The sequence below is a fragment of the Mercenaria mercenaria genome, chromosome 18, assembly GCF_021730395.1.
Source record: "Mercenaria mercenaria strain notata chromosome 18, MADL_Memer_1, whole genome shotgun sequence".
Taxonomy (NCBI): Eukaryota; Metazoa; Mollusca; class Bivalvia; order Venerida; family Veneridae; genus Mercenaria; species Mercenaria mercenaria.
In genome coordinates this window covers 6,838,088-6,982,266 of record NC_069378.1, presented here as the reverse complement: position 1 = coordinate 6,982,266, position 144,179 = coordinate 6,838,088, and the positions used below count along the sequence as shown (strand labels likewise).

At 35.5% G+C, this 144,179-nt stretch overlaps 6 protein-coding genes and 1 long non-coding RNA gene across 7 annotated transcripts; 3 read left to right on the top strand and 4 right to left on the bottom strand.

The window, feature by feature from the left end:
- Positions 1-5,544: 5,544 nt before the first annotated feature.
- On the bottom strand, positions 5,545-10,189 carry LOC123539437 (uncharacterized). Its single transcript, XM_045324067.2, has 2 exons — positions 10,088-10,189; positions 5,545-7,732 (listed from the first exon to the last, which is right to left on the bottom strand). Coding segments are annotated over exons 1-2 (1,962 nt in total). The 5' UTR covers positions 10,090-10,189; the 3' UTR covers positions 5,545-5,772.
- Positions 10,190-19,064: 8,875 nt separating this feature from the next.
- LOC123539446 (RING finger protein 207-like) lies at positions 19,065-21,645 on the bottom strand. Its single transcript, XM_053530666.1, has one exon. The coding sequence runs from the start codon at positions 21,643-21,645 to the stop codon at positions 19,693-19,695; it is 1,953 nt and encodes a 650-aa protein (XP_053386641.1). The 3' UTR covers positions 19,065-19,692.
- Positions 21,646-33,557: 11,912 nt separating this feature from the next.
- LOC123535080 (uncharacterized) lies at positions 33,558-44,178 on the top strand. Its single transcript, XM_045317613.2, has 5 exons — positions 33,558-34,509; positions 35,066-35,171; positions 35,782-35,982; positions 36,580-36,669; positions 40,168-44,178. The coding sequence occupies exons 1-5, from the start codon at positions 33,558-33,560 to the stop codon at positions 41,786-41,788; spliced, it is 2,970 nt and encodes a 989-aa protein (XP_045173548.2). The 3' UTR covers positions 41,789-44,178.
- A 272-nt stretch (positions 44,179-44,450) lies between these two features.
- On the bottom strand, positions 44,451-53,108 carry LOC123539353 (metalloprotease mig-17-like). Its single transcript, XM_053530266.1, has 11 exons — positions 52,913-53,108; positions 52,458-52,532; positions 51,445-51,583; positions 50,963-51,077; positions 50,123-50,282; positions 48,187-48,358; positions 47,574-47,700; positions 47,202-47,314; positions 46,265-46,482; positions 45,405-45,591; positions 44,451-44,937 (listed from the first exon to the last, which is right to left on the bottom strand). Exons 1-11 carry the CDS (start codon positions 52,919-52,921, stop codon positions 44,639-44,641), a joined length of 1,614 nt encoding a protein of 537 aa, XP_053386241.1. The 5' UTR covers positions 52,922-53,108; the 3' UTR covers positions 44,451-44,638.
- A 22,969-nt stretch (positions 53,109-76,077) lies between these two features.
- LOC123539447 (uncharacterized) lies at positions 76,078-83,569 on the bottom strand. The gene is made up of 3 exons (XR_006683978.2): positions 83,469-83,569; positions 83,123-83,178; positions 76,078-76,800 (listed from the first exon to the last, which is right to left on the bottom strand). It is a non-coding gene; the product is annotated as an uncharacterized LOC123539447 (long non-coding RNA).
- Positions 83,570-83,853: 284 nt separating this feature from the next.
- LOC123539435 (transcription initiation factor TFIID subunit 5-like) lies at positions 83,854-141,075 on the top strand. Its single transcript, XM_045324065.2, has 19 exons — positions 83,854-84,019; positions 98,642-98,754; positions 100,014-100,092; positions 106,022-106,100; positions 109,666-109,789; positions 110,448-110,566; positions 111,317-111,394; positions 113,232-113,335; positions 127,259-127,350; positions 127,584-127,703; positions 129,185-129,330; positions 130,509-130,646; positions 131,506-131,587; positions 132,432-132,543; positions 133,778-133,891; positions 135,542-135,596; positions 137,145-137,267; positions 138,772-138,868; positions 140,766-141,075. Exons 1-19 carry the CDS (start codon positions 83,879-83,881, stop codon positions 140,881-140,883), a joined length of 2,034 nt encoding a protein of 677 aa, XP_045180000.2. The 5' UTR covers positions 83,854-83,878; the 3' UTR covers positions 140,884-141,075.
- Positions 119,070-124,832, top strand: LOC123539442 (major facilitator superfamily domain-containing protein 3-like). Its single transcript, XM_045324071.2, has 4 exons — positions 119,070-120,045; positions 121,229-121,376; positions 122,527-122,648; positions 124,520-124,832. The coding sequence occupies exons 1-4, from the start codon at positions 119,307-119,309 to the stop codon at positions 124,822-124,824; spliced, it is 1,314 nt and encodes a 437-aa protein (XP_045180006.2). The 5' UTR covers positions 119,070-119,306; the 3' UTR covers positions 124,825-124,832.
- Positions 141,076-144,179: the final 3,104 nt, after the last annotated feature.

Here is a 144,179-nt window from a genome sequence, read left to right as displayed (position 1 = left end):
TCTTGTGTTTCGTTCGGAGGACAGTATAGCTATTATTACAGACGTTTGTTGATATTATCGTCCGATGTGGAGACTAACCCTGGACCCATACAGAGTCCGGGTATGAGTATTAACCCTGATGACCCCACCATTGACCTTAACACGAGGTTGATTCTGTATGCTATAGCTGACACTAAAGAGGAAGTTAAAGGAGTTAAAGAGCAAGTTGTTTGTTTACAAAAAGAGATCGGAAGTCTGAAGGATGAAATCAGATCGGTTAAAGCAAAAGTTGATATACTTGAATACGGACAGGAAGTACTGAATAGTGATGTAGCGACACTGTCTCTTGCAGATGAAACGAAGGAAGAACGCTTGACAAATATTGAAATACAGTTAAATATTATGGAGTCTGAAAGGTTGAAACCGTCGCTACGAATTTTCGGTCTAAAAGAAACGGAGTCAGAATTGGTATCCTTGGAGCATGTGGTGTCTGAAAATGTTTTAAATGTAGTTGGAAAACCGGATGAGCTTAACATAAATTCGATTGATAGTGCTAAAAGGGTCGGTGAATTGAAAGATGATGAACCAAGAATGGTGATTGTAAAATTTAAGAATAGTGATCATAAATTTGAGTTATTCAAGTACAGAGAAACTTTAAGAGATAGAGGAATCCGGGTATCGAATGATTTATCATTCCTACAGCGACAAAAGCTAAAGGAGCTCAAGAAGGAAGGACTAACTGGCTACTTTAAAAACGGTAAACTTGTAGCCTTTAGACCAAAGGCAGCACCGTTGACTGGCGACTTTGATGGACAATCCAGAACATTTAAACGAGCCGTTAGACACCGGGATGGGAGTCCGGATTTAAATCCTGCCCCGGATATGGATACTGTGACCTCGGATGATGATAGGCCAGCTCGAGTCAAGGTAAATTCCAGATAGGATGAAGGCCAAAGCCCTGTACAGACGGACATACATTTTTTATCTTGGAATATTGAAGGTTTCAAATCGAAATTGTTTGCTACTGATATAATTGAATTTATTAAAAAATATGATGTAATCGGAATACAAGAAACTTGGGATTGTGACTCTGACTATTGTAACAAATATTTCAATGAATATACAATTTTCTCTTGTAATGCTAAACAGTCTTTTGCAGGAGGTAGAGCTATGGGTGGTGTAACAGTTTTGGTAAAAAGCAACATTGCTAGTTATTTTAAACGTGTTTGTGACAATTTTAGTTTTGGAGTGATGTTAATAATAGATAGCAAGTTACTGTCTTTAGATCGAGATATACTTTATGTATCGTTATATATACCACCAGAAAATTCGCCAGTTTATAATAATGTTGTCATGTCTGCGTTGCAACAACTAGAAGACCATATTATAAGTAATAATTTTCTAGACACTGCTTTACTTTTATGTGGCGATTTTAATGCCAGAACTGCTAATCTTCCTGATTACACAGTATGTCCGGACAATATACCGGAGTTAGAAGAGTTTAGCGATATAATTGACAGTGATATTGACATTGAAAGGGTATCATGTGACACCAAAACTAATAAATTTGGACACGAGCTGTTAGAGTTTTGTAAAGTGTTCTCATGTTATATTGTGAATGGCCGCTTTAGTAGATATGATGGAGGTGATGGCTTCACTTTTATTAACAATAACGGATGTAGTGTCATAGATTATTATATTGTGACGAAACATTTGTTTGATATAATTACATTGTTTGAGATCAATTCTTGCACTGAAAGTAGTCATGTTCCTTTATCGTTGGGTTTGAAGATAGAGCAAGGTGATATACCTGTTAATAATTGTAAACGTACTGACATGTTTATGACCTAAATCAGGATAATTGTGAGGAGTACTTAAATTGTTTATCCGAAAACATCCTAAATGGGTTTTTACAAATCTAGAAACTATGTTGTCAGATGATGAAACACATATAAATTCAGTAATTCAGGAATTTGAAACTGTGATTTGCAACAGTAGTACTAGTTTTCAAAAGGTAAGAAGAAAAGGCAAACCAGTTAAATACAATGAATGGTTTGATATAGAATGTAAGCAGGTAAAACGTTCTACTAAAAAGCTTTTGAAACGATTCAGGAAACACAGGTGTGATGAGAATTTGAATGCTTATGTAGAAAGTAAATGTAGATATAAAAATTTGTGTAGACATAAACGAATGTTGTTTAACAGAAAATATTTAAATAAAGTCGAGTCCTCTGTTAATAACTCCAGAAAATTCTGGAATGAAATCAAACGGGTATTAAATAAGCCTAAATCAGAGAATATTATATCATTGGACAAATGGTATGATCATTTCAGTAATTTATTTTCGAATACTGTAGAAAATAACCATGTATGTGACAATGTATGTGTCACTTTTGATATAGATACAAATTTTGATGATATAGAACAGTTAATTTTTAACTCTGAGATTACTAATGAAGAGATATTACATAGTGTTAAAGCGCTGAATATAAATAAAGCGTCTGGAGGTAGTCTTGTACCCCATCAGTTAGTGTATGGCGTACATGTATTGTTGCCATTTATATGTAAACTTTTTAATAGATTGTTTTCTAGAGGTGAATTTCCAGATAACTGGGCAAAATCAGTCATTATACCACTACACAAAAAGGGCAGTTATAGCAACCCTGATAATTACAGGGGTATAGCATTACTAGATGTTTTTAGTAAAGTGTATATATCAATAATTACTAAAAGACTTACCTTTTATGTTGAGGCTTATAACAAACTTTCGGAATCCCAAGCAGGTTTTAGAGCGGGTTATACTACAGTTGACAATGCTTTTATTTTATATTCCATTGTTAATAAATACTTATGTATGAAAGGGAAACCTGTATATGTAGCTTTCATAGACTTTCAAAAAGCCTTTGATTCAGTCGATCGGTCGATTTTGTATGATATATTAAAACGAAATTGTGTAAAGGGTCACTTATGTAGGGATAATACACGTTTTTTTGTGTATTAACGTCTGCAGAAGCCCGCGGGATTGTTTGTGACCGAGACCGAAGGTCGAGGTCACAAACATATCCCAAGGGCTTCTGCAGATGTTAATACACAAAACAAACGTGTATTGTCGCTATTCTTGCATAAAAATATATTTCACGACGATTTATGCATTGTTTTCATACGTGATGACTTGACGATTCCGGTACATTTTTTATTTACCATTCCAGTTGTTCTTGGAAACGGTAAACATGTTTTAAATATCCATATCCAGGGCCCGGAAATAAACAACGCTATCAAAAGCACCTCCTAAAGGGTTTTAAGCGATTTTTTATCTCTCATTATTACAAACATAAAATTACCAATAATTGTTCATATCATTTTACAATTTGGTGGACTCGATCACAATTTCAAGAATAATAACTTTGCATTCGAGTTATATTGAGTACGGACACGCAGTTGGAGTACGGATAAGTACGAACGTAGTGTCAAGTTTCCAAGCTGTTTATATAAATTCTTCGAGAAATTAGATAAAAACATACCGACTGATACTTACCAAAATCATAAATATAATACCTAAAAACGAACAATAGCACAAGTTACACGCGATACTTATTTATTCACAGTTATTTACAATAACTGAACAGACGCTTTGTAAAGGGAGTGAACTCTAAGAGAAGCTAGGGCGTACATTGGTGGGGGCAGTACGTTTGGGGTTGGAAACAGATACAGCTAAACATACTATGGATTACATTGTATTTATAATGCTACAAGATGAGGTTGTTAAGGAAGAAACAAGACGCAGATGCCAAATATCAGTGTGCGTAAAAATACATACATATATCCCTGGCAAAGCATTTCAAAAATAAAAATCGGGTATTAACAGCACGTGAATTGCCTTGTTTGCACACGATTTTTCTCCCGTTAATACATGGGCGGATCCAGTGAAAAAAGTAGTTTTTATGCAAGAATATAAGTCAATACAGGGCATTTATTCATCAGTCAAAGCATGTGTAAGAACCAACGAGGGTGTGTCAGACATATTTACGTGTCCGGTTGGTTTACGCCAGGGCTTTAGTCTGAGCCCCATTTTATTTGCAATGTTCATAAATGAACTTTATTCAATGTTATGTGAAGATAACATCAGAGGGATTCAGTTATTTCCAGATATTGTTGAAATTTTTTTGCTTATGTTTGCTGATGATATTGCTTTGATTTCTGATACTGTTGTTGGCTTACAAAAACAATTAAATGTTTTATATCAGTTTTGTTTAAGGAGTAAATTAATTGTAAACATCACGAAATCGAAAGTACTTGTATTTAAACGAGGTGGAAGGTTGGCGAGAAGAGAAAAATGGTTATATAATGGCAAACAGCTTGAAATTGTCAATGGTTTTACTTATGTCGGTATATTCTTTACAAACAGATTATCAATGTATAAAATGGCAGAGGTCATGTCTGTGAAAGCGAAGAAGGTACTTATGTACATTTTTAGTTCTCTTCAACATTTATCTTGTCTGCCATATAAAACGTTTTTTAAAGTGTTTGATTCGAAAATTGCATCTATTATGTTGTATGGTTCTGAACTTTGGGGTTTAAAACACCCACAATGCATAGAAACAGTACAGGTATATGCTTGCAAACGATTTTTGAATGTATATAACTCTGCATGTAATGATGCTGTACTTGGGGATACAGGAAGATATCCTATGCACATATATGCTTCAAAACGATGTATTAAATATTGGTTAAGATTACTTAATCTTCCTAAAGATAGATATACAAGATTGTGTTATGAAATGCTTATGTATTATGACAATATAGGGTTTGAAAATTGGGTTACTGATGTTAAGCGTAATTTATACAGCAATGGGTTTGGATATGTATGGGAAACACAAAATGTTGCAAACCCAAGGATATTTCTAATTCAGTACGTTCAAACTTTAAAAGACCAGTTCATACAAAACTGGCAGTCAAGGTGTAGAGACAATATTAAACTGCAATACTATTGTAACTATAAATACTGTTTTGGAGTTGAAAAATATATTATTGCAATAGATGTTGAGAAATTTAGAAATTGTATGGCAAGATTCCGTAGCTCTTCGCATTGTTTAATGATAGAAAAAGGTAGACATTATAACATATCTAGAGAATATCGAGTATGTCTGTACTGTGAAACTGTACTGGAAGATGAATATCATTTCATGTTATCATGCCCTTTATATGCTGATATTCGTAAAAAATATCTACCTATGTATTATTGTCAATATCCAACCCTAGAAAAGTTTTATTCTTTGATGTCAGACGAAAATGTGAATTTAATTAGAAAAGTTGCCATGTATCTTTACTACTCTTTTAAAGAGAGGGACAAATATTTAGAAATGTTCAGTTAAATATGAATTCTGATATGCATTGTTAACTATAATACGTCATCATGGTTTAACATTGACTATGCCGTCCAGCTGTTTATGTCATAACCTCATGCATTATGTTTATCTCATGTTGTATATATTGTATTTGGGCCGGAGGCCATATAATGCAAATAAATTGAATTGAATTGACCATTGACCTACTGATCTCAAAATCAATAGGGATTATCTACTGGTTATGACCAACCGCCCTGTCAACTTTCATGATCCTAGGCTTAAGCGTTCTTGAGTTATCATCCAGAAACGCATTGGTACCGACCAACAGACCCCTCCTTCGAAAGCATCTGAATCATCAAATCAACAACACTTTAAAAACTGATCCATAAACAAATAAAATACAACATAGCATTTTAAAGTAAACTCATAGTTTACTCATGTATAACAACTAACAAACGTGAAAACTATGCAAGGAGTATGGCATATCGCCAGTTGAAACAATCAGCTTCTTGCACAACCGAGAGTATGAAAGCGCTTTAAGATACCGGGGAGCATCTAGAACACTTATTACCTTTCCTTGCTGTGATATTTGTGCAATTTTATGAGATCCATAACAACTCACAAAAATTGTGTCCATTGGACCGACACATATGTACCTCGGCTGTATCACAGATGGGTGGGTCACTCTAGTACAGGTTTTGTTAGTCAGATCAAAAACATGTATATAATTGTCATTGATAATTGTTAGGAAAAGAGTTGACCCATCTCCTGTGTTTAAAACTAAACACTGCGATGTTTTAATATCGTACTTTCTTAGTGGAAAATCAAGGTTAAAGTGTTCTTCTGTCCCACTTCGAGAAACAATTATTGCTGGCTTTGTATTGTTAAAAACACCAACCACAAAATGATCATCATCTAGGAGTGACAGAGAGTAATTTTCGGTTGTTGTAGTAATCGTGTCTTTGTGCATTATGGAGCTTTTAGAACATATGTTATAAACCTCAATTCCAAATGACCTAGTTATTGCAAATTCGTTCTCACTCAGGGCAAGAATATCTCGCGGATTAAATTCCAATCGATATGTATATTCCACTTCTAATTTTTCATTTCTTAAATCAACTGATTTTGATATGTTATTAACAACTAGGAATTTTCCATTTCCAATGAAATCTATTCCTGTTATAAATGCAACAGTTCCATCTTTGCCTAATTTTTTCTCTGCGGACAAGGATACAACCCTGTAATCGGGAACGGTATCGTGTTGTTTCAATTTGGAATCTACACGAACTGATCCGAAGTGAGATTTGGAATTTACTAGAGACACGAGGTTTCGGTCAAACTCTAGCTTTATACTTTCCTCTTTGAGATTTGGGAAAACATCTGACTTTTTATCAGATATTTCTCTCATTAAGTTGTTTAGTCGATGGTGTAAGATGTATGACTGAAGCGGTGTTGCGTACTGTGAAATATCAACGGTTTTCAGAACCGCACCGAGTTTGTCTTCAATCTCTTTACATTTTCGCTTCTTTTCAGATATCGCGGCGAACTTCTGCTGCTTAATCTTTTCTACATCATTCAGAATTTTGGCTGAAAATTCATCAAAATTCTTGACGAACTTGTGCTTGTTTTCCTCCAGCAAATCCGGTAATGCTTTTATCTGAGATGTCAGGAGATCCTCTGATTTTGAAAGGAACTTTGAAACTGATAAGACTTGATTTCTCACACCCGAAACCTCATTCTGTACATCTAATTGCCGTAATTTCTCTGTAGAAGCCATCTCGCTTACTTCAATCACATTATCGCATTTTCGATGTTTGACAACAGCACACGTACTGCAACAAAGAACATTTTCATCTGTGCACAAGAATTCTAGGTGTTTTGAATGTATATCACATTGGCAAATTTTTCGCAACTTCTTACGACCTGTTTGTTTGAGTCCAGACTCCAATATGATTATTTTATGGCCTTTCATATATGTAAATCGCTCGTGGCTCTTTTGACAGTCATCACACTGGTGTTCTTTACATGTTCTACAGAAAACAGAAGCAGGTATATCAAGATCTTGAGCTGAACAAGGAAAGCATTTATGCTCTTCTTTTGTGTGATGTCCCTCCTGTAACGATTGCATTGTTTCTAAAAGCGATACCAATGCATAATTTGGTCGTAATGATTTAGCCCAGTTTTCAGGAGACTGACTTGAATCTTTTACAGCTGTGACATGTCTGCAAAGAGGACATTCTATGCCGTTGAGAATATTTCGCTTTTCTTTTAGTTTAATGATGTATTCATGAATACAAGATTCGCAAAATGTGTGCAAGCATTCAAGTCCCTTTGGATCTCGAAACTGTTCGAAGCAAATTGGACACTGTGTACCATCTGCACCATCATGCTGATAATTCGAAGCCATCCTAAAAGAACAGGACAAGAACATTAATTTTTTCGATACTAATGTGTATTTAAAGTACTTGACCCGTAATGGCAATCGGCAATTTCCGTTTGATTACGTGTTTCTCCGTATGCGATTTCGGCATTCTCCGTATGCGATTTCGGCATTATCCGGTGGTTATGAAAAGCAATATTTTGTTATAGCCTAAACTTGCCGAAATAGCATACAACAATATGTAACAGAATGGAAGTGTCCTGTTGTCATACGGCTTCACTTAAAATGAAAGGCAAAAGGCATTTAGTGCTCGTCAAGAGTCTGCAAAACACATTAACAGATTTTAAGTAAAGAGATTTGTACATTCTCCAAGGAAGTAATATATGACAGAGCATGGGCCATTCCGAATTATGTTTAACTGCAGGTATTTTTTTTTTTGTAAACCACTGGCGTTAAATGGAACTGAAAATTTAAAGTAGTAAGGAGCCGATTTTAATGACGTTGCACTGAGATATATTCGCTTATGGTTTTAAAATTTATTTGGCTTTCCCACAAAATCTGACATTTTGGCGGGAGAATACTGCATGTCTATCTTTAGTGCTTATAAACAATGGATTCAATTACTGTGAATTTTACATCTCCTTTATATATCTGCAGGCCTCCTTGATTGTTATCTTTTTTGTTTATTACAGTTCTTTCCTTTAAGGTAGCAGGGTACACTTAGATGCGAAAATTTTGGGCAAGGACGGTCTTACATGTAGCGAGTCGCAATATTGCACTTCCCTTATGAGCAGAATCTGGGTGGCCATTTTATAAATTGTGTGCATGTTTTGTGCTTTTAATTAATGACAAGATCAGGATTCTCATACAAGATTAAAGAAAGTTATCAAAACGAAAGGTTTACACCATCCATGAAAAATAGCATGCCAAAATCATCAATTTTGCACTGTTTGAAAAGCCTGCAATGATCCCGCTGCAAGAACAATGCCCAATTTTATTGCATTTCTCAATTTAAAAGTCCTTACTGAACGTCAGGATATAAACGGAATGGGGGCCCATCCAGCTCGTTTTTTCATAAAATAGTGAAAATGTTTCTGAGTATCAATCATCAAGCACAGAACCCTTCCGTGATTTGAATTTTTCCGCGAAAAGGTGTCTCATTGATAATACAAAGCTACCAGCAGTTAGTTTTCCAACTGACATCAGAATTTTACATGTATCGGCTGTATAAATTTTCTAAAGAATTGATAATCATTATCTCTCACCTTAATTTACAGACATCCAAAATCACGAAGTTCTATTTATAACAAATATTGACGGGGGCCAAAATTCGAAGTGTACCCTGCTACCTAAAACAACTATGTTTCTACATCCATGTTTTCTTCCCATAATGCAACAATGCTATAGATATTCATGACTCTTGCATGCATATACCTTAATCCACATTCTACTGCCTAATGTGAATGCAAACTAGATTATATTTAGTGGCTTTTTTTTATCTCAGCCGCCAATTACAGCCCGCCCAATAATAATACACATGTTCAGTCTGAGCAGGGAATTAGTGATATCATATCCTATTCGATGGTTATAGATTCGTATTACTGTTCCACTATCATGAAATATGTTTTTAGACCGTGGGAGACCGCTCTGAAGTGTAACACTCCTGTGCTAAAAATAATCAATATGCAGTAAGCAGACGACAGATGTCATTACTTTGTCCTATTGCTTTTTAAATGTTATTGTTGCTTAAATTTAACTGCTAGATTATTGTGACCACACTGAGTTAAACTTGCATATTACATTTTATTGAATAAGAATTTAATACTGTATTCAACAAACGAGGACAGTACATGTATACTGCTATAAGTATATTTATAAGCTTTGTTTACAAACAGTGTTTCGTCCGTTGGCCACACCTCCCTGAGAAATTCAAATTCAAATTTTCTCCCGACAGGCCTTTGCAAAATACTACAGAATCAGATATTTGGAATAGCTGTTAAAACTCACAATGTACAAATTTGCCAATTTTCAGAAGAAAAAAACAAACTAGCTCTACTGTTTTTCAGATATGTTTTGTTTTAAAAAGGGTCCCTGATGTGAAGCTTGCATAAAATTATAGAGTCTGTCCCAGCTCCATCCTGTGGCTTATATACTCTAGTTCCCCCTTTAACAGCTATGTAGTTAAGCAACAGAGTATAGACTGACAAAGGAAAGTCTTCGAGCTAGTTCATCCCAACCGAAACATGTACCGACCTTGCTGAAGATCGAAACACGACGGAAGCGAAAGTAGAGTATTTATTTCTGATAAATAAGTTTATCAGTGATCAGTATGTGTCATACAGTACTGTATACCTTTAATGTAATGTAACAAAAATGTACTTACATACTAATTAACTTTACAACTATTCATATTCCATGTGTTCCGTGTAATACCGCTTATCAAGAGAGCGGATAGTTAGCTGGCGTACAGTAAGATAAATTGCCACTCTAGCGACAGTAAGCACATCACGGCACAGAAATACATTATACAGTCACGTAAAAAACTCCACTTAACGTTCTTACCGGTGCATCTCCAACAGACCACAATCTTTTTAACAGGGAATATATGACCGTAAATGATATAATTAAAAAAATGTACCAAAATACATAAAAACAATTGTATAATTTCCTGTCTTGAAACTGAATACAAATTTGTGTAGAGTTATCAAGTTTAAGAACATTTTGATCAGACCTTTTCCAGTATTAAAAAACAGTTAAACGACTTAATATATATGGTAATTTTATAATAAATGAATTTATTTTGTCTTTCAAATGGATCTACTGTTTGATCTACTTCATCCGTAACAGGGATTTTCGGTAAACTTCGACGGTATTTTGCGACATACATATCTAAACTATACAATATCCTAAATTTCCCTGTACATTTTTTTTGCATTCATGTCGTTGGTAATAACAAATTGTGACAATATCTGAAAGGTAGTGTTTTCTTTTCACATTTCCATTATATTTAAGTAATTTGAACAAATATGCAATTTTTAAAACAACTTAGAGCTACCTTGGTTGTGTATTGGATATATGCAAAAAAATGTTTCCAAGGATATGCATTTTTTAATTTCAAAAATGTTCATATAACATTTTGTCCTTGCCTTGACATAAAGCAGTCTCCTAAAATCAACTGATAATTCCTTGAGTAATTGAACCATTGCGACTAAATCGTCCATCAGACCTGTTAACATGATGATACTGCTATTTTGAAAGATTTTATTGCATTTCTGTTGTACCGGACAAATTAGGGTTGATGTAATGGCAATTTTAGAAAGATAAGAAAGTTGTAAAACGTCATTGAATATTACCTTAATCGCTATATAAAATGTCTGCTTATCAGTATGATAAAATAAATTGGGCTATTGTAAAAATTACATTTTATGTGTTACCTTCTCCAAACATCCGTCTTACAACGTATCTACAAGGGGAATTATAAAATATCCGATGTGTATAGGATTCCAATAAACTCCATCTAAACAATGGACAGAGGAAGCTGGTTTATTCTTGTATCATCGCCACGAAATATATCATGCTTTCAATGTAGCTTATTACCTGCTGCATTTTTTTATATCAACATTCCAAATCAGTACAAGATACAGGCAGAAACTGCAACAAGTATACCTGAACATTTAAGTATATCAGTGTAAGGTAAAAATCAGTTTTACTAAAATGATAAGATAATCAATCCCTATCACCTCAAAATCTTTCATGCTGTCTGAGACAAAATGCATATTTTTAGGCACTGAAGGATTTCTTCAATCATTTCTATAATTCGTGTATTATCTCATTATTTCATCGGCAGGTGTATGGATTTTCAGTGATAGGTATTTTCATATAGAAAAATATGGAAAATACTCCCTTCATTCTGATTCTTGATATAAAAGCGATGGCACTTATTTAAATTTGCTCTAAGCATATTTAACACGATTGTCATTTTTAATTATTACTATTATCATTATTATTATTATCATTATATCTGTAATTTGGCCGATTAGATGATAAAAGTATATATCAACATCTGTTAAATTATGATGGGTGAATTATTCCAGCATTATTTTAATATTCAACTAGTTTACAAACTTTAAAGACTTGTTTAAAGAAGTTATATTATGCCTCATACACCTACATGCATTTCTTCACTGTTTATGGGTTTCCCAAAGTAACATTTTCAAGTCTTACCAATATTTAGGCTTCCAGTGGCGTTATAAATGTTACAGATTTTTTTCAAGGTATAGGCCAGTAACATACGTTAGTCTTGCAACAAAAACAGAACATTCACGAATCGTTTTGATAACCATAAATTGACGTTTTAGAAAAACATTTTAAAAATTCAAGTAAAGGGCGGAATATCAATATATAAATAAGCAAAATCCTGATTTATGTTCAATTACGTATCAATTAAAATGTTTTGGAATTGTAGTGTACATGTATGTATTATACAGATATAATGTGAAGTTTTCGTTCTTCAGCACTAATTGGATTAAAATGCAATGGATTAAATAAAGACCATTGAACTAGGTAAGTACAATGCTAAGCACTGTATTTAACATTTTAAATATTGATAATGCTCTCTCTCTCTATCTATCTATCTCTCTCTCGCTCTGTGCAAAAGCAGCATCAGCATTACACTTGCAATTCTATATCTGATCACAATATAAAGACGACGGAAACATGTAACAATGCTAATCTGGGAGTTAATTACGTTTATCTGACCACATATGAATGTACGGTGATGAAGGTGCATAAAATTCATACAATTTGTCATTTCCATCCATTTAATGAAATCATATTGCTATTTAACTATCTAAGCCAGCCCTTAACCCTTAGCCTGCTGGCGGCAAGTTATTCTGGCTTTGCGACCAGTGCAGACCAAGATCAGCCTGCACATCCGTGCAGTCTGATCATGGTCTGCACTGTTCGCTATTCAGTCAGTAAATTTTTAGTAAACACCCCTTCAAATGATAAATGGTACTGCCCAAATTGGAAGATGGACCAGTCCATAATAGAAATTTAGCATGGTAAGGGTTAAGGTAGCAACTCATGGTTAATGTTTTTGTTGATGTTCTTTTTATATTTTGTTTTATGTGCTGCGTACTTCGTATAGCGACATTTAGCCTATTTGAAAATTTCATTTTGAATCTTTTAGAAATCGTATAATCTATTTAAAATTGATTATTTAGATAAACTAATTTGAATTAACTTCTTTTTAACGGGACTGGTCAGATATTTGCTACAATAATCTTTCTTTTAAAATGGTTCTATAATGAGAATTAGAATATTAGTTTCTGTTTCTAAACCAGTTTAAAGAACTTTAAACATGTCTGTGTCTGGATCGAAACCGGGTTGCTTCGGCCATAGAAACTTTCCTCCCTTCTTAACCATTAAAACACGGAGGAATTCGTACTAAAATACCGTTTATATAAAGCTTTATAATTAAAGTAGTTTGCTTTCTGTAGCCCATGACAAAGTATTTTCAATTCCTGTCTTGTATTACTTTCCTGAGGCAAAAACATGAATTATAAATATGGGTATTTTATTGCTAGAGTGATCACTTTCAATGTATTTACGTAATTCAAGACCAATAATCTGCACTTTTTCAAACAAATGAATAATCGTATGATGCAGGATCTTAAATCAAAGATACATAGTCTTGTTTCAGAACATTAATAAAACTCTCTTAAAAGGGGAAATCCATGTCACAAAAAGCACTCACAGCACGCAGACGTGCTCACTCACACAAAGCAAACGCACCATGACAAACAAAGGAACACAGTGGGGCACCGTCTTTAACGGCCAGTGGCAAAAACAGAATGCTAACATTATACGCCGAAGTTCGCAATAAATTCAATGGCTTTAACACCGTCATTATCAGTTTAGTACAGGGTTTCCGCTTTTAGGTAAAGGGATAAGGTCAGTAATTCGGTCGAAAATGTGCTTCCGTGGTGTAGTCGAAAGAAGTCCATAATAAATAGATCCTAATTTTCCCATTTTTTGCGCAAATTCGTGTAGAACGAGTGCTTTAATCACCATTTTTCACTACTAGAATACATTGTGCATGAAATGAGACGGTTTTCTTGTTCATACACCCCACATGGCAAGTGTTGCAGATCGAAACCGGAAGTAGGTGTTTATTGCGCGGACGAGAGCAAATATGCGCCATTTTTAGGGTAGCAGACCACAACTGACTGGCATTTCACTAGGAACTACATAACCCCCTATTTTCTTTTCATTTTTTCGTTAATTTGTGATAGAACTTTTATGAAAAATAGGTGTAGGAAAAAGTGATGTTCTCTAAAGGTACGTGAAGACGACCTGAAGTTGTCGTTTTTTATATGAAACAAAGAAGGATTTGAATTACTGACCTTTAACCTAAATACAGAATATTTTCCCTTCCGGCAAAACAATGAACATATGCTGTTATCAAACAAGTACATATTATAAATTTGTAGTGTTCTGTGTTCTCACATTATATAATCTTATTAAAATAAAATATAAGGGTAGATTTCCAAGAAGCACACAGCGACCAAAACAGCCATAGAGCCATGCATCGCAAAGTAGGCCAACAACAAAAAGAAACCGTAGCGGAAAAAATATAGCAGACGGGTTGCTTCAAAATAATCAAAAAAGGACATTTTAATTCTATGCAAAATACCAAAATAGGTAAGGAATAGATAAAAAAAATATATGCAATATAAACAGAAATCAGGTATTTATCAATAAAAAAGTTCAAGAATTCTTATACAGCGAAACAATGTTAAATAACATAGTTATCACGTTAATATTATGTTTATACAATGTGTGTAAAAGTATTTACAAAATGTCTTTGAATGGTATATATCTCAAGCCAAAGCCCTTTGATCAACCTTTTGTTGGCCAACCATCACATGTTTCCATAGATATAACATGTATGCAATAGACGCACTGGGGTAACAGCTAAAATATATCATATTGATTTTATTTATGCAATGTGACTGTTCTACGTGGCCGCAAAACATTTAGTAATTCGTTTCTGCTTCAATAAAATTTACAAAACGTACATAAACTGGGATATATCATATATTATATTTGTCTTTATATAAAAAAATCTCTTATAACGGATCTAATAATTGTTTAGCTTGATAATTAAGATTTCATTTTTTGTAAAAATGCGAGAAAATTCTTACTAACGTGTTCAAGACTTCAATCAGGGCTGTAATATTTCGATCTTCTCAGATCGTTCAGCACGACCCGATAATGTTGTTATAACTTCTGGCCCAACCCTTTTGTATATTTACATTGATGTATTTATGTATGCTTGTTGTGTGTGTGCGTGTGTGTGTGTGCGTGTGTGTGTGTGTGTATTGAATATGTATATAATTATATATACAATAAAATATGATTAAACTAAACTTTTATGTCGTGTTATTCGTACTCGTTAGTTTATCAGCATGATCGTTTCGGCCTGGGTGGTTCCTATCTCCCGCTTTCAAAGCTTTGGGTATTGTATAAACACCCCTTGGATATGGTGCCTGCTTTTTGTCTTTTGGCAGTTCCTGTGATCCGCAGGTTCCATAACCTCAGATCCCCTTTCTAAATTCCAGTTTGTTTAGTTCTGCCCATTGTTTTCCATATGCCGCTTTTCATGGAATTACACGCTAGTGTATCATTGAAGGTTCCATGTGCACCGTCGTATGACATTTGCGGATGCTTCTAGATTGATTTTTGTACTTGTAGCATGTGTAAATGTTGAGTTCTGCTCAACCCCGGGGCTAGAGGGCGTGGACGGTGGCATGCATTTCCACTACCGTCCGTGAACAGGCTCAATCAAACCTAACCTGCAACATTTTCGTTTTTGTTGTGTTGAGCGACCTGTGGAGCTTCCACGTTTTCTATTTTATTGCGTTTCTGTTGAGGTAACTTAAATGATAAATTTAGACATACAAGTCACGGAATATTTCATTGACCTGATAAAAGACAATATGAATTAAATCATTCGCCCTCCTCCTCTGATCCGTTGTGATACTGTAAATTATGCGAAACTTTCTTTTTTTCTTCAATGTAGAATTTCGAGAAGAAATAACTATACCTATAAAAGTCTAAAAAGTAAGGGTAGGTTTCCCGTAAGCACAGATTCGCGCGATTCAAACGAGTAAGTATATTTTCCCGTTCATGATCATGGTTCTTATAGAATACCTAGGGGTAGGGTATAATGCGTACGGAGGCATTTTTCTGATCTGGTGCCAGTGACTTGCAATGCTAATATTGTAAAGATACATACTCGAGTATTCTAGAGAACATTCCAGATATTTTAAACCATTCTGATGAATTATTTTGACAATAAACAATTAATTTCAGAAAAAATTTCAAGTGCGTGACCTTTTAAAAAGTAGCCTTAATAACTAGGACATTAAAATAAACTCGTTTGAGTAATAAAATAAATATCAGGAAAGGATAAGAATGGGGGGAAAATCTCTTGTATTTACATTCTCGTTATCCCTTCCATTAAAATCATGACGTTCTTTTTAAATCAGCCTCCAAAATATTCACCAGTTACAATAACGCCCCTGAGTCTTAGCGTAGCGCGCCTCTGTTTTGACGAGGTCCGCGTGTTGTCATGGACAACGTTCATTTCGCTGAAATTTAAACAAATTTCTTAAATAGAAATATTTGACTTCAACGTACAGTAAGATTGGCGTAAATTGACCAGTTCGTGGAAAATGTCATATGCAGAACAAACAGAAGTAACATTTAAAAAATTGTTATGCAGTGGAATAATACTAGATGTACAATATATTGCACTTACAATTGTATGAAAGACAACTTCTTGTTGGCCAAACATCGCATAGGTTCATAGTTGTCAAGGTAAGACGTACACCTTGGAAAATATTAAGTTGGCATAATTGTAATAGAAACCACTACACACTTGGTGATCGAATATTTAAGATTATAAAACATTGAATAGCTTATTCAAACTGATGGTACATTGAATCCGCCGTATAGGAAATATGATATTATCATTCTTTATTTTTCTTTATGAAATATTGCGATGAAATCATTTATTAGATATAAAAAATGAATACGGTTGAAGTATGCTAACGCGTTTCTGTTGAGGTAATGATGAATATAGAAAGATAAGAACATTATAAAAGAAATCATGACATATTACAATGACCTCTGTCTATGATATCAATCTGCAGGATGTAATAAACGAGGTAGGAATAACGGCTAGAAGTTGCCTTCTTCCATGTCTGATGTTTATCTCACAAAACCTACTAGAACGAAGAAACCGCATTGCAGAAATCATTATGTTCAAACAAACAGAGCCTGTCTGGCTAGCACAAGAATATGTATGGAGAGGTCCCAAGTTCGATATCCGGACGAGGAGATTTGATAATTTTGACAGAAATATTCATTCTCCTCAGACTCATCTAGTTTGAAAGTAGGTCCGTTGGATAAAAAACTAGGTCACTATGTCAATTCTATGAAAAAGCATTTTACACTTTACACTCAAGAGAACACATGTCATTAATCCTGATCAGTATGTTTGTTTATGTGAAATCTAGATAAAGTTCGAAAGTTGGTAAACTGATGCCAAGAATTCTGCCACAATGTCAAATCATAAAAAAAATTTCAACATACCAGTGGCCACATTTTCGACCTGGTCTACGTAAAAACAGCAAACTATTTTTTCTCTGAATCATCGGAATGGGGAACATTAGTCAGTTACTTCCCCTGATTATGTCTAGGAAGTAGTTTGGTCCTTCCTCTGTTTTTATCGTTGACTTCTTTGTAATTTTCATAAGCAATATCTGTACTAAATTTCATTGGATTGGAAAATGATTAAGGAAATGTTTTCTTTTCGTGGCTGTGTGCTAAATTTAGGTTTGATTAATCATTTTTATTAAGAAACCTACTCATAAATAGCATATTTATTTTTACCATTCACAACATCTTGGACTAAGGTAATAACAAAAAAGTCAGAGGAATCCAACTGAAGGTTATACTGGTGGTGTATGATCTAAGTTTCCATGAAAATTTTTGTCATGTTGTTATTTCATTATGAAAATGCTACCTACATGTCAAGCATAGATCTGTCATGTGATTTTAGCAAAAAAATTGCAAAGAAAATAAGGAAAATAGCTCTACAGAGCAAAAAGACTGAGGACTATTTGTATCCGCCATTATGCGACTACCATTTTTTTTGCGCCATTTTTCTATTTTTCTCTGACACTGTGCCAGTTTCATTTGAAATGTACAAGAAACCCAAATGCATGAAAAAAATAAGATTTTAGCTTGATATCAACAGTTTCCAAGTTTTTACGGCATTTTCAGTACCGTAAGACAAAGCATCAGATTTTGTCAAAAATAGCTGTTGCAACATAATTTTGAAGCAGTTACCCTAAAAGCCCTGTTTTGACATTTTCTACTCTGATCTGCATGCAAATTACACATTTAAACTGTTAAATATGTTCACTTTTACCTCTGATGGCCAGAAAATAGCAATCAGTAGCCTATAAATATGCAGTTTCTGAAAAAAATTCACCCAAAACAGTGAAAATGTGATATTTTTGGGTTTTATCCTTATTTTCAACAAAATTGCAATTAATTTGTCATTTTCTATCAAATTCTGATCATAGTAGCCCATTTCCACCATCATCTGGCCAGATTTCACTTTTTACCAATGTCATCTTATAGGTTATAACACACTAAATAGTTGTTGTTCTTTATTCTATATAAAATTGACCTATTTCCAATGACCGCAGCACAAATCAGGACCCATTTTAAATTTCTGTAACTTACATTTTCTTGAAGAATATTGCCAGTGCTAACTAAAAATCAAAAGGAAAGTGGGGGTCATGTTTGATGCAAGAAAAATAATTTCAGTCAAACACACAAACTGCAAAATCAGCTAAAATATGAGACCCCAAATTATACTGGTGGTGTATGATCTAAGTTTTCATGAAAAATTTTGTCATTGTTATTTCATTATGAAAATGCTACCAACATGTCAAGCATAGATCTGTCATGTGATTTTAGCAAAAAAAATTGCAAAGAAAATAAGGAAAATAGCTCTACAGAGCAAAAGGACTGAGGACTATTTGTATCCGCAATTATGCGACTACCATTTTTTTTGGCGCCATTTTTCTATTTAGTGTCTGTATGCCTGAAAGGGACCAATGTTACATTTGGTTATCCTTGCGCTTTATCATACAGCTTTTCAAGGGAAGTAACAAGGTAATGTTTGTAAGTTTGTTAGTTTTCAAACATTTTATTTTATTTCGTTGCAAACATTAAATAGATATTTTCATTTAAATGCATTAGGAGGGTAACCTGTATAAATTTACTAGCAAAATATATTTCAATTATTGCACACAGTAATAAATTAATACAATTCTTCTAAAGCATCAGAATAACAAATATTTTGTTTAAACATATAGTTCATTAATTTCTAAAACATGTCATGGGCCGTACACTCTCAAAACAATTCTCACAAGTTGTTGTCAGAGATGACTCTTAATCAAATTTATTATTTTTGGTACAAAGTCTTTTGTTGAAACTTTAACGGTATCAAACGTAATTTAACAAAAAACGAAAAGATTTTACTACTAAGACGCCTATGAAAAAGTGTGTCTTATACCTGAATATGTATATAAAATATTTTTCTTGAAGCTTCTAGCAACTTATTTTTAAATGTCCACAACAAAACAGGCATATGATTTACATGGACAGATTTTTATCTTTTTATGGATCAGGTCTTTAACTTATTATTACTTTGATCAAACAGACGCTTTCATTAGCTATTGGTTTATATTGTATTGTAATACAAATACTGAAAAACAGAACGGCGAAAACCAATAGCTCATGAAAGCACCAATAACATTTTAAAGAAACTGATCCTGAAACAAATAAAAAATACAACATAAAAATACAACAGACTTTTACAAGTAAGATCACATATAACACCTAACACACGTAAAAACTATACAAATAGTGTGGCGTACCATTCGTTGAAACAATCAGCTTCTTGGACACCCGAGAGTATGAAATCGCTATAGGATACCGAGGGGCATCTAATACACTCAATACCTTCCCTTGCTGTGATATTTGTGCAATTTTATGAGACCCACAACAACTCACAAATATTGTGTCTAGCGGACCGAGGCACATGTGCGAAGGCTGGATTACAGACGGATGGGCCACCTTAGTATAACTATTTTTGGTCAAATCATAGACATATATAACATTTTCGTCGTTCATTGCAAGGAAAAGAGTTGACCCGTTTTGTGTGTTTAAAACTAGACTCTGAGACGTTATTATGTCGTATTGTTTTAATGGAAAATCAATGTTAAAATGTTCTTCTGTCCCACTTCGAGAAATAATGAATGCTGGCTTTGTATTGTTAAAAGCACCAACCAGAAAATGTTTATCATCAAGGAGTGATAGAGAGTAATTTTCTGTTGTTGTAGAAATCGTGCTTTTGTGCGTTATGGAACAATTAGAACATATGCTTAAAATTTCAATGCCAAATGACCGGGTGATTGCAAATTCGTCTTCACTCAGGGCAAGGACACCTCGCGGATTAAATTCAAATTGGTATGTAGCTTCAACTTCTAATTTGTCATTTCTTAAATCGACCGATTTTATCTTGTTATTAACAACAAGGAATTTACCATTTCCGATGAAATCTATTCCCGTTATAAGTGTAACACTTCCGTCTTCGCCTAGTTTATTCTCTGCAGACAGGGAAACAACTCTATGATCGGGAACGGTATCGGGATGTTTATACTTTGAATTTACATGAACTGACCCGAAGTGAGATTTGAAATTTACCAGTGACACGAGTTTTCGGTCAAACTCCAACTTTACACTTTCCTCTTTGAGATTTTTAAACACATCTGACCTTTTATCATCTATTTCCTTTAAGACGCTGTTTAGCCGATGGTGCAAGATGTATGCCTGAAATTGTGTTGCGTACTGTGAAATAACAACGGTTTCCAGAACCTCTTCAAGTTTGTCTTCGATCTCTTTACACTTTCGATTCTCTGCAGATATCGTGGCAGATTTCTGTTGTTTGATCTTTTCTGCATCATTCAGTATTTTGACTGAAAATTCATCAAATTTCTTGACGAACTTGTCCTTGGTTTCCTTCAGCAAATCCGGCAATGCTTTTATCTGAGATATCATGAGATCCTCTGACTTTGTAAGGAACTTTGAAACTGATAAGACTTGATTTCTTACATCGGAAACCTCTCTCTGTACATCTAAATGTCGTAATTCCTCTGAAGAGACCATCTCGCTTATTTCAATTACACTGCCGCATTTTCGATGTTTGACAATAGCACACGTTCCGCAACAAAGGACATTTTCATCTTTACACAGGAATTCTAGGTCTTTTGAATGTATATCGCACTGGCAAATTTTTCTCAACTTTTTCAGACCTGTTTGTTTGATTCCAGGCTCTAACTTAATAATTTCATGGCCTTTCATGTATGAAAATCGCTCGTGGCATTTCTGACAGTCATCGCACTGGTGTTCTTTACATGTGTTGCAGTAAACAGACGCAGGGATATCAAGATCTTGAGCTGAACAAGGAAAGCATTTACTCTCTCCTTTTGTTAGCTGCCTCTCCGGTGCCGATTTCATTGTTTCTAAAATGGATACCAACGCATAATTCGGACGTAATGATTTAGCCCAGGTTTCCGGTGGCTGATCTGAATCCTTAATAAATGTAATGTGCCTGCAAAGAGGACATGGTATACCATCAAGAATTGTTCGCTCTTCTTTTAGTTTAATGATGTATTCATGAATACAAGATTCGCAAAATGTGTGCAAACATTCAAGTCCCTTGGGATCTCGAAACTTTTCGAAGCAAATTGGACACTGTGTACCGTCTACACTATCGTCATTCGAAGCCATCCTAAAAGGACAAATAAGATCATTGATAATCATGATTCAATACCAGTATTTAGTCAAAATGAAAGGTAAAAGTCATGTAGCGCTCGTCAAAAAGTTGCAAATACAATTACCCCTCTTAGAATTAATAAGAAAAAGAGACGTGCATATTCTCCAGTGACATATCACGAGCCATTAAAAATTATGTTGAACTACTGGCATTTAAGGAAAGTAAAATAGGAAGAAGTCGATTTAGTAACATTTCATGATTGAGATTTGGTTCACCTTTCACTCTGATTCTATATAATTTGTATGGACAAAGGAGAGTAAAATATGTACGGATCAAAAATTCTTCCCAATAAAACTTGCTTCAAATTGTAAAATGGAAGTCTTAGTCACTAAGATATTTTCAAGCTAGCTTCGGTCAAAACTGTATTATCAACCCTTACCCTGCTAAATTTCTATAATGAACTTGTCCGTCTTTCAACTTGAACAGTACCATTAACTGTTAAAAGGAGTGCTTACCAAAACGATACTGACTGAATGGCGAACAGCGTAGATCTTGGCTGATCATGATCTACACTGGACGCAAAGGCAGAATCAATCGTGTCCAGCATGGTAAGGATTAAAGCAATTCGCTTAGGAACGGAACGTCTGTTACGAAACTGACCATATATGAGCCGTGCCATGAGAAAACCAACATAGTGGGTGTGCGACCAGCATGGATCCAGACCAGCCTGCGCATCCGCGCAGTCTGGTCAGGATCCATGCTGTTCGCTTTTAAAGCCTACTGCAATTAGAGAAACCATTAGCGAACAGCATGGATCATGACCAGACTGCGCGGATGCGCAGGCTGGTCTGGATCCATGCTGGTCGCAAACCCACTATGTTGATTTTCTCATGGCACGGCTCATATTGTATTTAACATCAAGAGCTGTCCGATGACAGACAGCTCGACTACCCTTCTATCTTACTTATATCTTTTAATCAGAGTTTCAAATATTAATTTCAGATGTTAAATTTTTCATATGTAATATAACGTTGGTGCTTATGTTTTATCATTTGCAGGTTGAAAACATTTATCTAGCAAAGTATAAAGTTTATTACATTAAAAGTACAAATAGTTCGTACAATTGCACGACCGGCGGACATTCATGAATGTTTTCATTGTAATGTAAAGGGAATCAATTATCAAATTTGAAAGACATAACAATTTTAACAAGAGCGCCGCCTTCGGGTGCCAACGCTCGTCTGCAAGTACTGGGCAATATGTAACAAAAGAGTTTTGTGTGTGCGTTCGGCTTTAGCGTCTTTCTCAACAATTTTTCAGTCATATGAACGACGGTCTACTTGTAGCAGTGAGCACAATGCCCAACTTTATAGTGCTGCCTCACTGGAATATCACGCCGTAGACACATGACATGATACCCCACCCAGTCACATTATACTGACACCGGGCTGACCAGTCCTAGTACTATCCTCTTAATGCTGAGCGCCAAGCGAGGAAGCTACTAGTACCATTTTTTACGTCTTTGGTATGACGCGGCCAGGGATCGAACCCACGACCTCCCGCACACGAAGCGGACGCTCTACCACTAGGCTACCGAGGCGGTTAACAAAAGAGTTATAGTTCAGATTTTCTAAGTACAAAAAGGGCCATAATTCTGCAAAATGTATGTCAGAGTTACGGTTCTTGGTCTACAAAGCCCCCTAATAATTATAAACAAGTGTGCAAAGTTTCAAAGCTGTAGCTCTTATGGTTTTTTTGAAAAGGTGACCTAAACAAACAATATAACCAAGAAACTCAAATTTTTTAAGTACAAAAAGGACCATAATTCAAATAAAATGCATATCAGAGTGATGGCTCTTGGCTTACATAGTTCCCTAATGATGATAAACAAGTACGCCAAGTGTAGCTCTGATAGTTTTTGAGAAAAGGCGGACTTAAACAAGAGCTGTCCGTAAAACAGCGCGCTCCGCTTTTCGGCGAGTTGACAGTAAAATGAATTTATGTCTCAATTTAAAAAAAAGTATGAAAGGGGTATAATTTGGTCAAAAATACAAATCGGAGTTATGAGGATTGTTACCACACATGCAGATGATGATGATAAAGATACATTTTAAGTTTCAAGTCATTATCTTATATTGTACTAAGTTATATCCAGAAAGCGAAGATTGCCAAAAAACTTTAAGTATGAAAGGCGCATAATTCTGTCAAAAATACAATTAGACTTATGGGGATTGTAACCACACATGCAGACAATGATTATAAAGAAATAGTTTTAATTTCAAGTCATTATTTTTTAAGTACCAAAGATATGTATACAAACGAAGCTTTCGAAAAAAAATAACATGAAAATAATTCCAAGTATAACATCTTGGTGACCTTGACCTTGGGTATAATGGACCCAGCCCCTGCACATACTTTGTATGCTGAACAATGTTTATGTGAAGTTACAGTAAGATATAAGCAATAGTAACAAAGATATGACAGGAAAACAAAGGTTGCCGAAAACCTTTAACCTTAAAAAATAACCTAAGTATAACACCTTGGTGACCTTGGCCTTGACTATAATGAGCCCAGCCCATGCATATACTTTGTTTGTATGCTGGACAATGTTTATGTGAAGTTACGGTAAGATATAAGCAATAGTAACAAAGATATGACTGAAAAACAAAGGATGCCAAAAAACTTTAACCAAGAATGTGACACGCCGACGCCGACACCGGGGCGAATAGAATAGCACCCCTATTCTCCGAATAGTGCAGCTAAAAATTAACCAAGAAACTCAAATTTTCTAAGTACAAAACGGGTCATAATTCTGACAAATAGCATATCAAAGTTATAGTTCTTGGCCTACAGTGTTCCCTAATGATGATAATCAAGTGTACAAAATTTCAAAGCTGTAGCTCTTATATGTTTTGAGAAAATGCGGACCTAAACAAAAATTTTAATCAACGCCGACACCGGCGCCGACGAGCACGCCGACATCGGCGCCGACGATCAAGTGACAACAATATCTCGTTGCTTTTTTTAAAAAATCAGACAAGCTAAAATGTTCGTAAAATTACTTGGATATTTCACTTCTAGAAGACTACATTTTGGAATAACAAGTAAATTTGCAATTACAGCTGATGTAGGTACCGCAAAAAATACATGTAAAACAATACTCTTTTTTTCGATCAAATCTATGTTAAAGTGCTTTATTAAACACTTATTGAAAAAAAAACCTGTTTAATGTACTATTGATATTTCCAGTGCGAAAGATCCCTTACAAAATGGTCAAAAAGCAGCGAACATGCTGCGAACATGCCGCGAACATACCTATTCGCAGGAAGTATTCGCAGGATATTCGCTGCAACCGCAATCATGCCGCGATTGGTTTGATACTAGTTCGCGGGATATTCACAGGAAGACCAATGATCGCGGCATGTTCGCGAGAAGAACTTAGAAGATTATATTTTTTGGTAAACTGTTACTGAAGAGCTTTTATAAGAGCAGGTAATTGTAGATCAATTAATTTGTAACATTATCTATAAGGTCACAATATAAGTCTGATAAGTTAATTACAACCAGATATTCTGGACATGTTTAGAAGGAAATCTGTGTGCATTACAGACAGTTTTCATAAGTGATTCTTAGAGGCTGATCGGAATATATACGTTGTTGTGGTAAGTCAGAAAATTTATGTTTAACATCTATACTCATATATCTCAATAAACATAAGGAATTTTGAAAATGAAATAGATATGCTTAACCTTTTGCAGAGCTGTATCAGATTATCTAAAAAGAAATAAAAAACTACCTTATTTTGACAATTTCTAAGCTTCATAAGTCTGATAATTAACATGTAAAACTACGACAGATTTGTAGTGATACATATAACTTATAAGCAGTGTGAAGAAAAAACATTTGGATGAAATGAATACATGCACTCAGACACTGTTATTGAAATGACAAGTAACAATTCAAACATATTTTATCATTAAAACTTTGTTTAAAATGCTCCAAATATGATATGAAAAAGTTCAGACATTGACAATTTGAATTTGTTACAACCTCAGTGTTCAAGTTTATTCAATAAATTTATATTCCTTTTGTTTTTGCACTTTTTCTGTACACGCTTTTTTTGTACACAATTTCTGTAGTGATGGTTTTCAGCTAGTTCGCGGGATGTTCGCAGCAACTAGTTCGCGGGATGATCGCAGCAACTAGTTCGCGGGATGATCGCAGCAACTTGTTCACGGGAAGTTCACAGCTACTTGTTCGCGGGAAGTTCGCGGCAACTTGTTCGCGGCAAAACTAATTTGCATGTGAAAAGTGAACACCAAACGAGCATCTCGCGAACAATTATACCAATTGTATCAAAAGTATTCGCGGCATATTCGCCGGATATTCGCGACATGATCGCAGCAAGAGTTCGCGGCAAACTATAATATTAACGTAAGGGATTTTACGAATGTATGTTAAAGAAGAACAAAACTATGGCAAAATGTGAGCATTGACAAAAAAATAACATGATGCATAGATTATATCTAGATTTTGAAACATAAAGCAATCCTCGACCGATACGGTAGATCAGAGTCAGTAAGTAACAATCTGGTAATCCGGTAATCCAATCTGGATCTCCCATTTTGGTCTCATAGGTGCCTACGAGGCATATAACCTACTCGAGTATTAATTAAGTCAGTCTTAAATGTAAGTCATGTTTTACAGCTGTTTGCAATAAATACTCCGAATGACAAAAAAAAAACAACAACAACCGTATCTACTTTCCAACGAAAGAAAAACAACCAACAATAAGAATGAGTCCAGGAAATGTCTACTTTTTGTCCGATCATATACGCAAATAAATTATACTCGGACATCATATACTTATCATACATTTTGATATATTTCTAATAAAATGTTATTTACATGTATATCAAACAAAAATCATTAAATATTGAGCATAATTTTTCTAATCTATTCAAAAGTTGTTTATTCATTCTTTAACGCATGAATCAATAGAATCTAGTTAGTTTGGACTGTTTTACATGCACTTTGTGTTACATTTGAATCAGGGTCTCCGAATCACAGACACTAGGGGTGTGGAACACTTGTCCCCTACCCACTCCCAAGCCGCATCGCACCTGTATAACCTTTTTATCATATCCCGACGCACAGCAGAGGTAAAAACTTATCTGATGGTTACTGATATACAGGTGCGTAGTCGTTGTTGCTGGGGTGGGAGGCATGTTTTCCAAATTACAAGTGTCCATGTCCGAATACCTGGAAATCCGATCTGCCGCGTTCCTGGGGGTCGTGAAAAAATAATTATTATGCGGTGTAACTGATATTTCATAAATCAAATAACATCATAAATCAGATTTATATATCAAAACAAAGCAAATAATTAGTCACATTTATATGATAAAAATGGTCCAGATTACCAAAATACACTTTAATAAGTAACATTAAACGAATATTAGAATTTCTACGCGTGTCCACGAGTGTGCATGATCACTAATGTTCTATTCATTAAACAAATTATGGTATAGGCTGGCTAGATTATATTTCCCCTAGACTGGCTCCCGTCCCTATGTTTGTTCTTATTTACATATATCAGTCAGTTTCTTCATTAAGAGGGAAGTAACTCCTGAAGGTTGTTTCTACATTGACATGTTTTATTGCCCCTGACTCCAAACATAGGAACTGGTGAAAGTATGGTTCAGCTGTCAGATAAAACTGTGCTATTTTAGAGGCTTAAACGTTTCTTATAAAATGTTTCCAGTATTAATATAAAAAAATAACCATGCAGCCAGGGAGCCAGGCTATATTTCCCCTTGAAACGTGCAACATGGCGAAAGCGAAAGTAGAGTACTTTTTTCACTGATAAAGGCTGATCACTACCAAATAGAATGTAAGCCTCCGCAGGTCTAGTCACAAGTAGTCCAAATATAAGTAGTCCAAATATAAATAGTACTAATCTTTTTTCCTTTGCTATTGCATTTTCTCGACAGCAACGTGCTTACTTTTACCCTACCGCGTTTCAGTATGTATCACTTTGCATTGTAATTAAATCGGCATGTTCCTATCGCATGCTAGATAAAAATGGCGGCGTAAGAATTTAATGTCACGAAAAGAGAAATTGAAAGAAGCGAAAAGTAGTAAATTCAGCGGGTGGTATTTAACGAACTGTAGTTTTCTTATATAAAAGTTAACACCCCCTTTTCTTTGTGTTTTTCTAAAGTAGCGATCTAGTTCTTTATGGGAATATAAGTCTCTGAAAATCTGATATGCTAGAAAATGTCGAAACACAGTTATGAAGTGAGTGGATTTTATATGAAATAAAGAACAGCTGGATTAAGTGGTGTTCAGCCTATAAGAGGCAATACATGTTATTTTCTGAAAGCCCTCGAAAATGAATGGAAATGCCATTAATCTATTCTTTATGATGTAAAACGGTAACAAATGGCTGAAAAACGCTTAAATTTCTTGTGTTTTGGAATTTAGATCGAATTTTCGACCAGGTGGCACTATTTTGGTCCGTTTTAGGACCTAGCAAACGTCTTTTCTCGCATTTTAGGACTTCATTTGTCTAAATAATATTGAAATTAGCATGTTTCTGAATGAAAATGACAAACATCGTAACGATTAAATGGATGGTAAATGTAAATTCCACGAATAAGGTAAAATTAATTGAAAGATTGCTTGCACAGGGCTAAATTTTGCATATTTTTGGGGATTGGGGTGACCTGTAATGAATTGTCATTCTCTACATTTTCAATATTTTGCACCAAAACAAAGCAGAATCATTGTGAAATAGGTGTACCTTGAGAATGAATGCAAAATTCATGGAAAAATCAGACAAAAATTTTCTCTTATAAGGGGCAATACATGTTATTTTCTGAAAGCCCTCGAAAATGAATGGAAATGCCATTAATCTATTCTTTATGATGTAAAACGGTAACAAATGGCTGAAAACGCTTAAATTTCTTGTGTTTTTGGAATTTAGATCGAATTTTCGACCAGGTGGCACTATTTTGGTCCGTTTTAGGACCTAGCAAACGTCTTTTCTCGCATTTTAGGACTTCATTTGTCTAAATAATCTTGAAATTAGCATGTTTCTGAATGAAAATGACAAACATCGTAACGATTAAATGGATGGTAAATGTAAATTCCACGAATAAGGTAAAATTAATTGAAAGATTGCTTGCACAGGGCTAAATTTTGCATATTTTTGGGGATGGGGGTGACCTGTTCTCTACATTTTCTCAATATTTTGCACCAAAACAAAGCAGAATCATTGTGAAATAGGTGTACCTTGAGAATGAATGCAAATTCATGGAAAAATCAGACAAAAAATTTTCTCTTATAAGGGGCAATACATGTTATTTTCTGAAAGCCCTCGAAAATGAATGGAAATGCCATTAATCTATTCTTTATGATGTAAAACGGTAACAAATGGCTGAAAACGCTTAAACTTCTTGTGTTTTTGGAATTTAGATAGAATTTTCGACCAGGTGGCACTATTTTGGTCCGTTTTAGGACCTAGCAAACGTCTTTTCTCGCATTTTAGGACTTCATTTGTCTAAATAATATTGAAATTAGCATGTTTCTGAATGAAAATGACAAACATCGTAACGATTAAATGGATGGTAAATGTAAATTCCACGAATAAGGTAAAATAATTTAAAGATTGCTTGCCCCAGGGCTAAATTTTGCATATTTTGGGGATGGGGGTGACCTGTAATGAATTGTCATTTCTCTTTCATTTTCTCAATATTTTGCACCAAAACAAAGCAGAATCATTGTGAAATAGGTGTACCTTGAGAATGAATGCAAATTCATGGAAAAATCAGACAAAAATTTTCTCTTATAAGGGGCAATACATGTTATTTTCTGAAAGCCCTCGAAAATGAATGGAAATGCCATTAATCTATTCTTTATGATGTAAAACGGTAACAAATGGCTGAAAACGCTTAAATTTCTTGTGTTTTTGGAATTTAGATCGAATTTTCGACCAGGCGGCACTATTTTGGTCCGTTTTAGGACCTAGCAAACGTCTTTTCTCGCATTTTAGGACTTCATTTGTCTAAATAATATTGAAATTCGCATGTTTCTGAATGAAAATGACAAACATCGTAACGATTAAATGGACGGCAAATGTAAATTCCACGAATAAGGTAAAATTAATTGAAAGATTGCTTGCACAGGGCTAAATTTTGCATATTTTTGGGGATGGGGGTGACCTGTAATGAATTGTCATTTCTCTACATTTTCTCAATATTTTGCACCAAAACAAAGCAGAATCATTGTGAAATAGGTGTACCTTGAGAATGAATGCAAATTCATGGAAAAATCAGACAAAAATTTTCTCTTATAAGGGGCAAAATATGTTATTTTCTGAAAGCCCTCGAAAATGAATGGAAATGCCATTAATCTATTCTTTATGATGTAAAACGGTAACAAATGGCTGAAAACGCTTAAATTTCTTGTGTTTTTTGGAATTTAGATCGAATTTTCGACCAGGTGGCACTATTTTGGTCCGTTTTAGGACCTAGCAAACGTCTTTTCTCGCATTTTAGGACTTCATTTGTCTAAATAATATTGAAATTAGCATGTTTCTGAATGAAAATGACAAACATCGTAACGATTAAATGGATGGTAAATGTAAATTCCACGAATAAGGTAAAATTAATTGAAAGATTGCTTGCACAGGGCTAAATTTTGCATATTTTTGGGGATGGGGGTGACCTGTAATGAATTGTCATTTCTCTACATTTTCTCAATATTTTGCACCAAAACAAAGCAGAATCATTGTGAAATAGGTGTACCTTGAGAATGAATGCAAATTCATGGAAAAATCAAACAAAATATTTCTCTTATAAGGGGCAATACATGTTATTTTCTGAAACCCCTCGAAAATGAATGGAAATGCCATTAATCTATTCTTTATGATGTAAAACGGTAACAAATGGCTGAAAACGCTTAAATTTCTTGTGTTTTTGGAATTTAGATCGAATTTTCGACCAGGTGGCACTATTTTGGTCCGTTTTAGGACCTAGCAAACGTCTTTTCTCGCATTTTAGGACTTCATTTGTCTAAATAATATTGAAATTAGCATGTTTCTGAATGAAAATGACAAACATCGTAACGATTAAATGGATGGTAAATGTAAATTCCACGAATAAGGTAAAATTAATTGAAAGACTGCTTGCACAGGGCTAAATTTTGCATATTTTTGGGGATGGGGGTGACCTGTAATGAATTGTCATTTCTCTACATTTTCTCAATATTTTGCACCAAAACAAAGCAGAATCATTGTGAAATAGGTGTACCTTGAGAATGAATGCAAATTCATGGAAAAATCAGACAAAAATTTTCTCTTATAAGGGGCAATACATGTTATTTTCTGAAAGCCCTCGAAAATGAATGGAAATGCCATTAATCTATTCTTTATGATGTAAAACGGTAACAAATGGCTGAAAACGCTTAATTTTTTTTGTGTTTTTGGAATTTAGATCGAATTTTCGACCAGGTGGCACTATTTTGGTCCGTTTTAGGACCTAGCAAACGTCTTTTCTCGCATTTTAGGACTTCATTTGTCTAAATAATATTGAAATTAGCATGTTTCTGAATGAAAATGACAAACATCGTAACGATTAAATGGATGGTAAATGTAAATTCCACGAATAAGGTAAAATTAATTGAAAGATTGCTTGCACAGGGCTAAATTTTGCATATTTTTGGGGATGGGGGTGACCTGTAATGAATTGTCATTTCTCTACATTTTCTCAATATTTTGCACCAAAACAAAGCAGAATCATTGTGAAATAGGTGTACCTTGAGAATGAATGCAAATTCATGGAAAAATCAGACAAAAATTTTCTCTTATAAGGGGCAATACATGTTATTTTCTGAAAGCCCTCGAAAATGAATGGAAATGCCATTAATCTATTCTTTATGATGTAAAACGGTAACAAATGGCTGAAAACGCTTAAATTTCTTGTGTTTTTGGAATTAAGATTGAATTTTCGACCAGGTGGCACTATTTTGGTCCGTTTTAGGACCTAGCAAACGTCTTTTCTCGCATTTTAGGACTTCATTTGTCTAAATAATATTGAAATTAGCATGTTTCTGAATGAAAATGACAAACATCGTAACGATTAAATGGATGGTAAATGTAAATTCCACGAATAAGGAGTAGTATTAGATATAGCGCTTTTGGCGCAGTTTAACCTAATTTAACATTTAGTCTTTGACCTAAACCGACCAATGCTGACCAATTTCAACAAATTTAAAACAAATTTTAACAAATTATTGTTAAAACCTATAGTAGAATATGATTAAAGATAATTTTAAACACTTCCACCAAATATTTGCCAAAATCCTGCCAAGTGGCAGCAATGTGGCAGACGCTGCCAACTTGACAAACTTTTGGCAGAACGTTGGCAAACACAAATTCAACCAATCAAAAGCCTGCCATTTTTCTGCAAGTGGCAGCATGTGACAATGTCTGCCTTATTAAAAATATTTTATAATTTAACGATAAAAATTTTCGGGAAATAATTGAAGGCTCGTCAAAACAACGCTATATATATTTTTGTATAACGACTTCCTGTGCACAATTTTTACAAATTATTTTAAAGGGACGATTTGAAACCCAGAAAGAACACGCAGTTTTAACCCATTCATCAAAGAAGTTCCTCGCGGGCATGATAAAGTTCAGTGCTTTTTACTAAAATTCTAAATGTGTAGTTGAATCGACACGATATCATTCGTAATTATATTACCCTTCCGTCCGTAAGTTTCTGTAATAATGAAATAAAATTACTCATAAATTTGCCTTGTTTAAAGATGATGGTATCACCATTCATTCGTATTATATTACCCTTTACCGTCCGAAAGTTTCCGGTGGTTTCCGTACAATCGGAATCGGCTATTTCCGTGGTTTGGTCCGGGCCGGGCCGGGCCGGGTTTTATTAATAACCGATGGAAACCGAGATGTTCCGAATTGAGCGTTTGTTTACAAATGGATGACATACACACGAAATTACATCCACAACAATTCAAGCAGCGCACTGACAAGTTACTGACAAGAAAGACAAATGGCAGGTCAGCTTAAAGGCTACGCACTGACTGAATCAAGGGCAATCATGATAGATCTATGCGATACCATAACTGATTCCGTAAAGCCGAGCAGGAAGCGCCGCAGACGAAGTTGTCATCTATGTTTAGAAGAATGTTACATCCAAAGGGGTCCGACACGTGTGGGTGACCTTAATATGGCATAATAGATAGTCCCAAGCCACTGGGGAAAAAAAACATGGGTCATACATATAATATGTGACGGGGAAAAATTTGCTCTTTTATAGGCCCTTTAACTACCCTCACTCTAAAAAACGCCCAACATTTTTAACACACTTCATAACATCCACTGTTTCTCTCTATGAATTACAGGGCTATACATTGCCACCCATGAAAACACACCACTTTAATCCGTGCCTTATACGATGTTTATTTTGTCAAGCTTTGTTTGTCACAATTACCAGTCAATTTCGATCCATTTACACGCGTTCGTACACACGGAATGCATCAGTAAAATTATGATTTAACGCAAATTGCCGGTAAAAAATTGCTACAGTCCGATAAATTAACATTTTTACTAACACTCACCACTAATGTTATATTTCTGTTTCACTTAACACAGACGTAAATCAGTTCCTATTATATTTCAAAACATTTTCGCCGACTTCTTCCATCTTTCTTGTCACGTGATCGCCAATATAACCACAAATTTGATTGGTCGATGATAAAGTTCACGAATAAGGACAAAAGTTACTTCCCCTGATCACTGGTTCCCATCGTGCAAATGGTAATCATTATTCTGAAACGGAAACCACACGTTATGTAAACAAAAACACATGTTTTGCTCATAAGAACAAGAAAAATGTATTTTCAACAGCAATCAGCCGTCGATATCGCCTCTGCTGGTCATAACTTATTGATATTAGGCCAGGCAGGTACAGGAAAGTCCTTTGTTGTGAGGAAAATACAAGAAATGTTAACTAAAAACTCGAAAACAGTAAAAATTACATGCTCCACAGGGATAGCATGTTGTGTATACAACGATGCTTGTACAGTTAATCGTTTTTTAGGGCTTCACGATGGACGTTATTCTGCAGATGAAATAAATAAGATACATGCAGAAAATTCAAAGTTTAACTATGTTGATGATAATCTTAAGAATACAGACTGCCTCATTGTGGATGAATGTTCCATGGTAAGTGAAAAGGCTTTTGAAACTATCCTTAGTGTATGCTCAAGAAAAAAGGAACAGCTACAACTGATTTTTTGCGGCGATTTCTTACAGTTACCCCCAGTGGCAAATGCACGTTACAGTGATTATGGCAATTATTGCTTCCAGTCTATTAAATTTCTTAAGGTCTTTCCACACCAAATAGTACTTACACAAAATGTTCGGACCAAAGAAGAGCCATTAATTAAGACCATTTCAGAGGTATTCAGTGGTAATATTAATCCAGAAACTTCAACGTTTATTTCAAGCCTGAACAGACCATTGCCACCTGGCCAAAATACAGTCAAGTTGTTTTCTTTAAACAGTCATGTCGATGATTATAACAGAAAATGTTTACTAAAATTCCCTGGTGATGTGTATGAATACATATCAACAGACAGTGGAGATATTTCACAACTTGACCACATACAAGCACCACATTCTTTGTGGTTAAAAGTAGGATGTCCAGTAATTTTACTACAGAATCTCTCAGACAAGTTGGTAAACGGATTAAGAGGCCATGTGCATGCTTTTGATGGTGGACCTGTAATAAAGTTTGAGACACTGAACCTTGTTACTAAAATACCTTTGGTAAAGTTTTCAGGTAATTATGTGAAACTGCTTTCACTGCAAGTAAAATTTTGCCCTATGGGGATGCTTATTAAATATATTTTGCAGCTATACATAAAACAGTAAAAAAGAGCTATGAAAATAATCAGTAAGACAACATCTAAATGTGTCATTTTTTATATACTATGATAAATAACTGCTTTTTTATGAGCTGAAAGTGTTTATGAATATATTATTTACTTTTAAGATAAATATGAAGTTCAGAATTATGAACAAATATTTTAAATCTGTGCTTAAGCTGTATCAATACAAAAACTATAAAAATGATCTTTCTGATTTTTACAATATCCATTCAATTTCACCACTGACTATATACATGCATAGACAGACATGATAGATGAACTTGTTAATAAATTTTACTGGAAACTAGTACAGTAAAACCGGTGTTAATGGTCACTTGTATTAAATATTCAGAATGTATACAGCTAGCAGTTACCATCTTCCCCATCTTACTAATGCTACCTTTGTTTCTCTTAAGCAACACTATATGTTTTTGGATATGAAGATAATATTGTCGTTTCCTTTTACAGTTTTCAGTCCTTCTATGGGTTCTGATATTGCCATACGTGAACAGTATCCACTTAAACTTGCATTTGGATTGACCATTCATAAAGCTCAAGGCATGACATTAGACAGGTATATAGATATATATATATAACAAATATATCAATTCTTAACCTTTAGCAAGCTAGAGGCGAGTGATTGCCTTTGCGACAAGTGCAGACCAAGATCACCCTGCATACCTGTGGAGTCTGATCATGGTCTGCACTGTTCGCTATTCGGTCAGTAAATTTTCATTGAAAACCCCTTCAAATAATAAATGGTACTATCCAAATTGAATGATGGACCATTCCATTTTAGAAATTTAGCAGGCTAAAGGTTAATACATTAAGGCCTCAAAAATAATTTTATTTAAAAAATTTTGTGTTTGCTATACCGGTAATTAAAAGCCCACAATGTCTGCCAACATGTTTAATCACAGTTCATATACATGTACTGTGTTGCGTGTTTTATATGCATATACCATGTATATACAAAATCAGACTTCAAGGAAGACCCAAGTTGCAGGTCTGGCTTTTTTTCTGCACAGGGAGTCATAGGTAGAATCACAGACACACTTTACAGCTTTCTTCTATGATGTTCTCTGCTTTGTCACATTTTTACATGAATGAATAACTTAAAAAATTACAATTTAGATTTTAAACCAATGAAATGCCATTTTATTCATAAAAACTTACATTTTCAGGGTGGAGATTGACTGCAGGGACATATTTCGCCAGGGACAGTTGGGGGTAGCTTTGTCTAGAGCATCCACATCATCAGGGTTGAGAGTGATCAACTTTCATCCTCGCTACATAATGAAACCTGCAAAGACAGTGACAGATTTCATGAGTCTTGATTCAGGAGATATTTTAGATGATTTAACTTGCTGCAGAGACAAGAAAGGGTACAAATGAATTATCTTTTTTTTTACAGCAGAACAATGATTTTCAACATATCCAAAGTTATGAACAGTGAATTGTAATATTGACCCATACATTTATTTTTGTCAATTATAGTATAGTTAATACTAATCTTTAAGTAAATTCCATATAAAACATAATGCTTCAGATAGTTAGAAGTGGCCTTTATTTTCAAGTGGTATTTATTTATAGGTTAAAGTACAATTATTAATCCAATTAATGAAACGGAAACAAGACTAGTGGTCTTATAGTACCTATATGTCTGTGACATACTAGACTAGTTTGACTGTAATTTTGAGGATAATTCTTAATACAATTGAGCCGTGCCATGTGAAAACCAACAAAATGGCTTCCACGCAGTCTGGTCAGGATCCATGCTGTTTGCTAATAGTATCTCTAAATGCGATAGGCTTTAAAAGCGAACAGCATGGATCCTGACCAGACTGCACAGATGTGCAGGTTGGTCTGGATCCATGCTGGTTGGCTTGCAAACGCACTGTGTTGGTTTTCTTATGGTGCGGCTCAATTATTTTGCCCCCATGATTGATGACATGACATGTGTTCTGTGCGAAACCTTTCAGGATAGCTGATACTGAAGGTGTGTGTACTGGTCATAGTGATGTTACAGAGACAGAGACTACTTCCACTGAAAGTGTCCCTGAATTACAAAGGTAAAAATATGAAACTTTTTTTTACCTGATTACATCCGTATTACTTTAATGTTGTTTGTTGATACAGTGGATTGTTCTCTTTTCCTCTTAAGGCATGGTTTTCTTACTGCAACTGTGAAGGGCATGGCTGTGTTTGATCTTCCGGCATTTGCTTTTTTAGAGATTGAGTTTTGTCCAATAATAATACTATTTATAGTCTTTTTATATTGCAATGTATTTGGGTTTGTATTTGCCCCATTGTAGGTTGACCTTTGTTGATTAAAGATGTTTTCTATCACATCTGAATTGACCAGTCTTGGTACCACAAATAAGGCAGTTTTCATTTTTAACACTGTTTCACACAACTCAATAAATCCTAAGAGGCAGGAGTGAATGTCCTCATGACACTGCATTGACATCAGACGTTTCATTTTATGTTTTTGTGGCGTACTTTGTTCCCAATTTGTAAACCATGTATTGACATCCTTCAGTTGTCTTAAGCGCGAATCTGTGATTTCTTTAATGGGTCTGCTATCACGAAATATGTCAACTAATTGCGATGTCTGCTCCAGAAACTCAATTATTCCATTCAAAATTTGGCCCTTTTCTCCAAGACTGTTCTGGTATGTTTTAAAACCACTTAACATAGAAGAATTTAACACCTCCTCTGCTAGATAGTTTCTCATTTTTGTCTGATTATTAGGGTAGATATGCTCATTTGTAAGTTTTCTATGAAGCTGAAGAGCGTTTTGCTGGTCCCATTGGAAAAAGTCTACAAACATCTGCCAGTGAATTTCTAATGAGTTTGGTAAAGTTAATAATCTAGTACACTGTTTGTTTAAACCACTTTTCATAACATTGTTTCTAATTTTTTTTAAAACGTGTGAAATGTCCATCATGAAAATTATTTGGTTCGATGTACAAATACTTGGTGTACTAAACTGTGTTGGATTCTGTCCAAGACATGTGTGCATGAAGCTCCTATTACATTGTGCTCCATCCATACAAGTGTACAGAACTTTAAAACCATAGTTAAATAACAAGTAAACAGATTTCCAAAACATAGCATATATCTGGGAGGCTAACACATTGTCTGTTATAAAATGGGCAAACGGAAATCTAAAACCATTTATTCCCAAAAATAAGAATTGAAGTACATGTGTTCCCATTATTTTATTTTTACTGCCCCGTCTTAAACTTTGACACAAGTTTCCCTCCTCTCCCAACTCTGTAAATCCTGATATTTCAAGAACACTTCCATTTTTTTCTATTTGAATATCCTGCTGTATGCTCATTTCATCAAATATTACTCCCCCAATTCTTTCATCTGCTGCTATTCCTAACCTATTAGCTTCTTCATGCATCCATTCAAAAACTGATGAATCAAAACCAGGTTCTTGCTTCAGTGCATTTTTATAAAGAATTAATATAGATTTTGATGGAAGTACAAGCATTTTACTGGTCACAAGTAATTCATATGATTTTGGGCTCCTGTTGTACAACTGTAAACAGGTGGCAATGAATTCCTTTGACCACCGTCGTCCATTAGGATGCCTGTCCACATTTTTAGCTTGTTCTTGAAGCATGCTTATCATTTCCTGGGGTGCATTAGGGAACATTTTTTTTAAAGCATTTTCTTTTGAGTTGTCTGACTTAGCACAGTCTGGATTTTCAATTAATACATTCTCTTTGTCCTTTTGATGAAATTGCTGCTGACATACTCTACATGTAGATGTTTTGCTGGTTATTTGAATAGCTCCAAAACAAGATAAAGATCTTAAAGATCTATGTGTCTCTCCATTACTGGTCCAAGTATCTAAAGTATGGAATCTTGTAACAACTAGTGTTTTATTGAATTTAAGCCCTGTGCACAGTTTTATTGAATCAAAAACTGCAAATACAACGGAAATACTAGTTTTGTTCAGTTCGAACGATGTGCTTATATTTAGCCTTTGCAGATCTATTTGTTTTCCAGAAATGGAAACATCAAATGTTCCATCTTTGTTAAATGTTAACACTTTAAACACGTTGTTACCATTACATAAACTGTTACTATCTTGCTCAATAACAATACAAGTATCAGAGGTAGATTTTACACTTAAACCATATGGTAATAGCTCAATTATCTCACTGAAAGAGATTTCATTTCCTCTCATAGAACACAGTTCTTTCATTACTATACCCCTGTAGATAGTTTGATGAGAGCCTCCAAATCTTTTACGACCCTTTTTCATCTGGGGAAACAAACACTTTACATGATCAATGAAGGCATTTTTACTTAAAACAGTTCCACATGATCCAGACTCCAAGCAGTAAAATTTGTAGAAATCATACAAATGGTTAATTTCAACTTCACCATTCTCTTCAACTGCCAGTCTGGAAAGAATCCTAAAATCAAAATAGAATTAAGATATAGTGTTACATCCTAGTTAGACATTTATTATTTCTGAAGTTTTATGATTACCTCCCTTTCATATTTGAAAGCTCTTAAAAGTCTTTATTTCTTACATTGTCATCATTGTTTTTTTTTATTTAAATTTTATATTTGAACCAAAAAGTAAGTTTTAAAAAAGTTATCAGGAATTTATATATTTCAGATAGACAAAAGGGAGGTAATAACAATTTTATGAAGTTGCATTGCTAATGATTTTCAGCTAAATATACAACAATTACTGTAAATTTCTGATAAAGAACAATGTCAAAAAGTAAAAATTCCTTTAAATTTTTTTTTGTTTGTTTTACATTGGGACATTTAAAAAATTCAATTACTTCCATTTGAGTTTTATGGAAAAAAATTGCAGATGGAAACTAGACAAAGTAACTTTCAGTTTGGCCTAAAATACAAATTCATTAAAACACAGTTATGAAAAAATTGCATTCATGAGCTGTTCATGTGTAAACCAGTGAATCCGATGGTGGCTGATTTCTGCCATTTCGCGTTTTCGCCCCGCGACCTCGCCGAGCGAAAACACGAGAATTAACAAGTTAAAATGGCGGGAGCGCGGGGCGAAAACTCGCTATTTAGCGTGGGCGCGGAGCGAAAACTCGCTGTTTAGCGGGGCGAGATTTAGTAACTGGTATGTCGGGGGCGCGAGACGAAAACACGATAATTAGTGCTGCTTAAATGTCGAGTTTTCGCACCGCGCCCCGACATCCAGTTACTAAATCTCGCCCCGCGCCCCCGCTAATTATCGTGTTTTCGCTCCGCGCCCTCGCTAAATAGCGAGTTTTCGCCCCGCGCCCCACCATTTTAACTTGTAAATTCTCGTGTTTTCACTCGGCGGGGTCGCGGGGCGAAAACGCGAAATGGCAGAAATCAGCCACCGTAGAATCCTGTGCTGAAACCATTTGAATTATGTTATATATAAACATCATTCTTTTTTGCGTTCCAATTTTGTAGTATATTTTCACCTGTATTGAGATACCACCTGTCAAAGACCAGTTTATAATTAGTGTAGCCAACAAAGACATTTCAGTGATAACATGTTGTTACAGTACCTTATTGTTAAATCTTTACAGTGTCCTTATTGAAGAGTCATATCAAGAGGAAGATGATGAAGGAAGTGAAAACCTGGAAATGGACGATGAATTTGATAAAGTTTTAGAATCCATAGTAACTGATGAAGGCAGAACTTGTGACTTTACAATTCCGGAGGGATTAATGGAAACCATTGAAAAAAATCTCATCATTGAAAAAGAACTAACTTCTTCTCACAATAAAATGAAAGAAATTGCCTCCAAGCTTGATGACACAAGGTTACAGTTGTTTGTGAAAAAGATCTTATTAAAAATGAATGAATTTACAAAGTCTATTTGTGATACAGATGATCCAATTACCAAAGGAATCCCAGAAAGTAAATTGAATAAATTTTACCAACTTGTACATGAGTATAACACTGGACCAGAGTACAAACTCAACTGTATTATATTATTTGAAACAGAAGATGATTTGTCAGACGAGCACCTGATTACATGTTACAAAGTTCTTGAGTCAATCAGGTTATTCTGCATAGAGAAAAAAGTAGAACTGATTCAAAAAGAGACCTCCAGAATTCAAAGAAGATTTGTTACAAGTTCATCAAAAGCAAGAATTCGCTATGTGGCTGGTTATTGTGTGTCAAAACTAAGACAGAAATATGTCAAAAAGCAGAAGTCAAATCTTTTTTCAAAATCAAAAGAGAGCCAAAATTCTTATGCTGAAGCCAAATGTAAAGTTAGTATTCTGAATTTATTGAGGGAGGAGGAACACTTCCTGAAAGAAACAACATGTGAACCTGAATCATTACTTGACATTGAAAACAGACAGGGTATCACACGTGGACTGACAAATGTTACAGACAGCATGTATTCTTTTTTTTTAAGCCTGACTGAAATTGCATTAAATTTCTTAATACATGAAAACCTATTAGTCTATGGAAAAGAGATGTTCACCAAATGTATAGAAAATATCTATAAAGATAAGAAGCTAACAGAAAACTTTTCAAATATTATTAAGAGCAAACTTTCATCAGAGCAATTTGAAGAATTTGATGAAATTGAAGAAAATACAGACATAGGCTTTCAAGAAATACAAATTAACAGTATCTTTAGAGAATTAACTGAAAAATATGTCAGTGTACTGTTGGCGCAGTTTCGAAAAGATGTAAAATCTGCATGTAAGATTGAAAAGAAAATGGCTCACAGAAAGCAAATAAAAATCTCTTCAAAAAAAAAGTCAGCTGATCTAAAGTCTGAGGAGGCCAGTCATGTTAGTATGCCTAAAAAACGCAAATCAAAATCAAGGACAGACACTGCCTCTGTAATACAGTCTGGAACCACAGAACCACAGGCTTCTACCTCTTCTCAGCCTGAACAACAGGCCTCTACCTCATCTCAGTCAGAACCACAGGCCTCTACTTCTCAACCCGAGACACAGGCCTCCACCTCTTTTCAACCTGAGCTACAGGCCTCTAGCTCTCCCCAACCTGTGCTTGATGATGAAATGTGTAAAAAATGCTTTTTAGACAAAGATGATGAATGGATTCAGTGTGATTCGTGCAATGGCTGGTTCCACCGTAAATGTGCTGGTTTGAAAAATGTTAGACAATGGAAAAAATACAACAAAGAAGGAGTAGAATGGTTGTGTCATGAATGTAAATGATTTCTAAAAATGCTCATAAAAATGTTCATTGGATCCGTAATAGTCTCATTGATTTATTAACTTTGTTGTCATAAGGCGTAAAAAAATTGTTTGTTTCCGGTATCCCGACCTACCCTAAATTTTTGGCCCGACCCTAAATGTTTTTATGGCCTTTGATAATTTTTTTTTCAACTTTTTAACAAAAAGTTGCAAAACTGCACTTTTTATGCTTTAAACATGGCCAGTGATGTTAGAAATCAACTTACTGATGCTCTAAAGGCATAACCCCCTTACTTGTATTCATTTTTTAACACAAAAATAATTTCCGAAAAGTCTCCCTTAATAAAAAAAAGTTCCAAAAAAAAAAATTTTTTTCCGACCTACCTACCCTTATTTTTTTGAGCATGTTACCGGAAACAAAGAATTTTTTTTTTAGGCCTAAGTGTCACATTCATAAATGCAGGCCTCCTAGTGAAACCTTTAAAACCTTTAAAAACCTTTAATTTCAGAGCAAACCTTTAAAACCTTTAAATCTTCTGAAAAAGCCTTTAAAACGGCCAAATAGCCTGTAATTTTCACTCAAAACCTATATTTTTGTTCAGACTGCTTGCCGTGCCAGTTTAAAGCAAGTAATGGTTATACTACTGTATTTCTTCCCCCCTTTTAAGTGTTGTTATTAGGATACTGCTTGTGTATCTTTCATCTTGAGTTTTTCAGAATGCTGTTGTGTTCACCAGATCACATACATGTAGATGTTTTTAGTAAATACCTATATGTATTATGTGTTTTCAACGAGAATTCCGACAAAAATAGCCTTTATTTACTCTTTATTTTTAGCTCACCTGTCACATAGTGACAGGGTGAGCTTTTGTGATCGCCCTTCGTCCGTCGTCCGTGCGTCTGTCCGTCCGTGCGTCCGTCAACAATTTCTTGTCTGCACGATAGTGGTTTCATTTATGATCTTATTTTAACCAAACTTGCACACAACTTGTATCACCATAAGATCTCGGTTCCTTTCTTGAACTGGCCAGATCCCATTATGGGTTCCAGAGTTATGGCCCCTGAAAGGGCCAAAATTAGCTATTTTGACCTTGTCTGCACAATAGCAGCTTTATTTATGATTTGATTTTTACCAAACTGGCACACAACTTGTATCACCATAAGATCTTGGTTCCTTTCTTGAACTGGCCAGATTCCATTATGCGTTCCAGAGTTATGGCCCCTGAAAGGGCCAAAATTAGCTATTTTGACCTTGTCTGCACAATAGCAGCTTCATTTATGATTTGAATTTAATAAAACTTGCACAGAACTTGTGTCACAATAAGATCTCGGTTCCTTTCTTGAACCGGCCAGATCCTGTAATGGGTTTCAGAGTTATGGCCCCTGAAAGGGCCAAAATTAGCTATTTTGACCTTGTCTGCACAATAGCAACTTCATTTATGATTTGATTTTTACCAAACTTGCACATAACTTGTATTACCACAAGATCTTGGATCCTTTCTTGAACTGGCCAGATTCCCTCATGGGTTCCAGAGTTATGGCCCCTTAAAGGTCCAAAATTGGCTATTTTGGCTTTTGCAGCCATATAGAGACTTCATTTATGGTTTTATTTGATACAAACTTCCAAAATATCTTCAACAACAATAAATCTTGGATTCCATGACAAATCAGATCCAATCGTAGATTCCAGAGTTATTTTATATCTTGATTACCTCCCCTGATTGTAATCAAAATGGATTTATATCAGTAAGTACTTATAGGACTTATTTGAAATTTCATTATTGTCATTAGTTGGACTGAGCCAATCAGGGTAGATAACTATGGACTGATTTTATGTCAAATTACCTCCCTTTATTTCAAATTAAAATGGGAATATCTCCATAACTAATGAAGATACTGATCTGAAATTTCATTTATGTCAACAGATTTATTTGGCAGATCCTTCTTTTGTTCACTTACAATATTTTTTTTATAATTACTTCCCTTTTACGTTACTATAAATAGCTTATTTTTAGTAACTTTTTTATTATTGGCCGTAGGGAAAAACCGAGACCACTTTTCTGTGGTACAACATGGATGGTACCTCCAATTTTTAGGTGTATTTTGACATATCTGTACCTTGTAAGAATTTTTTTTTCTTTTTGGTTAAATTTCTTCCCTTTGTTGTTCCTGTCCTTTGGACTTAGATATTTTTTCTGAGGACCTTCTTGTCCTCAAGTGCAATGATAACAGGTGAGCGATATAGGGCCATCATGGCCCTCTTGTTTAATATTTTACACTAAAAGGCCTTTATTTCCATAGATTGGAGCCTTTATAAAAACCTTTATTTTTGTTCAGGCCTGCTAGGAGGCCTGATAAATGTATAAATTAAGAGGCTGTGTGTATGGATCCTGTTAAAATCATGTTTGTCCTTAAATTTGTAGATGAAATTGAGTTTCTTTTGGTATAGATCTACATAAATAAAACTTAGTAAGTTTCAGCAAATTTTTGTTTACTTTTATTCTTTTTCATTTAGTATTTCATTTAATAAATTTACAGGTTTTGTCAAAGACAAGAGGAATGCCCAACTCACAAGTCTCACTGATTTTGTACCTTGTATAATGTTAGAGGAATAATTCTGCTCTTACTGATTGAAATATAGATATGAAACAAAAAAACATTGCCTGATATTTATTTCTATATTCATTTAATCATTCAGTGATAATGATTTAGCGATATCGACTAATGCTTGTATAGCTTCATACAGATAGAAAACTTGAATAAAAAGCGCTCTTATAAATCTCAATACAGTTTCTTCATATTGGAATATAATCAGTTTAGCGTATTCATATCTCCCTATCCTTGGAAAGATTTATATAGCATTATGTATGATCACAGGAAGTAGATAATATAAACATTACTTTTCAGTAATCCAGCTGATATAGCACAAGTTTCACAACATAATTCCGTGATTCCAGCGGTACAGTCGGAAGCAGAACAACCGTCCTTTCTGTCACCATATGGACAGGCATCTATTGCGGTAAACTCTCTACGATGCCAGGCACATGTGTGGCAACATTGCTTCTCGTAAGTATAGCACCTGAAGGCAAAGTTAGTAGGTCCTAACAATTCCTTACAAGTCCGTCCAGTTCCTGATATTATACCCGGTTGGTCTCTAAACACGCATTTATCTGACGAGAAAACAGATACTATTTAACGAACTAATTATTTTTGGTCAAGTAAACGAAATTATTTAAGAACGGCCTGGGTAGAAGTAGATAGCCGCGTTTTTTCTGGAAGAAAAAAACCAACAACAAACAAACAAACAAAACTCGGCCATATAATCTCAACCATCATAGTTACAAAGTCGGTGAGTAACTATTTTCATTCATACGCTGTAGAATGCTGTCTATAAAAAGGAAAATGTTATAAATTGAGGCTGTTTGTAATTCAAATGGAGACTGGAAGTGACATATTTCTTAAAGAGCAAGCGACGCATGTCCAGTGACATCTACTCATTATGTTATATTCCTCCTATTTGAAAATTACTCGCATTTTGTCCATGAATATCAAATAATTAAAAACACGTGTGCGCTGGAATTTGATTAATTAAACAAATACTAGTTTGGAAAATGTCAAATGTATATAACTTACTTACTGTCAGAAATTTCTTTATCTCTGAGAGTGTTGCCGTCGGCATCAATACATCGGCCATAATGACAAACCTTTCGACGACCACAAAGTGTGCCCTCAAGAGGAAGGGTAGGTATGACAGAGTGTCTGTCGCCAGGGTTGAGGCACGGGATACTGTGACAAATATTGCTCATGTTTGCGCTTGATGCTTTCTAAATTAAGCAAAAAATATGCTGCCTAGTGACAAATATTCAGCAAATATTTTAAAGACGTCATTGGGGAAACATTATGTTCCTCTGGACGCATGTCAAAGCTTAAAACTCAAGCAAATCCTAAGCATATTTTGGTACAAAATAATACACCTACCGACCAGCCAAAGTATAATTTTTTAAGGGTGACTTCATACACGATTCAATTCATTTGAAAATGCTGAATACTTGATTAGTCATTAATTGAACTAATGCTGAAATTTGTTTTATGTGGCGGCTGTAAAAGGTATCCCCGTACCTGGAGTCTTCTGGTCCTTTGGTATCATGGAGTCCACTCGATATAAGCGCTTAGCCCGGTGCTAGGGGGCGTGATGGGTGTTGAACTTTTCATTACCTCTTATGAACAGCCTCAAATCATTATTTTGCTTGGTTGCATTCTATGCTTCCAAAGGGTCTTCTTACAGATTTTAATGTATTATGACATATTATTTTGTGAATTAAATGGTATCATGTAATACAAATATTATTTCATAGTCAGGAGGTAATAACTGTTTGTAGTTACTTGAAATCGAAGTTTATATTAAAAGACACCAGGAAGTAGCTTTGTATATCTAAAGAATAAATCCCAGTAATCTATTAATATGTGAATTATTTTGAAATAAAGGAAACAACGTACTCTGTCTAAAACGAAGCCGGTTCCATGTTTTAGTCCACACTGCTCATCTGGACTATAGACACGTAGATAATCGTCTGTATACATTGTAGAATCACTCCCTCTGTGCCAGGACGATCGCTTTGTCAGGCAGTTAGTTTTATTATCATTTAAATAGTCAAGGAAGAAATTAAAGTACAAAATACTGCAAGCCGAAAATTGCCACTTCCTGTGATGCGCATCTGAAAAAAATTTTTTAATAGGTATGCACACACTAAAAACTGGTCTTGTTTGTTCTGTATTAATTTGTCAAACTTCAAGTGGCTACAATGCACATCAGAATCCTTTTGAAATGACTGCAACCTGCATTTGTACATTTTTAGGAAGATTATTCTAAATATAAATCGAAAGAAAAGTGGGTGTCATGTTCGATGAAAATTATTTTCAGACCAAAAAAAAATGAAAAAAGTCTATGTTAAGACACCCGTGGTAGAATAAGACCTTAAAAAATTCCATGATAAATTTTGTACTAAATTATTCCATTGTGCTTCAATGAGACCTGCCATGTAATTTCAACATGATATTGCAATGAAATAGAAAATGCTCTGCAGCGCGAAACTGTGATTCTTGCAGCCACTTGGCTATTTCATTTTCGTATACGTTGATTCAGCAATCCATTTTGCAAATAAACAAAAACGTGTCTACAAATAAAGCATTTGATTATGTATTCATGTTGTGCAGCAGTTCTTTAATTAAGAAGCTTAAGTGGTTATTATGTAATACTTATTTTTTTTATTCTTCTACAGTTTTTATTTTAAAGTATTTAAACACAGGGTGTAGAACGCAGGTAAAATATCAGAGATATTTTTTGCTTTTGAATAAAAATTTCCTAAACTGTGTGCACAAATATGTTGGTGGAATAGACTTCAAATAAGAAATATACATTTTGCATTAATGTCACCTGGATCTCTTGACGCCTTGGGACACATTATATAACCGTCCACGGCTTCACATATCTCCACACGGTGACCATACATCACTCTGGCAGGATATCCGTCATGTTTGGCCCCTAAACTATACCAAAAATATGTTTATTTCAGAACTCCTTAAGCTATTCGACCACTTAAATTTATTCAGGTCAGCGATATTATTGAGGTGTGTATTAATGACTTACTACATCTCACAGGGGAATTACCCTTTTTATAATCATGGCTGACTACTCGAAATACTACACGGTTTTTTATGTAAATTGTCGTTAATTTAGTTTAATCATTTCAAAATTATAACAAAGGGATATATTTATTTCTACGTTTACTCTGTCGTAAGTTGATACCTATGAGCTAGTTCGTGTGTGGCAACATAGCTAACGTAAGCGATGTCTCCGTGGTGCTCTACGATAGAGAATCTCCTTCCAGTACACATACTCTGTATGTATCCTAACCCTAACGTCTTGTGGTTGTCTGAAATAGTCAAAGTACAAGAAATAATGCAAGAGTCATATACTGGACAAGTTTTATACCACTGACAATTTCATTAACTGAAAAAAAAACAAAAAAACTTTTTTATCAAAGATCGTCTCTTCACAGTAAGGGGAGACCACTGCGTGTGATAATGACGACTATTCAGGACGAGTTTTAACACAATTAACCAGAGTCACGTAATTCAACGGGACGAGCTTTTACGCTATAAAACGACCATTTTATAATGTATATTATGACCTCAAACTTCGTATTTTTTGTACAGACAAACACATGATCAGGTAAACACGAATGAAATGATAATTCAATAACGAAATCAAGGAAAAACCAGCCTAACTGACAGGATATTTAGTTTTCCAGGATAATTTTATATCCAGCAGACTTATTATCACAAGTTAATATTAAACATGCACACATTCCAAATCAACTCAGAAATTGGCTAGGATTTCCCATAATTTATTTCCTTACCTTGTTTTCGAAGGTTATAAGCGGTGAATGCCATCGCATGGTCAAATTCTGGCAAATTATGCTGATGAACTTTTATCCATTCTGTTAACAGTTTAATTGATTTCTCACTAACTACCGGACGTGTTGAGGATGTTTCCGTCACTGATTCTGACCAGGGTGACGAATGCTGATCCTGCAAATTTTGTATAATAACATTTGAAACTTTTCAAGTTATTTTTATATACCTACTGATTTTCCTCACTGTTATGTTCTAGTTAAATACAGTAAATAGAGGATATTACAGGAGTGTCTTTTCATATTGAATTTATTAAACGAGTTGAATAAAATGATAAATTGCGAGGCTCTGTCGAGCATTTTATCAATTTTATTCAACGAGTTTAATAAATTCAATGTGGAAAGTCACAAATGTAATATTCTTTTTATCACATGGTAGCTTTTCCTGTCGAAACATAAAAAATTTTACTTTCCTTTACTACATAAAAAGTCAACTTGACCAACGTCTCCTGTACTATATAAACGACGTCGACGTAAAAGCTTTATTACACTATAATTATTTCTAGTGTATAATCATTTTTATGTAATGGCTTTATTACACTCCCGCGACGTCAAACATGTGATAAATGTTGTTATTATTAAATCTATATTTATAGTCCTTTCCATTGGTCTAGATGTAGTCACATGATCAATGATAAAAAAGTCGTATTGACTCGAAGGCGGGGCAAAAATACACGTACTGACCTCCAGCTGTGAAGTCATCACGGTTTGACGTCAAAACAATGCCACGTCCTACACAATTTACCACGAAAAAAGACCAAAGGCTGCAATTATTTGTATTTAATGTTTATACTTACGAGTAGGCTGGATTTAATAATAAAACAATTGTTGCCTTTTAAGTTAGGTCGATATGTGGATTTATCGACCTCCTTAAAAGGCAATAATTGTTTATAATCAGTTAAGTGTTAAGGTATCGGACCCGGAATAACAATCGGCAATTTCCGTTTGTTTTATATATTCCCCGTATGCGATTTCGGCATTCTCCGGTTGTTAAAAAAAACGTTTCTCTTACGGCCGAAGGATGCCGGTATCGTAACGAGAGAATACGCAAGTGCACGGAAACTGCCTGTCATATAATCTTAAATATAAATTTTGCCGAAAAGTAATAGGTATACTCAACACAATGATCTTCATTTTTAAAAATTTCGCAGGAATCTGTAAAATGTGTTTAGAAATTTTCATTAGTCTCCGTTACAGTTTGATAGTTTCATTACATTACACATACTCTTACATTTTATAATCTGATATCACGTACTGTCCATTATACATGTATGTTTAAATGCCATAAGTCTATAGTAATAGTAAGAAAGCAAATACAGATGTACGCGCACTGGGATTGCTATAAATAATGTAGGAACGTCAATAAAAAGATGAATGTAATATTAAGAAATATTAGATCCCAAACGGTGATTTGTCGTTGATTAAAATCCTCGTTTGGGGTTCAAATTGGAAGGAGTTACATCCCGAGGGTGCAGCCCGAGTGATATGATATTATACGTATCTGAACGACAAACAATGATTTCATTCAAGAGCAAATTACTGGTTGAGATAATACGTTATCAAGGATTATTTCATATAATTATCTTTGAAGATATCCACCAATATTTGCCAGTTTTGTATGGTTTTCTTTTCCAGCGCGCTGCTTTGACGTCATGACGTGATGATGCGAAGTACAAACAGCGAGTGTGATGCATAACAACACACAGTTTCAGACTTCTTTGTTTAGGGCAATAAATCGGGTCGTCTTAAAAGTACCTATATATAAACTCACAAAAAAGATTGATGTATGGAGTCGCGGATCTGGACTTTTAAATCATTTGTTTGGGTCATTCATGACAAAAAAATGAAATTCAAAATAATTAAAATTTTATTAGGTACTTACCTGTGCAATATATATTCCAATAAACACCACGTCTAATACGTAACCAGAATCTTTGATCCCTTTAAAACGTGCGTCAATGCCGTTGACAATTATTGCAAAGTGATGAACAATGTCCTCTAGCACATCTTCACTTCCAACACTGGCGAAGGATGCAGATAACCTACAGAACATATGAGCCGCGCCATGAGAAAAACAACATAGTGCGTTTGCGACCAGCATAGATCCAGACCAGCTGCGCAGTCTGGCCAGGAGCCATGCTGTTCGCGTTCAGAGCCTGTGTAATGCAATTAGAGAAACCATTAGCGAACAGGCTGGTCTGGATCCATGCTGGTCGCAAATGCACTATGTTGGTTTTCTCATGGCTAGGCTCATATGGTAAATCATTTTTCGTTCTGATATGCAATATTCTTTAAACGTAAATGTACAAAGACTGAAGGTTTCATTGTTTTTGTTTTAAACAGGCAAAGTATTCTTAGTCACAATGCATTTGTTCAAAACGTGGCTGCCACACTTTCTGTTTTGTTTTGAATATATGATATATAATATTATTGTTCATGTTAAATTACATTAACGGTAATTGTTTTCTAATTTATTTGTCATAGGTATGAATATTTGATTAACACAGAAGAAAGTTTCATTGAGTCCATTGTTTTGAATACCTTCCTTTATGTGTTAATGTAGTGTTTTTTCCAACACACGCTATTTGGACAACTGCTTTATCTGTTTTAACGTAAAATTAAAAGCTTTCTTTGACTTTGAATAAAACAGTGTTGCAGTGCAAAATCTAATTTGATTTGAGCTGTGTAACAGGAGATGTAATTCGCAGTTTTATTTACTTACTGTGTAAAGAGAGCAAAATCCACAACAATCAGCAGTTCTATTTCATACAGCTGTGCTTGACGCTTTTCTCTAAAAGGTACATTTCTCTTATGCTGTAAAACTTCCATTTCTGAAACTGTCAAAATACGTTTTATTATGTATATATTAACAGTTAAATAAGAATCTGAAATGGAGATTCTTTCGTTAGAGTTGATGAGACTAATAATGGTACAGTGGCTACGGTGCTACCAGTTCAGGTATTTGACAATATTAGATACATGGGAGACAAATAAAACACATGCTATTTGCTCATCTGGAAACAGGCTTTGTTCCAACTACTCCAGGGTGGGTGGGGTTAAGTGTTTAAGTTATGGTATCTACATGTAATTCTGACCGTTCATGGACGAGGAATATTTCACTGGTTAATAAACGCTTATTAGCAAAACTAAGTACTTATTCCCCAACTATGGCAGTTAGAAAATTAATGCCACGTGAAAACATACCATTCTTAGTAAGTATACGACCCTCTCCCGCAGAAAAATCAAAAGTCGGATGAGGTTGCCTGTATATCACGTGCGCTGTAAAATTGACGTCATTTGGATGAACGTTGTATATGTAGTTGTTACTGATAAAGAACCCTTTCTGCAAATAAACAAGAATATTATATACAGTTCGATTACTAGTACTAGGGTTTTCAATCCAAAATTTCTCTACTTACAAAATGACCTTTCTACTTTTTTTAAATCATGTCTTGTTTTAGCTTGAGCTCACGTTTTTCTTATACAAGACATACAAAATATGGTTACAAAACGCAATCTTTAATGTTTACAAACATGATGTTTACGAAAATGACCTGTACGGTCAACTATGTGTGTTACTCGTATTTCTGAATCAGATATATTCGGCATTTCTTTTGAAGTTACTTAATGGAAAAATGAAGAAACATTACCGACCGCGTACTTTGTGTATCGTAAAAATCTAAATTTTAACTCTGTACAGTATGAGCTAGTATTATTAAATCAGCCGCCCGGAACTGGTTACTAGTTGTTTATGCAAAAATAAGAAAGGTTGTTAAAGACCTGCTCCAGTCCTACTTTTTAACCTTAAATTGTCACTGAAAAACCATGTAAATCCTATGATATAATAAAATACTATGAACAGTGACGCCTGTCAAAATAGAGTCTATTTTATATAAAATTCTATATAAAATACATGTGGTTTTGCGTGCTAAAGTGTAGCGCGTGGCCGTTAACTGTTACCTATTGTAATCATGGGCTGCATACACTCAACAGAATTTGAATAGCCGCGGAGCAGGGCTTTAAGAGAAGAAAAAATGTGATACGACACATGATAATATACAAATAACTAAACTTTCAAAGTTAATATAAACGCTGAATTGTATAGTATTGTTACCGATATCATTGCTAGTCGTTTCCAGACAGTTTGACGTCATTGTCATGATTTAACTTTTGTCCGCCCACCGGCTCAATTATCTACTGTATCGCTCAATACTTACACATGAGATAACTTTGTCATCAGTAAATTTTAGTACAAATGATGCATTTGTTGTTCCATAAACCCCTACACGATTCTGAAACACATCAAGAGTAATGCGTTTTATGGTGATTTACTCAATTTTAAAGGTAATTCATGTCAGAAAAAAGTAGATACCTTCGTGGCCTAGTGGTTAGTTTGTACTCAATAAGAACTGAACCAAATGTTACTGCTAAAGATTTTGTCAGTTGCAGGTTAAACTGCATCTCTCTGTTAATCTAATCTTGTCCGCGAGTAAATGATATTAATTTAATTTTGCTATCATTAAAGATTAGTTCACAGTCCGTTCCTCGAATGTCATATTCAGTCGAGTTCGCATATGCACAAAGACCCTGAGCTGACCATCAGTTTGAAAAATATCAAAATCCAGACAGGTGTAAATAAAAGTTATCCAAAATGATTTGCAGATGTACTCACCTTTTCCATTTCAATATTACGTTGTTGCCAGGTGTTTCCTACAATAGTAACCACCGGTATTCTTTGATAATTTCTTCTGTTCACTTTTAAATCAAATGTAAAGGTTTCCAAATCGCTTACTATGTCCAAAGTTACATGCTTCGGAATAATTATGTTACCTTCTGTGTCTGCTCTGCTTGTTCTTGAGGCTTTGATCCGAGCTGTTTATGTGAAAATGTAATATACGTGTTGAAAAAATACTTTTTTTTCATAGTGGCGTTTGAATTTCATATCAGGTGAGTGACGTCATTTAAAATACTAGTATGTTAAATAGCGTTATTTTTTCTTATTTATATCATTATTTAATAACCTATGAAAATGTTTATTGATATATCAATTAGCTAAGTATTAACTGATTATGCACATATACTGATCAAAAACCGCTGACCCGCCATTTGCTATTTGAATTAATAAATGAGTATTCTTTCAAAATTTCGCGTCCTTTTAGAACAATATGCTGATAGTAACGTACCAAAAGTTATCGAATATCAAATTACGCAATGTAATTTTTTTAAGTAATTAAATCTGTAAAAAGATCCTTTGGAAGCAAAAAATGCAACCAAGAAGAATAATAGCAGACTCGGTTTGATTGAGTCTGTTCATCAAATGTGTAATACCTCTCACGCCCCCTAGAACTCTATTTCACATATGTTGAATGGACTCCATGATCCCAAAGGACCAGAAAATATAACAACACACTCCATTTTTCTAAAAGTCATAAAAATACATATAAAAGTTGCCTTTTATGCAATGACTGAATATCATTTATAAGCATTCGGATCGGCTACAAAACGGCGTAGATCTAATTTTGGGCTGAAGCCGTAAAATGATCTAATTTATACAATGACATGATTTAATTTTATAGAAATTTTGAAATGTAATTAACAACATATTGTTCTAACCGCTTAAATATATCGCCGGTAAGTGGGGCTCCGTTGCCGAGTGGTTAAGGTCGCTGACTTCAAATCACTTGCACCACATCGAGGTGGGTTCGAGCCTCATTCGTTGAATTTTTCATGTGAGGAAGCCATCCAGCCGGCTTACGGATGGTCGGTGGTTCTACCAAGATGCCCGCTCGTGATGAAATAATGCACGGAGGGGCACCTGGAGTCTTCCTGCACCACCAAAGCTGGAAAGTCGCCTTATGACATATAAATGTTTCGGTGCGACGTTAAACCCAACAAAAACAAAACAAAAAAATATCGCCGGTAAGCTTTATTGATCAGTATATATCATAGAGTAATATATTTGAAAAAAAAATGTTTTGACTAAAAGACATAGAAAATGAATCTGAAAAGATATACAAACCCTCGGTAATGAATCTCATTTCTATAATACTTGACAACTTTAATACAAACACTACAAAACACTTATACATCCTTTCAGGTATATTGTTTTTATTTATTCTTTAAACAAGAAAGTCGAAAAACTAAAGCATCATTCTGTTTTCCAAAAATTGTCGCTCGGAGTTCATATAAACAATCTGATAACAGAAATTTAGGCAGATGTTCAAAATTTCTTGTTTCTTGTCACGGTCGCGCGGTTTTCAGATCTTTCGCGGAACGTTTCGTAAAGCACCAGAATTACAAAATGTCCACTATTTCATATATTCTAAAATTAAAAACAATTGTATGCTCCTTTTTCTGGCAATGAAATTATTTTCAAGAAAACAGGATTTGCAACAAATATCAATCTTGAGACGTATTTGTTATATTTATTGACTTTATCGTACTTTTATAATTGCACATCAAAGCGGCCTAGTAAATTATGCAGAGAATATAAACACTTGTGTAATTAAATAACACTGGTAATAAATATGTAATGTGGAATGTCGAGAATAATACAAAATAATACATATATTCATGTGAGGTCTTTTGTACAATATTGAGTTAATCTCCTTTCATATTGGGCGGCAGTTACCACATACAAAATCTATGCATTAACACGATTGTCAGTGCAGTGCATTTCAACGTCATCTGGCATCTTTGGTGAGCCATACTCGGTTACTAATTTTTCTGTGCGGTTCGAAGAAATGTATCCAAGACTCATCACCTGTCTCTACATTCATATTTTTTCTGATCGTGTCTTGGAAACCTTTTTAAAAGTTTGCGCGACATCTTAACACGCGAGCGTTTTGCTCCTCGGTGAGCAAATGCGGGACCCATCTAGCACTTATCTTCTTTAATTTCAAAATATTTCGCAGAATGCACAATACAGATGCTTTTGAAATTCCAACCATGTCTGCAATCTGCTGAGAAGTATATCTTCTATTGTTTGATTTTTTTCAACAATCCTTGGACTACTTGCAGACTTAGGTCGACCAGATTTAGGTGCATTTTAACAGACTCCACGCCTGCACTAAATTTCCTAACCCATCTGCAAACTGTGGGAAGGGACATTTGATTACTACCTACCATAAACAGCACATGTGTCGACATAAATATCCTTTGAACCTCTGCCGAGTGAAGCGCGAGTCTTAATGTAAGCCCTGATTTCGTTCGCATTTTTGACACTTTTCCTAACCATTTTGCCTAACCGCCTACGAGTGGGGTTTGCAAATGTAAATTTTGAGCGAGATGTTGTGTCTACATGTATAGTTTAATAATATATGTTCTTCGTCGTTGCTGGTGTAACGAAGTAAAGTGACCCCCCCATAGAATAACGATCCCCGGTCATTATTTTACAGAAAAAAGTGACCCATTTCCTATAAAATACTGACTCCCGTTAAAAAATAATGACCCCCTCGGTGATATCTATAAAATATTGATCCTCATCTAATCGATCACTAACTGACTATATATAAACTATCACGTTATTATTGCTTCAACTTGTTATTGTTTGTTGTTGTTTCTGCTGCTGTTGTTGCTGTTGTGTATAGCGGCTGATTTCTGCCATTTCGTGTTGTCGTGTTGGCGGGGCGAAAACACGACAACACGAAAACTCTACAAATACCTTTTGTGATGGCGGGGCGAAAACACGACACATTCCATGCGAAAACTCGAAGTTTAGAGGGCACCGACACGACAAAAATTTATTTGTCGTGTGTTTGGCGGGTAAGAATATGTCGTTGTGGCGCCCTTCGTTTGTCGAGTTTTTGCGTTTTCGTGTTTTCGCCCCACCGGCACGAACTTGTGACAGCCTTCTCTTACAAGAGACAGAGTTATTCCGAAACCATGGCAGTAACAGAGGGTTTGAGAAGCATTTTTTTCTATTTGAACGAACCGTCAATTCAGAAATTATTTATATTCACTTAAGCTGCATTTGTAGAGATGAGATTATAAATCAATACAATGATATGTCAGATGTTCATTTGTCGTTTTAAGAATACGAAGTGTATGTATAACAAACCCGAATCCAGAAATATTTCATTGGGGTGGTGATAGGGGTCGGGGTGGGGGGCACCAGTTATGTAGGAGGGCCGAGTGGGATAGTTAACCTCTCCTGTTAGGTAGGTCAGGGCGTGTCCGCCTGGACATGTTTGAAATATAGGTTTACAAAAGTGGCCCCTGCTGCATTTTTTTAGTCCAAATTTTGAGGTCCGGGAGGCTATTACCCCCTCCTGACAGTGGGGTGACAGGGTCTCTGGTAATGTTTTAGATAAAGGTATGAAATGGAGCTCCCTGCTGCATTTGTTTAGTCCAAAATTTGAGGTACGGGAGAGGGTTATTCCCTCCTTTCTGTGTGTGTGTGGGGGGGGGGGGGGGGGGGGGGGGGGGGGGGGGGGGGGGGGGGGGGGGGGGGGGGGGGGGGGGGGGGGGGGGGGGGGGAATGGGTTACAGAGGGTATCCCAACGGACATTTTTGAAGTACATGTATAGGTAAGAAATGGTGGCCTCTCATGCAATTTTGGGTATAAAATTGTGAGAAAATATTATTCCTTTGCCAAAATGGTCAGGTGCAACTTTGATGAGTACAGGTCACTTCTCAGCCGGCCAGCAAGGGGATGGGGAGCGCGGGTGGGCAAAATCATTCGGACCGTATCGGTTTTGTACTAGTTCGTATGCGGCGAGGTGTTCCTTCATGCGGACGTTCATCGCGTTTGTGCGCACTCGATGCGGGGAGGAATTCAACTGAAGACTAACTTAGGCTGGAAATACATTAATAAGAGAAATTCGAATCCTTGACAATTTTGTTAGTGAGCAATTACTGCTAGTATAACATGTGTCAATTATCTAGATTGCAGAAGATTTATCTATTAAAATGATGAATATTCTTTTACAGTGAAGTGGTGACGAAGAGACGAAGAGATTCTTTCGCTCAGAGATGATATCAATCTTTGGAAGTTTTTTGACGAATTGTTTGTTTTTTTGTTGTTGTTTTCAAGACTTACGCCCCGACCTCATATCACGCTTGCAAAATTGACAAAGTTTGTTAAAAATGTTTCTTACCATAAATAAAGAAAACTCGGCTTACGTTCTTTGTTATAAACACATACATGTCGTGGTTGGTCGGTGTATCAATCAAACCATCAGGAGGTTGCAGTTTGATCCAGACATTCAGAAGAGCTCTTTGTGTCGTTCAACGGGGCGAGTCCCATTCAATAAAAAGGCAGCACCAGTCCGTGTCAGAGCACGAGGAGGTCGGGTTCAAGGTGGTAGGGGTCACCGATCTCAGCAGGTCCAGATACGATTAGAGTTCCTCAGAAGACCTGAGTGACATACCTCCAACATTAGCTACCAAGAGTTGGGAGAGTATGGCTTGGGTTCAAATGCTAGATTATATTAATGCCATCTGGTATCATGTAGGTAGCGCAAATTACCCTTGCTTTGATGCTTGACTGAGTGCGGGAAAACGTTATGGGTGCAATATTTCCAAGTTTAAAAGCAAAAATGAAACTATTTAACAGAAGATCAAACTATTTAGCCCTATCTCTCTAAATTCTAACAAAATTAAGGAAGTTGATTTCCATCATCTAAACAACTCATATTGTACAGATAAGATTTCGGTTCTATGCATTTGTAAAGTTCATAAATTAATACGAAATCTATCATACGATAATTAGATTAAATGATGTAAAGTTTGTCAAATCTATTGTCCTATGTTTACTTCGTTAGATGGTGTTCAAATAAATTGTCCCCCGCCACTATTTATATGACACGTCATCTATACTGCAATACGTGGTCATTATTTATGCATTTTCTTGTGAATGGATGGAGCATACATGTATTTCTGAAATGATGTCCTAATCTAGATTCTAATATATATGGGTTTTTTTTGTTCTTCACAATTAATGCTTTTAAAGCATTCTTCTGATGATTATTAAGATATCAAAATGAAACATAACTTGTCTTATATATATATAACAGAATGTACGAAGTTTTCTTTGTTTGATATACAAGAGAGAAAAAGACAAAAAAAAATCTGAATTGAAAAGGTCATTTAATAATAAATGACGAAACATATAAACATGATATCATATAACAATGTATGACAAAATATCAAAATTTGTTTGACAACATAAAACAAGAAATAAAAATGACAGTATATAAATTATATACGGTCTTAGTCATACTGTTGTAATATCAAAGGTTGGGTCCTTAACAACTGGCCACAAAATTGTGGGACACAATTTCCCCCCAACCAAAACTTCGTAAACCGTGCAGGGATTATGTTCAATGTTAAGTGAGAAGTATCAAATGCATTTTTCATTTAAAAGTGGGTGAAGTTTAGATTAATAATGAAATGAAAAGAAAAAAAGGTCTTTTTACATGTAAGATCAAAATATCCGCCAGCCGTGACCACCGTCAGATGTAGCGTTATAAAATGTCACAATTTCAGCGTCAACGTTTCACTTTCCAATTACTTTTTATACGCCCGTCTCTCTGAAAGAGCGGGACGTATTATGTGAACACCTGTAGCGGGCGGGCGGGCGGCGTCCAAAGCATGTGCGCTCTCTAAGTCAAACAGTTTTCATCCGATCTTCACCAAACTTGCTGACAATGTTTGTGGGTATAATACCTCGGCCAAGTTCGATAACCACCCAAATCGTTCCAGGCACTCTTGGATTATGGCCCTTGAAATACGCGAAAAACTGCGAATTTAACCTTGTCCGCTCTTAAGTTGAACAGTTTCCAACCGATCTTCACCAAACTTGTTGACAAAGTTTGTGGGCATAATATCTCGGCCAAGTTCGATAACCACCAAAATCGTCCCAGGCACTCTTTGATCATGGTCCTTGAATTACTCGAAAAACTGCGAATTTAGCCTTGTCCGCTCTCTAAGTCGAACAGTTTTCATCCGATCTTCACCAAACTTACTGACAATGTTTGTGGGCATAATATCTCGGCCAGGTTCGATAACCACCCAAATCGTCCTAGGCACTCTTGGATTATGGCCCTTGAATTACTCGAAAAACTGCGAATTTAGTCTTGTCCGCTCTTTAAGTCGAACAGTTTTCATCTGATCTTCACAAAACTTGCTGACAATGTTTGTGGGCATAATATCTCTGCCAGCATAGCTCGATAACCACCCAAATCGCCGCAGGCAATCTTGGATTATGGCCCTTGAATTAGGACAAGTTCGATGACGGGCGTATTATGTGACAGTCTGGCACTCTTGCTATACTATTTCAGGCGTCATTTTTCTTTGGTTTAATTCAAGCGTTTGTTCTTGCTCGACTATCAAAAGAATGAGGGTTGTTGTACTCGCCTTGTTGCCGGTGTCGGCGTCGGGGCAGCGCAAGATTCGCAGGTAAAGCTTTTTGTGAGCGTATCAATTTCACTATATCTTCTTAACTCACCAAACCTCACAGTAGGATTGATCACTCCACTGGCAGACATGTGAATTATGGAAAAATTGAGGAAGTAATTCCCCGCAAAAATGTTTCTTTTACTGGCAATAAAAAAAATATTATTATTTTTTTTACAAAATAAAATTCAATAACAGCAAAACTGAAAAAAAATAGCAATAAAATTATAGATATTCACATTTCGACCTGTTTTGAACGTCAATGATAAAAAAAATACATTTTCGCTGGACAATTATTTTTTTTTGTTTGAAAAACAAATGGAGAAAGAACTTATATCTTATATCATTTGGAAGAAAAGGAGAAACGATTTTAAACTAAGATACAAATAATCGGCTTAATTGTCCCTGCCTTCTTTCGAAGAAAAAATGGGGAAATAGAAAAAGGCGGAGTCCTTCTGTTCGTTCGTCCGTCCGTCACACTTCGTGTCCGTTCCATAACTCTGCCATCCGTGAAGGGATTTTGAAATGATTTAACATAAAATGTTCCCCACGAGTCGACGTGTCTTGCACAAGACCCAGACACCAAGGTCAATGTCACACTAAGATGTCAAAGGTTAACAGGGTCTGTGCTTCAATGTCGTCTTTGTATCCCTTCATTTGACAGAAGCATTGTTTGTCCTTGGGTCTTGTCTTTCAAACGCAAATAGACAGTTCCTTGGGAATGTATGGTATGACATTAATAAAGTAATATTTATTTCTTTTTATTTGGCTATATAAACTTAAACAACTGCAGACTTTTTTTCCATTTCGCCAATATTATCGATGAGACCTTTAGATCTACAGAGTATGAAGCAAGACGGTCGGAGCATGGAGGTCGCCTCATCCAGTTGAAAAGTTTGATACCAAGCGATCTTCGCACCGTGTTCCTTGTGGGCCGTGACAGGATCAGAAACCCACAAACAATAGTCATCGCCTCTTTTTAAGAGATTCACCATAGTACCATGGATAACGGTGTCATGGTATTCTTGTGTCTATGATGTCATATTAATTTTTTGTAAATAATCACAGTATCAAAATGGCAATACGTGACGTGTTGACACAGTAAGGTATCCTTGCAACTTTTGCATTTTTGTGTCCCCACCACTGAGTGGAGGGAGCATATGTAGATTTGGTATCGTCCGTGCGTCCGAAAAAAAGTTTGTTACACGCCTAGCTCAAAAAGTATTGCATTTAAATTGATGAAACCTTGCACGAGTCTTTATCGTGATATGAACGTGTGCCCCTTCTATTTTTCGTCTGGCTCTGTCCCCTATTTCTAGAGTTATGGTCCCTGAAATAGCCTTAAATGCCCATTTTCACCTTGTGACGCGCCCAGCTAAAAAGTATTTGATTTAAATTAACGAAACCTTGCACGAGTCAATCATGATATGAACTTGCACACCTCCTAGTCTTCGCCTGGCTCCGCCCCCTGTTTCCAGACTTATGACCCCTGAAATAGTCCAAAATGCACATTTTCACGTTGCGACGCGCCTAGCTAAAACATTTCATATAAATTGATGAAACCTTGCACGAGTCTTTATCATGATGTATCCTTGCACACTTGGCTTTTTTCGTGAGATTTTAGCACTAATTACAGAGTTAAGGCTCTTGGAATAGCCAAAATAATGGACTTTTTGTTTGTGATGCTCATAGCTCAAAAATATATATGGTCCTAGAATAATGAATCCTTTATATAAAATGTTTGTCGAGGCTATACCACCTTTAGACTGTAAACATTTGAATTACTGCCCCTTATTTGTGACAAATGTACCAGTGGGGGCACACCCCGTGTCCTACAGACACATTCAAGTCTGATTTAAAAATACTTCATATATTTCACATTTATTTTACTAGAATTGAACTAAAATTAATTTTAAAAAAAAATAGCCTCCGCTACAGCTTGGCCTGACTACAACAATAAAATGCAAAGTAACTCCCTTAATTAGATGCGCCGTGGAATTAACTTAATGGGAGTGCAGAATCATAAAACGGGGAGAGAAAAAAAAAAAGACGTTTCCATCTTTCAGAACTTGATACTACCAGGCGTACTACAAACAAGGGAAATGAAATAAAGCAAAGTTAATATTTTTTAATCTTAACGTCAGAGCACAGTTACAGTTGTTATCCGCTACAAACAGAGCTAAAAACATCATACATTTGCAAAACCATTATATTGGCTGTGTCTCTGCAGCATTCAGGGTTGATTGTTTAGTGCACTCATTTAAATGCTCTATTCACGTTTTCACAGGTCATGGGTCTGGTCCTCTTTGAAACAGTCATACCCCAACCGCGAAGTTCTTCAGTAAATCATTTAGCCCAGTCACTTACTTCTCCAGAGCGCAGTAAAAGTCGATCCTCAAAATCAATAGGAGTTATCTGCTGGTCATGATCAACCTCCCTATTAAGTTTCGTGATCCTAGGCCCAAGCTTTCTCAAGTTATCGTCCGGAAACGATTTTACTGTTCCTAGTCACTGTGACCTTGACCTTAGATCTACTGAGGTGTAATCTGCTGGTCATGACCAACCTTCCTATCAACGTTCATGATCCAAGGTCCAAGCGTTCTCAAGTTATCGTCCGGAAATGGTTTAAATGTTCCAGGTCACTGTGACCTTGACCTACTGACCTCAAAACCAATAGGGGTCATCTGCTGCTCACGACCAACCTCCCTATCAACTTCCATGATCCTAGACCAAAGCTTTCTCAAGTTATCATCTGTATCCGGAAACCGTTTAACTGGTCCAGGTCATTGATCCTTGACCTCAGTCAAAGCTGACCTGTATTGTATGTTACACTTGCGTACCAAAATTCACGATCCTAGGCCCAAGCCTTCTCAAGTTATCATCTGGAAACCGTTTAACTGTTCCGGGTCATTGTGACATTGACCTTTAACCTCAGTCGAACTTGACCAGTATTTTACGACGTTACACCTGTGTACCAAAATTTATGATCCTTGGCCCAAGCGTTCTCAAGTTATCACCCGGAAACTGTTTCGGGCCATTGTGACCTTGACCTACTGACCTCAAAGTCAAACTTGACCTGTATTTTATAATGTTACACCGGTGTACCAAACATTATTTAAAATCTATCAAGCCTGTCACGATTTTTTGTCCGGAAATCATAAATACAATCGGGCCGACAGACAAACTTCGTTTTGAGTTATGTCCAGAGAATGTTGATTTTGCCAACAAATACACAGAAATTGCAGAGCGTCATTACCTATCCACTACCTTAAAATGTTGTAATTACGTTTGACAGCGACTTTTAGTGTTACACTATTTGCAGCAAAGTTCTCCTCAAATTTCGTGTAAACCAAGCCGTCATCGTTGAGAACAAAAAACAGCTTCAGCTAAAAAGCAGAAACTTAAAATAGTTTATGTAACGTTTCTCAATGTGGTAAAATTTCTTGAAAGGAATTTACGCATCATTGTTTTATTTTCATGCACTACTTCCTACTTATCATGGTTATTTTTTATATATAAATAATTTAAGCCTCTAAAATAGCAAAATTTTATCTGATGGCTGAACCATACCAATCTTCTAAGCCAGGGGCAATAAAAATGTCAATGTAGAAACAACCTTCTAGAGTTACTTCCCTCTTAATGAAGAAAACTGATATATGTAAATAAGAACAAACATAGGGACGGGAGCCAGTCTAGTGAGCAGGTTTTATATGGAATTCCAAGTTTTAAACAAATGTAGGTCATATTTTATCTGCCTGATCAATTGTGAGGAAAATGGCCTTTAGCTTTTCTTTCAGTTTTGATCATCAATACATTGGTCAATTTGGAGTTGTTCCCCTTAGATTTTCTTGAGTAAGTACAATCTCTAGGGAAAGCATAAAAATTGCCAAGTCAAAATGGGGCATAATTTTGTAACAAGAGGATCATGATGGCCCTGTATCGCTCACATATTAAACTTGGCTTTTGTATTATCAAGATAAACATTCTGACCAAGTTTCATGAAGACAGGGTCGATAATGTGGCCTCTACAGTGTCAACAAGCTTTTCAATTGATTAGCGCAGTGACCTAGTTTTTGACGCCAAATGACCCAGTTTAGAGCCTGGCCTAGTAATCAAGATAAACATTTTGACCAAGTTTCATAAAGATAGGGTCATGATGATCCTATACCGCTCATATGTTAAACTTGGCTTAGGAATTATCAAGATAAACATTCTGACCAAGTTTCATGTAGGGTCGTAAATGTGGCACAGTGTAAACAAGCTTCTCACTTGATTAGAGTGGTGACCTAGTTTTTGACGCCAAATGACCCAGTTTTTAGCCTGGCCTAGGAATCAAGATAAAACATTCTGTCAAAGTTTCATAAAGATATGGTCATAAATGTGGACTCGATGGTGTTAACAAGCTTTTCCTTCTATTTGACTAGGTGACCTAGGTTTTGACCCCAAATGACCAGTCCTCCACCTCTGGTAATTCATGTGGGGAAGTTGGCAGTTACTTGCAGAGAACAGAATCCAGGAACACTGGATAGGTTAACTGCCTGCCGTTACATGACTGAAATACTGTTGAAAAAATGGCGTTAAACCCAAAACGTAAAAAGCATTTCCGGAGTAAACAAATTACGCCCAGTGGAGGAGAACAATTACTGATGCAATTTACCATGTAGTTAGTTTTTGATCGATACAGGAACTTTCGATCCGATGTATCGATCGAACCCTGAATACCGATATTCGATACATATCGAGAACCCGTACGCACCCCTACTGAGTAATATCAGCTTCATGTTTCAAAAGTCAAACTGATGCTAAAATATTAAGAAAGTAGGTCAGTAGGTCACTGAAAGTCAGTTTTAAGATCGGTGTGCAAAACTTTATGTCCTCCAAATTTCAAGGCTGTATCTTAAAAAGCAACAAGAGTGCCAGAATGTCACAATATACGCCCGTCACAGCAAATTTCTTTACACTAGCACTTATATTTGCAAATGGAATTTTAATTTTGTGGTTGTTTAGTAATTATTGTAATTCTTTTGTTTTCTTTACACCAAGTCCACAAAAAACTCCTTACCAGGTAGAGATACCTTAAAAAAAACACCTAAAATTTGAAAGTAACAACTATGTTGTACCACAGAAAAGTGGTCTTGGTTTTTCCCTACCGTCAGTTATAGAAAAGTTACAAGTTATATATATTTATAGTAACAACTAAGGGAAGTTAAATCTTTAAAAAAAATTCAAAAAAAGAATAAAACAACAGCCGTCTCGATAGGATGACACATGACCCCAATGTCACTTTGAATGAATAGTTATGGCCGATGTTAGAGTTTAGGACCTTTGACCTACGGACCTGGGTCTTGCGCGCGACACGTCGTCTTACTGTGGTACACATTCATGCCCCATAATTTTAAAATCCATGCATGAATGACAAAGATATGGACCAGACACGCCCATCAATGCACTATCATGAAATATGACCGTTAACGTCCAAGTGTGACCTTGACCTTTGAGCTACGGACCTGGGTCTTGCACGCGACACGTCGTCTTACTGTGGTACACATTCATGCCAAGTTATTTGAAAATCCATCCATGGATGACAAAGATATGGACCGGACACGAAAATTGCGGACAGACTGTTCAAAAACTATATGCCTCCCTTCGGGGGCATAAAAAAAACAAGAGGACCATGATGGTCCTGAATCGCTCACCTCTTCCCACATGACCCAGTTTTGAATATGACGTCGTTTTTTTCTATTATTTGACATAGTGACCTAGTTTTTGAGCTCATGTGACCCAGTTTCGAACTTGACCTAGATATTATCAAGATAAAAATTCTGACCAATTTTCATGAAGATCCATTGAAAAATATGGTCTCTAGATAGGTCACAAGCTTTTTCTATTACTTGACCTAGTTTTCGAAGGTACGTGACCCTGTTTCGAACTTTACCTAGATATCATCAAGGTGAACATTCTCACTAATTTTCATGAAGATCTCATGAAAAATATGGCCTCTAGAGGTCACAAGGTTTTTCTATTTTTATACCTACTGGCCTAGTTTTTGACCGCACGTGACCCAGTTTCGAAACTGACCTAGATATCATCAAGGTCACCATTCAGATCAATTTTCATGAAGATCCATTGAAAAATATGGCCTCTAGAGAGGTCAAAAGATTTTTCTAATTTTAGACCTACTGTCCTAGTTTTTGACCGCAGTTTCAAATTTGACCTAGATATCATCAAGATGAACATTCAGACCAACTTTCATACATATCCCATGAAAAGTATGGCCTCTAGAGAGGTCACAAAGTTTTTATGATATTTGACTTACTGACCTAGTTTTTTACGGCAGGTGACCCAGTTTCAAACTAGACCTAGATATCATCAAGGTTAACATTCTGACCAATTTTCATGAAGATCCATTCAAGGGTATGGCCTCTAAAGAGGTCACAAGGTTTTTCTATTTCAAGACCTACTGACCCAGTTTCAAACTTGACCTATATATCATCAAGATAAACATTCAGACCAACTTTCATACAGATCCCATGAAAAATATGGCCTCTAGAGAGGTCACGTTTTTTTCACTATTTGACCTACTGACCTACTTTTTGATGGCATGTGACCAACTTCCGAACTTGACCTAGATATCACCAAGACGAACATTCTGACCAATTTTTATAGAGATCCATTCACAAGTATGGCCTCTAGAGAGGTCACAAGGTTTTTCTATTTTTAGACCTACTGACCTAGTTTTTGACCGCACTTGACCCAGTTTCGAACTTGACCTAGATATCATCAAGATGAACATTCAGACCAACTTTCATACAGATCCCATGAAAAACATGGCCTTTAGAGAGGTCACAAGGTTTTTCTATTATTTGACCTACTGACCTAGTTTTTGAAGGCACATGACCCACTTTCGAACTTGACCTAGGTATCATCAAGATGAACATTCAGACCAACTTTCATACAGATCCAATGAAAAATATGGCCTTTAGAGAGGTCAAAAAGTTTTTCTATTATTTGACCTACTGACCTAGTTTTAGAAGGCACGTGACCAACTTTCGAACTTGACCTAGATATCATCAAGGTGAACATTCTGACCAATTTTCATGAAGATCTCATGAAATATATGGCCTCTAGAGAGGTCACAAGGTTTTTCTATTTTTAGACCTACTGACCTAGTTTTTGACCGCACGTGACCCAGTTTCGAAACTGACTGATATCATGAAGATGAACATTCAGACCAACTTTCATACAGATCCCATGAAAAATATGGCCTTTAGAGAGGTCACAAGGTTTTTCTATTATTTGACCTACTGACCTAGTTTTTGATGGCACGTGACCCAGTTTCGAACTTGACCTACATATCATCAAGGTGAACGTTTTGACCAATTTTCATGAAGATCTTTGAAATATATGGCCTCTAGAGAGGTCACAAGGTTTTTCTATTTTTAGACCTACTGACCCAGTTTCGAACTTGACCTAGATATCATCAAGGTGAACATTCTGACCAATTTTCATGAAGATCTTGTGAAATATATGGCCTCTAGAGAGGTCACAAGGTTTTTCTATTTTTAGACCTACTGACCTAGTTTTTGATGGCACGTAAACCAGTTTCGAAACTGATCTAGATATCATCAAGATGAACATTCTGACCAACTTTCATAAAGATCCCATAAAAATGTGACCTCTAGAGTGGTCACAAGCAAAAGTTTACGGACGCACGCACGCACGGACACTGCGTGATCACAAAAGCTCACCTTGTCACTATGTGACAGTTGAGCTAAAAAGAAGAGGGCCATGATGGCCCTATATATGCTCATCAGAGTTGATCTGGCCTACTGACCTAGTTTTTGACCCCACATGACCAAGAGTTGAACTTGACCTAAAGATCATCAAGACAAACATTCTAACTAAATTTCATAAGCTTTTCCTTTGATTTGACCGGTGACCTAGTTTTTGACCCCACATGATCCAGATTCGAACTTGACCTATAGATTATCAAAACAAATGTTCTGAATAATTCTCATGTATTTCAAACAAAACACAAAATTATGCATGTGGTCCAAATTTGAAGACTGTAGCTTGAGACATTTGAAAGTAGGTCACTATGTCAAATTTCATTTCGGAACACAAAACTATGCATGTGGTCCGAATTTGAAGCCTGTACCTTCAAAAATATGAAAGTAGGTCACCAAGTCAATGTCAAGATCAAAGTTTATTTCAGTAAACAAACCTATGCAAGTGGTCCAAATCTGAAGGCTGTAGCTACAGAAATTTGAAAGTAGGTCACTAGGTCAAGATAAAGGTCAATGTTCATATCGGTACACAACTATGCATGAGGTCCAAATTTGAAGGCTGTAGCTTGAGAAATGTGAAAGTAGGTCCCCAAAGTCAAATTTCATTTTGGAACATAAAACTATGCATATGGTCCAAATATGAAGACTGTACCCTCAAAAATGTGAAAGTAGGTCACTAGGTCAATGTCAGTTTATTTTGGTACACAAACCTATGCACCTGGTCCAAATTTGAAGACTGTAGCTATAGAAATGTGGAAGTAGGTCACTAGGTCTGTTGACGCTGTCCGTCTGGGGCGTTCCCATAATACATCCCGTTTTTCAAACAGGCGTATACAAAGTAGGTCAAGTGACCCCTAATTACTTCGGGTCATCATGTAATTATGATTAAACAGTCCAGGAAGTAAGATCACAAAATTTTTGAAGTATTTTTTCCTATACAACTCATAGCAAGTGACCCCCAGGGCAGGGCTTCTTCAACTCAGGGGCATAATTTGAATAATTTTGTTAGAGAACCGCTTGGCAATGCTACATACCAAGTATCAAAGGCCTAAGCCTTGAACTTTCAGACAAGAAGATTTTTAAAGTTTTTTCCTATACAAGTCTATGTAAAACTTGGAACCAGGGGGATATCTTGAACAATCTTGGTTGAGGACCACTAGATGATGCTACATGCCAAATATAAAAGCCCGATGACCTGTGGTTTTTGACGTTTTTCCTTTCGGTTGCCATGGCAACCAGAGTTCTGTATAGAAATTTAATTCTTTGACAAATTTTTAAGGACCATCCAAGGAACATATACATGAAGTTTCATCCAAATTGGCCTGGTGGTTTAGGAGCAGATGTTGTTTAAAGTGTGGATCACAATAGCTCACCCTGAGCACTTTGTGCTCAGGTGAGCTAAAACTAGAGTTGTCACAGGAGTGATGAATTATACCCCCACAATATGGCCTTGTCACAGAACTAAGCCAATGTCAAAGCTGAACTTACTTGATCTTTGACCTACTGACCTCAAAATCAACAGGTCATCTGCTGGTCATGATCAACCTCCCTATGAAGTTTCAAGATCCTCGGCCCGAGCGTTCTCAAGTTATTGTCCGAAAAAAGGTTTAAATGTTCCAGGTCACTGACATTTGGAACTCAAAATCAATAAAGGTCATCTGCTGGTCATGACCAACCTCCTTATTAAGTTTTGTGATCCTAGTTCCAAGCATTCTGAAGTTATTGTCCGGAAACCGTTTAAATGTTCCGAGTCGCTGTGACCTTGACCTTTGACCTAAAAATCAATAGGGGTCATCTGCTGGTGCTAACCAACCTCCCTATCAATTTTCATGATCCTAGGCCCAAGCATTCTCAAGTTATCTTCCAGAAACTGTTTAGTATTATTGTGACCTTGACCTTTGACCTACTAGCCTCAAAGTCGAATGTGACCTGTATTCAATCATGTTACACCCGTGTACAAAAATTTATGACCCTATACCCAAGCGTTCTAAAGTTATCATCCGGAAACCGTTTAACTGTTCAAAGTCACTGGGACCTTGACCTTTGAGGTAAGACTAACGTTTCCTGTATTTCATAATGTTACACCTGTGTACTAAAATTTATGATCCTAGGCCCAAGTGTTCTCCAGTTATCATCTGGAAACAATTTAACTGTTCCGAGTCACTGTGACCTTGACCTGTGTTTTATGATGTTACACCTGTGTACCAAAAATTATTTAAATCGGTCAAGCCTTTCATGAGTTATCATCTGGAAACTGTTTACCTTTGACCTACTGACCCCAAATTCGAACTTGACCTGTATTTTCTGATGTTGCACCTGTGTACCAAAAATTATTTAAAGGTCCAATACTAAGGAAAGTGAACATTTTAATTTCTTTTAAAAAGCACAGAAACTATTTCATTTTATTGGAAAATGAAAGTTGGTATGTAGAAATTCGAAATAAATCGCAGTATATGTACAATTATTTTTCTATGAAGTATGAAGAAAGTTAAAAAGACCTGGGGGGTCATTCTGTCGATTCATTGAAATTTCAACATAATACACATACATTTCTTTGAGTTCCAAAGACCTTCTGTAAATTTTGACCTGCCAATCTTCATTATTTAGTGTCCTGCAGAAGTCTATGCACTGGCTATGAAAAAAATTGCCAACTCACTTTCCCTTAGTAATGGACCTTTAAATCTGTCAAGCCTTTCAAGAGTTATCATACGGAAACCAACAGACCGCCAAGCTCACTCCTATATACCCCCCACCCAAACTTCCGTTTTGTGGGGGTATAACAAGAGCTGTCCGTAAAACAGCCAATCCTCGACTACACGAATCATTGTCCCAGAAGCAGGAAAATGTTAAAATATCTATAGAACTTGACCTGTATTTTCTGATGTTGCACTTGTACACCAAAAATTATTTAAATCGGTCAAGCCTTTCAAGAGTTATCATACGGAAACCATGAAAACCAACAGGCCGCAAAGCTCACTCCTATATACCCCCCACCCAAACTTCCGTTTTGTGGGGGTATAACAAGAGCTGTCCGTAAAACAGCCAATCCTCGACTACATGAATCATTGTCCCAGAAGCAGGAAAATGTTACCCTAAATGTTAAAATATCTATAGAGTTTCAATCCAGTATCTGCATTAGTTTTGGAGGTAGTAACTTGGATGCAAAACTTTAACCAGAAGTTTTATGTTCAAAAGGGGACATAATGTGACCAAAATGCGTGTCAGAGTTATGGACTTGATGCAATCAACTAGTTTTATAACCCCGAAGGCACATGTGAAGTTTCAATTTAATATCTGCATTTGTTCTAACTAACCAGAATTTTCTAAGTCCAAAAGGGGACATAATTTGCTCAAAATGCATGTCAAAGTTATGGAACTTGACCCAGTGAGGTTGGTGATTGACCTAGAAAAAGAAAAAATAAGTTTCAAACCTATATTCCTTTAAATGATAGCTGTATGTACTTGCATGCAAAACTTTAACCAAGGTGGGACGCAGAGGCAAACCGTTGAAATGCCAGGGTGAGTAGAATAGCTAGACTATTCTTTGAATAGTATGGCTAAAAACCCAAAAACTCGAGCACAAATTCATATGCTGGATAATGTTCCTACACGACTCTTATATGCCAAGGCTTGAAGCACTGTGTATTTTTCACTAAAGACAATAAATTCAATATGGCCAGAGTGAAATCCCAAACAGAACACCAGGTACACAATTTCACATGCAATTTAACAATTCACTTATGTTTTATGACCAAGTCCGAATACTTTTTGAGATACAAGTGACACAGTCGCAAACTTGTATCCCATACAAATTTTTGACAATCAAGGGCAACTAGAAAATGCTTTTGTAAAAAAGCGCATGTCTCCCCCAATGCAAAGTCCTATAGGCAAGAAGTCAATAGGGGTCAGGAGCGAAAGTCAAAAAGACACTGTTGATTGACTGCAATAGGGATCATCTACTTGGCATGTCCAGTCATCCCACTAAATTTCAACACTCTTGGCCTAGTGGTTCTTAAGTCACTGTTCAGGCTCCTGTGACCTTGACCTTTGATCAAGTGACCTCAAAATAAATAAGGGTCATCTACTCTGCCCGTCCAATCATCCTATTAAGTTTCAACATTGTAGGTCAAGTGATTCTCAAGTTATTTCCAAAAAATTATTTTACATGAACAGGCCACTGTGACCTTGACCTTTAATAGACTGACCCCAACATCAATAGGGGTCATCTACTCTGCATTTTCAATCATCCTATGAAGTTTCAACATTCTGGGTCAAGTGGTTCTCAAGTTATTGATCGGAACTGGTTATCAATGTTCTGGCCTCTGTGTCCTTGAACTTTAACGGAGTGACCCCAAAATCGTTAGGGGTCATCTACTCTGCATGACCAATCATCCTATTAAGTTTCAACATTCTGGGTCAAATGGTTCTCAGTTGGAAATGGTTTTCCATGTTAAGGCCCCTGTTACCTTGACCTTTAACAGAGTGACCCTAAAATCGTTAGGGGTCATCTATTCTGCATGACCAATCATCCTATGAAGTTTCATCATTCTGGGTCAAGTGGTTCTCAAGTTACTGACCGGAAATGGTTTTCAATGTTCGGGCCCCTGTGACCTTGACCTTTAACAGTGACCCCAAAATCGTTAGGGGTCATCTACTCTGCATGACCAATCATCCTATTAAGTTTCAACATTCTGCGTCAAGTGGTTCTCAAGTTACTGACCGGAAATGGTTTTCAATGTTCAGGCCCCTGTGACCTTGACCTTTAACAGAGTGACCCCAAAATCGACAGGGGTCATCTACTTTGCATGTACAATCATCCTATGAAGTTTCAACAATCTGGGTCAAGTGGTTCTCTAGTTATTGATCGGAAATGGTTTTCAATGTTCAAGCCCCTGTGACCTTGACCTTTGACAGAGTGACCCCAAAATCAATAGGGTTCATCTACTCTGCATGACCAATCATCCTATGAAGTTTCATCATTCTGGGTCAAGTGGTTCTCAAGTTACTGACCGGAAATGGTTTTCAATGTTCGGGCCCCTGTGACCTTGACCTTTAACAGAGTGACCCCAAAGTTGTTAGGGGTCATCTACTCTGCATGACCAATCATCCTATTAAGTTTCAACATTCTGGGTCAAGTGGTTCTCAAGTTACTGACCGGAAATGGTTTTTAATGTTCAGGCCCCTGTGACCTTGACCTTTAACGAAGTGACCCCAAAATCGATAGGGGTCATCTACTTTGCATGACCAATCATCCTATGAAGTTTCAACATTCTGGGTCAAGTGGTTCTCTAGTTATTGATCGGAAATGGTTTTCAATGTTCAAGCCCCTGTGACCTTGCCCTTTGACGGGGTGACCCCAAAATCCATAGGGGTCAATTACTCTTCATGATCAATCATCCTATGAAGTTTCAACATTCTGGGTCAAGTGGTTCTCTAGTTATTGATCGGAAATGGTTTTCAATTTTCAGGCCCCTGTGACCTTGACCTTTGACGGAGTGATCCCAAAAACAATAGGGGTCGTCTACTCCAGCAGCCCTACAACCCTATGAAGTTTGAAGGTTCTAGGTCAAATGGTTCCCTAGTTATTGCTCGGAAATGTGTGACGTACGGACGTACGGGCAGGGCAAAAACAGTATGTCTCCCCCAGAGGGGTGGGGGAGACATAATAACTCTGGTCAGACAGATAAAAATCGGAACAAAATCCCATGTGCACAACCTCGTTTTGCTGAACTAGAAATACATTCTGCATACCCACGGGCAGAATGTCAAACCCACCAGCACCTTTTGCCTCCAAGTGTGATCTTGACCTTAGGCTTGGTTCTTGCGCTAGATACTCCCATCTCAAAGTTACATCAAAATCCCACCATGCATGAAGAAGTGCTCCAGACAAACTTCAATTTGACCTTTGACCTCCATGACCTTGACCTTTGAGATATGAACATGGAGTTTGCACACAACACTCCTCCTCGTTTAGGTAAACATTCATGCCAATTATAAGCAAGAGTGGTCCATGCACGTCCAAGTTATGGTCCGGACATACACCAACCTGCCAAAAGTGACAACTATACAGAGCTCTCTGCAAGCAAGCTCTACAATATTCCTGACCCTATGTAAGATACTTTTTCTTAGATAAGTGCAACAACTTTTAAGCCTTTTTTACTAAGTAAAGGGCCGTAACTCTGGTCTGAGTGATATCTCTGACAAACCCCAGATGGACAACTTAACATGCTAAAATATCCTGTAATGTTTCATAATACTGGGTCAAATTCTTTTTGAGATGCACGAGACACAAACTGCCTTTTTAGACTAAGTCAAGGGCCATAACTCTGGTCACTGTTTGAGCTCCAAATCAAACCCCCTGGTGCACTGCTTCCAGTTCTGAATAACAATCCTGCGAGACTGTGTAAAATACTTTTATGAATACAAATTCAGACAGACAGGACCATAAGTGCACCCACCAACCCTTCCAGAAACAAGAGGACCATGATGGTCCTGAATCACTCACCTCTTCCCACATGATCCAGTTCTGAGTATGACGTCGTTTTTTCTATTATTTGAGACAGTGACCTACTTTTTGAGATCATGTGACCCAGTTTTGAACTTGACCTAGATATTATCAAGATAAAAATTCTGACCAATTTTCATGAAGATCCATTGAAAAATATGGTCTCTAGAGAGGTCACAAGGTTTTTCTATTATTTGACCTATTGACCTAGTTTTTTAAGGCACGTGACCCAGTTTCAAACTGACCTAGATATCATCAAGGTGAACATTCTGACCAATTTTCACGAAGATCCATTTAAGGGTATGGCCTCTAGAGAGGTCACAAAGTTTTTCTATTTCAAGACCTACTGACCTAGTTTTTGATCGCAGTTGACCCAGTTTCAAACTTGACCTAGATATCATCAAGATAAACATTCAGACCAACTTTCATACAGATCCCATGAAAAATATGGCCTCTAGAGAGGTCACAACGTTTTTTCATTATTTGGCCTACTGACCTACTTTTTGATGGCATGTGACCCACTTTCGAACTTGACCTAGATATCATCAAGATGAACATTCTGACCAATTTTTATGGAGATCTATTCACAAGTATGGCCTCTAGAGAGGTCACAAAGTTTTTCTATTTTTAGACCTACTGACCTAGTTTTTGACCGCACATGACCCTGTTTCGAATTTGACCTAGATATCATCATGATGAACATTCAGACCAACTTTCATGAAGATCCATTGAAAAATATGGCCTTTAGAGAGGTCACAAGGTTTTTCTATTATTTGACCTACTGACCTAGTTTTTGAAGGCATGTGACCAACTTTCGAACTTGACCTAGATATCATCAAGATGAACATTCAGACCAACTTTCATACAGATCCCATGGAAAATATGGCCTCTAGAGAGGTCACAAGGTTTTTCTATTATTTGACCTACTGACCTAGTTTTTGAAGGCACGTGACCCACTTTCGAACTTGATCTAGATTTCATCAAGATGAACATTCAGACCAACTTTCATACAGATCCCATGGAAAATATGGCCTCTAGAGAGGTCACAAGGTTTTTCTATTATTTGACCTACTGACCTAGTTTTTGAAGGCACGTGACCCACTTTTGAACTTGACTTAGATATCATCAAGATGAACATTCTGACCAACTTTCATGAAGATTTCATGAAACATATGGCCTCTAGAGAGGTCACAAGGTTTTTCTATTTTTAGACCTACTGACCTAGTTTTTGACCGCACGTGACCCAGTTTCGAACTTGACCTAGATATCATCAAGATGAACATTCAAACCAACTTTCATACAGATCCCATGAAAATATGGCCTCTAGAGAGGTCACAAGGTTTTTCTATTATTTGACCTACTGACCTAGTTTTTGAAGGCATGTGACCCAGTTTCGAACTTGACCTAGATATCATTAAGGTGAACATTTTGACCAATTTTCATGAAGATCTTATGAAATATATGGCCTCTAGAGAGGTCACAAGGTTTTTCTATTTTTAGACCTACTGACCTAGTTTTTGATGGCACGCGACCCAGTTTCGAACTTGACCTAGATATCATCAAGGTGAACATTCTGACCAATTTTCATGAAGATCTTGTGAAATATATGGCCTCTAAAGAGGTCACAAGGTTTTTCTATTTTTAGACCTACTGACCTAGTTTTTGACCGCAGGTGACCCAGTTTCGAACTTGACCTAGATATCATCAAGATGAACATTCTGACCAACTTTCATAAAGATCCCATGAAAAATGTGACCTCTAGAGTGGTCACAAGCAAAAGTTTACGGACGCACGATGGACGACGGACACCGCGCGATCACAAAAGCTCACCTTGTCACTTCGTGACAGGTGAGCTAAAAATTTGGGGGCACAATCAAACAATGCACCATTTTATATTGATCATAGCAAAATACAGGCCATCTAAGGACACATTTAAGGCAATTTTTGAACAAGGTTCAACCAATTTATGGCAACAAATGTTTGTGGACTTAACACAGATTTAGCTGAAATTTATCAGTATGACAGCAATATTTGTTTTCGGATTATAGTACTTTTCAATTCAACAAATTCTAGTTAGTTATTTGTGACATTGGGAAAGTGCTTTCTTGTACCCAGCTACCATTCTACAGACACTTGACAAGAAGTAACTACCAAGATACACTTTTATTTCAATAAATTGAAAGCAACAATGGATAATTCTTATCAAGAAAGAACTAAGTTCCTAAAGAAAAGACATTGTCTATCCACAGTAGCACATCACACATAATAAATTCAATATAAAACATTGCTGGTGGATAAAGTTACGGTTAATGCCAAACATCCATGGAGAATGTGCTGCCTAGTAACAAGTCCCATTTCTTCAGAGACGCGAACACAAAATGTATTCCTTTATCAAAACTAGTGCCCATTCATATGACGAGTGCCAAATAGCCGTGTTTACTTCGTTCTTTCAAACCTAGTTCCAAGCAGAAAGATACGAATGTTCCTGTCACCTTTTCCGATCTGGAAAAGATGATCAAGTGTTGTTGTTGTTGTTGCTGCTGCTGTAATGCTACTACTGCTGCTGCTGTTGTTATAGTTGATGATGTATATATTTTGCAATGTTTATACAGAAAATCTATTGACAAGTCACAAAGTTTGGTGCACGGTACCTGTACAGCTAAACTGCACACGCACTCGTACAATTCATCATCATCATCTTTTTATCATCATCATCATCCAAGGGTTTCCTTTCTGTTGCTGTTGCTAGCAGAAGCTAGAGTCGCAGTAATAGAAATAGGAAAAGGAGGGTTCCAAACTTTGAACTGTCAAAAGCCATTATGTGTGGTGTCAAGTGTATCCTGGTGAATGTGGAAGGCAATCTACTTTGACCTGAAAATAGAATGGAACACACTGTGATACCAAAGTACACAAATTTTTGAACTTTTAATTTGCCTCTTGCTCAAGATTTTGCTATGGAAATTTTCCATAGCAAAATCTCGAGCAAGAGGTCCACCATGGCCATTTATCACTTACCAGAGTACCATTGCTCATAAAATACAAACATCTGAGACCAAAACTTCAATACACAAAGCTAAAACAAGAAACTTTAGTCACTGACTTTGACCTACTGATCTCAAAATCAATAGGGGTCATCTGTTGGTCATGATTAATCCCCCTCTCAACTTTCATGATCCTAGGCCCAAGCGTTCTCTAGTTATCATACAGAAACTATTTAACTGTTCTGTGTAACTTTAACTTACTGACCTCAAAATCAATAGGGGTCATCTGCTGGTGATGACCAACCTACTCAACTTTCATGATCCTAGGCCCAAGCGTTCTAAGTTATCATCCGGAAGCCATTCAACTGTTCCGGGTCACTGTGACCTTGACCTCCGACCTCAAAATCAGTAGGGTTCATCTGCTGATCATGACCTACCTTCCTATCAATATTCATGTCAGATCCTAGACCCATGTGCTTTGGAGTTATCATCTGGAAACTGTTTCACTGTTCCAGGTCACTGACCTTGACCTAAAAATCAACAGAGGTCATCTGCTGGTCATGACCAACCCCTCTATCAACATTCATGATCCTAAGCTCAAATGTTCTCGAGTTATCATCCGGAAACCGACTGGTCAACATACCCACTGACCGACACCTGCAAAACAATATACCCCTCCTTCGAAGGCGAGCATAAAAGCTTGGGACAAACCAATGGGCTATTCTTGAGCAGGTCTAAGAAAGTGGTATATTTTCAGATTATCGGGACTGGCATATGACCCGATTGATAGTTGCCATCCATGCCATAAAAATAAACATATATCTGCATTTTACTGTTCAAAGAAGACATTCAAAAATCCCAAAAAGGCCTTACAAAACAGGTCTGACTTGTAAACTTGCTCAAATAAATTAAACATATAACTCATATTAAATTTTAAATAGAGAGACATTGGATTGAATCCAGAAATATATTGTAAACAGGTGCAAGAGAATATCTAACCCCACACTGGTTTCAATATACAGCAACTGTCATTAAGACACCTGCTTGAAGAAACAAATTACAAAACACAAAATATACATTCAAAAGAGGTGTTTATCTCATGCTTTAATGTAGACTTAAATTTGTTATAAGAAATGTAATCATAAATATTTCATAAACATTCCGGATTATGTTCCAACAGATTTCACTGGTAATTTTCTTTTGTTTGTTTTGGGTTTAACGCCGTTTTTCAACAGTATTTCAGATATGTAATGGCGGGCAGTTAACCTAACCAGTGTTCCTGGATTCTGTACCAGTACAAACCTGTTCTCCACAAGTAACTGCTAACTTCCCCACATGAATCAAGAGGTGGAGGACTAATGATTTCAGACACAATGTCTTTTATCAAATAGTCAAGGAGAACATACGCCCAGCCAGAGGACTGAACTCGCGACCCCAGGATCCGTAGACCAATGCTCTTCCTAACAGAACAAGTTTGGACATGACGGGACAGTACAAAAAATTTTATCTCACAATTTATCAACTTTAGTCGCAATTTTGTTCCAACAGTTTTGGAGAGAAACAAGGTTCTGTCCTCCATTAAACTACCGGTAAGCGTATGTAGTAAACAAGAGGGCCATGATGGCCCTATATCGCTCACCTGAGTACCATTGCTCTTAATGATAAGATCAAGGTTTGACAAAGATCACACAGGCATACACATTAAATATCATCAGGATAAATATTTTCTTTTAACAGTCCCTTTTGACCTACAGGTCACATACTGGTCGGGGCCAATCTCCATACCAAGTTTGAAGGTCCTAGGCTCAAATGCTGCATGACTATTCCTTACCCAGGAAGACTTAAATATATTTAAAACCAATCTCATTAGATGCTGCTGAGGTGTATTCATTTACATAAAATAAAGGGAGGTAATTTGTCACAAATTCAGTCAAAAGTTATTTACCCCGAATGTCAGAACCAATCTGATGGCATAGATGACAATTTCAAATCAGTATCTTCATTGGTTACCGAGATATACCCATTTTAATTTGAAACAAAGGGAGGTATTTGACATTATAATCAGTCCATAGTTATCTACCCGGATTGTCTCAGTCCAACTAACGACAATAATGAAATTTCAAATGAGTCCTATAAATACTGAGATAAATCTATTTTTAATAAAATCAGGGGAGGTAATCATGCATTGGCATATGCATAACAATATATTAGAAAAGTATTTCGTATCTATATACGTTCAATCAAGAGGTATCTAACATGACTATCTTACCATGGAACACCTTTATGTTTCAAACCAATCTCATTAGAAGCTGCTAGGTATATTCATTTACATAAAAAGGGAGGTAATTTGTCATAATTTCAGTCAGAATGTATCTTCACTAATTGTCCAAATCAATCTGATGGCATAAATGAAATAACAGATCAGTATCTTCATTAATTATGGAGATTTACCAATTTTATTTTGAAATAAAGGGAGGTAATTTGACATAAATCAGTCCGTAGTTATATACCCAGATTTTCTCAGTCCAACTAATGACAACAATAAAATTTCAAATAAGTGCTCACTTACTGATATAAATCCATTTTGATTAAAATCAGGGGAGGTAATTAGATATAAAGTAACTCTGGAACCTTTGTTGGTTCTGACAGATTCATCATTGAATCAAAGACTTATTGTTGTTGAACATATTTTGCAAGTTTGTATCAAATCGAACCATAAATGAAGTCTCTATATGGCTGCTAAAGCCAAAATAGCAAATTTTGGACCTTTAAGGGGCCATAACTATCGAACCCATGATGGGATCTGGACAGTTTCCAAAAGGAACCAAGATAATATGCCAATACAAGTTATGTGCAAATTTGATCAAAGCTGATTGCAAAATGTGGTCTCTATCGTGTTAACAAGCCAAAAATGGCAAATTTTGGCTCTTTAAGGGGCCATAACTCTGCAACCAATGACTGGATCTAGCCATTTTTCGAAAGGAACCAAGATATGCCAGTACAAGTTGTGTGCAAGTTTGATCAAAGTTGATTGCAAAATGTGGTCTCTATCATGTTCACAAGCAAAATATAGCAAATTTTGACCTTTTAAGGGGTCATAACTGCAACCCATGATGGGATCTAGCCAATTCTGGAAAGGAACTGAGATATTATACCCATACAAGTTGAGTGCAAGTTTGATTAAAATCAAATACAATGTGGTCTCTATCCTGTTCACAAGGAAATTGTGGACGGACGGTGATCACAAAAGCTCACCCTGTCACTATATTACAGATGAGCTAAAAACAGTTTTTTATCGTATTTTGTGCACGCATATAGTTGTAGTTACCTTGTTGCATAATCATAATGTAAATTTACAGATAATCTGTAAATATACCACTTTCCTAGACCTGATAATCAGAATCTGCGAACAGTCCACACTAACCAGCGTTTTTTTTTCACCAAAATATTTGGCGAAATTCGGCCCCATTCCCCCCTCAAAATAGTATATTTTTTTCCCCTTTCCGATGCCTAAAATTCCCCTCTGAAAATAAAAAAAAAATCCAATCAATTAAATCGTAATTCACTAGTTTATTTTATTTATTTTCATATAGAAAACAGTTCATCGCGGTATCTCGCGTTTTGTTTACATCGACACCGGTTGGAGTAACTTCCCTTGATAAATCAGAATCATCGAAGCGCTTTAGGATTATTCTGCACAACAACGCTGTTAAAGTTGTGAATGTTAGTCTGTAAATGATTTGCATTCTATTTGTTTGGCCGGGTAATGTTGAGTTTTCCATCTTCTAGTCAGTCAGGGTTTGATTTTATGCTTTGGGAAGGGACTTGTCCAACGCATACATTGTTTTTTACAGTTTGTTTTTGTTGTGACAGGTCAAATGTAACAGTGACTGCAAATGTCAGACTTTGCCAGAAATAAAACAAGAGGGCCATGAAGGCCCTGTATCGCTCACCTGACCTATTGACCTAAAGATCATCAAGATTAACATTCTGACCAAGTTTCATCAAGATATGTTCATAAATGTGGCCTCTACAGTGTTAACTAGCTTTTCTTTTGATTTGACCCCGTGACCTAGTTTTTGACCCAACATGACCCAGATTTGAACTTGACCTAAAGATCATCAAGTTTAACATTCTAAGTTTCATGAAGTTACAGTCATAAATGTGGCCTCTAGAGTGTTAACAAGCTTTTCCTTTGATTTGCCCCCATGACCTAATTCTTGACCCAACATGACCCAGATTCAAACCTGACCTAAAGATCATCAAGTTTAATATTCTGACTAAGTTTCATGAAGATATAGTCATAAATGTGGCCTCTACAGTGTTAACAAGCTTTTCCTTTGATTTAACCTAGTGACCTAGTTTTTGACCGAAGCTGACCCAGGTTTAAATTTGACCTAAAGAGCATCAAGATAAACATTCTGACCAAGTTTCTTTAAGATATGGTCATAAATGTGGCCTCTACAGTGTTAACTAGCTTTTCCTTTGATTTGACCAGGTGACCTAGTTTTTAATCCTACATGACCCAGATTCAAACTGGACCTTAAGATCATCAATATTAACATTCTGACCAAGTTTCATGAAGATATAGTCATAAATGCGGCCTCTACAGTGTTAACAAGCTTTTCCTTTGATTTGACCTGGTGACCTAGTTTTTGACCCCAGATGACCCAATATCGAACTCATCCAAGATTTTATGGAGGGTAACATTCTGACCAAGTTTCATTAAGAATGGGCCAAAAATGTGACCTCTAGAGTGTTAACAAGTTTTTCCTTTGATTTGACCTGGTGACCTAGTTTTTGACCCCAGATGACCGAATATCGAACTCGTCCAAGACTTTATGGAGGGTAACATTCTGGCCAAGTTTCATTAAGATTGGGTCAAAATTGTGACCTCTAGAGTGTTAACAAGCTTTTCCTTTGATTTGACCTGGTGACCTAGTTTTTGAACCCAGATGACCCAATATCGAACTCGTCCAAGATTTTATGGAGGGTAACATTCTGACCAAGTTTCATTAAGATTGGGCCAAAAATGTGACCTCTAGAGTGTTAACAGTCAAATTGTTGACGACGGACGGACGACGGACGACGACGGACGCCGGACACAGGGTGATCACTAAAGCTCACCTTTGAGCACTTCGTGCTCAGGTGAGCTAAAAACAGCCACTCACCGATTTGTTTAAGAATGGACCTAATGTCTGTTGTAAATTTTGGTAGTCTAATGGATGTCTTATCCTCCACATTTGAAAAATTTATTTGGTTATCTGGTATTGATATGCTACATTGTGTTATATGTCATGTCAGATGCTCTTATGTGCCCTAAATTTATCAATAAACTTGAAACTATAGTTTATTTCAACACAAATGAAAATTCCCCTTTTCTTAGTTTTACGTCGAATTTTTCCCCCTCCAAAGGGCACCGACCCCCTTCCCCAAAAACTGAAAAAAATCACTGCTAACACAGTCGCAACTTCTACTTCAAATTTTGCACTTGCAAAATTGTGCGAGTTTGGGCAAAAGTCACTCGCATAGACAGGTCTAGGCAAGTGGAGTATTTACAGATTATCTGTAAATTTACAGATAATCTATAAATTTACAGATTTTTCAATCTGTAAATTTACAGATCAAGTGTTTGAAAACTGCTAAAATTATATTTAGACACAAAATCGCAGCTTGAAATTAATTGATTTACTTACGGTATGTATAAATAAAGGTCAATTGTAAATTTCAGTCATTTCTGTTGACTTTGATTTTTCTGAAAATGCCAAAAAATCAAAGTCAACAAAAATGGCTGAAACCCACAAATGACCTTAATTTATGCATGCTGTAAAAATAAACCAATTAATTCCAAGCTGCGGTTTTGAGGATAAATGTAATTTCATCAGTTTTCATACACACAATCTGTAAATTTACAGACTGAAAAATCTGCAAATTTATAGATTATCTGTAAATTTACAGATAATCTGTAAATAGTCCACTTTCCTAGACCTGATAGAGTATGCAAGCTTAAATTCGAACCCCAAGCGACAGAAGTTTTCATGCTGTCCCAAAACATCCTATTAATAGAACTAACTTATTTCAAGCTGCGGTTTTGAAAGTAAATGAAATTTCAGGTTTACATACATTCAACCTATCAAATTATAAACTTGTAACAAATCTGTAAATACCAATTTCTTAGATATGCGGAGTAGTCAAGCTTAAAATTGAATTACCTTGCCCTCATCTTCCTCCTTTTTCGCTTCAACCTGCGCATACGCTTCTTCCTCCACTGAAATAAGGTAACAAGAACTTCTAACAATGAACCTATGGGAGTTTTACTTCAAGAGCCTAGACGTGGTATCTTTTGGAAAAGCACATGCTCCTAAATAACATGTTAATTCAAATAAAGTATCTTTTTATATGAAAGTTATATCAGAACATCCTTTACATAAAACTTGTTTAAAACTGGTTTGTCCGAATGGACATTTAAAGAAATGTACCAGAGTAAAAATGACTATAGATCTAATATCCATGTAGGCCTAACTTTACAGTTGTAAATCAGTGGAAAATAAGGCTTACCTTGGCTCTCATCTTGTTACAGAGTGTCTGAAATATAAAATATATCTGTTAGATAACTGTGACTTAAATGGATGGATAAGTATAAGCATAAATCATCTCAGATATTTTCAGAAATTTTAAAACACGTCTTACCTGTGCAGATGGAGGGGTTAAGAGAAAATCTCTAAGGCTTCCGTTTCCGGTGTCAAATCCTATAAGAAAATCATAGTGAAACATGCATGTTTTTGCTAAAGTACATAGTCGAATACAAACGAATATATTTTGGCGAAGTAAACTGTATAAGTCATGCAATAACGTTTTGATTTTCTCATTTACATTTGCATTTGTTTTGGCATTTGGACTAGTTTAGGTACTGGTTTTTGGCCTAAAGGTTCAGCGCTCTTTAGAACAGAGGAACCAGAAGGCCGAAAATGGCGTCAAATTTCAATCCAATGGCTTCCGGTAATAGTTTTTCTACCGATAATGCGATTAAAACGGAAAGTAAAACAGACGTATCTGACAAACAGACACTGCTTGCAGTTCTCCAATTTTTAAAGAAGAACAATCTTACGGTAAGTTGAAATGTTAATTGGTAATGCATTAAATGTTTATGCGTTATATATTTTCGCGACACTATTATGATAATTTTTAACAGGTCAGGTACTGCTATTGATTTCATTAGGCTTCAGTTAAAGGTAGAAGGTCAGTCAGTTAGGCATTGTCCTGTTGTTTGTACCACGGGATAAGTATATTTTGTTTCAGCAGCTCGATACATATGTAACTACTACATGGTCAAACAAGCAGTGTCACCCACAGACACTTGGGGTCTGGAACCCCCAACCCCTCCAGCACAAACTACTACGCACCTTTTTTTCCACTAGCAAAATGATGGGTTCCACTAGCAATTATTTAAAAGCTGTTTACGTGCTAAATTTATTAAGTTGTTTTGTTGTCTGGTTTCATATAAAAGTTCACGGTCCGGACAGGCTTGGAACTTTCTGGTTTTGAAAGTACGATACGAACCAAAGTACTGAATGATTCTTTGGGCTTTTGGCTGGATGTTGAAGTTGTAAGTTTTTCTCAGGTCACTGCCCCTAGTGTTGCTACCATTTTTGGTCTACGCGGGCCTTTTTGCACCAAGGAACATGTAATTTTCCTCTCCATTTCTGCAGAACTTTGCAAGTTACAGACCAAAATTAAAACATATATTGCCTAGACACTTACTTAGATATCTGATAATTACTTTTGTATAAAGCGACAAGCGTCTACAAGCAGTCACGTGATTATCGGGAAATTAACTGCCCCAAAGGAGTTTTTAAAGAGAAAAGGACAGTTTGAGCAAATTCTCCAATTTGCGAACGTGATCGCGAAAATATTCGTGTGCCATGATTTTCTACTCACATTTTTAGCTTGACTATTTGAAGAATAGGGGAGCTATCCTACTCGCCCCGGCATCGGCGTTAGCGTGAGCGTCACACAAATGTTAAAGTTTGCGTACCACCCCAAATATTTTCAAAGTCCATTGAGATATTGCTTTCATATTTTGCATACTTGTTTACCATCATGACCCCAGTCTGTAAAAAGGAGGAGGCAACTCTATCAAGCATCTTGATTGAATTATGGCCCCTTTTCGACTTAGAATAAATGTTAAAGTTTGCGTACCACCCCCAATATTTTCAAAGTCCATTGAGGTATTGCTTTCATATTTTGCATACTTGTTTACCATCATGACCCCAGTTTGTAAAAAGGAGGAGGCAACTCTATCAAGCATTTTGACTGAATTATGGCCCCTTTTAGACTTGGAATAAATGTTAAAGTTTGCTTACCACCCCAAATATTTTCAAAGTCCATTGAGATATTGCTTTCATATTTTGCGTACTTATTTACCATCGTGACCCCAGTCTGTAAAAAGGAGGAGGCAACTCATTTTGACTGAATTATGGCCCCTTTTCGACTTAGAATAAATGTTAAAGTTTGCGTACCACCCCAAATATTTTCAAAGTCCATTAAGGTATTGCTTTCATATTTTGCATACTTGTTTACCATCATGACCCCAGTTTGTAAAAAGGAGGAGGCAACTCTATCAAGCATTTTGACTGAATTATGGCCCCTTTTAGACTTGGAATAAATGTTAAAGTTTGCTTACCACCCCAAATATTTTCAAAGTCCATTGAGATATTGCTTTCATATTTTACATACTTGTTTACCATCATGACCCCAGTCTGTAAAAAGGAAGAGGCAACTCTTTCAAGCATTTTGACTGGATTATAGCCTCTTTTCGACTTAGAATAAATGTTAAAGTTTGCTTACCACCCCAAATATTTTCAAAGTCCATTGAGATATTGCTTTCATATTTTGCATACTTGTTTTACCATCATGACCCCAGTCTGTAAACAGGAGTAGACATCTCTATCAAGCATTTTGACTGAATTATGGCCCCTTTTCGACTTAGAATATGCTTATTGTAATGTTAAAGTTTTACTCATAGCTTATATTATACTATCAAGCACTGAGAATAGTCGAGCGCGCTGTCAACTGACAGCTCTTGTTTTATTCTTACTCGAATTTCACGAGTTAGCAACCGCTTCAGTCGATCCCTGATGCAACACTGCCCACGCCCCCTAGCATCGGCTTAAGCAGAATTCAATCTTCAGATCTAAATGAGTTGAAATCAATGATCCCAAAGGACCAGAAAATATAACAACACTGAGATGAAGTCTAAAACTTAAACATGGAACGGAATGGAACAGTAAAAAATACGGAACAGAAATTAAAAAGACGGAACATATAATATGATTACGGAATAATTTTAAATGGAACAGAATAAAAATACGGAACAGTGTATCAAGATATGGAACATTACCACTATTTTAGAATAGACAGAACATATAGATCTGTAATATAATGGAGTAAGTTCAAAATAAGAAAAAAAATGGTCATATTTAACATAAATTAAAATGGAACATAGATGAAAATACGAAACACTTCTATTTTTAGAATAGGAAACAGCGGAACAGTAGTTAAAAATACGGAACACTGCTAGTTTTAGATTATTTTTTCGGATTTTCCAAAAGAAAAATCTAAATATAGAACATATTTTGCACACGGAACTGTACATTTTTGACGGAACAGGAATTTAAAAATACGGAACAAGGAACACTTCTATTTTTAGTAACTGTTACGGAACAGTAAATAATGGAACAATTATTTACAGAACAGAAGTTCACTACGGATAAAAAAAGTTACAGAACAAGCATAAATGGCATCATTTTGACGCCTGCTTATGATGTCTTTTAACGGCGTCATCTTGATGCTTGCTTATGACGTCCTTTCGTAGCAACGCACTCATTGCTGCCATAAAGCACATATATGATTTTTCTTCACACTCCATGTGTAACAGTTTCAGTCATTTGCCAGAAAGTTGTACAAAAACCTTTGGATCAAAATTCAAATCTGAAGCGATTTTTGTGCTATACGTTATTGCAGTTTGATGTTCTGACATAACATAATGGAAAATAAATGTAAAATATCAATTAAAATGAACTTATAAATAAACTTTTATTTGTAAAGTGATAGGAGTTATGTCAGGTCTTAAATTTAGGACTACCATTAAACCTAGTTCTGGCTACCATAACTTAACTGACGCTGTCTTTATTTTCTGATGGTCTCAGAGATCTGTAACAGCATATAAACATCTCTGAGCTGAAATTTTTTAGCTACATTAAACCAGGACTGTGTTACAAACAGGTCGGAGACTTCCCCTGCATTGAGAGACATTCTCTTGATCTAAACCCTGTCTCTCATTCTAAATACAAAATGCCTTTCGATCGAAAGACAAATTAGCTTAAGCAATGAAAACCAATGAAAGAATAATTAAAACTCGCATTTTAGAATCATATGAGCAAATTTATTTAAAATATAGAAAATTATCTTTCATTTATCAGACTTTCAAAATCAAAAATATTTGGAAGTTTTGTTTAAGTATTATAATGCTTTAAATGAATAAATAATGCGACTGTAATGAAATGATTGTTAAATAATGATTTCATGTTTTTTCAACACCTGAGCTAAATACAGTCTTTTGATCGAAAGACTTTCAAACGAGAGACAGTGTTTAGATCAAGAGAATGTCTCTCAATCCCGATGAACACATGAATCAGTAACGTTACCCACCTGATGTAAAAGGACTCCTAAGGTCAAATATCCAGTATCACAGAGGTGATGTCCTTTCAGTATTATATAGACGCATATATAGTAAATGTACAGCATAATTGTGGCATGCAGTAACAATTGTTTAGCTTTATTCTGTTTGTGCAAGTACTGTGAATCCAGACATGTTAGGTCCATGCTTAATATGTTTACATAATCTAGCGGTTGTTGAATTTATTGCCTTTAGAAGTTGAAGTTGAAGCAACTCCAGTCTTTTGTACCACATAGTAAAATTGTACTTTTCAATCAAATTTTGTCATTTTCAAAATCATACCTACCCCCAAAAGTATTCCAAGCTCCATTTTCTATATATATATCTATCCCCCAAAGAAAACTCTTTTCCGCAGGAAACCTTCCCCCTTGCAAGGCATGGTAGTTTGTTGGTTTCATAATTTCTCTCTCCTTATATATTAAAAAGTCTAGTCTTTTGTGCCGGTACAATGAAATTCGTCCAAACTTCGTCGTCATTTATTATACTCCGGTCTTTTGTACCGCTTATTAAAATCGTAATTTTTCATTCAAATTTTGTCATTTTCAAAAACATACCTACCCTCAAAAGTATTCCAAGCCCTATTTTCTATATAATTATATCTATCCCAGAAAGAAAACCCTTTTCCTGGGGAAAACTTCCCCTCCCAAGGCATTAATAATCATGAATAGTTTGTTGAGGAATTCTCTCTCCTTATACATGTACATACCGTAGATACCCGTGTATGATGCACACCCCCGATTTTAGCCCAAAATCCTGGGGGAAAAGTTTTGGTCAATTTTGAGGTGGATGGAAAACAAAAGTAGAGTTTACATCGACACCGGTAATAAACCGGTGCGTAAGATGCAAGGTATTCAAAACATGTGCAAAACTTAACAGGAGGAAATTTGTCATTTACAAGCAGGCATTGTGTAACTTACATTGGTTGCCGGTGAAAGCAAGGATTGAGTTTAAGATACTTTCACATTGGCAGAGCACCTAATTCGAGGGCTGAGCGCGAAACTATTGTAACTGTATATGAATAAAGAACAAGATACAATAGTTTCGCGCTCAGCCCGCGCTATGTATTTAACAGAATTGCTTACAGAATATGTTCCGAGTAGACAAGGTTTGAGATGGTAAAAAAATTCTGAATGTTGTTATGTTGTTCCATACAAGTGCAAAACATTTATGATAGAAGTTTCTGTACTATTGGTCCAAAACAATCATATAAATAAATTCACTTACAGCCAAAGAACGTGATGAGACTTGTATTTTTACTGTTTTTTTCTACAAAAGAAACATATGGAGCACTTATTTTTTATCGGACATTGATAGACATTGTTATTCAAAAGTTAATGCTTTAATCATCTGTAAGCTGCATACATTTACTGACACTGTTAAGTGTTGTGCACAGTTTTCTGTGAAAAAACTCGAACATCAATGATTTCATCAGATAACACAGACACTTTCAGTTCATCAGTATATGATAGAGTAAGAATAATCTTTTTCCTTTTCCACTTTTCAAACTGTAATGTGATGCTGTCAGTGCGGCAAAGGGGTGCTCTGATATATTATGTCGCAGGTCAGCACTGAATTTGATTATTTTATCCACTATGCCATATGTTTATGTACATAAAATGAATGTAGAAGTTCTATAAATATTCTATGACCCCAGAAAAAAACTGATAATGGCCCTTATAGCCGGGGAGCCAATTAGGCATGAAAAAATGGATTTACCTGTCCGGTCATGCTACAGTCAGTTTCTATACATATTATGAAAGTACAAAGTCTCGCGGATCAGAAAAATCGGGCCTGCAAAACAAAAGCTCTTGCAAAATTTGAGAATATCAAGGGGAGATAACTCTGCATATTTGCAGTTTTTTAAGATTCAAATCGTGTTTTTACTAACAAAACATGGCACCGTGTTTCTAAAATCAGTTCAAATATATATCTTTTAACATTGCTTTTACGCATAAGGCTTATGCTTGAAAAATACGCAAAATGTACTCATTTTATGTACATTTTATTATAAGATTTGGCACCTAAAATACCAGAGAATAAAATAAAAATATTTAACCTAAAATTTACAGTAAGAAGAAGTAACCTTTAAAATGGTCTTATTTCTCAAAGTCATTTATTAATACCGCTGCGAAACAGTCTGTTAGAACAGAAAATCATCTAGATACTCTAGTTCAGGTTTTGGCTAAGAAATACGCTAATACGGGGTATTTTATGTACCCCACCCACTTTATATAAGGCAAAAAATGTATAATAAAAATATTCGACCAACAACCAAGAAGATATATTCTTTTTATCACGTATACAATATAATCTATATTTTTGACCATATAAAGCTGGATGAGGGGTATTTAAAAGATTTTAAACAGAAAAAGGGGGTAGGAAAACCTATGTATTTTACAACCGATAATTAGAATAAACAACCCGTTATTAAATAAGAGCAACACTAATGGAAGGCGATGAAACCTTTACTTACAAACTGTTCAGTTGGAAAGTAAATTAATTAAATACTCTTTCGTGCAATCTATTCCAGGCGTGGCTAAGAAATACGCAAAACCGGGGTATTTTATGTACCCCACCCACTTTATATAATGCAAAAAAATGTATAATAAAAATATTCGACGAAAAATCAATGAGATATATTCTTTTTATCACATATACAATATAATTTATATTCATGACAATTTAAAGATGGATGAGGGGTATTTAAAAGATTTTGAATAGAAAAAGGGGGTAGAAAAACCTATGTATTTTACAACCGATAATTAGAACAAACAACCCGTCATTTACCATTTAATAAATACAAACATCAATAATAAAAGGAGACGAAATCTTTACTTGCTAACTGTTCGTTTGAAAGTAAATAATTTAAATACTCTTTTGAGCAATTTTGTCAAAATTGTGAAATTGTAGGGGTATGAACATTACCCCACCCATCTAAAACTATGTATAAAATGTGATTGATCGATCAATACAGTTTTTACAAATTAACAAAGTATAAATGCTTGCTTCGGGGTTGTACACATCTGTTTTTACCTTTCTCATGATGAACAGATTGATGGAATGTAGTTCTGATGTGTTGAATGTATTGTAGAAATTTGACATAATGTGTAACTTTAATGTTTATAAAATGAGACATTTTGAATAATCTTTACTATTCAGAAGATTTTAAATAAAACTAATTAATGTAATGCTAATTCATTATATCACTATTCAAGAAATTTTACAAATCGTACAAAAAAGTCGTAATTATATCCTCCAAACATATATAATTCAAATAGATTCTGTCAGAGTTTTAGCTCACCTGTCACGTAGTGACACAAGGGAAGCTTCGTCCGTCCATACGTTTGTGATCACGATAGAAACCACATTTTACTATTGATTTTAATCAAACTTGCGCGCAACTTGTATAAGAGCTAGGAGACGAGGGAGGAAATCTACTGGCCACCAGGAACAAAAAAAAAAGAAGTCAATGCAACCTTTCAAGGTTTTCCATTGGAATGCAGAAGGACTCCTCAATAAGAAAATGAATTAGAGAACATATTGTTTGATAAGGCCATTCAGGTCTGCTGCATCGAAGAGATTCACCTTAGCGAGGATAAATCCTCCAATGTTAAGAGGCTACCAGTGCTTCCGTTGTGACAGGTTGGGTAGGAGCAAGGGAGGAATCCTAACACTGATGAGAAACAACATAGCAACTTGTACTGGTATAAAATCTCGCTTTAAAAACTGGCCAAATCCCATAATGGGTTCCAGAGTTAGGGCCCCTTAAAGAGCCAAAAGTTTCTGTTTTGGCTTGTGAACAGTGTAGAGACCACATTTTGCAATTGATTTTAATCAAACTCGCACATATATTCTATTGACATAATATCTCGATTCCTGTCAAAAACTGGCGAGATCCCTTAATGTGTTCTAGAGTGGTGGCCCCTTAAAGGGCCAAAATTTGCCATGTTGGCTTTTGTAGCCACACAGGCACTTCACTTATAGTTTGATTTGAAACAAACTTGCGAAATATCTTTAACAGCAATAAATCTTGCATTCCGTGATGACTTCATCAGATCAAATCATAGGTTCCAGAATAACGACCCCTATTTGAACCCCGAAAGTCCCAAAATTTGTTAATTGTTACATTATGAACACGCTAGAAATTACATTTTACGTTTGACTTTAACCACACTTACGACTTAAGTCATGATACGATCTCGGTTCAGTTCGAAAACTGAGTTGATTGACCTTTTAGCCATAAAGAAGTTTCATTTGTGCTTTGATCTGACACAAACTTGCAAACTTGATAATATTTAGACCAAGTTTGAAACTGGATTATGTGGGGTCAAAAACTAGGTTACCAGGTCAAATAAAAGGAAAAGCTTGATAGCACCGTAGAGGCCACATTAATGACGCTATCTTCATGAAATTTGGTCAGAATGTTTGTCGGAACTGGGTCATATGTGATTAAAAACTAGGTCACCCGCTAAAATCAAATGAAAAGTCTGTTAACATTCTTGAGGTCGTATTAATTACCCTATCTTCATAAAACTTGGTCAAAATATTTATCTTGATGATCCCTAGGCCAAATGTAACAGGTGAACGATATACATGACCCTTTTTTCTCAGAAAATGCTAGTATAAGTGTTAGATAATCTAAATTATAAACTTATTGAATGGCTTGTTTGTCATTACTTATAAATTACCTAGTATATTGCTCTATGTCTGGATGACAAACAACAAATAGTTTTGACTATTGATAGGCAAGCCCTTCAATTAGTGTTTTTATACATGACATTAGAATTAAACATTTGTTGTATTTTTTCAAGAATTGAACAACAACGTGCCGTGAACTAAGTATTTATACAGAGTCATATCATTTTAGATAACATTTACTGGTTTGGCACTAAAGGCTATAATAGTAATTAGAATTTTATTTATTTGCGGTCCATCTGGAGCACAATTTTAGTTACACATTCCTGCAGTACTAACGACAAATAGTTACATCTGTATGTGCAATTTAAGTAGACATTAACACATTACTTCATAATATCATTTTTTCCGATCTGTATACAAACAATGTATAGAAATACTTGTATCAATTTAAACTTAACGGCTACACCACAGAAATGATTTTTTCTCGAACTATAACTTGCAATGGCAGTGTAAATGGTAATACGTTATATTGTTTTAACTTTAAATATGTGATTTTAGACTGCAACAGTTCAGTATGTCTTTTTCGCAACTTATACACTTAAGTATTAATCAAATTCATCTAATTCTGTGTCAAACAGACTGTGTTTTATTCTACGACACTTTTGAGGCATTGCATTACACCAGCAGGATACAGTGTATTTTATATTAGATTTGGCGCAGATACAATATCGTAAGCATTTTCCATTCGTGCCTTTACAGAATAAAGTCTGGTTTCCGCTCAATGACGTTAAAAATCAGCTATCATTGAATTTAAAAGAATTATTTTCTGCAGTCAGTAAATGAGCAATATTGTTTTGCGACAATATCACGGGTGGTAAACGCGCAATCCAATTCCCGCCGGGAATACGCTTAAAATGGGTTGCGCAACGTCCGGTGCTGGTGTTGCGCGTAAAAAAGACGAAATTGAGGTATGTGAAGTTATGATTTTGCTTAGTATGAGACAAGAATAAATTTTCTCGAAAAAAGCAAAATGCTATTCGACACAGATATGATAATACATCATATGTGTAAAATATCTGGTTTGTAATTTATGATTCGGCTCTATTATCACAAAAACTCTGGCGACACGAAACGTGAAAAAAGTATGAAATCAACAAAAATGGCAGTTTCTGACCTCATATGCCTAATCTGAGGACATTGATGCTTTTTATGATAACTCAACTGTTATAAAGTAACGAATATCCAAATTATTTGTTTCAAATCCTGCTTACGGGGACATAATTGACAAAATAATCATCGGGAATGGGGTTGCGCACCGGGAATGGAGTTGCTCATATACATCATAATGTGTATAATGTTTACGCGCAACTCCATTCCCGGGGCGCAATCCCATTCCCGGTTATTTTTTTGCCAGTCTTTCCCCAAAAGCAACATTTCATTCAAGTGTATGTAATATTCATGACTGTTTTACACGTGTTTGATTATTCGAAGCGTCACATTTCCAGAAAGAAGGCACAAGAGTTAGAAAATTTGCATTTTTCATGTTTCCATGCTTTTTTGACAGCTCGAGCCATTAGAGTTTTCGTGATAACAGAGCTGATTCTTAAATTAATAAGTGGTATTTCACACATATGATCCTTATTCATTTTTGTGTCGAATAGCATTTTGCTTTTTTTCGAAAGCACTCGTAAATGTGTAATTATTTACAAAAACAAAAACCCACCTACCTTGATTTTGTATGTATTGATGCGCAACACCAGCACCGGAAGTCGCGCAACCCATTTTTAGCGTATTCCCAGTGGGAATTGGATTGCGCGTTTACCACCCGTGAATATATCAAGGAAAAAGGTCACAATTACCTAGTTCAAGTCTAATATGATTACCGCTCAGTAAATAAGGAACGTTTTGTCCGTCGATTCCTTTAAAATGTAATGTTTGTAGTCTGTAGAAGACACCTGATGTTAATAAGATCAATGTTATAAAATTAGAACTTACACTCCCCTTTGCCTTCAACAAACCATCATGGGGGCATATGTTTTTTACAAACACCCCTTCTTTATATCATATTTTATATAACTTAAGATAAGTTATATGAGCCGCACCATGAGAAAACAAACGTAGTGTATTTGTGACCAGTATAGATCCAGAAAACTAACATAGTGCATTTGCGACCAACATCGATCCAGACCAGCCTGCGCATCCGCACAGTCTGGTCAGGACCCATGCTGTTCGCTTTCAAAGCCTATTGCAATTGGAGAAACTGTTAGCGAACAGCATGGGTCCTGACCAGACTGTGCGGATGCGCAGTCTGGTCTAGATCGATGCTGGTCGCAAATGCACTATGTTGGTTTTCTCATGGCGTGGCTCATATTTAGTGCAAATCACCTTAATAATAATTCTAAGATACGTTTTAAAATTAGTGAAGAGTAACTGCCCTTGACTTTTCATTTATCAGTTGGATAAGTTTTGCAGTCACGAACTTTCCAAATAAATCAGCATTTAAGTATAATCATTTGAAGAGAACAACGGACTAGCAATATCGTTTTCCGTGCATTTTCGCTATTTTTGCCCCTATGGTATAATCATTTGCCTTATTCAAGGTGGGTTGGTGAATAAATTACTTCTGTTTTTTTTGGATTTGACAAACTTGCAAATGAAAGTTACTAATAATTCAAATGAGATAGTAAAAAATTAAAATTTTGAATGTAAAGGTTTCAGTACATTTCGGTAGTGTTGCTTGCATTTTATCACATCACAATGAACAGGTTGTTAATTCTAATTATTGGCTATAACTGTTCTTAATCTAAAATCTCTTAAATACTCCGAATCTATCTTTAAGTTGTCAAAATATAGATTATATTGTATATGTGACAAAAAGAATATCTCTCTTTGATTGATGGTCGAATATTTTTATTAGCTCACCTGAGCAATGCTCAGGTGAGTTTTTCTGATCGCTCGATGTCCGTCGTCCGTCGTCTGTCGTCTGGCGTCTGTCGTCTGTCGTCCGTCGTCTGTCAACATTTAGCTTGTGTATGCGATAGAGGCTGTATTTTTCAATTAATCTTCATGAATATTGGTCAGAATGATAACCTTGATGAAATCTAGGCCGAGTTCGAAAATGGGTCATCTCGGGTCAAAAACTAGGTCACTAGGTCAAATCAAAGAAAAACCTTGTGTATGCGATAGAGGCTGTATTTTTCATTTAATCTTCATGAATATTGGTCAGAATGATAACTTTGATGAAATCTAGGCCGAGTTCGAAAATGGGTCATCTCGGGTCAAAAACTAGGTCACTAGGTCAAATCAAAGAAAAACCTTGTGTATGCGATAGAGGTGGTATTTTTCAATTAATCTTCATGAATATTGGTCAGAATGATAACCTTGATGAAATCTAAGTCGAGTTCGAAAATAAGTCATCTCGGGTCAAAAACTAGGTCACTAGGTCAAATCAAAGAAAAACCTTGTGTATGCGATAGAGGCTGTATTTTTCAATTCTTCTTCATGAATATTGGTCAGAATGATAACCTTGATGAAATCTTGGCCGAGTTCGAAAATGGGTCATCTCGGGTCAAAAACTAGGTCACTAGGTCAAATCAAAGAAAAACCTTGTGTTTGCGATAGAGGCTGTATTTTTCAATTTATCTTCATGAATTTTGGTCAGAATGATTGCCTTGATGAAATCTAGGCCGAGTTCGAAAATGGGTCATCTCGGGTCAAAAACTAGGTCACTAGGTCAAATCAAAGAAAAACCTTGTGTATGCAATAGAGGCAGTATTTTTCAATTGATCTTCATGAATTTTGGTCAGAATGATTACCTTGATGAAATCTAGGCCGAGTTCGAAAATGGGTCATCTGGGGTTAAAAACTAGGTCACTAGGTCATATCGCGTAAAAACCTTGTGTATGCGATAGAGGCTGTATTTTTCAATTGATCTTCATGAATTTTGGTCAGAATGATTGCCTTGATGAAATTTAGACCAAGTTCGAAAATGGGTCATCTGGGGTCAAAAACTAGGTCACTAGGTCAAATCAAAGAAAAACCTTGTGTATGCAATAGAGGCTGTATTTTTCAACTGATCTTCATGAAATTTAGCCAGAATGATTACCTTGATAAAATCTAGGCTGATTTCGAAAATGGGTCATCTGGGGTCAAAAACAAGGTCACTAGGTCAAATCGAAGAAAAACATTGTGTATGCAATAGAGGATGTATTTTTCAATTGATCTTCATGAAATTTGGTCAGAGTGATTGCCTTGATGAAAACTAGGTCGGTATTGAATATGGGTTATCTGAGGTCAAAAACTAGGTCACTAGGTCAAATCAAAGAAAAATCTTGTGTATGCGATAGAGACTGTTTTTTTCAGTTGATATTTATGAAATTTGGTCAGGTTGATTGCCTTAATGAAATCTAGGTCGAATTTGAATATGGGTTATCTGAGGTCAAAAACTAGGTCACTTGGTCAAATCAAAGAAAAAACTTCTGTATGTGATAGAGACTGTATTTTTCAGTTGATCTTCATGAATTTTGGTCAGAATGATTGCCTTGATAAAATCTAGGTCGAGTTTGAACATGGGTCATCTAGGGTCAAAAACTAGGTCATATCTAAGAAAATGCTTGTTTTATCGCAAGAGACCAATTTTTTGGTCCAATCTTAATGAAAATTGGTCAGAATATTTGTTTCCATGAAATCACTAGGTCAAACATGTTTTACACTGTTATGGAGTGTTTCTTAGGTGAGCGACCTAGGGCCATCTTGGCCCTCTTGTTATACATTTTTTTTGCATTATAAAAAGTGGGTGGGGTACATAAAATACCACGGATTTGCGCTTTTTATCGCCAACCCTAAACTAGATTGCACGAAAGAGTATTAAAATGAATTTCTTTTCAGATGAATAGTTTGCAGGTAAAGGTTTCATCCCTTTCATTAGTCATGCTCGTATTTATCAAATGGTAAATAACAGGTTGTTAACTAATTATCGGTTGTAAAAGACATCATTTTCATATCCCTATTTTCTATTAAAATCTTTTATATACCCCTCATCCATCTTTAAATTGTCAAGAATATGCATTTCATTGTATGCGTGATAAAACGTATCTATCTCCTTTATTTTGGTTGAATATTTTTATTATGATTTTTTTGCATTATACAATTATATAAAGTGGGTGGGATACCTTCTTTTTCTACTTAAAATCTTTTAAATACCCATCATCCAGCTTTATATGGTCAAAAACATAGATTATATTGTAAACGTGATAAAAAGAATATATCTCATTGATTTTATGTCAAATATTTCTATTATATATTTTTTGCATTATATATAGTGGGTGGGGTACATAAAATACCCAGGATTTGCGTATTTTTTAGCCAAACCTGAACTAGATTGCATTATAGTGTATCTAAATAAATTACTTTCCAAATGAATAGTTTGCAAGTAAAGGTTTTTTCGACTTCCATTAGTGTTGCTCTTATTTAATAACGGGTTGTTTATTCTAATTATCGGTTGTAAAATACATAGGCTTTCCTACCCCCTTTTTCTGTTTAAAATCTTTTAAATACCCCTCATCCAGCTTTATATGGTCAAAAATATAGATTATATTGTATACATGATAAAAAGAATATATCTTCTTGGTTGTTGGTCGAATATTTTTATTATACATTTTTTGCATTATATAAAGTGGGTGGGGTACATAAAATACCCCGGATTTGCGTATTTCTTAGCCAAACCTGAACTAGAGTATCTAGATGATTTTCTATTCTAACAGACTGATTCGCAGCGGTATTGATAAATGACTTTGAGAAATAAGACCATTTTAAAGGTTACTTCTTCTTACTGTAAATTTTAGGTTAAATATTTTTATTTTATTCTCTGGTATTTTAGGTGCCAGATGTTATAACAAAATGTACATAAAATGAGTACATTTTGCGTATTTTTCAAGCATAAACCTTATGCGTAAAAGCACTGTTGAAATAATATATATATTTGAACTGATTTTAGAAACATGATGCCATGTTTTGTTAGTAAAAAAGCGTTTTGAATCTTAAAAAACTGCAAATATGCAGAGTTATCTCCCCTTAATATTCTCAAATTTTGCAAGAGCTTTTGTTTTGCAGGCCCGATTTTTCTGATCCGCGAGACTTTGCACTTTCATAATATATATAGAAACTGACTATAGCATGACCGGACAGGTAAATCCTGTTTCTAGGCACTTTTCGCACTTTTGGCTCCCTGGCTATTAAAAATGTAAGAGTCATCCTTGAACCATAAGGTAAAAAAAATCTGAGAGAAACCCCTAAATTTCACAAGAGGTAATTGCTAATTAAGGGTTATCAATTCACTAATCTTAATTTTTTTCAGGGCACTGAAGAGTTGCTAAAGAAGGAAACAGGCCTTGATGATGCCGATGTTAAACCAGATACCACTGCCCAATCAGCATCAGAAGTTTCACATGCACTTGCTGCTTACAAAAGGTACCGTTGTAGTTTCATTAAAGGCAGGGAAAGGTGGGCAGGTATTTCTCCCCTGCTGTGGTGGTCTGTAGCCCCAGCAACTCTTCCTGTAGCAAGTAATGTTCTAAATGGATGGACCCCAGAAACCCTTCTTCTTTGCATCTTCTGCCTTCCACCTTCTGCTTCTTCTTTCAGTTTTACTTCAGCTACTTACAACTCACCAATACGAATTTCAGGTGGAGGGACATGTTACTTGTCAAATTTACAGAGAAATAATCTTCATAAGTGCAAAAAAAGTAACCCTTCATTGAACGATCCAAAGTCTATAATAGTGGAAAAAAGGTAGAAATTACAATATAATCTCCAGCTTTGCTTATCTTGATATACATAAGATGCATCTTTAGCCCTTACCCTGCTCAATTTCTATAATGAACTTGTCCATCTTTCAATTTGGACAGTACCATTAACTTTTAAAAGGGGTGCATACAAAAAAGACGACAGAATTGCAAACAGTGCAGATCATGATCAGACTGCACGGATGTGCAGGCTGATCTTAATATGCACTGGTCGCAATGGCAGAATGCAGCATGATATGGGTTAAGAGTAGGTTTGCTTTCCATCTCCCACTGGAAAGAAGGAGGGAAATTATAGTAAACAGTCTGTCTGCCTGTTTGTCTGTCACACTTTATGCAGGCAATAACTTTTAATCTGCTGAAGAAAATGTGATGAAGTTTGACCTATTGATAGATGGAAAATAGATGGAATATCTGGAAAATAAATATCTTTCAGAATATAGTCCCCTCATTCACAAAACAGCCTAATCAGCAGGGAATATAAATTCACAGAATTTGTTTGTTCCACTAATTTTGCTGCAACATGTAATAATAAGTAAAAGATAATTGAGTTATGTTTTTCTGATTAGATTGGTTTACGTTAGTTTATCCTTACATATTTTATCTCAATGAAAGTTTCAAGCGTATTTGAATAACTCTTATGTCTGCCTCTTGGAAAAACCAGTACTGGTGTCATATGAGAAGGTGTGGTCGTGATCCCACTTGAACTCACGAGCCTCGGATTGAGCGGCCAACACCTTTATCACTAGACCACAGCTCCCTTTTGATTGGATTGGTGAAAAGTCATCTTCCGAAGACAAGTGAAATGGGTGCCAATGTTTGATGACGTAAAAAAATCTGAATGACCAAATACAAAAAAAATATATGTTGTTTCGGCATTTGAATGGGGACCGTCATTAGATTAATTTCAATATTACCATATTTCAGTGATGATGACCCCAGCTTGTATGATGATCATTATACCAACTTCAAAGCCTTCATAGAATCATGCCTCGATGTACATAAGGTAATTTATAATATAAAGTTTGTGTAAACGGTGTCTATCTGCCTTAAATAAATTTAGATGAAAAGACATCTTCCATTTTCAAAAGAGTTTGCTTTTCCCAACAAAGTCTTTAGTCAAACTAAACTTGTACAATGTGTGTATCTCTATAGAGTCTGAGATAAGATTGATAACCAGCCACTTTGGACCAATCTCTTTCTAGAGTTATGGCCCTTGAATCTTGGCAAAATTGCCATATTTGACAGTCTGCCTGAAAACTTCAGTAATTTTACTTTGTTGTCAACCATATTTATACAGAAGAATTAGATGTATTACTTTAAAAGAACTAGATGTTCTCCAATAACTAGCCAGTTTGGACTTACCATCAGATTTATTTATTGCTCTTGAATCTGCCAAAATTGAAAGCGTCTGCTTGAAAACTATAGAGTTATTCTTTCTTTTTTGTCAACCAAACTTACACAGAAGATGTATTACTATAAAGTGTAGGTCAAGTTTGATAACCAGTCAGTTTCAGAATATTATCTCCTGAATTATTGTTCTTGAAGTAGTTTAAATTACAGATATCTGGCCAATAGCTACTGTTACAGTACATTTTTTTAATATTTAACTAAACTTATACAAAGTTTATATCTATATAAAATAAGGTCACATACACCTAAATAGTATTCCCTATATATTCTTTATAAAATTGACATGTTTTATTTAAAATAAGGTCACATACACCTAAATAGTATTCCCTATATATTCTTTATAAAACAGATATATTTATATAAAATAAGGTCACATACACCTAAATAGTATTCCCTATATCTTCTTTATAAAACTGACATTTTTAGCTCACCTGTCACAAAGTGACAAGGTGAGCTTTTGTGATCGCGCGGCGTCCGTCGTCCGTCGTCCGTGCGTAAACTTTTGCTTGTGACCACTCTAGAGGTCACAATTTTCTTGGGATCTTTATGAAAGTTGGTCAGAATGTTCACCTTGATGATATCTAGGTCAAGTTCGAAACTGGGTCACGTGCCTTCAAAAACTAGGTCAGTAGGTCTAAAAATAGAAAAACCTTGTGACCTCTCTATAGGCCATATATTTCACAAGATCTTCATGAAAATTGGTCAGAATGTTCACCTTGATGATATCTAGGTCAAGTTCGAAACTGGGTCACGTGCCATCAAAAACTAGGTCAGTAGGTCTAAAAATAGAAAAACCTTGTGACCTCTCTAGAGGCCATATATTACACAAGATCTTCATGAAAATTGGTCAGAACGTTCAACTTGATGATATCTAGGTCAAGTTCGAAAGTGGGTCACGTGCCATTAAAAACTAGGTCAGTAGGTCTAAAAATAGAAAAACCTTGTGACCTCTCTAGAGGCCGTACTTTTCAATGGATCTTCATAAAAATTGGTCAGAATGTTCACCTTGATGATATCTAGGTCAAGTTCGATACTGGGTCATGTGCCTTCAAAAACAAGGTCAGTAGGTCAAATAATAGAAAAACCTTGTGACCTCTCTAGAGGCCATATTTTTCATGGGATCTGTATGAAAGTTGGTCTGAATGTTCATCTTGATGATATCTAGGTCAAGTTCGAAACTGGGTCAACTGCGGTCAAAAACTAGGTCAGTAGGTCAAATAATAGAAAAACCTTGTGACCTCTCTAGAGGCCATATTTTTCATGGGATCTGTATGAAAGTTGGTTTGAATGTTCATCTTGATGATATCTAGGTCAAGTTCGAAACTGGGTCAACTGCGGTCTAAAACTAGGTCAGTAGGTCTAAAAATAGAAAAACCTTGTGACCTCTCTAGGCGCCGTACTTTTCAATGGATCTTCATGAAAATTGATCAGAATGTTCACCTTGATGATATCTAGGTCAGGTTCGAAACTGGGTCACATGCTTCAAAAACTAGGTCAGTAGATCAAATAATAGAAAAACCGTGTGACCTCTCTAGAGGCCATATTTTTGATGGGATCTGTATGAAAGTTGGTCTGAATGTTCATCTTGATGATATCTAGGTCAAGTTCGAAACTGGGTGAACTGCAGTCAAAAACTAGGTCAGTAGGTCTAAAAATAGAAAAACCTTGTGACCTCTCTAGAGGCCATATTTTTCAATGAATCTTCATGAAAATTGGTCAGAATGTTTATCTTGATGATATCTAGGTCAAGTTCGAAACTGGGTCACGTGTAATCATAAACTAGGTCAGTAGGTCAAATAATAAAAAAACCTTGTGACCTCTCTAGAGGCCATATTTCTCATGGGATCTGTATGAAAGTTGGTCTTAGTATTCATCTTGATGATATCTAGGTCAAGTTCGAAACTGGGTCAACTGCAGTCAAAAACTAGGTCAGTAGGTCTAAAAATAGAAAAATCTTTTGACCACTTTAGAGGCCATATTTTTCAATGGATCTTCATGAAAATTTTTCTGAATGTTCACCTTGATGATATCTACATAAAATTTGAAACTGGGTCACGTGTGGTCAAAACTAGGTCAGTAGGTATAAAAATAGAAAAACCTTGTGACCTCTCTAGAGGCCATACTCTTCATGAGATCTTCATGAAAATTGGTGAGAATGTTCACCTTGATAATATCTATGTCAAGTTCAAAACTGGGTCATGTGCCTTCAAAAACTAGGTCATTAGGTCAAATAAAAGAAAAACCTTGTGACCTCTCTAGAAGCCATATTTTTCAATGGATCTTCATGAAAATTGGGTCATGTGGAGAAGGTGAGCGATTCAGGACCATCTTGGTCCTCTTGTTTAAAGAGCTGTTACATTTGCTTCCTGTAAAAATCCCATTACAATCATAAGATAAGATGAGATAAGATAAATTTTATTTTGAGTCGGCAAGACAAGTAACAATACAAACATAAGCACTCTAGGTGCTTTTGAACCGACTATATGTTAACAAATTTATAAGGAACAAAAGTAAAACAAGCTGTAAAAGAAGGACATGGTTAAAAAACATACGAACATTAAAATAATTATTGTTGCAAATTAACCTAAAAATTACATCTAGCACAAAGACAGAACATTGTAATAGCATTGCACAATCAGGGAGATCTGGTATATAAAACACACCATACATATTAGCACATGGAAAGAAACATAAAAATGACATGGCAGCAGGGATCATCCTACAAGGCGATTTGAGCGATATCGTCGCTTTAAAGTCGGCCACTTCGCCTAATTATCGCCTCCGGGCGAAATCCAAATCCCCGAGTTTTTCAGCGAGTTATTATCTGTTTACTTAAAGTTGCAAAACTTGATGCATATTCTAGATTAAATTTTCGATAAATCCATAGTCAACCCCGCCTACTCGCCTGTCAAACTTCAGCCAATCGTAGCGTTAATATCTAACAGTGTCAATCAATAATATTGTAATCCGCCGCCATTTTGAAAATTTTCAATCGGCGTGTACCTAAAAAGCCGATAAACTTAACGAGAGCATGATTTTATGCAACAATTGTATATTATTCTTTCATTTTATTAAAGATTACTTCAAAAATTATTTCAATTTAATACCATAATTACGGTCAATTTCTGTAAATGAACGGCACGGGTACTGTGGATAAAAAATTATTTCGCAGACGTCAGAACTGCCGTACAAAATATTGTAAAAAGATCGCCATTAACTACGAGTTTGGTATTATTTTTGAAAAAAATAATAAATAAATTAAATGTATAAATCTGAACAAGTTGGTGCAAAAATCGGGCATTATAAAAGTACGACAATCGAAACATTAATGAAAATTTTCACGCCATTTTGATCGTGCACCTGTTAAATTTACGAATTTCGGACATGTAAATTTCGGATAAAAATTTAAAGGCGACTTTTTCATAGCTAAGTTTATACTTTATTTAGAAATTCATGAAAATGATAATGCAAGAATCAATTTCCTTAAATAATTACTGTTTATAAGTTACAGCTAGACCCACAGAAAGTGGATATATATAGGCAAGAAACTGAATGCTATGCCGATTCTTCTCCTTAAATTTCTCAGCTTCTCCCTAAATTCTGTGGAGGGAGAAGTCATTTCTCCCTAAAATTTTGACCTAGGCTGATCCCTGGGCAGCATTTTGAATGTGATACTGATAGATTTTATATTTAACAGCCATGTAAAGCAGTACATTTAAGACCATGTAATTGATTTAAAAACCATGTAACAGCTGCTGTTCTAGGTCAGTGACCTAAAAACTGCCATAAGAAAATAAATGTAAAAAAAGTGAAACCATCAAAACAAGCACAAAAATGCATAATTTAAAAGAAAGCCAAAGGAAGTTATCATCTCAGGATCAGACATGAGGTGAACTGAACAGCAACTACTACATGATAACAAGAAAATTAAAGAAAGCATAACTGTAGGAAAAGCCAAGCAAATACAACTGCATGCAAGACATAACTGAAAGACAAGGCAAAATAAGAAAATAATACTACTGCATGATGAAAATCAAGAAAGCACAACTGCAGGAAAAATAAATAATATACAACTACATGCAAGCAAAACCAAAAATACAGGGCAAAAATTAAATACATAATGTCACACAGGAAAACATATACATCATCAAGTATGCTGCTAACCTGTTCTATGGGTATATAAAAAAGATGCGACTATTAGAGAGATTCAAGTTTTGCACAATGAACATGTACAATCATTTCCATTCCAAAAAGAGATCTGATTTTTAAACTGACTGAAGTTTACAGCATTTCTGTAGCTTTCAGGAAGGGAATTCCACAGAACAGGTGCAGCATACCTGAAGGAGTTCTTACCAAAATTTGAAGTTCTGACTTGTGGTACCTGAAGAATATTTGAATACCTAAAGTTATAGTTAGAATCTTTTTTATTAACAAGGTTGGACAATACTGGAGGTGCCAAATTATTTAATATCTTACATGTTTCAACTGCCATTGTTCTTAAACGTCTTACATGTAATAATGGTAATTTGGCAAAGTTTAACAATTCATCATAGGAACTACTGTAGTCATTATAAACATATCTGAGAGCTCTTTCCTGGATCTTTTCTATCTTTCTGGTATTATTTACAGAACAAAAATGCCAAGACAAAGGACAAAAATTAAAATTTGATAATATGAAAGTATGAAAAATTGTAAGTCTGTTTAATTTACCTAAGTTTTTCCCAATCCTTTTTAATACATTAAGTTGTTTTTCTGCCTTAGCACAAATATTTTTTATATGGTTATCAAACTTTAAATTAAAATCTATGTCAACTCCTGTGACCTAGTAGTGTTACTCATTCTATTCTAAAATTGGCTTTCACTTCACCAAATACAAACTCCTCTCCCAGTTTTTCTACCAGATTGTCAAATATACATCCACAATGAAGTTTAAACAAAAACCAGCCTTATTTTAGACCTCTGTGGCCATGCCTGGTGAAAAAACAAATGTTGAAAAGTCTGTCCGCCTTTACATGACTAGACCAGATGACTGACTCTGACTCCCATGCTGATTCCTTTAGGATAATTAGGCGTATAGGCCAAGGGTCAGATTAGTAGCTGTAGAGTTATGGCCCTTGAACTCATCAGAATTGCAAAAACCGACAGTGTCATAGTTTGATTCTCTGTCAACCATACTTGTACAGAAGATATATTACTGTAAAGTCTATGTCAAGTTTTGTAACCAGTAAGTTCAGAATATTATTTCCAGTGTAATTGCTCATGAATTCATCAAAATGGAGAAAATTGACATTGTAAGTAGAGTATTTTAAAATGAAAATTGATTGGTTAACTGGCATCTAATGTGACAGGTTTGCTTTCTTCTTGTGAAGCAGTTTTGTATTCAAAAGACTTTAAATTCTTAATTAGGACTATTTAAGCATAATTTTTGTTCCAGATTTCAAATTTATTTATTAAAAAACCTTAGTAGTATCAAATTGAGATAACATATACATGTACAAATCAAATGTCTGTATCTTTTTCAGGTAGAGCTAGCCACTATCCTGTATCCAGTATTTGTACATATGTATTTAGAACTGGTTTACAATGGACACGAACAGCATGGTAGGATTTGACAATTTCCTACGTTTTTAATAAGAAATTAAGTATTCATTTTAATTACCTTTTTCTAGACTTTACTGTAAAGTCATTAATATTTATGGGGACTACTTTTCTTGGATTTTGTGGTTGAGTTGATCCATCAAATTAAATCCCAATGAAAAAGAAAAACACAATTCATTTTATGTACAAAAGATAAAAGGTAAGAATTACTATCCCTATGAAATACAGTAGCCATTATTTGGCCAAGTCATGAAATTTCATACCCATTAAAACAGATAATTTCTCAGTATCTGTAGATAAGAAGCTATTAGCTATGCACAAAGTCATTCTCTCAGATTGTATTTAAATAAAAGAAGAAGAATTTAACGATTTTTACATAACAGTTTTAAGGACGCTCGCTACAGTTTCGTAATTTTTTTCTCAATAATAGATTTTGATGAAATGTTTTGTATGAAAAGATCATGTTATGATGTATTAAAAAATGAAATAAAAATACTAGGTCACCAGCTTTGTTTCAATTTAATTTGCCCCTAGATATGGTGCTATTTTTAACATTTTTCAAAATTTCCCTTTTTTTTTAACAAAACCTATAGTTTACGAATGTACGGTACGGGTACGGTACGGGATTAGAAACAGCTGTGACTCAATGCAGAGTTTGAGCACTGGTATAAATAACAGACTCCAGTATATGTCGGATTGAAGCAATTTGAATTAAAAGTACTTTAAATGTGTATATTTTGTAATCATGGTGATACTTATCCTATACTTTAGTCAGTATATTATACATTTTGTACATTAAATGCATGCGAACATACAATAATTTGCGAATTTTTTGCCGTACGCGACATTAGATAATCACTTCCGGGCATGCGCAGAAGACCGCACCAACACTGCAGTGAGCTACATCGAAACCAAATTGGCACGGTGTTGGGGTAAATATCGACCCGTCCGGAAAAACTGTAGCGAGTGCCTTTAAATGTAGTTACCTTGAAAATCTGAAGTTGGGAGGCAATAGTGTGATATTTCAAGATTTGTAGGCGTATATTTGTGGTTCATATGTCACAAATTTAGTATTATATACTCTTGTATATCATTAGATGCGGAATTTGGCCAAGTAAAGCATTTTATAAGATTTATACCCCATTTTGTACTTAGAAAATTAGAATTTCTTGGTTATTTTTTTTGTTTAGGGCCTTTTCTCTTCAGTACCACATTTTTTTTATTATTATGAGATGAGTAATTAGACCAAGATCCATAATTGTGTTTTGCATTTTTAAAAATACAAGAATTTTTTTTTTATGGCTCACTTTATTATAAAATTTGTATTTTTTGGATTAACTTCCTGATTAGGTCAGCTTTTCTGGAATACCATTAGAGCTAAAGATTTTAAACATTGTATACATATTTATTATCATTAGGTTAACAAATATGCAAAGAACCAGTACTCTCTTTTTATACCCCCACCAAACATGTTTGAGGGGGGTATATAGGAGTCAGTTTTGTCGCGTCCCGTCCCGTCGCATCCCAAAATCTATTATCTCAGTTATTACCAAATGGATTTGATTCAAACTTAAAATACATGTTCCACCTTATCACCCACATCATGTGACACAAGGTGCATAACTCTTGACACCAAGTTTTCATGAATTATGTCCCCTTTTACTTAAAATTTAAGGTTAATTTTGTTGTATTTTCACTATATCTCAGTTATTACTAAATGGATTTGATTCAAACTTAAAATAGATGTTCCACCTCATCACCCACATCATGTGACATAAGGTGCATAACTCTGACACCATTTTTTTTATGAATTATGCCCCTTTTTACTTAGAATTTAAGGTTGATTTTGATGTATTTTCACTTTATCTCAGTTACTACTGAATGGATTTGATTCAAACTTAAAATAGATGTTCCACCTCATCACCCACATCATGTGCCCACATCATGTGACACAAGGTGCATAACTCTGACACCAAGTTTTCATGAATTATGTCCCCTCTTACTTAGAATTTAAGGTTAATTTTGTTGTATTTTCACTATATCTCAGTTATTACTAAATGGATTTGATTCAAACTTAAAATAGTTGTTCCACCTCATCATCCAGATGATGTGACATAAGGTGCTTAACTCTGACATAAATTTTTTATGAATTATGTCCCTTTTACTTTAAATTTAAGGTTGATTTTGATGTATTTTCACTATATCTCAATTATTACAAAATGGATTTGATTCAAACTTAAAATAGATGTTCCACCTCATCACCCACATCATGTGACACAAGGTGCATAACTCTGACACCAATTTTTCATGAATTATGCCCCTTTTTACTTAGAATTTAAGGTTAATTTTGATGTATTTTCACTATATCTCAATTACTACTGAATGGCTTTGATTCAGACTTAAAATAGATGTTCCACCTCATCACCCACATCATGTGACACAAGGTGCATAACTCTGACACTATTTTTCTTGAATTGTGTCCCCTTTTACCTAGAATTTAAGGTTAATTTTGATGTATTTTCACTATATCTCATTTTGATTGGCTTAGAGCCAAAGGGAAGTAACCTTTTTTTTAACCTTTGTACTGAGTTTCTTCCCCTTAAATTCCAGGAATTAGTCTATTTTTAGAAATCCTATTTTTAGATTTTCAATATTTTAGGTATTTTTCTAACTTTTTTATTATAAGTCCTATGTAAAAAGTAAAAACATTTTTCCGTGGTAACATGGGTCGGTAAGACACTTTTTTGTATTCACTTTCAGTGTATCTCTAATATTAGAGATTTAATATATTTACTAGTATTACTATACTAGTATTATACTAGTATTACTTATATGTGGAAGCCCAGGATGAAGTACTCCAAAGTATTTTTAAGATTCCTTATGGTTGCCATTCTTCTGTGACAAGACCGTATGGTGGGGGTATGAGTCACTCCTGTGACAGTTCTAGTTTATTTTGATTGAACTATGGTGCCTTTTAACTTAGAAAATTGATATTTCTAGGTTCTTTTCTTGTGTTATACCTATGTCAAGCACCTGGAGGCAGTGCTGTTGTTAAAATAAAAATGGCAGGTTTACACCCTTGATACTGCATGTAGTTTGATTGTCATGCTTTGCAAGTACATTTACCACATAGGCATAGAAGCAATCTTGAAGTATGAGGGGCTGACCAGCTACAACTACCAATATTTTCTCTGAAGATTTTTGGACAGCATAAAAAAATAAGAAAAAAGGAAAATGTACTTTCCCTTAGCTATAGACATTGCTTTAAACACTTATCGGTACATCTAAATTTTCTTTAGAACATTTAAATTCTCTCTCGAATTGATTTTTTGCCTTAATATTATTATTTATGAGAAAAACCTGTTTTTGGTGTCAAAAGTTTGGAGGTCTGGGCCCCCATTCTCCTGGTCCTAGTCCTTAAAGAAACCCTATACTTGTTGTGGGACATCTGATCCAATTATTGGACAATACTAGACAGATACTTGTTAAATTGTGTTTTATGTGCACCACTAACACAGTGTTTAACACATTTGACATAGATAAAACAATGTACATTCTCTTGTTACAGCTATGAAATTCTTCAACAATTTTTCCCGGGACCAGGAGGAATATTATACCGAGGATTTGAAAAAATTGTCAACAGTTACAAAAGCAGAACATATGAAAGGTAGTCAGCTGATGGAGAACTTTAAGTAAGTTGACGAAAGTAAAATTTGTTTGCCAAAGACTTCAAAAACTTATCAGAAGGCTTTTTTTAATCTAAATTAAAGTCTTGTGGACAGTTTGGTAGAATATTCATTTCTAAAAATTTGAAATTGTTATAAACTAACATAGATATCAGAAAATAAACAAGGAAATTACTTGTAAAAAGTTATTAACAAGTCGGGGCCTCTGTGGTCTAGTGGTCATTGACTTCCAGTCACTTGTCCCTCACTAGTGAATGTTTGAAACCTCTTTATGGGGTAGAATTATTCATGTGAGGAAGCCATCCAGCCAGCTTACAGGTCAGTGGTTGAGTGGTTGTACTCAGGTGCCTTGTGCCTGAAACATTGCCTTCAGGGGCACTTGGGATCTTCCACTATCACAAGCTGGAAAAGTCACAATTTGACTTAAATTGTGTTGATGGGACTCTAAACCGGACAAAATAAAAAGATAAAAAAGAATATTAACATGTTATATGTGGAATGTGAGCATTTAAGCTATATTTTTTTGTTTATAATTTTCATTTGCTGTGATTTTTAATAAAAATGCTCTTCCTACACATGCTGTTTTTTCATCTTTTCATCTTGCTGAAGAAAGCACATATATGGCAGGAATTGAAACAAAATAATCAGGTTATTCAAATTTCAGGTCAAGCAAATTTGTGCTGAAAATGTCCAGAGATTCATACACACATTTGAAGAGATATCTTCAGGAAAAACAGCTGATTTTATTGCTTAACATTATACAGGAGCATTTGTTTATTGATGGTAATGTTTTATTTTCTACAACTTTTAGTTGGAGTAAATTTTGACTGCTGTGTTTAGACAGGATCCGGCTTCATTTTGAATATCCGGCTTCAATTTGAATATCCGGTGTTTACGAAAAAGCGATTTTGTTTTCAGTTTTTGGAATGAGTCTGAAGCTACAGGTTGTTTAAAATATTTTACCAGCACGACTATCATGTTGATTTGTGATTAACAGCAGAAAATGTGTTCAAATCAAGCCTCTGTAACTTTGTATATAGAATTGTTAGTTTTGTAAATTCAGCCCTTAATGCACCTTGCTATGGAAAAAATGTTGAAATTCCTCTTTGCTGTACATGCACCTTTTCAAAGATTAGTGTGTGTTTTTTCAAGTCCAACAGTCCTTAGAGATTGTCATAATTATTAACCTCATATGTAGCACCAATTTATTGGAAATTTGAACAAAGAAAAAACCAAAACATTATATAAACACTTATTTCATGCAGGAATGATTTTAGAAATAAATACATGTACTAAAAATAATGCATAAGCCAAGATTATTATAGTGTTAAAAATAGTATTGAAAATTTTCACTGATTTTTTTTAGCAAAATGACTTTGAAAATATGTTTTGTGTTTTTTTTTAAGCTTAATAGTTGAGTTGTGGGAGCTTTATTAAAGCAGATGCTCTGCTGGAGTATCAATTTTGGCATTTCCAATAACTCATATATTTTTGTGTGTTGCTATATTTTATTGTGTTACTATTGTGTTACAGTATTTGATGGCATTCCAAGAACAAAACACCAGATAGACATGACTAGTGGTGGACTGCTGGGTGAGGCCGCAAGAGAAGGTACTAACATTGTTATTATATCACAACCCGATATTTCCCTATTAAACAAAGAATACTGACACTGTGTGTTATTATGCAATAAACACACTGTTTTTGAATCACAATCATTACAACATAATGGTGTACTGGAAAAGAAAACCACACAAAACTGACAAGTATTTTGGGAATATCTTCAAAGACGTAGAAAATAATCCTTGATAATGTGCTAGAATCAAAATACTAAATCTCTTACAGTGATTTGCTCTTGAATAAAATCATTGTCATTAAGATGTTTATTTTTATATCACTCTTGCTGCACCCTCAACATATAACTCCATATCATCTGAACTCCAGTAATTTTCTTCTAGTGACAAATCACTAAATGAGATATGTTATTTCTTAAACTTTCATGACTAAGCAGGGGACAAAAATTGCACTTGTCCACTCATATTGAAGAGTAGAAACAGACTCTGGGCGAGTCAAATTTTCTTTTTGGTCATTATGCAGGATGGTTGCAGTTTTTATCCAACAACAAACCACTAACTGAGATATTTTATTTCTGAAACTTTTATAGAGGGGCACAGTGGTATAAGCCATATGTCAGCTGATAAATGTATATGCCATTGGTTTGATCCCTAGGTAGACCATAGCTGATTTGATCAAATTTCTGTCAGAAAAGCTACCAAATTACTCAATATGGTGGTGTTTCAGGAATTTAACATGAGAGTGAATTTGTTAACACTTTTGTGCTAAAACAAAGTAGACAAAATGAAAAATACTGTGAAACACTCAGTGGCCAGGCATCAATGACTCCAACACCCAGTCTCACTCGAACAGTTAATATAGTCCCCTGCCATTTTCCTTATCTTTTGTATGGTTTGATAAATTGAAAACATGGGTTTCTAGAGGGCCTCTGTGGCCAAGTGGTTAAGGTCGCTGACTTAAACCACTTGCCCTTTAATGATGTGGCCTCACTTGAGGCATGTGTCGATTTGCCGTGAAACCCAACTCACTCACTTGAGGCATAGAATTGTTCATGTGAGAACGTCATTCTACTGGCTTATGGAAGGTTGCTGGTTCTACCCAGGTGCCCGTCACAGTAAAATAATGCACGGAGGGGCACTTGGGGTTTTCCTCCACCATGAAAAAGCTGAAAAGTGGTTTAACAACTTATGATTATGTAAATGTAAGGTAAACCCAACAAAAACGCAAACAAAATATCTGACCCTGTGATTTTGTGCTATCATTGCTTTACTGTCCTGACAAAACTAAACATCGAACATTAAATTTTGTTCGGCCCTTCATTGGCTGAGTGTTATTTCCAGTGTGTGTGATCTCCTCCACTAACTACTGTTGGTTCAAATTCTGTGATACACCTGACATTTTTGAGAATTTTTTTTTGAGAAAACTGTTCAGGATTATTGTTTAAAGTTGATGGTACCACTTACAGTCATTTTAAATCTTTTTATTAAATGGCAGATGTTTATAAAAATGATATCCTAATTTAAGAAGTTAACAAAAATTGATATTTCTAAATAGCTTTTTAAAGGGTATACCTTAATTTCTTGAGTGGTATGAGTACTTAGGTAGTCCTACAAGAACGTCAATGTTTAAATATGCGCTTCACAGTTGTTGGCCTCATAATTTAATCGTTTTGGAAAAAGCAGTGGCTCAGAGAAAAAAAAATACCGGTACCCAATGTGATTCCTGACTTACTGTGAAGTGCCTCTCCATTAATGTAGGTGCCCTGTAATTAGCTTGACAAGTTGCCTTATAACCCTGTTGTAGATACTCATTGTAATTATGGATTAAGACAAATTTATTCACTATCATCTTGTATCTCTTGTTTTGATTTCAGCAAACAAAACTAAGATGTTCTACGGGCTTCTGAAGGAACCGGATATAAATATCCCTGCGGAAGATGATGATGATGGTGGAGGGGATGGAGAGGATAAACCTAAAGTAAGCATGCTTTATTCTGACTGCAAGTTTTTTTGTGTTTTTTTTTCTAGACTTTTTAGCTAATCTGAACTTTGTTCAGGATCAGCTGCTATTATAGGCTGATGGTCTGGTGTCTTTAGTCAACATTTTTAGCTCACCTGAGCAAAACATGCTCAGGGTGAGCTATTGTAATCACTTGCTGTCCAGCGTCTGCCCATCCATTTTTAGCTCGACTTTTCAAAGAATGCAAGTACATAATGGCTATCATTTAAAGGCATATAGCTTTGAAACTTATTTTTTCTTTTTCTACATCAATTACCAACCTCATTGGGTCAAGTCCCATAACTCGGACATGTATTTTGAGCAAATAATGCCCCCTGATTAAAGTTTTACATGCAAGTTACTATCTCCAAAACTAATGCAGATATTGAATTGAAGCTTCATATGTGTCTCCTCGGGGTTATAAAACTAGTTGATAGCATCAAGTCCCAGAACTCTGACCTGCAGTTTGGCCAAATTATGCCCCCATTTGGACTTAGCAAATTCTGGTTAAAGTTTTGGGTGCAAGTACATACAGCTATTACTTAAAGGCATATACATTTGAAACTTACTTTATATTTTTCTAGATCAATTACCAACCTCACTGGGTCAAGACCCATAACTCTGACATGTATTTTGGGCAAATTAGGCCCCCTTTTAGACTTAGAAAATTTTGGTTAAAGTTTTGCGCGCAAGTAACTTTCTGCAGAACAAATGCAGATATTAGATTGAAACTTCACATGTGCCTTCGGAGCATTTTTGTCAAATTATGTCCCCTTTCAAACTTAAAACTTCTGGTTAAGTTTTGCATGCAAGTTACTATCTCCAAAACTAATACTGGATTGAAACTCTATAGATATTTTAACATTTATGGTAATATTTCCCTGCTTCTGGGACAGTAATTCAAATAGTTGAGCATAGGCTTTACACACAGCTCTTGTTCTTTAAATGACATTTCTGAAACCATTGGTGGAAGTTGATGAAACTTGACCTGTATGTTCCTTGGGTGGTCTTCTGCTAAAGTTGTTTGAACATTTCTGCTTGTTTGCAGATAGGGGCAACCAGAGCTAAAAAAGAAATATCTCCAAACACCAGATTTTGAAATAATTTCACACATTTGGTCCTTTTGTAACTCTCTTCAAAGATTGTTCAATTTTTCTGATCAGTCAAAAAAAAAATGGCTGCCACTTATTTGTCAGAAGAATGGCCGCCAGGGAGCGTGGTCACTTTCCCCTATATGCATACTGGTTTGGAACGAGTTTCTGGACACCTTTTCATATTTTGGCACCATTATTCCCTAAAATGATATTTGGCATAAATGAAGCCCACACTGTACAAACTTCAGCCTCTTCCGCGTCCGATGTTCTAATTAGCATCGCGTTGTGACGCAAAATGTGGGTTCCACGGAGCTTCAGATGGGGTCACTAAAAGAAGTTATTTTCCTATGAAGTAAACCAGTAGCCGGACAAATATTTTGACGATGTTTTACTGTTATTTTGATATCGAAATAAGTAATTAAACTATTTTTACACATTTCTTTATCATTAATCTCTTCAAAAATGCACATGAAACATTACCCAACATTCAATACCAGCTACGAAAGCAAACCGAGGTTGACTATAAAAAACTCGAATTTTGACTAACACGAATTCTTGATAGTTCCAATAGATATAGTATAAAATTAGTGCAAAAAATTGACATCCCTAGCTGCATTTTATGTAACTGTTACCGTGAATTTAAAAGTAGCACATGTTATCAGCAGACGATCAATATGTAGTTTAAATATTTCTTCCCCACTTGATACCGCGGCAAGTGTAAACTACTGTGCATGCGCAATGCTATCTTCTTACCCCGTTAAGACAGAAAGTTGTTTTGTAAACACAGGTGAGTTATCATCATAAAACCTAACATTACACAGCCTTGTAATATGGTGGTTTGTTGCAGACATGAAGAACAAATATCTAAATGATCTAGATGAAACAATTAAGTGAATACCAACGAAATAAAGCGGATATTACGTGTCCAGAAACTGGTCCTGTCTGGAAATGGTTCTCAACCAGTAGTGGAAAATGTTCTTGTATGAAACTGTCGGCCTAACTCTAAAATAATTCCATGCAAATGGTCCTTTTGTGACCCTCTATAAAGAATGTTCAAATTATTCTGATTTGTCAGAAAACATGGCCGCCAGGGGTGTGTGGTCACTTTTCCCAGTAATTACCTGGAAAATTTAAATGAATGTCATTTGATTGCTCAAAATTATTTAATGATAATCCTACACGAGAGGTTTCCAGATAGTTGCAAAAATGATTACATTCTCTTTTAAAGATAAATTCCTTAAAGGTCCTTAATCAGATTTGGGTCAAAGTATGGATTAGTTCAAAACTTAACGAACTGGTCAGTTACACTTATTTATGTACACTGAGTTTTTAATACCAGTACACATCAGCTTTTCATTTAAAGGTATTTTTAAAATTTGATTTTCCTATCCTGGTTGCCCAACCAAGATAGCCTTATTTTAGCATAAGTATACATTTAATAATAGGGGTGTAACGATACATCGAACTATCAATGCATTGCAATCCTGGGTGTCCCGATAGTATGCATCGATAGAAAAGTCACGATCCAATAACAATCGCTGATAGTTCCTTCTACAATCGATAGTTTTGATAGTTTCGAAATTTTGGTAAATACAGAAATAATTAATTTATAAACCAAGAAACAGAGCCAGCTTTCATTTGCGCTTCGGAAAATGTTACGTCTCCATTACAATAATAAACCACGGAATTAAACTACCATAAAGGACTGAGAAATCTTGGAGATAATTAATAAAGTTAGTTTCTTAGAAACTTTGATTAAATATATTTGAATAACCTGTTTATCTTAAATGAGAAAAAGTACTATGGACATGGAGAAAGTAGGCTACTTGTATGATATAGCAAACTGTTCGGTAGGGCCCTTCATTTAGTGCTGGTACACCTCAGTACGATCCGTCTATTTTCGTCTTTTTCGACGTGTTGGGTTATTAAACACGTTGACATTCACAACAAAATGGCCGTTTCATTTGAGTATACCTTGCATAGTTTTATTGTTTTACTTATTGTTTCAAAGCTAAAGAAGGCAAGAAATAGAAAAAAATGTTGAAAATATTTAATGTTAGATTTATTTCTGTCCATTTCAGTTATACAAACATCTCAATGTGTGTTAACAGCAATTATAGTGCTGTGTCTTACACTGTGTAATAATGCCAGTTGGTAGTTTTACCGTATAAAACATGGTGGCCAATAACTATTGCAATAGTGTTGCAATAATAACCTGCAATAGAATAGTATCGCAAAAGTTTTTCAGCAATGTCAATAGTATTGCAATAGTCAAAATTGGCCTCAATAGTCACCCCTATTTAATAAACACATTTTGCCTAAGGAATGATATGAATATAAAGCAATACTGTATTAAAGTAGTCAAAGATTTGCATTGACAAGTACATATTTTGCCATGCAAGTTTATAAAATTCTATTACTTCCCTTTGTCTATCTCAGTTGAGCAACCAAGATAGATTGAAAATGGACAAGTTCTGAAGCTGCATGCCGTTTTAAAACTTGCCTTAATTGTTTCAGGTAATTGAAATATCCAAATATTTATCAAATGCAAATGTAAAACTGGATATTGAAATTAAAAGAATCAGTCAACGTTTTAAGTAATTTCACATGAAAGGGAGGCTATTGTAAAAAATCATAAAAAGTAATAAACATTTCCAATAGGGATAACTTTATGTACTGGCTCTTTCTGTTCCTTATAAATAAATCTCTAACAGAATATGTGAAAACTTAAAAATGTCATAAACTGTTACTCAGGTATGATTGTCCACCTTTAAGGAAGAACACGGCATCAGTAAATGACATCACTGTGACACTAGCCGGTATTCTTGCAAAGTATTAACAGGGTATTATGATAACTCTAGGCTTTTATTTTTTATATGAAAAGTGTCTCGTGATTTTTAGCTCGACTATTCAAAGAATAGTCTAGCTATTCTACTCACCCTGGCGTCGGCGTCGGCGTCGGCGTTACACCTTGGTTAAGTTTTTGCATGCAAGTACATACAGCCATCAGTGAAAGGCATATAGATTTGAAACTTATTTCTTCTTTTTCTAGGTCAATTACCAACCTCTCTGGGTCAAGTCCCATAACTCTGACATGTATTTTGAGCAAATTATGCCCCCTTTTGGACTTAGATAATTTTGGTTAAAGTTTTACATGCAAGTTACTATCTCCAAAACTAATGCAGATATTGGTTTGAAACTTCACATGTGTCTTTGGGGTTATAAAACTAGTTGATAGCAGCAAGTCCCATAACTCTGACTTTCATTTTGGCCAAATTATGCCCCCTTTTGGACTTAGAAAATTCTGGTTAAAGTTTTGCGTGCAAGTACATACAACTATTTCTAAAAGGCATATAGATTTAAAACTTATTTTTTCTTTTTCTAGATCATTTACCAACCTCACTGGGTCAAGACCCATAACTCTGACATGTTTTTTGAGCAAATTATGCCCCCTTTTAGACTTAGAAAATTTTGGTTAAAGTTTAACATGCAAGTTATTATCTCCAAAACTAATGCAGATATTGATTTGAAACTTCACATGTGTCTTCGGGGTTATAAAACTAGTTGATAGGATCAAGTCCCATAACTCTGACCTTCATTTTGGCCAAATTATGCCCCCTTTTGGACTTAGCAAATTCTGGTTAAAGTTTTGCGTGCAAGTACATACAGCTATTACTAAAAGGCATATAGATTTGAAACTTATTTTTTCTTTTTCTAGATCAATTACTTACCTCACTGGATCAAGTCACTCTGGCATGTATTTTGGGCAAATTATGCCCCCTTTTGGACTTTGTAAATTCTGGTTAAAGTTTTACATGCAAGTTTCTATCTCCAAAACTAATGCAGATATTGAATTGAAACTTCTCATGTGCCTTCGGGGTTATAAAACTAGTTGATAGCAGCAAGTCCCATAACTAATATGCATTTTGGTCAAATTATTCCCCCTTTTGAACTTAAAACTCTTTTGATATTTAAAGGTCCAATACTAAGGAAAGTGAACATTTTAATTTCTTTTAAAAAGCACAGAAACTATTTCATTTTATTGGTAAATGAAAGGTGGTATGTAGAAATTCGAAATAAATCGCAGTATATGTACAATTATTTTTCTATGAAGTATGAAGAAAGTTAAAAAGACCTGGGGGGTCATTCTGTCGATTCACTGAAATTTCAACATAATACACATACATTTCTTTGAGTTCCAAAGACCTTCTGTAAATTTTGACCTGCCAATCTTCATTATTTAGTGTCTTGCAGAAGTCTATGCACTTGCTATGAAAAAAATTGCCAACTCACTTTCCCTTAGTAATGGACCTTTAACTTTTTTGGGTAATATTTTCCTGTTTATGGGTCAATATTTTGAATAGTCGAGCTTGGCTGTCTTACGGACAGCTCTTGTTTAAGTTATTTTAAGAAGAGATTAGTTTTACTGTGACAAAATTTGAAAATATAAAATCTGATTTCCTTCAGCTGGCTTCTAGGCTCTGCCTTAGTTCATATTAGAGATCAGTAATGAAGCTTCTGTACTTATTTTAAGGGAAGCAACTCCTACAAGCTTGAAAGATTTTAAGGGAAACAACTCTTACAACCTTATCTAAAAATAACTGGAAGTGAATATAGTCATTTAGAGTGATCTTTCCTTAGAATATACAGATGTCAACATTAAAAATTCTTTTAATTTAATGGATCTGTTTTAATTGTTTCATTTGAGTGTGGACTTCAAAATAAATTAAAAATGTGGGTCTATAAACCCTAATAGAGCAAGGATTCCTGATAGTGCATAGAAGAAACGGAAACAAGTTAACATTATCTTGTTATTATTTACTAATTAAAACAGTAAAAAACAACTGAAGAACAAAATGATATCACAGAATGTAAGTTTCCTCGCGTTTCTGTATTTCCTGCAAGGTATACCATATGGACTGCAGTCGAGGTTTTTACCACTTTATTTTAGAAGTCACGGCATGTCGCTATCAAATATTGGGTATTTTAAACTTTTACTTATACCATGGGTGTCTAAAGCATTATGGGCACCACTGGTGGATCATTACGGAACAAAGAAAATCTGGCTGAGTTACAGTATGGTTGGACTTTGTGGGACATGTGTTCTTGGTTCATTTACAAGCCCGGAATTCATTGCACAGATTGCATTCGTTTTACTGTTGTTCAATTTTCTGACCGCCACACAAGATATAGCAGTTGATGGGTTAGCTATACAGATTTTAGCTACATCGGAACTAGCATCAGGAAATATTGCGCAAGTTGTTGGGTATAAATTTGGAGCTGTATTCAGTGGAGGTTTTCTTGCATGGTTGAGTGACCTCAGTTGGGGAATATTATTCATTGGACTTGCAATGGTCTATCTGTTAGCATATTTTGTTGTGTTGAAAGTAGTGCCAGATCATTCAACTCCTGATAAAAATGATAGGATGTCAAGTGATGATAATTCATCAGCAAAGACAAAAGAAAAATCAAATTCTATAGAAGATAAGGATTGGAAGAATAAAAAAGATCACTGGATTGTGGAACACATAAAAATGGTGCTAGCTGAAGAAGAAACTAGATGGACTTTGCTTTATGTGTTCATTTATAAACTTGGTGAGTATTTTATGTCTAAAAGGGATTAGTCTACAGCTGTTTCATATAAATTAATACAAGTAATCTATATATACATATTGTACAATTATTCAGCCTTTTCTTACTAAGGCGCCAGTAATGATTTTTTACTAGGAAAGATGGCTTTGCATGTATTGGTGCTATACACCGGGCATGTTAAAGAACCAGACTGTCTTTTCTCAAAGAGCTAGGCTAAGTTAGCCAGACAGGTCTGCATCTAAAAGGATCTCTGTCTCTTTGTTCTGGGGTCTTTATCTCACTCTGTCCCTCTGGTCAGATCGCTTGTGTCTGTACCAGTAGAGGATGAATTTGGTGCCTTGAGTGGCTGCCTTTGCGCTATGTAAAGCGCCTTTGAATATGTTTATCATGAAAAGGGCACTATATCCGGTATAATATAATATACTGCAAATTCTACTGTTTTTTTTTGCATCCAAAGAATGCAATACTAAATGTATCATGCACCATTATTCATTAATCTGAAACTTAAGAATGGCAGATATATTCAGTTTGCAATAAATTTGTTCCTAAGCAAATTTGTAATGCTAAAATCTTGTCTGTGGACACAAATTGAACACATGTGCAAAAAATCTGTCACAATTATTCTGTGCTACTTGTACAATGACACAGCTAAGGGACATTATTATACTTTGTAGTTTAAGTCGTCTAAATTTCATATTTAAAAAAATATAATGGGCCCTGAACTGAAGTATGAGGTATGATGCTAAATCATTTTCAGCAGTGGGTGGCTAACATAAGCAGTTATCTTCATTAACCATTAGCCTGCTAAATTTCTAAAATGGACTGGCCCATCATTCAATTTGGGCAGTACCATTTATTATCAAAAGGGGTGTTCACTGAAAATTTAACGATTGAATAGCGAACAGTGCAGACAATGATCAGACTGCACAAATGTGCAGGCTGATCTTGGTCTGCAATGGTTGCAAAGGCAGAATCACTTGCCGCCAGCAGGCTAAAGGTTAAGTTGCAGTTGTAAAATTTATATATAAGTAAATTCATTTCAGTGACTTTATGTGTGCACCTGTATTTATTTGATTAACTGATATTGAAAATTATTTTGTAAAACAGTAATGTGAATAAGAATTTTGAAATTATTTAAAGCTTTCAGTAACTGTATTTTGACACAATTTATTTATAAACATCGCAGGTGAACAAGGAGCTCTGACAATGATGCCACTGTTCCTGGTTGATCGAGGAATTACCTCATCTTCTGTAGGCTTTTGGACAGGACTGGTTGGCCAAGGAGTTTCAATATTTGGTTCATTTCTTGGTGGATGGCTTGTATCTATATTCTGGTCAGTATAACTTTATTTTTGTTTTTAAATGTTTTGTTGAACTACTTTTGAATTGGAATTGTCCAAATTGAAAGATGGACAAGTTCATTATAGAAATTTAGCAGGGTAAGGGTTAAAAGACCATTAATTTTGTGGTATATATAATACATTCAGGGACTTTTTAAATGTACAGGTTATATAATGCTAAATTTGATAGTGTTAATATCCTTCAAATTTAATGAAATTTTGTTCGCATCAGTAAAAATGTTCAACACAGCAAATTGGTTTTCTTATTGTGAGTTATCCCAGCCCGTACATGAACACTTCAACCGCCCATGGATTGACTTTCGCAACATGCTGAGATGGTCTTATACTGGTAAGCTATAGGAAAATATATCATAGACTAGTGCAAATTACTCTGAGGTGAAGGTTACATGGTTGGGATAATATAAATGTTGAACAAAAGTACAATCATGCATATTACAAAGAAATATGCCACTTGAAAAATGCATTTGTGTTCAGTGTTAGTACACATATTTAATGTGAATTGTGCGTGCTTGGACTGTGAGGTTAAAACACTGTCAATTCTTTAAATATTCAATGACATGTTTTTCGATGATTGTTTTGAGATAGACTGCTTCTGATGTGTACAAAATTACAGTAAATTTGAAGGATGTTACCAGTGTCAGTTTTGATATTATATAACCTGTGTGTTTGTAATTTCACTTAGAAGACATTGTGTTAAACTTGTACCCTGCTAAATTTCTAAAATGGACAGGTCCGTCATTCAATTTCGGCAGTACCTCCTGTCATTCAAAGAAGTATTCACTGAAAATTTACTGACTGAATACCGAACAGTGCAGACAATGATCAGCCTGCACTGACGAGCTGGCTGATCATGGTCTGTACTGGTCGCAAAGGCAGATTCACTTTGACTTGCAGCCAGCATGCTCAAGGTTAAATTAACATTAAATAGATGCTCTGGAAAATCGTTGATTTTCATGATTATTCATGGGGATCATGACTGTGGAACTGTTCTTGTGGTTTTTGTCTGTAACACAAATAAGTTACTTAAGCATCGGAATGAAAAAAGGAGGCTAGGAGGTGTTATGGATTTAATTAGAATTTTGTTATAGTATGCCATTAGATTATCCCAAATTACATTTTCCAGGTATACACCACACAGAGTGCTACTGTTCTGTTCTGTGATAAGACCTGTTATTCTTACATTCTTCGTGATACTGGTTGCCTTCTGGCCAGATGGTGGTCAGTTCTCTCAACACAATTATTATGGTAAGATTGAATATAACACACTTGCACTGTCTATACAGTTGACACACAGTATCTCGAATTCCAACGAATTGAGCATTTTACTTCATGATAACCAAAAAAACTGTTCGATTTAAAATGATATTTCATGCACTGGTTAAGTGAGGTTAAGTGGGAGGAGACTTGAAATCATCTTCGAGATAGCCAGAATTTTGAGAAGTGTGTTTGAGATATCTAGTTTCAATCTGTATGTTCCTGTATTTATTCATTTCAAGTTTGATAGTTTATATTATAGATAGTAGACAAACACTGGTATTATTAAAAAAAAATGGTTTTATTATGTCTCCCACCACACAGTGGTGTGGGAGACGATTTACTCCAGTCTGTGTGTCCGTGTGTCTGTCAGTCACAAAGCTTGTCTGCACTCTAGTCGAACATTTCTCATCTGATTTTCACCAAACTTGAACAAAATGTGTTTGACTATAAGACCTCAGCCAAGTTCGATAACTAATCAAATTGGTCAAGGTATATTGGAGTTATGGCCCTTGAATTACCAAAAATCGGGCTTTTTACTCTTGTCCGCACTCTAAGTCCAACATTTCTCATCCGATCTTCACCAAACTTGAACAAAATGTATTTGACCATAAGACCTCAGACAAGTTCGATAATGAGCCAAATCGGTCTGGGCATTTTGGAGTTCTGGCCCTTGAATTGTAGTGAGTAAACAGTATATAAAGACTGACTTGCTGTTTAGATGATTAGGCAGTTGTGGGAGACATTCGCTTTTCTCAAAAGCAGCTCTAGTTTTTTACTGAAACTGATTTTCGTATGGTATCAGGTCTACAGTTCAGTTGATGCCAGAAAAAATGCAAAATACTCTATCTAAAACTACTGGTACAAATTCTCATTGTGCCAACTATTATGTTATATATTTGTATTTACACACTGTCCCCTTACAATAAAGAGACCTTTGCTATCACAAAAAATAAAATTAATGTTTAATTGTTGTTTTTATGCCCCCGAAGGGAGGCATATTAGTTTTCAACTGTCCGTCCGTTCGTTCGTTCGTTAGTCACGTTAACTTTTTGCATGAAGGCACTTTACTCGCGAACCACTGCACCCAGGACCTTCAAACTTCACATGCTGATAGTACTTACTGAGTACACTACCCCTACTGACTTTGGGGTCACCAGGTCAAAGGTCAAGGTCACAGGGGCCAACGTTAACTTTTTGCATGAAGGCACTTTACTCGCGAACCACTGCACCCAGGACCTTCAAACTTCACGTGCTGATAGTACTTATTGAGTACACCATTCCTACTGACTTTGGGGTCACCAGGTTAAAGGTCAAGGTCACAGGGGCCAACATCAACTTTTTGCATGAAGGCACATTACTCGCGAACCACTTAACCCAGGACCTTCAAACTTTACATGCTGATAGTACTTTATGAGTACACCACGCCTACTGACTTTGGGGTCACCAGGTCAAAGGTCAAGGTGCTGCAGGGGCATTTGTCACCATTAGTGACAGCTCTTGTTTTCCCATCATTTGATATTAGATTTTAATTATTGTAATAATTTTGAGTATATTATAAAGATTTAAGGCATATGGCTTATAAAATGGAAAAATAAAGTCAAAATAAGAAAACAGCATTTGAATTTCTTTTAAACATTCATGTGATTTTTATGGTCGGGTTGTATTTGTGGTGGCAGTGGTTAATGTAACGATGTTAGGGGGAACCCCTTCTGGGAGCTTGATATACATTTGTATTCAGCTACAAAAATTAACTTTATAGTGTTATGTACAGTGTATTTGAAATTTGTGGTGGGCAAAAGTGTTGTACATATATGTTATTGAATTTATGTTAAATGTTTTTTTTTTTGTTTTTTTTTCAGCATGTGTGGTTTTTTGTTTTCTGGTACTGTTACTAGGCAGCGGGGTTGTCACAACAACAACCTTCACCTTAATGATGTACTGCTCACAGAGGTCACCAAGTTCAGTTCAGGCCAGTCATTACACTACCATGGCAACAGTAGAAGTCTTGGGAAAACTATCATTCTCTGTCGTGATTGGTCAATTTACAGACATAGTTGGATACCTTTCGTCATTTGCATTGTTTGTTATACTGTCTCTTTTTGTCATACCTATATTGTTGAGGTGTCCAATGCTACTTGTTGAAATGAATAGAAATAGAAGATGACAAAGGTTGTTTTTATTTTCTTTCTGTGAAATCATTAATTTTCATGGGAGTACTAATTTTCATGGATTTTGTAGTTGCGTCAACCAGCAACCCAAAGAGCACATCCATTTTTAGCTCATCTGATTTTTTGGAAAAAAAAGATGAGTTATTGTCATCACTTGATCGGCGTCGGCTTGCAACTTGCAACACCTGTTCATCATCATAAGCTGACCCTGTACAGCAAGAAACATAACTCCATCCTGCTTTTTGCAAGATTTATGGCCCCTTTTGTACTTAGAAAATATCAGATTTCTTGGTTAAGTTTTATGTTTAGGTCAACTTTTCTCCTAAACTATCAAAGCTGTTGCTTTGAAACTTGCAGCACTTGTTCACCATCATAAGCTGACCCTGTACAGCAAGAAATATAACTCCATCCTGCTTTTTGCAAGATTTATGGCCCCTTTTGTACTTAGAAAATATCAGATTTCTTGGTTAAGTTTTATGTTTAGGTCAACTTTTTCTCTTAAACTATCACAGCTATTGCTTTGAAACTTGCAACACTTGTTCACCATCATAAGCTGACCCTGTACATCAAGAAACATAACTCCATCATGCTTTTTGCAAGAATGATGGCCCTTTTTAGACTTAGAAAATCATGGTTAAGGCAATATTTCTGTTATACAAAAAAAATTAGATGAGCGTCAGCACCCGCAAGGCGGTGCTCTTGTTTTAGCTCACCTGAGCCAAAGGCTCATGGTGAGCTTTTGTGACTGCTCGATGTCCGTCGTCCACTTTATATTTCTTTCTGTTATATTACCTAATTCTGTTGACACAGACATAAGCCAATATTAACAATATTAAATCCAATATCTTCATCTACATGGAGTCATTAAACACTCCAGTGACAGCTTCATCTTCCTCAGATGTGCCCATTTCCACTATCCAGCATCGAAATAGCCGAGCACGCTGTCTCCTGTGACAGCTCTTGTTGACCTACCCTCTCAGAGGGAGAAAACTTTTCCAGTACAAATCAGAGAGTTTGATTCTTGATCTTAATAACTGCATCACCGTCTTAACGATGAAAATAAATTGAAGCAGACTGAAAGGTCATTTAAAATATTCCATGTTTTGTCAGTGTGTTTAAAGATCTTATGCTAACTAGAACATGTGTTATTTGCCTTAGACGAAGACCTCTCCTAGTCAGATTGTGTAAGGAGACTCCCTGTATACAACAGTCTTTTTTATAGTTCTCCAAAGGTTGGTCACTGTAGACAGTCTCTACTGATGCATCACAGTATTTACAGTAAAAAAAAAAAAAGAGAAAAAATTAAAAAGTATTTACATTGTGCAACAAAGCATATGGAAAAAATGGTATTATTAGTTAGTGATCACTAGCGGGCTTGGTAGAGAGGGTGCTGATCTATGGACCCATGGAGTCTTGAGTACGATCCCTTGGTTAGGCACATGTTCAGTGTGAAGACATTGTGTCTGAAAAGGTACATGTCCTCTGGTTCATGGAAGTTGGCAGTTACTTGTGGAGAACAAAAGAACTGGTACAGAATCCAGGATCACTGGTTAGGTTAACTGTCCACCATTACATAATTGAAATACTGTTGAAAAACTGTGCTAAACCCAATAAAAACAATGGCTTAGTGTAGCATTTCGTATTTAGTTTACTTCCAAGGGCAAGACTAGACCTTAGTTAAAGTAATAATTTGTAATATTGCATAAAATGTACTTTCAGGTTTAGTTTACAGCTACACAAAGCTGTTATTTGGAAACTTAATACATTTGCAAAGATCCATGATATTCCCTAATATTGCAGTAAAGTTTTCTTTTTCTGATGTGTGAAAAATCATGATACTGAACAAAACTAAAAAGTTAGAATGTTTAGACAGGGACTGTATTAGGTGTCAAGTGTTATTGATTACAGATGTACAGGTATTCTATTGTATCTATAGTTTAAAACTGACATTAAACTAGAGCAAGCAAAAGGCATGACTGTGGCCTTAGGTGGTCTCTTTTTCAAAAGTGACCGTAAGCACAGGTTGGACTGTACTTTAAACCCCCTTGGTAGCTTAGTGGTGGAGTGCCTGCTTCCAGTGAAGGAGGTCGTGGGTTCGCTCCCTCGCCCCATTGTACCAAAGAGTTGAAAAATGGCACTCAGAAGTAAGAGGATGGTACTAGGACTGGTCAGCCTGGTGTCCGTATAATATGTCTGGGTTGGGTTTTATCGGTCTACAGAGTAATAATCCATTGAGACAACATTATAAAGTTGGACATTGCCCTCATATCACTGCTTCAAGTAGACACTGTTGTTTATACGACTGAAAAATTGTTGAAACAAACACTAAACCCAAACACACACGCGCATATAGACACTTCAGTTGTTCTGTTCTACTTTAGTTGCTTTAGACATATGTACAAGTCTGAATTGTGAAACCCTCCTTTGCAGAAAAAGAAACAGAAGAAGGATCCATTGATGATGAAGAAAGCCAGGAATGACCCAAATGCTCCTGCAATTACCAGAATACCCATGCCAGAACTGTGAGTATATTAATTACCAGAATACCCATGCCAGAACTGTGAGTACATTAATGATAGTAACTATACTTCTGCAAGTCACAGTCTGTTTTTAGGGTTAGGTCTAAGGTCAGGAAGGTAGATTGTTTGAATTAAATTTATATTAATGACTTCAAAGTAATTTCTTTTCATCTTTGAGATTTGGAGATGTTGTTTTTGTCTAATAAATTATTTTGTGTTTCTGTGGCATTTTCCAGGAAGGACAATGACAAGATGGAGAAAATCAGTGCATTCAGGGAGGCCCTGAAGAGGGTGAAAATGGGGCCAAATTCCTTACCATCAATCTGCTTCTATACATTTCATAATGCTGTGCAGGGGTATGTACTAGACTTTTTGTGAAAGTCATTTTCTTTACTTAGTAGGCTTTTGTCATTAAATTTAAACAATATCTTGGATTGTACGTACTTTATATTAACAAGAAAGAAAGAAATCTTGTTTTGCATTTTAATATTTTACAAACATTTAAGATCATTGATTAAACAAAGTTTCTATTTCAAACACTGAAGCAATCTGATTAAAATCATTTCCTCAATAACGCTACGCATTGAACACCAAATCCTCCATAGCGTTACTTGTAACAAAAGCGGAAAACTTCTTCATTCCAGGTTTGATTCCCGACGCGGACATATTTTTTTCTTGATATGGCATTCTTAAATAGTTTAGAAACAAACATTCATATTCAAATGTTCATAATATGAAATAACTTCAGTTTGAAAGAAAGATCATTTTTTATCCAAAATCTGGAGGTCAGTGCCTTTAACACGCATTTATAATTCTTATGCCAACCGCATTGAATGTTAAATGACACAATCTTTCCTGTTCATTATTTCATGAAAAATGTCCACTTGTTTAGGTTTTAGTTCTTTTATTTTCCAAAACAGTTCTGTTAGCACTCAAAGCACAAATGGGCAGCGCCATTTTGACTGTCAAGCCTACATTAATATTTACAAGAGATTTCATTGATTGAACTATAAATACCATTTTCGGAAATCCAATACGGTGCGAAAGCAGTGTAGAACTGGCCACTGTCAGATCTTCGTGTACGAGAAGATCCAGATTTTAATCAGATTGATTGTAAAGTAATTAGTATTGATAGGGGATCAATTTTGTGGTTAGGCTGATCCCAAAGAACAAAATAATGAAATTTCTGATTATTTTTTCTTCAAAATCTGAATTCATGAATTGATATCCCTTCAAAAAAGCTGTTTTTAGCAAATACGATGAAATCTATTTGTAGGAAACTAAATGATATTACAGTAGTTCCAGTTGTCTGTATTTATTAACCTTTAGCCTGCTAAATTTCTAAAATGGACTGGCCCGTCATTCAGTTTGGGCAGTACCACTTCTTATTCAAAGGGGTGTTCACTGAAAAATTACAGACTGAATAGTGAACAGTGCAGACCATGATCAGGCTGCACGGATGTGCAGGCTGATCATGGTCTGCACTGGTCGCAGAGGCAGAATTACTTGCCACCAACTGTCTGAAGGTTGAATTGGAATATTTCTGTATAAAGTATATTGTAGGCTGCACAAAATACTACATTTTGCTTAGGTGATGTTTCCATTTTTAAGGTAATAAACATGTACTGACGCTCAGCAATTTTGGAGTAATTGCATTATTTCCGAATTGGAATTTTGTAATCTTTGGCTGTTACTGTAGCGGCTTTCCGTACAAGCCGGGAAGTGTACCGATATGGCATACAGCGTATATTTAATCAAGCAGAAATTGGCGATTATGATTACGGTTCCACTGCCTTAAACAGATACTGTAGTTACTTACTGATGGTTTTTTTTCCAGTTTGACATCAGTGGAAATATCTGAGGATTCTAGTTTGATGTGTACAGGGTTTGGAGATTCAAACATTAAGGTGTGGTCTCTGACCCCAAATAAACTGAGATGTATGAAACAGGTGGAGGAGCTCGAAATCATTGATAAAGAAGCAGGTAAATGTTGAATTGTTTATATTATTTTTGTGGGTAGGTTATGAAGAATTTAGTTCTCTTTGACTGGGAGATTATGGTTGCTTACTTCAGATTACATGCTCTTTACTGCTGTCATTTTGGTAGAACATGTTCTTACAGTTGAGAAAGCCATCAAGCTGGCATGCAGAAGATGTGTGGTTCTTACAAGTAATGTAATGCAATGATGACTAGCACAATTGTGTCTTTTCCAAACAGTCGGTATATAACCTTTCTGAAAGTGCGTCTTAAGAAACATTGACTTGTGAACTCTGTTAGGAGCTACTTAGTGCACTACTGCTTGAAAAACACAGGCCTGGGATTTTTTCAGGACTGGTTCTGATTCAAGCTTCTGAGTTCCAGAATTTCCCATGATAAATCCGATGAAAAAGGATATTTCAGGCTCTAGGTTTTTGACTGAATCCCAGGCATGTAAACTAGTCTCAGGGTCTATAGTATTGTGCTTTTGCATCCATTATTAGGTCAGATTACCTGTCCAGTTCATTACTCTGTCAGCCATCAAGGGATTTAAATAATACTGTGAAATCATTTAAATTCGCTGGCATGAAATTTCGCGCAAATGTGAAAAAGGTCCATTTTGTGCGGGCTTGAATTGGCGCATTTTCAGTTTTAGAAATGAAAAAATAAAATTAAAATATATAATAGCGCGGTCTTAAATTCGCGCATCAGTCCTAGCGCGAAATACGTGAAAATTCGACCTACGCGAATAAAAATGATTTCACAGTACTTAGCACAAATGTACCCCATAATGAGATATATCATACTTAACAACCAGACTCCTAGCTCAAAGGTCAGGGTCACACTTGGAGGTTTCAAAGTTCAAAAGGAGTTTTCCTAAGGTGCTGTCAGTAACTCTACCATCCATCAAGGGACTTTTTTTTTATTACATGGCACAAATGATCCTCATACTGATACAGTTTGTCATGGTTAACTTCAGATCCACAGCTTAAAGTTCAAGGTCACACTTTATATTTGAAAATCAAACAGTCACAAGGCTGCAGTCTGAGTTTGACCTTCAATCTCAGTTTTATAACCTTGAAGTCAGATGTTTTTATCAGCATAATACATTGAAACTAACTATGAAAAGCCAACACTGTTCTTGCTGTTGAACGTGGACTGGACAGAATAAATTTTTCCTGTAGATGATGTGTTGGAGAGGATGATGGATGAGCGTACATCTGATGATACCAAACTTCTGGTTGGACATAGCGGACCTGTATACAGTGGTAGTTTCTCTCCAGACAGAAGCTACCTCACATCGAGTTCTGAAGACGGTACTGGTGAGTGTTTTATTACTGATTTTAGAATAGAACTTTTGGGCATATGTAACATGTTTAATTACATACTTTCCGGTGAATTATCAAAATATTAGAGTGAAATATTTCAGATATTTTCACTGTGAAAAATATCAAATATATTTTTCTAAAAAACTATAAAATGGGTAAAATTAGTAAGAACATAAATAGAAAGAATTTTTTTTTTTTTTTATGTGCAAGATCAAAATATCTTTCACTTACGAACCCATAATCTTACATTTTGACTCATGGCTATGCTACTCTTGAAAATATTGCATTTGATATTTCAGTTTTATACTGAAACAAACAAATATCCTCTCTTTCCTAATTTGTGGTAAATACTAAAATTTAGATACATGAATACTAGTAATACTATTGCAAAAGTTTTTAATTTCAAATTGCAGTATGTGTTTTTGTGTTGCAAATTCGGAATATTACAGAAGTCTCTCTTTGGTATTTTATAATTTTAGCAGCAGCTTAAAAAAATGATAAGAAGTTCCTACACACAAAAATTCTCATATTTGTAATTTCAGACCTATTTTTATGTAAAATCTATTCACATCCATTGAATAAATTTTACAATATATGCATAGTTGCAGGTTGTTACACAAAAAAACCATAATGATTGTGTTTCACTGAGCACTTGTATTTTCTTTCAAATTGACAACTAAGTGTACTTGTACCTTAACATTCTCTCTTTGCCTTTTCTTAAGTTTGTATTTAGGATATTGTATATAAGTATGTTTTAGATTTTTAAGTCAACATATTCAGAAGTTCTAATTACTAACTTCCTTGTCTCTTTACTTACTAGACAGGTTTTAAATTATTTTTGTACATATTTCAGTTCGTTTATGGAGTCTTCACACGTGGACAAATTTGGTGTCATACAAAGGGCATAATGCACCAGTTTGGGATGTTAAATTCAGGTGAGTGCCCTATTTATGGCTTTGAAACTAAATTTCAGGTGAGTGTTGTATTTATGGCTTTGAAGCTAAGTTTCAGACAAGTGCTCTATTTATGGCTTTGAAGCTAAAATTCAAATGAGTGCTATTTATGGCATTGAAGCTAAAATTCAGGTGAATGCCCTTTTTATGGCTTTGAAGCTAAAATTCATGTGAGTACCCTATTTATGGCTTTGAAGCTAAAATTCAGGTGAGTGCACTATTTATGGCTTAGAAGCTTAAATTCAGGTGAATGCCCTTTTTATGGCTTTGAAGCTAAAATTCATGTGAGTACCCTATTTATGGCTTTGAAGCTAAAATTCAGGTGAGTGCACTATTTATGGCTTAGAAGCTAAATTTCAGGTGAGTACCCTATTTATGGCAGTGAAGCTAAAATTCAGACAAGTGCTCTCTATTTATGGCTTTAAAGTTAAAATTCAGACAAGTGCTCTATTTATGGCTTGAAAGTCAAAATTCAAACGAGTGCTCTATTTATGGCTTTAAAGGTAAAATTCAGGTGAGTGCCCTATTTATGACTTTAAAGTTAAAATTCAGGTGAGTTCCCAATTTTTGGCTTTGAAGCTAAAATTCTGGTGAGTGCCCTATTTATCGCTTTGAAGCTAAAACTTGTTAGGTTGCTAGAGTTGGTTAGAAGTGAATGCTTGGCTAAAGAAATAAAGGTATTCATGCACACAAAGTAACATTTTGTCCTTCCCTCTGTCATTCCACCAGTCCTTAATAAGTAAAAGAAGGTTTTTATTTCTAACAGAAACTATGCCATTTTACAATATTTTCAGACTTTTAATGCATTTCTTTTCTGATTTTTCAGTCCACACGGCCATTATTTTGTGTCCGGTGGCAATGATAGAGTAGCCAGGTTGTGGACCACAGATCACTACCAGCCTGTTAGAATATTTGGAGGACACTTCTCAGATGTTGATGTGAGTTTATTGTTGTTACTATTTTTCATTGACACAGTTTAGATACTATAGTAATTTTCCAACTATAGTAGTGAAAAAGCCCCCAGATGCACTCTGGTCATTATTTCTGGGCCCTAGGTCCATATTCATCAGTGTGTAAAGTATAAAATTCTAATTTTTCATTTCGCTCTGGCATCGTTAATTAAAAGAGGCACAGATTTCAAGGAAACTTTGCAGAAATCTTCAATTTGCAACTAATTTCAGCAGTAGGAAATTGTTATAGACAAATTTACGGCAAATTGAAGTTTTTACCAGTCTTAAGTCAAAGTTTCAGACTCTAAATGTGGATGAATATGGGCTTTTGCAGAACCACTGACAAGCCAGCAGGACATCTTTCTATGCACTTGGTTTTGAAGATAGAAAAAGTAGAAACTTCACAGGTCGCTCAACACGACAAAAACGAAAATGTTGCAGGCTCAGTTTGATTGAGCCTGTTCATGGACGGTAGTGGAAATGCATGCTACCGTCCACGCCCTCTAGCCCCGGGTTGAGCAGAACTCAACATTTACACATGCTAAAAGTACAAAAAACAATTTAGAGACATTTGACATCATACCTGTGAAGGGCAAGTGGCTCAAAGACAGCAACCTTAACTACTCAGCCAAATAGGCCTCATTGCTCTGAGTTCAACAGTTGATTCCTTGATCATTTTACTCAAATTCATTTCTAAAAATGACCTTACAGCAGTACCATTTGCCAGTTTTCCACTTTAAAGTCTGTGTATGATAATCAGGCATTGTGTATACAGATGATAGATAGCAGGCCATTAGGAGCTGAACTGTTATCTATGTTAATATCTGTTTTTTTGAACATCACCTGTATTAGAGCCTGCAACTTTGAGATATTTCATATAACATTCAAATTGGTAACTGTTACTGATTGCACATATTTCGTCACTCTAAGGAATTATCCCATTAATTCTGTAATGACAGAGGGTTATAACATGGTGTTGTTTTCCTGACTGGATGACCATGTGTTGCCAGATGTCTTGTATACTTTAATTTACCATTGTACTTTGTTCGCTTGAGGGGACAAGCAAAATTTATTCAAGTTCAAGTTCAAAAAATATACATTATGTTGGTATTTCGCTGGAACCTGACGATGAGTTGGAGCAAAGGGTTGTGTTCTAATTATCCGAGTTCGAGTGAAAAAAGTTTGACTGCAGTTGTTAAAGTTTTCCTCATACAAATTACAGAGTGTACAGTTTCATCCCAATGGTAACTATGTGGCCACGGGATCCAGTGATAGAGCTGTGAGGATATTTGATGTACTAAATGGCGGATGTGTTAGAACTCTCACAGGACATAAGGTAATTATTGATACATGTTGCTATGGTAACTAGAGATCTGTGTCCAGAAACACAGCTGTGAGGATATTTGATGTACTAAATGGCGGATGTGTTAGAACACTCACAGGACATAAGGTAATTATTGATACATGTTGCTATGGTAACTAGAGATCTGTGTCCAGAAACACAGCTGTGAGGATATTTGATGTACTAAATGGCGGATGTGTTAGAACACTCACAGGACATAAGGTAATTATTGATACATGTTGCTGTGGTAACTAAAGATCTGTGTCCAGAAACACAGCTGTGAGGATATTTGATGTACTAAATGGCGGATGTGTTAGAACACTCACAGGACATAAGGTAATTATTGATACATGTTGCTATGGTAACTAGAGATCTGTGTCCAGTAACAGAGCTGTGAGGATATTTGATGTACTAAATGGCGGATGTGTTAGAACACTCACAGGACATAAGGTAATTATTGATACATGTTGCTGTGGTAACTAAAGATCTGTGTCCAGAAACACAGCTGTGAGGATATTTGATGTACTAAATGGCGGATGTGTTAGAACACTCACAGGACATAAGGTAATTATTGATACATGTTGCTATGGTAACTTTGAGTTCTGTATCCAGTAACAGAGCTGTGAGGATATTTGATGTACAATATTGAAACTCACTGGACATAGGTTAATGGTATTAAATCTGTTATAAACAGAAATATTTTGATGCAAAAAGCAGCATTTTACACAATTCTCTCTCCAATTGGGATAGTTACATGGAATTTTCTCCAAATTCATTCCCTGTCGTGAAACTATCTACAGCTGTTGCATTAAGATGAATCATTATAACTTCAGAGCAGAGCATTTTCGAGGTCTTAATTTCTTATTTCTTTGGTAGCACTTGTTTACATAATTATATCACATTGTCATACTAGACATACATATTTTACCAGAGCTTGCCAATGGAAAGGTTGACATTTAACCCTTATTATGCTGGACACAATTGATTCTGCCTTTGTGACCAGTGTAAATCATGATCAGCTTGCACATTCATGCAGTCTGATCAAGATCTGCACTGTTTGCCATTCAGTCAGTATCTTTTTGGTATGCACCCCTCGTAACAGTTAATGGTAATGTCCAAATTGAAAGAGGGTAAGGGTTTAATCTATGAATGAATACGTAAATTCATACGCTACTATAGTAACATAGTGCGTAAAAGAAAAGCGTTTGTTTTACTTAATTTCTTTATATTGATTTAAGAAAATGGCTTAAAAAAGAATCTATAACTAGTTGAATGTGCGAATGGAAATTTCTGGCTCTCTAGTAACTGTTTTGCGGTAACGCAGCAGAGCCTTGTTACCATCTAAAACAGTTACAAGAGAGCCAGATATTTCCATTGGCACCTTCAACCAGTGAAAGATTCTTATCACGGTTCATTTAAATATGAAATAAAATGTAAATGTACACTGGTTGTGTTTCATGTGTGAATAGAGGTGTATCTTTGTAAATCTGATTCAAAATTACCAAATTTTATCTTAAGTGAAAATGAGTCTGTTTCAGAATTGTGTTTCTTTACAACTGCACTGAACATGTGTTGATAATATATATTAATACTGTTGCTGTTATTGACAAATATGATGTGACACCTGATTTTGTTTTCTTTCAGGGTGCTATACATAGTCTGTGTTTTTCACCTGATGGCAGATATTTGGCATCTTCAGGTACGCTGTTACAATTTTCAAAATTTAAACCCCAACAAAACGAAGTTTGGATGAGTATATAGGAGTGAGCTTGTCAGTCTGTTTGTCAGTCCAGTGGTTTTCATGGTTTCCAGACAATTACTCAAGAATGGCTTGATAGATTTACATAATCTTTGGTTTTGTACACAGATGTTACATCATAAAATATAGGTCAGGTTTGACTTTGAGGTCAGTAGGTCAAGTATCAAGTTCACAAGGACTCTGAACAGTTAAACGGTTTCTGAATGATAATTAAATTTTGAGAACGCTTGGGCCTAGGATCATGAAAGTTGATAGGGACTGGTCATTTCCAGTAAATGACCCCTATTGACTATAAGGCCAGTAAGTCAAAGGTCAAGTTCCATATTGTGGGGGTATGATTCGTCACTCCAGTGACAGCTCTAGTTATTTTTACAATAAAACAGCTGCATATTATATTAAATATCAAACCCAATGAAGGATTTTCATTTTCCTGTCTGAATGCAGAACTACAGTTGAACCTGCCTCAGGAGTCACCTGTATCAAGCAGCCAGTAAGCTATCTTCCCAAATTGACTTTTTGTTGTAATTTCAACTTTTGTTAAGCAGCCACTTGCTTTGAGCAGCTGTACAGGCCACATTGTATGTTTTAAAAGTTACATATTCTACTAGTAGGTCAGACTGTGTAACTTTGTTGTGATCCTTAATATCAAATTTATTCTTGTTCTCCACATGTGATATTTAACCCATATTCATGATATTGAGTGCAAGTGGGGAATGAAAGACTATAAAAGGAAAATTCTCTCACCCAAGCACTCTGTCTCACTCAAGTACCAAGGCTTACACAAGGAATTTATGTCATTCCCATCTGTTTTCCTTACATTTTCCTATGTTTTGATCACTCAAAACCACGGACCTGCGGACAACCTGAGCACTTTGCTCATACCTTTGCAACCTCACATGATTTGTGTTTTACTGTACATTGTATTTACTATCAGAATGTATTTTTGTCTGCGGAGCTATAAACAGTTTGCTAACCTCAGATATGAAATTTTTTAAATATTTTGAAAATATTTAAAAAAAAAAGAGTGAAAATAGAATATTTTCTTTTAAGATTTTATTAAAAAAAGAATCGAAGATAGGTGATATTTTTACCAAAAAGTGTCAAATGAACGGGGATATTTTATCATGGAGGGAATTATTCTATATTCAGGTAAAGAAGTAAGTTATTAGACTGAAGAAAACATACAAGTATACAGTTTTAACCTCCTCGATAGCCTAGTGGTAGAGCGTCCGTTTTGAGTGCAGGAGGTCGTGGGTTAGACCCCCAGTCACGTCATACCAAAGACTTGAAAAATGGTACCAGTAGCTCCCTTGCTTGGCGCTCAGCATTAAAAGGGAAACTGGCCTCTTCTCTCATACCCTCGTGGAGATGGATTCCATCAGGAATGAGGTGTCGAGAGTGATTAATATAAGTTGTAGAACTTCCTTCACAGTTGACCTAAAATGAATTATTATAAACTAATTATACAGTTTCAGTGCTCTTTTGCAGGTTTAGATGGTAATATATGTCTGTGGGACATCTCCAATGGAAACATGTTAGCACAGATGAGAGATCATAGTAGTACTGTGTATTCACTGTGCTTCAGTAGATGTGGAGCTGTGCTGGCTTCAGGTATATGCTTTATAATCATTTGAGCTGGTTCCTAATCATATAAGCCAGGTTCCAAGTTTATGAAGCTAAACTAGGAGACCAGTCCCAAATTTTCAGGCTTCAAGGTTCATGGAAGTCTTGCCTTTGGTTTATTTCTGGACTAAGCTCAAAATCAACTAGTTTAGAGACTTGTTTTAGAATGCTGTCTTACCAGTGGTTAATTTCTAACTTTATTTCAGAATCTGCCAGTTAGATTTTGTAACCATAAGCCTTTGAAATTTGTTAATATCATAGTAAAATATAGAAGTGTATTTTCACTGTTTTGTGGTCAAATATCAAGTCAGAGTAAGATTTATTTCTAAAATATGGCAGTAGAAACAGCACATAATGTTTTTGTTTGTGATTTTTTGCCTTGTAATATTAGCTTGCTTGTAAATTCGAGACAGTGAAGCACATTTTTGCTAATTTCTAACATTTAGTTGAGAGAGTAAAATAAATACAATGATATAAAGAATTATTAAATTTTGTTGAAATTTTGGTATCATATTTACAAGTAAGTGTTAGAAGTTGGGAAAAAATCTGCAAGGCATTGTTGTCACTTGATCGTCGGCATTGGTTAAATTTTTTGTTTAGGTCCACTTTCTTCCAAAAAGTATAAGAGCTAAAGCTTTGAAACTTTGCACACTTGTTTAGGATCATTTTAAGAGTAAATAGACCAAGAACCGTAACTCTAACATGCATTTTATTAGAATTACAGCCCTTTTTGTATTTAGAAAACTTTAATTTCTTGGTTAAAATTTTTGATTACGTCCATTTTACTTCGATACTGTAAGAACATTACCTTTAAATCTCTGCAGGCTTTACAATCATAAGGTTAGTAAGTAGGCAAAGGGCCGTAAGTCTGATACACTTTTTGTTTGAATTATGGTCCTTTGTATACTTAGAAAATTTGCTTTTCTTCGTATCTAGGTCCATTTTTCTTGAATTCTGTAAGAGCTTTGAAACTTCGTACACTTGTTTATTATCATTACTTACTGAATAGGTGAAGAGCCATAACTCTCTCTTGCATTTTGTCAGAATTATTGGCCGTTTTAATTTAGAAAATTAGTATTAATTGGTTGTTTTTTGTTTAAGGTCACTTTTCTTGAATACTTTCTATAGCTTTGAAACGTATTACATTTTTTTTGGTCATCAATTAAGATGAGTAAGAAGGCCAAGAACCTTTACTCTTTTTCTTGCATATTGTCCAGCAGTTATTGTTTATTATCATTAGATTAGTAAATAGGTCAAGAACCACAACTCTATTGCATTTTGTCAGAATTATGGGCCTTTTTTTTTTCATAGAAAATCAGTATTTATTGATTGTTTTTTGTTTAAGTTCACTCTTGTTGAATACTTAATATAGCTTTGAATCTTCATATATTTTTTTTGTTAAACAAATGAACAAATAAATGCTTAACTTCCCTTTCAGGGTAAAAAAGGGAAAGCATTGCTCATTTCTAATTGAATTTTGTGGTATTTGCAGGTGGTTTAGATAATTGTGTCAAACTGTGGGATGTTACCAAGGTAATCAAGGAGATGGATAAAGACATGGATGCCAGCATACCAAGTTCTCTCTCTGTGTATGTACTTCTTTAGCTCATCTGAGCACAAAGTGCTCATGGTGAGCTATTGTGATCACACTGTGTCTGTTGAGCATTTGTCTGTCATCAACAATTTTGTTAAATGACATCTCCAAAACCACGAAATAAATTTTGATGAAAAATTGGCCTTGATGTTACTGGTCCTCTACCAAAGTTTTTCAAACAGTTCAAACTTTAAAAGTCTTCTTCTCTGAAGTAATATTAACTAGAGCCTTGATATTTGGCTTGTGATATCAGGGTTTGACTCTCTTACCACAATTGTTCAAATTATTGCCCTAGGACACCTCTGAGTGTGAGATGTTTATGCTATATAATTATATATCCTTTGCGCACCTGGCCAATCTTTACAGCGATTGCCTGTAACATATTGAAACGGGTAAAAAATTTGTTGCTTAAAAAATGAGCCAATCTTTACAGCGATTGCCTGTTATGTTATGAGAGGGGTACATTTTTTGAGGTTTTAAAACTGGACCGTTGATTTGACGTATTTTGAAATAAAAACGTTTAACAACGTGAAAATGAACCCGAATACCTTTTCTTTGGTTGTAGCTGTTTCTTCAGCTCAAGAGTAGATTTTCATTATAATGACTTCATTTACCGTTTAAAAGCATATAAAATAACTATATATGTTTTTCAACGATACAGTGCTCTTTCGGGTAAGAACGAAATATACGTTCTTCAACGATACAGTGCTCTTTCGGGTATTGCAAAAAGAATCCTAACTTTTGCCAAAATGCCCACAACGTTCAAATACATATTTTAGAAATAATCAGTAATGATCGATATTACCAGTATGATCGCTTTTATTGATCACTTTATCAAGGTTACCCATATATGGTCTCCAAATCTACATAAGTCTTATGTTTGTCTTATAAGGCTTTATCATGCATGATTTGAATTTAAATAGATCAGGGTTTTCTCAAGAATGCTTAAATTATGCAAATTTGTCAGTTTATTGATTTATATCGATAAAAATAGATATTTTAAATAAAGACATTCTTAACAAAATTTATTCATTATGAATTTTACAGGTAAAATATTAAAATAGTGAAAGACAATTATTTTAAGTCCGCTTTTGAGAACCATAAGTAATAGACGTTTCAATTTCAGGCATTAACAAGTAAAAAAAAAAAAAAAGTTTCAGGGTTCCAACACTGAAATGGGGTCAGGTTTTAAAAGCGTTACAGGCATTCACTGTAAAGATTGGCCCGTTTTTGAGGACTAAACAATTTTACCCGTTTCACTACGTTACCGGTGTGCAAAGGATATAAGAAACTTTGAAAACCTTCTTCTCTGAAGGCATAATACCTAGAGCCTTGATATTTATATAAACCTAACTCTGTACTTGTACCATTACGCTATACAAACACACTTAAAGACTTCTACACAGGCGAGTGCTTCAGGGTCAGTGACCCTCATTATACAAAACACAGTTGCTACGATTCTTGATTCAGTGTGTCATACATATATTCAAGGTCAAATAGTCAATGTTAGGTGAGCGACTTAAAGCCACTATGACCCTCTGTTTAAAAGAAATTAGAAAAGATAAGAGAAATAGATCAAGATGTTTTATTTTTGGAGACATGGGAATTAACTCTGCCATACATGTACATAAATACATAGTGCTGTTTCTAGAGGTAGATCAGATAAATGTGTGCAAAATAAGAAAACCAGTTCACAAACTGTGTTCTCGCTTTTTCTTAGTAATTGAAAATTTTGTAAAACGTTTGTTCAAAGTGAATTATATGTAAAGAAGATACACTGTATTGTTTACAGATAGCCAGAACTGATATACTTAAAGAACTGTGTAAGAATGAGTAAGGCTTCTGTAAGCACATGGGTATAACTGACAGTGATTGTTTCTTTTTTTTTTCAGGAATGAGAATCCTAACCTTCTGATAGGAAGCTTTGCTACCAAGGCAACACCAGTACTCTCTATACACTTTACCAGGAAGAATCTACTCCTGGCAGCAGGACCAATGAAAGTGTCATGAAATGACAGAAATTATTATAGTGTTAATTATGATTGATACAGTTATGTTCTTCTGCAGGCAGCTATGGATTTATAGATGATCACAATCTAGTATTGATATAAATATGAACACGAGAAATGTCATAAATAGAATCTGCAGTAAGCTATGGATATATAGATGAACACTCAGTGGTATTGATATACACATGAACACGAAAGGATGGCATCTGCTGTAAGCTATAACAAAGTGGTATTGATATAAACATGAAAACAAAAGATTTTATAAAAGATAGCATCTGCTCTAAGCTATGAATATATAGATGAACACAAACTAAGTAGATTCTGTGGATATAAACATGAAGATGAGGGATGTCTTTAACATCATCTGTAGAAAGCTACAGATTCAGGGAAATTTGAAAAAGATAGACAAGCAGTGTTGATAAGTTAGTTATTGCGGTATTTGGAAGTGGCATTGAGAGAGTCAATTGAAACTTGCTATATATTTTGCTACCAAAATCTTGAATTTTGACTAAGTTCTGAAAATACAGTAACAGAGATAAAACTTCTGAAATTTCTGGAAGATAGCCAAAATATTCGCATTTACGGATTTGCCTTTAGGTACAGCAACCTGAATGGCAGGACCCTGAGTTGTGAAGAATATGGCATACATTACCTTCTTGACACTCATGGTCCTCTTTGCAATGCATGGTCTTTTGCCAGACTTTTTGCCCATATTTTGTTCTGAATCTTTCGTTTGGGCTCAAAAAAGTGAACCAATGTCTCGTCACCAGTGACAGCATTTGCGAAAGACATTGCATTGTAATTTTGAAACTGTTTAAGCAACAGTTGTGCGCATTGCACGCGTGCCTTTTTCTGCTCATCTGTCAGCAGATGGAGAATCCATCTAGCACTGATCTTTCTCATTTTCAAATTCCGTTTCAGAATTGTATGAGCTGCTCCTAATGAGATGCCAACCATACTAGCTATTTGCCTAGCGGTGTATCTTGCATCAGTAGCAACTATTTCTTTCACTCTAGCAACCATCTTGGCAGACGTTGCTGTTTTCGGCCGACGGCCATGTGGTGCATCTTCTGTTGAAACTAACCCACATTTGAATTTCTTAAACCAATGAATAACTGTCGAAAAAGACATTTCATTATGCCCATAAACAGAACATATATCATCAAAAATGTCTTTACACTCTATGCCAAGAATAAAAATGATTCTTAATATAGGACCGTATTTCAACGGTGTCAGCTGACCTTCTTCCAACCATTTTTGTATTAGTATACACGAGTAGGCAATGTTTAGCGAGCGATAAACACAGCTAAAGTGAACGGATTTTAATGGGTGTGGTATCGATGTAAAGCTAACATGTTTATCTACCCAATAATCTTAATTTCCTCGTGGTTTTCGCATTATTGAGCGAGATAACATTCTACATGCATTCATATTTGAACAATCCTCGTATTTCTTAAGGAAGACACACACTCGTAATCAAACATTTTTTTGTGCATTTGTGTGGTTTTATTTATACTACATGTATACTACATATGAATAAGAGGAAGATAATGCGTTTGAAATTATATTGCCAAGTCATGTTTTCACTGGGAGTAAAATGACTGTGCAAGGAAGAGAAAAGGGAAGCTAGCTGTAAAAGCATGGAACTGTATTTTAGGGAAGTGTAGTGCCCACTAGGGCTGGGACGATTTCAAAATTTTGAAACCGGTAAATCTTTTGTAAGAAACCGAACCAAACCGGTTAATTGGCTGCCATATTGAAAATGCTGTTTTCTTTTCTGACGACTGTATCCAGGTACTTCCAGCAGCTGATTACATTATAGGAACTTACGGACTTTATCGTTTGCAAACAGTGTGATAATTAATAAGTCATATTTTGGTGTATTTTATTTTACACATATCACAACAGGTAAATCCGAGACTACTGACTTTGTTCTATGTGTTATAGCGGGAATATACTGCGGGTCTTTGTGCTAGTCAAAGAAATGTATAAAGATAAAGTACAATTCGTGATATTTATTGTTTAAAAGCGATTAGCTATTTTGCAAAATTGAAACCGGTTTCACCTAGTAATCGTATCGGATCCAAATAACCGAGTAATCGTCCCAGTCCTAGTGTGAACTACAAAATGTATGTTTAAACTACGGTTAAAACAAAATGATATTTCAAGATGGTAAAGTCAGACTTCATTCACTCGTACGCGATGGGACCGCCAAAATTTGTTCAAGTAATCAGCAGTTTGAGCAATCGAATAATATACATGTTACAGGGATTTTACCAGGACCTGATGATGATTGAAGGGTAGTGACAGAATTATCCAAGTTCAAGCGAACAAAGTTTGACTATATAATGCCTGTCATGAATTATGATTCAGTCAGTGAGCTTAAACATCTTGTGAACATCATCTCAGCTTAAGCAGATTTGTTTTTAGGCCTAGGCTAGTATTGATTTATACATACTGGTTTTATTTGCTCAAGGTGAGATATTGTGACCCGTTATCGGTCGATGTGCGTAAGACGTCATCAGTCGTCCGTCAACATTTGTCTTGTGAACACTCTAGAGGCCACAGTTGTGACCCAATTTTTATGAAACTTAGTCAGAATGTTTGTCTTGATGATTTCTAGGTCAGTTTTGAAACTGGGTCATCTGGGGTCAAAAACTAGGTCGCCTGTTAAAATCAAAGAAAAACCTTGTGCATGCAATAGGGGCTGCATTTTTCATTTGATGTGCATGAAACTTTGTCAGAATGTTTGTCTTCATGAAATGTGAATACAACATGGGGTCAAAAACTAGGTCACCAGGCCAAATCAAAGAATGAGCTTGTTTACACTCTGCTGGCCACATTTTTATTCTATCTTCATAAAACTTGGTAAGAATGTTTGTAATCATAAAGTTTCAGACGATTTAGGTCACTAGGTCACTAGGTCAGATCAAAGGAAAAGCTTGTATACACTCCAGAGGCCACATTTTGCTCTAATCTTCCTAAAACTTTGTCAGAATGTTATGAAATCTTGGACAAGTACGAATCTGGGTCATGTGGGGTCAAAAACTAGGTTACTAGGCCAAATCAAAGAAAATGCTTGTCTACACTCAAGAGGCCACATTTTTGGTCCAATTTTAATGAAAATTGGTCAGAATAATTGTCTCCATGAAATCACCAGGTCAAACATGTTTACACTGTTATTGTATGTTACTCAGGTGAGCGACATAGGGCCATCTTGGCCCTCTTGTTATAAATCTGTTTATGCACTGTGTGTTACACATGACTGTGACATGCAAACTTTTGTAATTGCAGAAA

Bases quoted from the DNA above. Each gene is read 5' to 3' on its own strand.
- LOC123539446 (XM_053530666.1), bottom strand. From the start codon at position 21,645: ATGGCTTCGAATGACGATAGTGTAGACGGTACACAGTGTCCAATTTGC.
- LOC123535080 (XM_045317613.2), top strand. From the start codon at position 33,558: ATGTATTTTCAACAGCAATCAGCCGTCGATATCGCCTCTGCTGGTCAT. The intron at 35,172-35,781 runs GTATATAGATAT...TTACATTTTCAG, and splicing joins CAAGGCATGACATTAGACAG to GGTGGAGATTGACTGCAGGG. The intron at 35,983-36,579 runs GTACAAATGAAT...GAAACCTTTCAG, and splicing joins TGCTGCAGAGACAAGAAAGG to GATAGCTGATACTGAAGGTG.
- LOC123539353 (XM_053530266.1), bottom strand. The intron at 48,359-50,122 runs GTAAGTACCTAA...CAAAATTTGCAG, and splicing joins TTGGAATATATATTGCACAG to GATCAGCATTCGTCACCCTG. The intron at 46,483-47,201 runs GTGACATTAATG...AATTTTTTTCAG, and splicing joins CAAGGCGTCAAGAGATCCAG to ATGCGCATCACAGGAAGTGG.
- LOC123539435 (XM_045324065.2), top strand. From the start codon at position 83,879: ATGGCGTCAAATTTCAATCCAATGGCTTCCGGTAATAGTTTTTCTACC. The intron at 100,093-106,021 runs GTAATTTATAAT...TATCTTTTTCAG, and splicing joins CATGCCTCGATGTACATAAG to GTAGAGCTAGCCACTATCCT. The intron at 113,336-127,258 runs GTAAGCATGCTT...CCTCCTTTGCAG, and splicing joins ATGGAGAGGATAAACCTAAA to AAAAAGAAACAGAAGAAGGA.
- LOC123539442 (XM_045324071.2), top strand. From the start codon at position 119,307: ATGATATCACAGAATGTAAGTTTCCTCGCGTTTCTGTATTTCCTGCAA. The intron at 121,377-122,526 runs GTCAGTATAACT...TACATTTTCCAG, and splicing joins TGGCTTGTATCTATATTCTG to GTATACACCACACAGAGTGC. The intron at 122,649-124,519 runs GTAAGATTGAAT...TTTTTTTTTCAG, and splicing joins CTCTCAACACAATTATTATG to CATGTGTGGTTTTTTGTTTT.